General features: G+C 29.4%; 6 protein-coding genes across 15 annotated transcripts; 4 read left to right on the top strand and 2 right to left on the bottom strand.

Moving 5' to 3' along the window:
- The first annotated feature begins 6246 nt into the window (after positions 1-6246).
- LOC112683319 (maestro heat-like repeat-containing protein family member 1) lies at positions 6247-35768 on the top strand. 5 transcript variants are annotated; one of them, XM_025554417.1, is made up of 32 exons: positions 6247-6437; positions 11719-11978; positions 14205-14261; positions 16153-16251; positions 16654-16799; positions 17596-17787; positions 18048-18237; positions 23529-23665; positions 23946-24182; positions 24272-24350; positions 25112-25302; positions 25369-25488; positions 26034-26232; positions 26691-26882; positions 26969-27264; positions 29250-29522; positions 29616-29809; positions 29930-30075; positions 30151-30332; positions 30747-30974; positions 31028-31199; positions 31501-31636; positions 32398-32551; positions 32933-33120; positions 33205-33342; positions 33931-34045; positions 34112-34255; positions 34345-34533; positions 34609-34764; positions 35117-35251; positions 35314-35416; positions 35583-35768. In XM_025554417.1, the coding sequence occupies exons 4-32, from the start codon at positions 16191-16193 to the stop codon at positions 35729-35731; spliced, it is 4842 nt and encodes a 1613-aa protein (XP_025410202.1). In that variant the 5' UTR covers positions 6247-6437; positions 11719-11978; positions 14205-14261; positions 16153-16190; the 3' UTR covers positions 35732-35768. The 5 variants fall into 5 exon arrangements, with proteins under 5 accessions (XP_025410202.1, XP_025410340.1, XP_025410275.1 ...); XM_025554555.1 differs by lacking the exon at positions 11719-11978; XM_025554490.1 differs by lacking the exon at positions 6247-6437 and having other exon boundaries at positions 11571-11978.
- Positions 35769-43854: 8086 nt separating this feature from the next.
- Positions 43855-54228, top strand: LOC112690250 (dentin sialophosphoprotein). 5 transcript variants are annotated; one of them, XM_025564323.1, is made up of 5 exons: positions 43855-44216; positions 50923-51033; positions 52278-52706; positions 53110-53133; positions 53919-54228. In XM_025564323.1, exons 2-5 carry the CDS (start codon positions 50941-50943, stop codon positions 54048-54050), a joined length of 678 nt encoding a protein of 225 aa, XP_025420108.1. In that variant the 5' UTR covers positions 43855-44216; positions 50923-50940; the 3' UTR covers positions 54051-54228. The 5 variants fall into 5 exon arrangements, with proteins under 5 accessions (XP_025420108.1, XP_025420041.1, XP_025420304.1 ...); XM_025564256.1 differs by having other exon boundaries at positions 43855-44506; XM_025564519.1 differs by lacking the exon at positions 50923-51033.
- Positions 54229-57479: 3251 nt separating this feature from the next.
- On the bottom strand, positions 57480-91415 carry LOC112686544. The gene is made up of 5 exons (XM_025558920.1): positions 90831-91415; positions 71353-71563; positions 68421-69036; positions 66199-66824; positions 57480-59346 (listed from the first exon to the last, which is right to left on the bottom strand). Exons 1-5 carry the CDS (start codon positions 91132-91134, stop codon positions 58995-58997), a joined length of 2109 nt encoding a protein of 702 aa, XP_025414705.1. The 5' UTR covers positions 91135-91415; the 3' UTR covers positions 57480-58994.
- A 6147-nt stretch (positions 91416-97562) lies between these two features.
- Positions 97563-104026, bottom strand: LOC112685859 (dynein light chain roadblock-type 2-like). 2 transcript variants are annotated; one of them, XM_025557986.1, is made up of 3 exons: positions 103555-104026; positions 100172-100339; positions 97563-97653 (listed from the first exon to the last, which is right to left on the bottom strand). In XM_025557986.1, the coding sequence occupies exons 1-3, from the start codon at positions 103574-103576 to the stop codon at positions 97610-97612; spliced, it is 234 nt and encodes a 77-aa protein (XP_025413771.1). In that variant the 5' UTR covers positions 103577-104026; the 3' UTR covers positions 97563-97609. The 2 variants fall into 2 exon arrangements, with proteins under 2 accessions (XP_025413771.1, XP_025413698.1); XM_025557913.1 differs by lacking the exon at positions 103555-104026 and having other exon boundaries at positions 100172-100424.
- Positions 104027-104148: 122 nt separating this feature from the next.
- Positions 104149-106167, top strand: LOC112685791 (dynein light chain roadblock-type 2). Its single transcript, XM_025557817.1, has 3 exons — positions 104149-104399; positions 104473-104640; positions 106050-106167. Exons 1-3 carry the CDS (start codon positions 104318-104320, stop codon positions 106100-106102), a joined length of 303 nt encoding a protein of 100 aa, XP_025413602.1. The 5' UTR covers positions 104149-104317; the 3' UTR covers positions 106103-106167.
- An 8540-nt stretch (positions 106168-114707) lies between these two features.
- Positions 114708-115769, top strand: LOC112694397. The gene has a single exon (XM_025569852.1). It carries the CDS (start codon positions 114708-114710, stop codon positions 115767-115769), a length of 1062 nt encoding a protein of 353 aa, XP_025425637.1.
- The last annotated feature ends 2828 nt before the right edge of the window (positions 115770-118597 follow it).

Below are 118597 nucleotides of genomic sequence, written 5' to 3'. Positions count from 1 at the left end.
GATATAAATAATACGGAAATCACTAAATTAATATTCATCATATGTCTGCACCATCATATATTATTGTAAATAGAATTAATTCCGTGAATAAAAAAAAAAATAAATAAAAAAAATAAAGGAGTATGAAATATTCATATTGTTGAAGAATTTAATAAAATCGTATTAATTATAACATTTAATGAACACAATTAATATTTAAAAAATAACGAGCTAAAATTGTTTAAACGGACGGAGAAAAAATGTATGTTTACTTTAGTCGGATGTACAAATATGAACACCGCTGTAGTATTTATTAAACCAACAACTATGGGTTGACCATAACTGTACAACAAATAGAACTATATAGCTATATGATTATATAGTTGTACAACTATATAGTTTAAATATTTAGACCTCTTTATGGCAAATTTAATAATTCGTAGATAAATATGTATTTCGAAATATAATTGTTTTCAACGTTAACGGTTAATACGACCAAGACCAGGGAAGGAAGGCAACGGGACAATTTTTCCCCAGGCCGCAGTCTATGGAAATTTAAAAGGGCCCCCTTTAAGTCCAGATTGATTTAAAATACTCGACATTACCCATGAGAAATTATTGATATTAATATATTATTTCTAAACTATTTTTCTTTATGAAATATTAATAAATTTTATTAAATAAAATAAAATAAATGAATCTATATTTAATCGCTATTATAATGGCTACAGTTATTCTAATTTCTAAATAGTAAAAACCTAATTTATTATGATTATTGTCATAATGTGAAGAATGACATAATTTTATTTAAATTTACGTAGAAATCCGTTATCTCAAGTATCGATGCGACATTATCAAAGTTCTTATTTTCTATAACTGTTTATAAATTTTCTAAGATTAAATTAAATTTTAATTAAATGTGGTCACTGAAAATTCAATTTTGAGAATTTATTAAAAATGTAATTATTTGTATCGATGGATTTAAATTACCTTGAGTGGCTGAGGGTTGGAAAACTATATTTATCAACACATTGCAAACTTGGTATGTTTTTTTTTTTCATCGTACTCATATATTATTATAATGAATAGTGGGGCACTCGAATTAATTTGCCACATACCTTAAAAGTCGTTAGGACGGCTCTGAATACGACAATACTAATGTAGTCGTTAAACAAATACCCAGTAACGAAAAAGTTCTTTTGTGATAAGTGAATTACTGTGAAATACATGTATATGTTAGCGGCTATAGTCATGCCATCTAAGACAATGACTAGGAATTGTATGTAATTATCAAACCTCGAAAGTTATAGAACTAAAAAAATTAATTTTTAGCGTTTAAATATGCACATAAAAACACTAACATAAGCGCTATAGATAGCACCAAAAATTGGAAAATATGCAAAATAAAATTTTGAACAAATTTAATTTATTTAACGTAAAATTTAAGATATATTTAATTTTACAATTTTTTAATGTTTTTCATAGAATATGGTAGTAAGTATATAAGAACTAGGTACTTAGTTCGGCTCTGGAACATTTCCCATAAACATAAAATTATAAAACCCTAAGTATTGTTTTATAATCATTTATTTATTTATTTATCTTGAGAATTACATTGAATTATAAAATGTTTTCTTATATTTTCGAATTTGAATGATCTACGGTTATTTAAAAGTAAAGTTTTGTAAGCTGAGAAAACCCGCTCTACGTCGACAGAGGTCACAGGATGTTTCTTCACCAGTTAAAAATTTTGATATTTTTATCAATGCTGAGAAACCACGACTTTTTTCCAGTACCTGATAGAACTTTTTTTTAACAGTTTTTTCATTTGGATCACATAGTATTTCAAAAGATTTTTGAATATCTTGAACTATTTTAATCAGATCCGATAATGATACATATTGTTGTTGTAATTTTTCAATAGACGAGATTAATTTGACAAAGTTTGATTTCATATACGTTAAGTTGTTTTCTATTCCAGGTTTTATGATGTTGTCTTGAACATCTTTAATACTAACTGTATCATTTCTATCTAACATGAAAATAACACGTCTTACCTATTATTCCAAAATTCTCACAATAATAAACTGCTGCATTAATCCAGCTTGCCCAACGGGTGAGAATTGGCTCTGGAGGTAAAGTAAGGTTTGAAGCTTCCGTTTTAAATAAAAATAAACGACTTGGGGCTTTTCTAAATATTTTTTTTAAACATGAATCACACAAATTTTTGTTAAATGATGATTTTCTAGTAGTAGTACTTGTCAATAACTGTTGTTGTTTTCGATTTATTTGATGTTCATATCGGACAAGGTTTTTTATATTTTTGTCACTTTTTAAATTTTGCGATACGTTAAACTTTTTGTCTGAATCTACTTTAATTTCACAAACTTTACAAAATAATACACATGAATCAATTGAAAAAATATTAGAACCAAATTCATTTATATAAGTTTGGAGACGATTTAATAAACTTTGTTTTACCTTAGGCATTTTTAAATCAATATAAAAACACTAAAAACACGAAAGTATATACAACAGTTCACAATCAATCGAACAAACGACACATCTAAATGACGGCGGAACACTAAAATAAAATTACCGTGTTCAGTCATTAGTACATAGTTAAAACGACAGCACAATACAACGAATCCGATGATAGTGCGATCGTATGATGTAACCGACACGAATTTAAAAATAAACAATTTATTGGAAACGAACGGAATAATTATTGTCCGATTTAATCGACAATAATAACGGTTTAATTAGGCCACTTATTTTGGATGCGTACCATCTTGAAATAAAACAATTTGCTTTCGTTCACATATTCGTAGGCGGCTGTTTGATAGGTGGTAGTTTAGTTTTTCAACAATAGGTGTTTATTTCCTTTATTATCTAAAAATATACCCATAAATAGCATTTATAATTCCAAATTAGCAAAATAGTTCCTATAATATGTATTTATGTGAAAATATACCAAAAAATAGCACTAAAAACCTTAAATTAGCAAAATAGCAGTAAAAACCGTAAATATGCAAAAAATAATAAAATAAAATTTCGTGTATGACATCAGAAAAGTGTGAAACATATTTCTATCTTACTTTGAATGCTCTAGGACGAACCAAAAAAAATATACATTTGCTAGAACTTCCGAGCCCTGGTTAATTACCTAGCCATTTTTAAAGGAGTTTATATTATTTATATTTTTGCATATATTTCCTATGTTTTATGTAATAGACATTTTATAAAATGACGAACAAAATATTGGCTACGTGCAGAATAGGAAAATCCATTTATTTTTTAACATAATTATGCTAAACAACTGAACCCAGAGCCGTGTCAAACATTTCAGCGCCCCGGAGCAAAATTTTTTCTACGGGGCCACTGAGCACAGGTAGCATATTAAGTGCAGATAAGGGCGCCCCCTTACTTTTAAAAAACTATGGCTCCCGAGGACAATTGCCCCCCCCGTCCCCCCCCCCCCCTCCTTAACACGGCCCTGACTGAACCAAAGATAATTTATTTTAATAGCACAAAAAGATAATCTTATTAATTAAGAAATAACCAATTATTACGGATAATATGCATCCATGAAAATGAATAATTTAAGCAACGTCGCTCTTTTATTTTTCGGTTTTCTACTTAGCATTAACAAAATTTTTTATTAATTGATTATATCGTGCATCAGTTTAAATTACACAGTTTTTATATCAAATTGTCGCTTTAATAACTCACTATTGAATCGATGTTTCATATCGCATATTTGATTAGCCACGAATGACATTTTATGGGAGATTGAAATGTGAAGTTTACAAATAAAGAGCGTACAGCTGTAAATAATTATATCGACATTAATATCAACAACGGCCGAACCCTATCATAACTTTTCGATATTACATTATCAATGTCGATAAAACCTATTAACTTTACATTGTTTGGCATTTCATATGATGTCTAGGTCGTTTAAATAATTTCATAGATTGCCGAATATGTTTGGTAGGTATTACATTAAATTCCTAGTAATCGTATAAAATGGTTATATCCGCACTCATTGCTACTAACATATATAAATTGTAAATAACAATTAAATAATGATATAAGATACACCGGTGTTACGATAGGTACCGGGTTTTTGGGTTGTATTACAACTATAGTATAATATAAGATATTGTTTCCAATATTAGTTTTCAATGTGTGTTTATTCCTAACTAATTCAAAACTCAAAAATTTTTTTTAAGTTTAAGGATTTTATTATTATTGAACATAAGTTAGAACAATGTGTCAATATAATGTATAAGGAATTTTGTTTTCAATTCTCAAGATATTTTACCTTTCCAAAATTATATTATCAACATAGTACGACTAATTGTTAAGAAGACATAAAGATTTCAAATACATTTAAATAGCACAAAAAAATTCAAAATCTTTTTAAAGTTATATTAGTATTAAATGAAAATGTAAAATTTCTTCGGTTATAATTTCTTGTGTTACGACCAAAAGAGGGATTCGAACACTAATTGTCAAACACCATTATCCCGTAAATGTTGCCGGTTTTTTGTAATTTTTTGTCAGTTTTCATACAATTTAAAAAAAAAACCGTTGAGGAATTCAAAAAATTATGCTCCCTATGACTTGGCAAAATGGTCTATCAGAAACAATCCCTTATTTTGATGATCGAAGTAAATGTCATTCTGAGCAAAGCCGTGCAGAAAAAAAAATACACACAAACCATGGTAAAACCACTACATTCTTTGTGCATAACACAGAATCTACGGTACTTAATAATAGTATTCCTTCATTATATTTCATTATAAAGTGTTCGGTTTACATAATAATACTCTTTTTGTCTTTTTGAGTATTTTTGCGAGCATGGTAGTTTATTTTACTGCTTTAAAATGTTTACAGACGTTACTAACAAATGCATAACATACCAGTTTACGATTATGACACATTCGACCAAACGGCCTTCACAAAATCTGAAATATGACCCACTCTCGTGCACATCCACCCACTACCATTGTCCTGTCAACTCTCCAAGGAATTACTTGTTAAAGAACGCGCACTCGGTCTCGAAGTACGTAATGAACGAGAGACGTTACCATCTCGGTTCTTAAGATATTAGTCTGTGACGATTATAAAAAATTATCGCTATAATACGTCTTCAGAGTAGTTATTAAGCGGTCGAGCAATCTTCGAAGGAAAAAAACTATCCATTTTTATTGTACCTACACAAATTTGATGATAATAAGTTTGTAGCTATACTCTAAAAGTGCGGCCGGTAAGCTGGTCGTGCAAGTGAGTACACGGACGACTTCCAGCATGAGCTATTTCGAACCGTAAACACCGTCACCGCGTCGTCCCGAGTTACCCGAAAAGTGAATTATAACGCTAACGCTTATCTTACGTGTTTCCGTGCAGCAAGGTTCAAAACATGTATATTGTAATTTTATTTAGATATTTGGTTAAAAATAAGACGGAAAAAGATTTAATCTTCTTTTATTAAAATTAATATCATATTTTCATATGATATTATGATATGAAATTAAAATCAGTCAATGATGAATTGGAGCTGAAGTCATTCTTGACTGAAAATATTTATGTTGGTATTAAAAATGAATAAGTATTTTAAACATTCGTAAAACATTGAAGAAATTTCGGAGAGGGGGGGAATGGTCCAGTCACCCTGGACCCTCCCCCCCTGAGGTACGGCATTGCCGCGCAGGTACGGGAGGAACGGTTCGCGAGTACACGGCGAGGGTCAAAAATGTTTTACCAATCCTTCCGACTCACCGGAAACGACATTATCACAAAACCAAATCCTAAACGTGTTTCCAGTATGAAAAAAACAATTAATGATTTCGTACGGGTCGGTGGAAACGACGGCCGGCGGAAAACGATCGCCTGTAGGACGGTGTAGCGAAACGCGTCATCGGGATCGAAGGCGGAAAAACGTAATCGGGGAACGCATCGGAGTTCCGAGAACGTTCCGTGCACTCGCGTATTTCGCATCGGTACGGTGCGCTGGCTCGCGAGGGGGGGGGGGGGGTGGTTCGGTATCGTCGGGTCACACACGCGTGTCTTTATCGAAGGTCTCGTTGCGCGTTCACGTTACGCAACTCGAACGGTTATGTAACCGCGGTCAAACGTCGGCGGTGCATAATAACGACGGTCGTCGGAGTTTGCCCCCCCCCTCCTACGCGGCATCGGTGTCCGCGCGACAACAACAACAACGTAAACGTTACAGTCCGTCCGTCCGTTCGTTTTCGCCCCCGTCGCCGTTGTTGTGCCGTCGAGGCGGTAAACGGATACGATCGCGCCCGGACTCTGGTCCGCGGTAAGCGGTAAGCGCTGACGAGAAATAGTCCCCGCTCCGCTCGGGCCAACCGACATCCCGCACTCGCGGTGTCGCACCGAGTCCGCGCCCGGCGGTGTTCTCCGCACGTTTTCGAACACTGTTATCCGTAAGTATTTTATTTGGTGTTTATTTTTTTTTTTTTCGCACACCATCCCGAACACCCATCCGATCGATCTTATCGGAATAATCGTAGAAATAACATGGACGTTGCGTTTCTGTGTTGGATAAAACAAAAAAAAATATTTTTTTTAAAAAAATTATCATTCCAACGCTCGTTTAGCGCTTCGAACACTTCAACCAGTGGCGTAGTTACTGATGAGGGGGATGTAAGGGATTCCCACCCTCCCCAGATTTTTTTTTTTTAACGATATTTAATTATTATTTATTAACATTCACATATTATATGATAGTAAAATCATATTTTCATTTTACCATGATTAGGTATATATTAAAAATTGAATGACAAAATGATTTTCATTAAATACGGGATATAATAATAATAGCACTTTAAATGTAATATTTTTATATAGAACATCGTATTAAGATATACTGAAAATATTATAAGTTGACTCTTAAGCGCACCCCCCCCCCCCAGAAAAAATTGTATCTACGCCACTGACTTCAACGTTACGTCGTCAACCACGTTCGGGAAATCATTTAGAAACACTTTTAAACGCTTTTATCTGCGATGGTATTTTACTGTCGTCGAATTAAGTGCATTTCAAGCTGTAACTAGTGGCTGCTGCGTATGCCCGTAGAAAAACTTTTCCATTCTGCGCATTACGAATACTTAAAAAATAAATTATGTATTTGGAACGCGCGTAACCGGAGTGTTTTCTGGAATATGTTTACAACGCATAACTTTGCGCATTATGCGTTAAACATACGCTGAAGAAAAACCGTTCGACCTCGTTATAAAACTACTTTCTATAATTGTTGATTTTATTATAAATCCATCTTGTCGGGGGGCGTCAGCTGTCACCCAGTTTTTCCCATAAATCATAATCGATGCATTTTGAGTAAAAGTTGTGTCAAATAGGAATAATAGTGTGAAACCTAAATAAGTTCTATAGATAACTAAAACTTTAAGATTCGTTATAATTGTCGGGGGAAAAGTAAACATTAACGGGTACGGGCAATATAATGAAAAGAATATAAAATACTAAAAGTATACTTAACATGTATTAGGCTAAGCACATGTACGACCGTTAGAAATGTTGAAAGTTAAACTTCCAAGTTAAAAGTTAAAATATTATCAAATTTGATTATAGTAAGTACGAATAAAATCAAATCAACGATACTTTTTTTTTTATACTCGGCTAAATTTATTTTTAAAAATAATCAAAATATTTTTCTTTTTATAATTTAGAATAAATTGTATCTATTATATCAAAGCATTATCATAATGTATTAGGTATACGAATACATATTTTCTACCACTTGTCCATAATATGTATTTTTATATTCATTTAAGAACATTAAATACTCATAAATAATGTATACAGCCTAAAAGTGCTCCGCTTTTATCCATATCACGGTGTCATTACTAATAATCTATATAACTGCAATAATAAAGTCTACAATAGCAGCGAGTAAGCATAAACTGTAAAAGAAACGTTTATCACACCCACGCGCAACAGCCGGAAGTCGCAGAGAAGTCTTAAAAATCAACGGTCTCTTGTTTTTTACAAAACTTTGAATAACTTATTGGTTTTATATTATAAGAGTTTAACTTAGATATATTAAGTATTTTAAGAATGTTGGTTTGGAAAAAATCAAATTTAATTATTTTTTACATAATACATTATTATTACATATTATTTTAAATTTTACCCTAAATTATACACCAACCTTCGTCTACGTTGATCGTTATCAAAAAATAAAATACCCAAAAATATGTAGTATCTTAGTACCCTTCACCTCACGGTATGATTAATGAATGGCCAAACTTTCTCCTTTCCTCTCCTTCACCATCACCATCACCCCTCTTCCTCATTTCTGTCGGAATTTAAAGCTTTTTTTGCAATATTTCCCCCGTTTCTTCAATTATTAGAAACACTGTTGAAAAATTAAAAAAATTACATATCAAAAAATTATCCAATCACGTTAACTAACCCCTATTCTTAAAGTGGATTCGCATACAAACGCTTTATTTAATAGTTGTACGATTATAGTTCAATAATCTAAGAGCTCCAATAGGATAAAAAGAAAAAAAATCAGTTAACATCGATATGATATTCAAAAGTACAGTGTACAATTTTTTAAGAAAATTTTTGAAAATGTCGACCAGTTCAAAAGCCCTAGAACAAAATATAATTAATTCGAATATACTACTCTTGAAATCAGAACACTGTTTTAAAATGCATATCAGTACTTTATTGTTTCTGATTATTTTACTTAAGTCTACATTTTTGTTTTCCTTTTAGTGAAGTATAATGTATCTGAAATTCAATAGTTATATTAAATAAATTTTTTTATCCGTGAATTGGTTGATCGTAAACTATGAAAACTAAACATTAATATTTATATTTTTGCAAATATTGACATTTTAAAGTTGCAACTTATACATATATCTATTTAATAATATGAAACCTTTTCCAAAAATATTATTTTACAATTTTAACGTTAGTTCGAGTGTATTTTATTTGGTCGATATTTTTAACAGTTTTCAAAACAAATTGTGCACTTGAATTAACTAAACCAAAACGATAAAAATAAATACAAAATTAACCCGTTGCACTAATAGAGTTTGTTATCCGAAAGCTAAGTCGACTTAAAAACTCAAAGCATCAGAGAGCTTTCAAGGCGGGAAAATCGTCACGAAAATTATAATGGAATCGAAATTAACGTTTTAAATATTACATTTTCTGGGAATGAAATTCTATACAAGAACAATTCGGATTCTGTTAGATCATATTATTATATGATCTAATAAAATCGATCTATGTTTAAAATCTATTCATTTTTCGAGACACCGACAATCATCAATATTTTACTCGGAAATGGATTTTAAAAGATACAATTTTTTAGTATTTTTTTTTTTTTATATATAAAAAGTATTTTACGGAGTTTCATTTTATACAGCATCATACGGATCGGCAGTAAAATTGTTTATGACGTATGTGCAATAACACACGATCAACAATACCTATGGTATCGATAAAAGTTCGTTTCAAATATCACGGCACAGCAGCAGCACGTTCGTGTTTGTTTTTTGTAGGTATAAATAAGAGGAGCAGGTGGTGCGCCTCCATATTCCAACTTCCAACTTCTGGAAACGCTTTCGTTGTGTAACAATAATAACAATAATAATAACGATAAAAAGGACGGTACTCATAATTAATTCGTGTCGTTATTGTTATAATATAGTCTTTGATCGGGTAAAACCAAAATGATTTCACAATAACGTGAATTCAACGTTTTGTTTTCACATCGTAAACGTGTTGTTGCAGAGCATTTTAATTGTCTCAGTTGTTTAAGTTTCTGAACTAAAGTTTTTAGACTACACGTCTTATATCCCCGTTGTGTTCGTCTATCGTAGTTAAACAGTGCATGTAGTTACAATTGTTGATATTCAGTACATATTAAATATGCTCGTATAATTAAAATTGTACTTGGAAATTTAGTTTAATATTCGAAATACGTTTAGAAACCAGGGATTTGCCACGCTCGTAGAATGGGCTTTTCTAACTTTTTTCTTTTTAACATATACCAATTTTCTATGCCTACCGGTTTTCGTTGCAGACAGGAGTATGTATTGTGTCTGTCGGTCACTAAATAAATACTATTTAATTTAATTCTTCTAATGATGTATCAAATATAAAGTCATTCAATCCGACAAGTACGTGCAAACGATTTCCATTCCACGTATTCGAGCTATACGTATGTACAGGATTTAAAAATTATAAAATATTCTTCTAAAAGAAAACTTGACTTGCTTCACCCTATGTGTATTTGGTTCTGTCTCAAAGTGTTCAGAATAATTTAAAACATATACATTTTTCAAGTGCCGTTGTCGTTTTTAGTTACTTTATTTGTACTGTCGATGTTGTTATGTTTAAATATTATGCGACGCGCGTGACGGTCCACTTGAAATGTCGAAAACTCCTGTCGAGCAGACAAATAAGATGGTGTTTTCGAAGTAGGTAAATTGCAGGGGAATGCTATTCCATAGAAATAATATCGGGCAGAATCGATATACGAAGAAATGTAATTCTGTCGTTGAGCGTTACGACGTATATGCTGAATAAATCAATAATCGAGCTATTATTTCCCGAGTTTAGATTGGTGCGTTGGATTTTTAAACGTTAAACTCGCGAACAGCCGTTTTTTCGGTATGGAGACGATTTTCAATTCTCAGCAATTAATGCTTACGACGGTGATTATGGCGCGGTGAAAATGAACGTGATTGGGGTAAAAATATTCAGCTCGGGGAATAAAATCGTGTGCAGTACGACACACTTTGTGTAATACGAAATGTTAAGTACGTAGTACGAAACCAAAAAGCGTGTTGTGGTCCTATTCTCTACATCAGTGGTTTTCAACCTTTTTCGAATCGCGCCTCCCCCCCCCTCATTTTTTATTTATTTGTAATGCGACCTCTTCAAAAAAAAAATGTTGTTTTATTCATCAAAATTTGATTTAATTACCGATAGAATATTTACACGATAAACAATTTTGATTAATTTACACTAAAAATTTTTACAAAATAAATAATTTCCTTTGTTTTTTTTTTTTTTTTTAAATAATTTCATCCGTTATCTTTGGCGACGCCCAGGTCGAAAACCACTGCTCTATGTTATGGCATTTATTTTTAATTAAAATTTTTTTTTTTTTCCGTATTAAATTATCTTACATATTTTTGCAATTCCAAGATGTATCATCGGTAAAATCTAAAACACCAACCGTTTTAACCGTGTTACTCATTACCGTTAACGTTTTTAAAAGGGGATCACGACAAAATCTTCAAGTGTGCAGTACGGAAAACGATGATGGTTTAGCATGTGATTCGGCTGTCCGGGTGGTAACAGTAAAATGTTTACGCGCGCTGCGCGCACCGACACGGTTGACACGGTGATATTGTGTTCCACGGCGCTAGTGCGATCGGCGGCAATGCGCGCGTAATATCTAATTTATTGACAAAAGTTCCGTTGGAAATTTGCCGCAGCGCGCCTTCGCAGTACCGTTCGTTTTTCGCTTGTGCGCGCGTAATAGCACGTAGACCGCCGTCAAACGCGGACCTGTCAACATCGCGCGACTGTCTCCAACCGTCTACTACCGACGAAAACTACGATGACGGTTATCGCTACGACGACCGCGGTATAAAAAATATCGTTATTATTCTTCACATATTTTTTTTTTTTTTTTTTTATTCGATCCGCGTAAAGTTTTCGTCTAGCGTAGCCTTTGGGTCGCGCGGAACGATTTCACGTCGTGAACGGGCTCGAACGGTGATCCCCGTACTGGTTTCCAGTCCCGTTGAATCGACCGACACACGTGTGCTCAAATCAATCGCAGACGCAATCGGTGCTGCACACGAAGCGACATACACGCAATACGTCGGCGGTGCGGACCGCTGGTGTTTCCACAGTAAGATCTGCGTTCCGAAAACGGTCAAGTTTCCCGGAGAACATTTCAAACTCAACAGGTAGGCATTCTGTACTAATATTCGACTGGTATAACATTCACGACCGATTTAGTTATACTTTTTTTCAAACATTTCGTGTGTATACATATATATTATTATAATTCAATACGTTTGGCTTTTGCAACACCATAATTCGCACCATCATGGGTGGGGTATCGTTGTAATAAGCACCGACGCACCGTGTATGTGTACGAGTGTCAAGCTGACGTAAAAATGCATTACATTTGTCAATTTCAGTGATAATTTTTATCGAAATTAATAAAAAAAAAGTCGTACAATTGTATTGCATGTCATTGATTATGATGATTATACTTATGTTTAAATCAATAAGATTTAAGAGATTCATTAAAAAACAGTATTTATAGTGTTATTAATGTAACGAGTTATAATAATATGGTAAAAGTAATTATACTTAATAAAGTTGACAGTTTGCCTTCAAGTTTTACAAAATTATTGGGTTATCAATAATGATTCTGAAAACTAGAATTTTCATTTAATCACACATACTGCAGAATATAATTATTCGTTATAAAATTAAAACCTTAGAATGGTCATATTTTATTTATTTAAACCAGATTTTTTTTTTTAAATACGTATTTTTGCTTAAAATTAAATGTAGGTAGTTAATTTAAAAGAAAATTGCACTCATATAAAACAGACAAAATTAATCACTGTATAAAAATCTCTCGATATTATAGTTAAAAATCAGGATTTGGGAAATGACGTAGCCGATGCTATTTTAAAAACTTAGCTCTTGTATTGGACTGTAGATAATAAAAATGCATTTCCGTGCTCATTATTCACAAAATAAAGCTTGAAAAACATACGAGCACCGGCGCATATTACCAACGGTAGCGATACGCAAATACCTACCTTAAATAATTACATATATACTCGTATGTATTTGTACTATCGATAAAAGTTTTTCACCGACGCGTCCGGCGTATGATGGTGGGCCGAACATGGCGTCACAAAACACGTCATAAAAATGTTTTTTGTTAATCAAATGAAAAAAAAATCTAAAGTTTATGATAGTTGGTGATATTTATTGTGCAGTACTTGCTATGTCTGTACGGTCGAAATCATTATATTTCAACCATTGGTTTTAATTCTTTATAATTTTAATATTGTGTACAAATAAACGCTGAGTGTTCGTAAATTTCAAAATCAAATGCAAAATCTGTCTTGAAAATACTGCAGCGTACAGAAAATGAACACTTATTAATTTCTGGCATTTCGTGCGAACGCGAACGATCATTTTCAGAAACAATATTATTGGGATTTAAACGTTTTAAGATCGGGTCGGTTTTCGAACGAAGTACGCATAAATAATATTGTTTTCGTCGTCGTTGATTTCAATTTCAAGATTACAGACATATCTATCGCAAATCAAATAATGTTTGCCGACATTGTGAACGGGAACAAGAAAATATTTTCGAATAAACGAAATATTTATAAGCAGGTACACATGCAGCATTATTATCAATTGAATGCTGTTAATTGGACTGCGTTGATCACCATAAAGGATAATTGTTTGCAAACAATTGATCGCGTTCACATGATTGCATTATTTGCATACATGCGGTGGGTAGTCGACATCCAGCGAAATTAATATGATGTGAGTGCTCCGCGAAGAGCCGGAGTAAACCCACTGCCGTACCGCGCAAACAGCTGCAGTATGCGTAGAACATTTGCGCGCGCCGGCTGATTTATTGATAAAAGTTCGCTTGACTCGGGTTCGGGTTCGGTTATCCGCACTATTCGCCAGTGGCGCTCGTACACAGTAGTGTGTGTTCGTCGGAAACGCGTTTGTCGCCTTTGCAACGATGCGTGTTAGAGAACAACGTCAAAACTGATCTCGCGACGTACGCACGATCCTGATTTATTGATAAAAGTTCGTTTCGGGAAATCTCAACCGCTGTCAGTGGTAGTTTTTCACGTGTTATAATAATTATTCGCTTTTAACTAACAATAAGCTTTTCAACTCGAATCGTCTTAACTTACGTTTGAAAAGTGTTTCGTTTGGGCGCGCGTTCTTTTTGCCGATGCCGAACACCTATAGCGTCGCGTTCCAACAACAATACTGTTGTACCGACGGTAGGAAAATAGAATCGGAATTGAAATAAAGATGTACGATTGATTGTTGTGCGGTCTGCATTTATACAATTGCGCATCGACCAACTCCAGCGCCGTGCTCATATTTTTTTTTTTCAATATTTTTTCCAGAAAAAAGAACCATCAACGTCTTTCGATATCGTGGAACAAACTTATAATCGCATAGATGTAAGTACTATGTTACGCTATTGTTGAATATTTTTTAGGAATCAAAATAAAACGATAATAATTAATTATACATTACCGACTGCAACGGTACGACCACGTAATATAATGCACACGGGAAATAATAGAAACTAATACCGCGAACGTATCGTAATGTACGTAGTAATAATACGTAATAATTTGCCAAAGAGGATATGGGGTTTCTGGATCAAAATTAACCCGAGCCTCCCGAGACCAGATAATCAAAGTGTCCCACTATGACGATCAATTTGATTTCATTAAATCTAATATAATCAAAAATCCTTACCCCGTTTCAATTTTAACGTATAAGCTGTTAATAAAAAATTATTCAACATTTTCATAATTACTATTATTTCGTGTTACCCGAGTATAATATAATATAAATTAACGATCAATAAATATTTAATAAAACGTACTTTTGTTTCTTTTTTACGCCCATGCTTTAATATTTATTATACTTGAGCACCTTATGTGACGATTTAATGTCAACGAGTACCATTGTTTTCGTGAAAAGCGTGTAAATATTTTTAAAAAAATAATACGTTTATACGAGGAGCTTCTCGCACGGTTCTCCCTCCACACACACACAAACACCCGATGGGCTAGAAAATAACCTCTGAACCGGGTTGCGGTGTAGGACGACGTCCGAAAATATTATCGTGAAAAATATCGTACAGATGCGTTTCAGTTTTCGCGGTATGTCTTAAAACATGGGCCCCAAATTTACGTAAGTTTCATTATAATAATATCATGGTTTTTAATATTTTTCTTTTTACGAATAATTGAGTAGTAATTGAATAACCAATAACAACATAGATTGGGGTGGCACATTTAAAAAATATATCACTATGCGTCACAGTACATGCATTCAAAGGCTCCCCGGTGTACATCAGGGCCCCGCATATCCTAAGAACGGGTGCGCCCAGACTCGTATTTAGGGGGAGGCACGGGTAGGCACATGCCCGGGGACATCAAGTCTCAGGGGCGGTAAAATATTTTAGTGAAATCAATTTTAAAAATGATGTACCTAATGAAAAAAAAATTAAACAATAAAAAAATAAAATAGTATGTTATATTAAGTTATAATTTATTTGATTTGTTAATTGACAAAAAGGATTTTCATTTATAAGTTGTATTTTAATATTAAAGAACCTCGATTATGGACGAAATAATAAGTGTTATATTATTATTATTTATTTTTGGGGGGAGGGCATAAATAATATGGCCGAGGGCGTCAAATTTTTAAATACGGGCCTGGGTGCACTCGTAGTCGATTGTTGAACTGGTTAAACGACGTCGCGGATCACGTGCATACGAGCGCGATTCGTTATCACTGTCCAATGTTATCAGCGTTCACGTTTCGCTCGCGCGTTCGGCGCGTACACGGTGAAAACGTGCGCGCGCCGGCGCATGTGCAATCGGAGGCGCGTATACGTATATAGTAACATAGAAGCGCAGCTAATTTATTGATAAAAGTCTGTTTCAAAAAACCTGCCCGTCCGCGTTTGTTATTCGCCGGTGCCCGCGCGCTGGTGTTCCGTTGGGCCTCCTTGGGCCGTCCAACCGACTCGCCGACATGTGAGCACGAAAACAACAACGACAGTGTGATAATGAACAGTCGATTCTTATCGCCGTCGTAGCCTTTAGTCGCGCAGTACCCGAAACGATATATCACGATGACGCGTGTCTGCCGTCTCGGTTTCGCATCGTAAACGGCCCCGATAACGGGTTTTTACGGTATTTTTTTTTTCATTTTTTCCTCTTTCGCTCAATCTATCCTCTCTTTCTACCGTTGTTTTTATCCCCGTCCGTTTTGGTGGACGATCCTCGAACACATCATTTTTATTATACTGTTATTATATTATTTGCGTAGACGCTTGCACGTACTCGCACGATCATCACCGCTGCACCATGGATGAGGCGCAGAGCGTGGACGGTACCGATCTAAGGGACAAGGACGTTAACATTCAAAGTGAGTTGGGCAGGAACGACTAAAGGCATGCACAACTCGATCTTCTTTGCAGGGCCTAGGATATTTTCCCACTTTGACCTACCTGAATTATACAACATTGACACTTGTTGATTATCGTTTTCAATTTTTTTTTTTTTTGTTTCTATCCGTCCTCCAACAAGACATTTTGAACATTATTCTGGTTATATATTATAGTTTGTACCATTTAGATACCTTTATTGTGTGCCACTATTATGTGCCTTTGATATTATTTTATGATTTTTTTTTTCTTCATACTGCATATTCTAAATAATATAAAACATCAAAATATATTACAGCAGGCTGAAACACTTCTCTAGTCATCATCTATAAAAAATAATATATTATATTCCTTTCAATCATTAACTAATTATTATGTATCAGGTATAGCCGACCGCTTACTTCATATGTTAACTGAAGAGCGAGATGAAAAGGTATTGAATGCAGTTACAAATTCTCTTTTGACCTTATCTAAAACTCATTCAAAACAAATCGTTCAAAATATGATACATTACAAGCTACAAAATGCGGTAAATATAATATTTGTTTAATTTATTTAATGAATATGCATTTGTTACTAATTTATTTTATTTAACTAGATTTTGAACTATATTTGGTTTTTAATGTCATTATTTTTAAATTTTATTATAAATATTTTATAAGTTTTTCATCATAATTGCGTTGTGTTAAAATATTTAAAATAATTTATACTTTTAAGACAAATTAAATATAATAGAATTTTAACTGAATAAACAATTATGAAGTAAATTTAAATTTTTTAAATCTATAATGAGAAAAGTCCATTGATAATTTATTTTAATACTTTAACTAATTTTACATTTATTATTTACATAATTTAAATTTAAATTTTTATGATATGAGTATAATTATACCATTAACCCGATGAATCTTTAATTATGTTTTTCATTTTATTTTACCTAAATATCAATTAATATTTTTAAAAATATCTACCTATATGTTTTTGAAGAAAAATTAATAAATGGTAAAATATAAACACAGTAGACAGTCTTCTTATACATATTTAAGTATTGTTATGATGATATACTATAAATATGATGATATGCTATGTATGATGTTGATATACCAATACCAGAATTTTACTATGTATAAATTATCAGAAAATTAATTTTTTTTATAAGATTTCAAGGGTGTTAAAATGTATTTTATTTTCCTTAACCTTGACCTAGCAGTTTAACTACTTCGCTTATGTGTATTTAATATTGTACAACTTTTATTAGCTCTACCTCTTATATTTTATTTCAAAAAATATATAAATTTTTTTTAATGCTGCTATGTTATTTTCAGTTAAGTGTTGTGGAAACTAAAAGTTTACTATCAGTTATGAAGCAAATATGTGAAAATAACTATAATGATTTTGATGTGGAACTTACAAATAATTTGGTTCAATTTGCCAAAAATGAAATGATTAAATCTTCAGACTCCCAATTTACTGCATCTGATATCTTAATAACTTTAGGCCGTGGAAGATCTGAGCAGGTAAAATGTTAATTTATTATGGTTAATAAACTTTATTTACATTTTATACATAATAATCTTAATCCAACTACAATAAAAATGGAGTCATTTTAAGTATTATACATTTTATTTTATCCTACCATATATTCTTTTGGTGTATAAGTATTCTTATAAAATTTTTTTTAACAATTAAAAATTTTAAATATAATCTGCCACATGTTATCCTTAATGTTATCACTATAAAATTAACTAATTAATTGTTTTACATTTTCTGTTTTTAGATTATACACAATCTTATGTCACATTTACATGAAGGCATTCCTCCTCATTGTTCTATTATCTATTCATTGGGACACCTTGCTTCAAATCATCCTCTAAAATTTATTCATTTTGTTGATCCATTCTTGTCAGCTACTTGTTCAACTTTGCTTTTGATCAAGTCGGATGCTTCACGTAAAATTTATGCTACAGGTTTGTAAATATAAAAGTAATATAGTTTTACTATTAATAATTTATCATAATTTCTGATTATACAAATTAATTAATTAATTCTAGAGTAGTTTGGATAATCAAATGTCTGAAAAATTGAAATATGTAACATTAAAAGTTATAAGTTTATATGAATAAATTGTTATTATTTATAGTATATAATTTTATATTTATGATGTTAGGTTATGTTATGTTATGTTATGTTGTAATTTATGATGTCCCTCGGTCTCCTTAATTATAATTATTGAGTGGTGTTTGATTTGTCTTATTTCTCAAACTATTTAAATTACAAATCCAATGTATCAAAATTTTCAAAAATAGACGGCCCATATTCACTTTCAGTCAAATCATCAGTTTCATTTTCCTCTCCTTTAATATTATGTATGTGGTATCTAGCTTCAATTTTATCCAAATTGTTTATATTCTCCTCATCATAATTTCTGAATATGTGGACTTAACTAATACACCGACATATTTTAGCTCTTTTAACATTAAATTCCACATTATAGATGTACTCAATCCAGTAGCTTATTTCATGACCTTTAAAAGATTCAATTTTGTACACATTTCTATGCTTTGACACGTTAGCCTAGCATACAGCAGCAATCCTTTAGTTCAATTTTTTTTATAAAAGGACAGAACCTTTTCTTATTATTTTGATCATCTAAAATTATGTATCACATCAATTCCTTTCTATATAGTATTTTCAATATTTTTATCATAGGTTGAACTATAGAGAAGTAACATTGGGGAAAACATTTTACCTCAAACTCATAATTGATCAAATTTAAAGTTTCTGGCAAAAGATGGGATAGAGCGTTTTCTAATAATAGTACCTTGCCTTATTTTACTATATTTTGAAGAATTTATTTTATTTTAAGAACGAACGTAAATTTAAAATATTCCAAGAAAAAATTTTCTTTGTCCATGATTTTTTTTTTTTACTTTTGTATGTTAACGGAATTTTCATATTTTTAAAGCAACGTGGGTTTTTAATAAGTTTAATAACATACTCGTATTAAACGTTTAGTATGTTATGTTTTTGAATTTCACTCTTAATCATATTTTATAAATTATCTCATTATTATTTTAAAATAAAATTTAAAAGTTGCTAATTTAATAATATAGAATATTTGTTTAGTTACATATAAAATAAAAGTATTTTTTTTTTTTTTGAAACTTCTATTTTTTATTAAATAATAGGTTTTTAAATAAAACCGCACACTTATTATTTCTACCCCAAAGAGGTCTATAGACAAAAACCACACACTTTATCGGTCATTGTATAACGAAATACGGCGTAATTATAGTAGGTTAAAGCCGCACGCTATTTTTTGTGTTAAATGACGGATAAGATATGATAAGTTAAATTAATCATGCTAACACGTTTAGTAGAGTCTGAAGTCGCTACTCATTAGTTGGTCCTATGTATAGGTATATAATGGTTAAAATATAAATGGCTTTTTGTATTTTTATAATGGACGTTAAAATTATTGATAGTAATGAAGGGGGTAAGTGATTATTACTTGACAATTTTAAGTAGGTACAGGAATAATGGTTTGGCGGTGTTTTATTAAACATTTTACGTCCACGTTACCACATGCAGTCAAATTAAGAATATACTAAAAACTAAAAACGCATAAATGTATGTATAATAACAATCAATTAATTTAAATGCAAGGCTTCTAATGACATTAATGAGAGAACTCGAAAATAATACTCAAAGAGAAGTCATCCATAGAAAATAATAGAATTATAGGAAACAATGACGTAAGCTTAATAAAGAAGTTGATATATTATAAACGTAGGAAACTTTTACCAACTTTACCGAAAAGTTTGGAATATGCTCTAAACTTTGTTTCATATAGGAATATTTAAACCTGCCAAAACGAAAAAATTACCTATATGTTAAAAAAAGACGAAATTATTATTGATACGTGTAAAAAAATATTTAATTTTTATGTAATCATTGTATGAATACTTGGCTGGTAGTACTTAACCCAAGTATTTTTATCAACTGTATACTATACACGAATAGAGCCGGAATTATTATTTTTCTTTAATATATTATTTTGTATTTCTAAAACTTAATCTTGTTACATAAAAATGTGGGCCAATGTTAAAAATGTATGTATGAAGTTAGGACAAGTTTTTTTTTTTTACTTTTAATAATTCATCTTGATTTTTAGATAGCTGTTCATAATGGTGTATAAAAAACATTTACTAAAGTAGTGGTAAGAGGTTGTAAATTCATTTTGATCAAGTTTATTTGATTTTAAGCTGTAAAAACAATTAAGATGTAAATCTTAAGTGTGCGATTTTTTGATGCAAACATTTTAAAAATTGTGCGGTTTCAACCTATTAAGGTTGCCGTATACTGAATCGGAACGGAACGGAACCATCCAATCCGATCGGAACGGACAAAATGAATAAACATAATTTTAAATGAATCCCGCAAACCGGATTATTATTAATAAATTTAAAATTACCTTCAGTTTATTTTGTACGCCTATTAATCATATTTCTAGAGAAAAACACACTTAGTTAACATGCTGGTGGGGCGCGTAGATTTCGGATTCGTTCCAACGCAATGTGCGGACTAAGCTTGTTTCCGTTTCAACGCGTTCCGATGGTAGGAATTCGATTCAGTGTGCGGCAACCTTTAAATGTGTGTGGTTTTAACCAATCAAAAGTGTGCCGTTTTAGGAATCGACGAAATAATAATATATAATATAAATCATTTAAATAATACATAAAAAAAAAATTAACTATGTACAATTATTTAAACTGAAATGTAAACATTATTTATTGAATATTTTAATTTCCCGTGCATAATATAATAATATAAACTTATTAAGTACTATGAACATCACAAGAATAATAAATGTACTATAAATGCGTCCGCGATAAGATGATGATAATTGTTAATAATTTAATAATATCACTAAAATTATTTATAGTTTTATATTTCTTTTTTTATTGTTAGTTTAAATTGTAAATATATTTTTATGTTTATAAGGGATTTTATTTTTATTCGGTATAAAACGTATGTAATTATGTGTTTATACTATAAGTTTTATTTGTACGTATATAGTTTAGTATAAACTGTAATATATGTTTCAATCCTGGTTTTTTTTTTTTTGGCTTGCACGGTTATTGTTTACCATGTACCTTGGAGCTGCTACCAATTTTTGTTGATACCAAGGACTTTGATGGTTACATTTTTCGGTTGAGGTCCATTTCATCTGTGTTATAGACAAAATCCATGTCAAATTTGTTTTCTTCAATGTATTTCTTTATCATAAAACGATTCTACTGTGGGGACATTTGCATTCAACTTTTCTCCTTAAATCTCTATTAACGTGTTGAACATTTTTCATCATCGAAATTATTCACGTACCTGGTTAGGAGAATCCGTGTTTTTTTATCTGAAATTGTGGATGTTTCAATACTGTACTTTTCGGCTAACACTCAGCTTGTTTCACCTTTTTTGAAATACGCAATAATGTTTATTTCTTTAATATAAGAACTACACGTTTTTTTATTAGACAAAATTTTTTCACTGAAATGTACTCGTTATAATGATTAACAAACTAAACTGTTCAATGATTAGTCAATAATTAATTTATTGAGAAAAATATCGTAATAATACCAATGTTGTGGCAATGGCCAATAAAAATAAGCGTTCGATAATTGTAATGATTACGATTATATGGAACTACAAAATTCTATTACGATTATCGAGTTATTAAAAGACCAAACATTTTTTTTCTCATCAGGATGTTTGAACGTTCGGTCGATCGACGTTCTGATAATTGGCGTCATCCTGAATTTAATTTATTATAAATCTAGTAAATAATTAAGGCTCTTTTATTTATTTATATTTTAAAAAGGGTGAAATTCTTAGGTCAATTGAATTACAATCACGGGTGAATAATATTGCTGTATTGGTCTTCTTAACTTAAAACTAATGAACAATTGCTTTTGAAAAAAATATATTGAGTAATTGAAACGAGTGCCCTATGAACTGTACAATTTTTTTAAAAATATATAAAAATATTTTTATAAAATGAAATGTTTTTAAAATAATAATATAAGTACTCAGTAAATGTTTCGAATCGCTACGATTCATATTTATAGGATAATAACTAATTAACTGATATCGTTTAATTTTTAAATTGAAATTAGTTAAAATATTCAATTTTATAAAAATTTCATTTTGTAACACTTATTAAATATTTTTGCAACCGTCCAGTAAATTGTTTATGTTTTGACTACACAGAATTTCATATGAAAATATTGTATACAATTTTAAAGCCTTTGTATTAAATTGAAAGTTGTATGAATTTTTAACTACAAAAAGTAGCAAATTTTTCTGATATACTCATATAATGGTTTTCAAAAGATTTTTTTGGGCTATTTATGAAAAGTTGAATATTTCATGTTTTTTATTTTTTTTTGACTTTTTCGAAAATATTGATACAATAATTTTGAATCGATACAAAATTTTGAAATCGTGATAAAGTTTCTTATGCATGTCTCATGAAAAAGTTGAACATAATTACAAAAAAAAAATAAAATAATAACAAATGTTTTAATATTAAATGTTAATAGAGCTATAAAAATCACCAAAATCCACTACAATTTTATAGTTAAAAATACATAAAACTTAAATTCTTATACTTAAGGCTTGAAAATCGGATACAAGGTTTTTCATAAAATTTTCTCTGTAACCAAAACAACAATATATAACCAAAATGTATTGGATATTTCAACGAATTTCCATTAAATTATATTAGTTATTATTGTTAGTTAAAGACATATCATAGTTTCAAAATATCTTATAAAATGTATGCTGTTATAGACACTTCAAATTTTCTATTTTCTTATATTTAATATATTTTTATTTTTATTACGAAAAATAAAAATAAAAGTTCAATTTGATACCTTATTACAAATCTAATGTATCAAACATCTTTTTTAAAAAAAACTGATTTATTCGACGTCTTTTACTCAGAATTTTCTTTTTGATAGCAATAGTACATTGGTTTCAAATTTAAAAGAAATATAGTATTATCATTCTCTTATACCAGTATATCACCCAACTGTGATGTCTCATCTGACTTAGCAATCTCACCCTTTTTATTAATACTTTTTTGAATAAAATTGGAAAATATTTCACTGTAAATTAAAATAAACTTTTTTCGATGTTAATACTAACCTAAGTTGTAACGTTACCACTTAAATTCATATTAATATTTATTTTATTTCAGCAATTGGTCAAGTCTGTGCATCAGTAATTGAATGTGAATCCTCAGAACTATATCAAATTAAAGATAAACTGTCATCTAAAGTAGAAGAGATTTATAAAATTATTAGTGATTCCTGGTTAATATCTAAGGATGTAAAGGTTAGTATTTTAATTTATTTCATAATTTAGTTATTTTAATTTATTTATGTATTAAATCAAAATAGTATTTTATTAATTTATGTTTGAATAACTTAAGTTACATTTTTAAATTAAAGTAAATAGTAAATATGATATTACAATATTATAATATAAATGCTTGTGTGTCTCACTGATTGAACATGTAAACATTTATAGTAATTGTTTAAAATAAAAGATTGATTGTTCTTATTATAATAATGAATTATTTTGTATTAATTATCATTTTTATTTTTTTTTATAGGTATACGAATGTGTTCTTGAAGCTTTTAGCTCAATCATAATGTTGATGAGTGTTCAAACACTAAGTAAAGATAGAATAACAATTTTGACAAATATAATAAATTTGTATAAAAGATGTTCATCTGTTGGTTTGTCTCGATTTTGGGTTACACAGTACTTGGCTAGTTTTTTGTCAGTAGTATCAGAAAATATGCTTGAACCAGTAATAGATCATCTGTTTTTAATATTACATGATATGGTAATGAATTTTATATGAATAACTCTTTATAAGTAATTTATATATACATTTTTAATGATTTGTATATTAAAATATTATTTTAATTGCAGGTTGTTGTGATACCTGATTATGATTTTCCAATGTCCATTAAAAACCATTCAGAAGTTCTAAGATGTTATACTTACTTAGGTATTCTATTATAGATTAAAAACATTAAAAACTAAAATAAAATAGTAAAGTATCAATTTTTTGACGTATTAATTTGAAATTAATTCACAAAAAAAAAAAAAAAATGAAAAATATAATACATCCATATTCTAAATTACTTAAAGTAATAATTTTTAATTGCTAGTACACGAAATATTAATTCATTAATTTTATGAGAAAAACACTAATTATTAATTACATGAAATATTGTAACCATAACTTTAGGAATGATTTAAAAATTTACAGTTGTAAATGTAATATATGTGATATATGTTAGCTTAATAAATTTTTTTATATTTCAATCAATATGGATTACGCATTGTCTGGATTATTTAGTCTTACCCATAAAATTTGAATGCAAATATAAACAAATAGTTTTTAAAATTACTATTGATATTATACTTTTTTTATAAGTATTTTTCTCATATGGGCTTATCAAAATTATAATAATAATAGTAATATTAACAAAATCAGTCAATCATTATTAAAATTTTCTATTACCCAGTCAAGATTAAAATATAATAACTAATACCTAATAGATTTTTTGTTTTTAAATATTCTTAACATAATAACTACTAATAATAAAATATAATTATATTTTGTACAATATTTATACAAAATGTATTAAAGTTGCTGAGTTGGACCAAATTATTCAGACAAAGTGCACATTGCCTTGTATTCCATACTGCCCATACAATTTTTAAGATTTGTAATATCTATTTAATTATTGATACTTATATTAGGTAAACATTTTGGAGATAAAATATGTGATCTGATATTACGGGATTTAAAGTCTAATTCAGAACAAGGTAGAATGGGTGCTTTACTTATTGCATCACATTTATTAAATGCTTCTAATCAAAGCATTAAATTAAAATCTGCTGAGATTATTCCAATATTGTATGATTTATTAAAAACTAACAGTTCGTTTCAGGTAATTTAAATTATTGATAAATTAATTATAATTGTATTAATTAATGTACATTAAATTAATTTTCAGATGAAGAATTTATTGGTGAAAATTTTTATATGTTTTGCATATCAAGGACATTTAACTGAAAAAGATGATTATTTTATTGAATTTCTAATAAAAAATATTTGTTATTATGGTCATTCAAGTGTAAGTTATTCATTATTTATAGTTCAGTATTCTTACTTGTGTTATTTAGAATATCTTTTAGTATGGAATACTTACCTTATTTGTAAATGTGAAAATATTTATATATTTAAAAGTGAAAACAGATGTACAAATTCTTGGCCGCAAAGTGTGTAAAAAAGTTAATTATGAAGTTTTTATGTCACAATTTAATTATTTGGCCATAGATTTATGTAACAGAAAAATGCATAAAATGCGTTAAGCCCATTTCTGATTCAAAATTAACATTTTCAATGTGTAATTTTATTTCTGGCAAAATATACTTTAATTCAATATTCATCTACAAATTTTTGCATGTAATTTATATACTTGACGAAGACAATTTTTTTGAAGTTATTATTTTACTTCTAAATATAAATTATTTGAAAACCGTCTGTATTTTTATAAATAAATATTTGTTTATTTATTAGTTTATATTTTAAGTATATATTAACTTTTGAAATAATTATTTAAATATGACTGAGAATTATTTGTATTTATTAATCAAATAAATAAATAACTTTTTTTAGAGTAAATATTCTAATGATGATGGACTCTCAATAAAACAAACATGTGAAGATGCATTATATATTCTCTGTACATCTATAGAACCAGTACAAGTACTGTGTTGGAATAAGTTATTAACATTTTTAATGAATAATGAATATGATAATGCCGTACCATCAATTACTCGGTCATTAGCGCATATGGCTACAAAATCGCATTTAAGTAAGATTCTATTTTGTTAATATACCATACTTTGTATCATACATATTAAAAAATCATACTAATGCAGTGTAAAAAGTTAAATTAAATTTATTTTTATAATATATATTAAATGTATTGTAAATATTATAATAATTTGTGTGCAATAATATTATTTGATAAGCTTTTTGTTGTTATTAATATGCTGTCATCATAAATTGAATTAATTATTTTTTAATTTTAAGTTTCCTTATTTGTTATGTTGAAATTTTTTGTATTTAATAAAATTATATTATTATCGTCTGACTGGAAAACCAAAATTTCTGTTATCTGAATAATGCATTCATAAATTCTTGATAAAAATTCTGTTTTATTATTATATTGTCTTCTATTTATATTGAAATACCATTATGAGTTACTTTTTAAAAGATAATATTCGAGTTATAAAATGTTTAATAATTCTAGCATAATTTTAATTTTAGGATCCATAAGATTTTCAAAAGAAAAAGACTTGATTGTTGCGCGTTGTCTTTATTTATTATGTCAACCATTCAAAGATAACAGAGGAAGTTCTGTTATAAACTTTTTATTAAATTATGGCATTCATGATTTATCAGATAGTGATAAAGAGTTTTGGATGAAACACGCAGATATATTGATTAGATTTTTGGATTGTAAGTATAATAATATAATATAATATGTTTAATTCATAGATAATTAAATTATTAGTGTTAAATAATTTATTTAATTTTTAATATAGCATCATCCGAAAAAAAAGAAAAAGAATGGGAAGTAGTGTTATTGAATACACTAAGTATTGTATTAGAAGAATGCATAATAGATAGACGTTGGAGCTTAAAATTAGCTGAAAAAATGTTTGACGAACTTGTAAAGACCTATGAAGTTACAAAAATATTTACTTCTGAAATGTTTTTAATCATTAAAATGATATCATATTTTGCTGCTTATTTTGATGCTGAAGAATTATCCCTGACAAAAAATTTATTAAATTTCATTTTTCAATCTCTCTTAAGGATGTCTTTTGAAAAAAGTCAAGTAAGTTTAGGTTATTTATAATATTTTTATCTTTAAAACTAAAAGAATGTTTTTAGAAATTGGTAAAAAGTTCTAAGAAAATAAATTAAAATGGCTTTAAGAAATATTTGTATTACCAGATCTTTAAACTTAAGTAATAGGGAAAGACGTATGTAGTTGCCCAAAAATTGTAGTTTTTCAGGGATGATATTTATCAATTATAAATTTGAATTATTACTAACAGATTTTTTTATGTATAATATTGTATTTAATCTATGTATAATTTAATATTTGAGTTAGTACTAAAATAATTTCGAAGATTTTGATAAATTGATATTGATGTATTGATTGGAATATTGGATGGATTGGTTGAAAACTGATTTTGACAATTATTAATCAAATTAAAACCTAAATATAAGTATAAGAAAAATAATAGTAATAAAAATCTTATAATGTAATATAATATAATATAAATGTAATAATAATTATTCTATAGTTGGGGCAGACTGGGTAACCAACTGGGTAAATCATAGTCTATTGAACAAAATTATGGATGACCCAATGTTCACTCAATATTTGAAAAAACTATTGTTCTAATTATTTTAGTTTAAGAAAAAAAACTTATTTTATACTTTTGTTTTTACATTGTTCCCCAAATTTCTTTTGGCTCCCATCCATGGTCTAAAGCAGCGTTACCCAAACTCTTGTTCGGGCCGGCCCGATAATTAATATTTTTCCCTTTCGTGACCCACGAAAATATTTTACATTCATCATTGCGCAAAAAAACGAAAACATTTGAATGTCCACAACCGACGACGCATGCATTTGTTACTATTGTACCGTGTTCGTAGTTATGGCGAATGCCATACTCCATATGGGCTTTTCGTAAAGTTCATTTGATAAAATCAATAGTTATTATTCATGTTGTATACAATAGTCATTCGTACTGTTTTTACCAAAAAGTTCAAATTATCAACCGAAATGATAGATAAAAATTTTGATATGAGAATTCTGATTATATCCGGTATTATATTTTCGTGGCCCGGTAGTGGGTCGCGACCCACTATTTGGGAAACACTGTTCTAAAGATTTTATGATTTCTATGCGCATAACTATTGTTGACTATACTCACCTTTATGCGAAGCATAGCTTACTACTCTACCATTCCTTTAAACTTACAATAATGTTTGGAAGGACTTCTAAAGGAGTCTCCCTCCCTATGTATACAACTTCTAGAGGAAACACTTGTGTCTTCAACCATATTATTTTTAATTGACTCTCCTCCCTAGTAGACAACTCTACTCTTGTTTGTAAAAAATAAAAAGCTGATATTTATATTTTTTAAAATGATTAATATTTTTTAACGAATTATAAAATAGTACTTTGTTTGATTAGAGATTTTTTAGATTTATATAATGGTAACTAAAAAACATATTGTTTTTTAGTATAGTAACTAAGGTTAAATAATTATTTCAAATATTAATCAAAATCTAATCTTTATTGTTTAACCATTTTTTTTTTATCAATGATGAACTATTCTTAATGGAGTCAAGTATTTCTTCTAATTTTTCACCTTGTAAAAGATCTTCTCATCTGTAATAATATGCCCTAATATAAATATTAAGTGAATATTTGGCATTATACCAAAATAATAACTAAGAAAATTCTTGAATAAAAATTACAATATTACTATGACAATAAAATAATATTGAATTATATATTGAATATTCATTTTGTATCACTGATCAATGACATGAACCATAGAAAGCTTAGCAGTGGATATTTCGTGGTCCAATCCACCCCTACCTATAATTATAACTATTACTTTTTAGATTAAATTAAAAAATTATAATATAAGTACACGCAAATTATGTTATATTTACATAGTAAATTTTGTTAACAATTAATATTCAAATTTTGTACGAATTTTGTTTTATTTAACTTATATTACATATACTATTATCAATTTGTGCAAGTTTTCAAATCATAATCCCAATTTGTAATAGGAATTTTCCGGAGCTATTGGTGTTATAAGTCAAGTCCATACTGGACTAGTGGTGAACAAATTGTTAGAATTTATTGGAACTGAATTGACCAAACAGCCAAATAAATTTTTAGTCCTTATAAGAGACAAAGGTAATGAAATGGCTAGGGATAAAATTCGGTCTTCAATTGCCATCATTATACCTGATATAGTGAAGAATGGAAAACTTCGAAGTGTAATTGATAGCATCTATGATATTGTAATATTGATAACCCAGCAAATAAGTCTAACAAAGGTACATTATTTATCTCAATCAATATTGAAAACTGTAATAATAATAATAATTGGATATTTTTTTTTTTTTTAATTAACTTTTTATCATTTATAGAACATTGAGACTAAAAAGTCCTTAGTTCAATGTCTTGAAGTTATAGCAAATGTTATAAGTAATGTTGAAAATAGTGATACGATACCAAATTTATCAATCATCCGAGACACAGTCATCAAGAATCTTGTAGATCAAATTTTAAATTCCAGTTCACTATCTGATTACATATACTATCAAGTCTTAGCATCTTACATGTAAGTTGTTTTAATTTATGTGATTTGATTAAAATATTAAATAAAATCAATAGTTTGTGATATCTAAATTGTTGATAACTGTAACTTTGTTTTTTTTTTTTTTCTAAAATTTTCTAATAGAAAACCTGTACCTGATATTGAACCTATCGATTTGAGTACAAGATCGTTCATTATAACAAAGTGTGTTGACAAAATATTTATCCTTTCTTCCTCAGAAATTGTGGATAATAATGGAACTGACATCATGTTAACATTGGAATATCTTTGTGAGTATTTATATTGTAAAACATTAATTTCGTGATAGATACAACTATAAAATAATCATGAAATGTATTGTTCAGGTAAAGTTCTTGATCAGTTGCTGGTAATTAGAAGTGGATCATTTGAAGTAGTTGATGAAATTGTCATAATACTGAATCCATACATAATATCACGAAAAAATTATCAAAGATTTATTGCCATTTATTTACTACAAAATATTATGAACTGCTATTATAGTCATAGCAATTTTCAAATAACTAAGGTAATGAATAATATTTAAGATTTGTATTATTTTATATCTAAAGTGTGATTTATTGACTGAAGCATTTTATTGAAAAAATGGCACATGGATATGACTTAAACACAATACAAACAAGGAAAATACCTAGTTTTTCTTTTAACAATTTATTTGTTAAAATAAATGATATATATGATTGTCATAGTAAATCCTTAGTAAAATCATAGTATCAACCAATTTTGCTTTTATTAAAATGCACTATGACATCAATGCATTATAATTGATTGTACTTTTCACTCAACGAGTCTAACATCTGGCGTGACATTTCAGTCAATATTTTATCATGAGTCCAACAATAAGATGTATCCATGTAAATCACTTTAATATATCATATTAATATATTAATATATTAATATTTGAAAAACATGTTTGTTTTAGCTGCCAACATGTTTAAATTCATCTGCACCATTGTTTGCTCAAATGTGTGTGCGTATAGCAGAACCTGATGAAAAAACAAGACTGAACGTTTTTAAATGTCTGGATATTTTACTAAAAATAACTGCCATTTATAAAGGAGCTTTTACTGAAAGTTATATAAACCAATCTGATTATATTGATAAAATAATGTTTGACAATAATGCAGAATCATGTAGAAAACTTTTAGAGGTACTATTATAAATAATTGATGAAAGTATTTTTAAAATTAAAACTTATTCCAGGCTATGCAAAAAATATTAGCACCATCGGATCTGCCACTTTTTTGTAAATGTTTAATTGATGGTTTACATGACCACGAAGAGTTATGTCAGTTAAAAACTAGTGAAATATTAAACATTTTATTCCCAATTGTTGCCCAACAATTTCATCAAAAAGCTTATAATGAAATTTTAAGTATGTTATTCTATTATATTGTAAAATTTAGATTACACAAAAAATTAATATTTTAGTTTAATATTACCATATTATACTCATTTTTTATCTCAATTTTATATTTTTTTATTGTTATTTATATAAATATAACAAAGTATAAGTTTAAATTCTATAAATATTATATTTGTATTATTCTGTATGACCTGTAAATTATAACAAATAATATGTGTGTTATTCAAAAATATAACTCACCATTTACTGTGTCTTGTATAGTTTTATAATTATATTTGGTTATTAAAATCATATAAATTTTTTTTAATAGGTTACCTATTTAAAGAGCTTGAAAACACCAATGAAATTATTAAGGCGAATAACATAAAAGCGTTGATTACTTTTGGAAAATTTAACAAATCGGATTTTATTGAATTACTTATTAATCAAAGCTTGCCATTTAGTTTGTAAGTTTTATATATTTCAGATTATGAGATTTTATTACAATTGATTTAAGTAATAATACAAGATGAGACTGTTCTGTTGTAGGTTTATTATTACCTATAGTACAAAAAGTATATATTCAAATTTATTTTGATAATAGATTCAATCAATTTTATTTTTTTAATTATTAGTATAAAAATAATAGATATTAAAATACTATAATTTTCAATTTTTTTTTATATTTATGTATAAAATTAGTTAATTTATTAAGATTATTTAAGAGTTTCCTAGTATCATAATATTAAATGCGTAGTATGCATGAAAAATTTTTGATATAAACAATAATATTTAATTTAAATAAAAATTAAAATATAATCTTTATTTGATTAAAAGAAATTTAACTTAGACAAATTGAGTTTTTGATTATTATGTTAAGTTTATTAATTGAATCGGTCATTTCGAAAAGGCCATATCTCCATAAAATGAAAACTGTCAGAAAACATAAAAAACTATTTTTAGAGATCAAAATTAAATTTAAATAAAAATTGAAAATGGGTTGAATTATTTAATTCCCTTATAAAAAACGCATTATGATGTGGTGGTCTCGCAGGAAATATGCATTATTATTATTTAAACACATCTATCATATAAAAATAGTTTTGAAAATGTATGGAGAAATTGCCTTTTCGAAATGACTGATTCAATTATTAATCATCAATAATTATTAAACACTATTAATTTAATTAATTGATCGTATAATTATAAATATAAATTTTTTTTTTAGGACTGTGTGTGCTATTTGGCAATCTTTAGGGAAAGAGGAAATGTGTTCTCAGATTGTGGACACGCTTTTAGAGTTTATAACATTAACACCTTTGTATGATACTAGTACAAAACAGTTCCTAAATAAACCAGTTGCTTCACTGATCCCTATTGCAGTAAGTATAAATACAAATATTTGATCTATGTATAAGTATAATCATTTCTAACTTTCTAATTTAAAGTAATTATTGTATGAAATATCAACGGTCTGTTATTTTGTTTATTGTTTTAAGTGTTGCTTATATTCTATTTTAAACAACTAAATTTTACTTTTTATTCATATTATTTATTTATAATTTATAAAACATACATTGGATTTTATATATCAAAACAAATAATGTTATTTAATATCTTGATCTTCTAAAAAAAATTTTATAACGGTTGTTAATATCCATAATATTATAAATGTATAAGATATATTACTCAAAATATGATTAACTATTAAGTATTGCATTATAGTTTTAAAGAATATTTTATAATTTTATTTTGTGTTTTAGGCACTTAGTGGTCTGAATGAAATTTTAAAACAACTTTCATATGATTCTACAATAAAGTCATTTCCTGATCTTTTTAATATTATATTTTTGACCTTTGCTGCATTGATTGATGTTGGTTCTCCTATACGAGGAACTAATAAAAATTTATTTATATCTTATAAAGAAGTTTATGACATAAATCCTGCCAAGTAATATTTATTGTTATATTTAATCTATTTGCTTAAATTTTTCAATATTTACATAAATATTTATTTATTTTAAATACATTTTAGAATTGCTCACGAAACATTATATCATTTATTTAAAGCCATTAAATTAGAAGAATGTTCTAATCATATAATGGATTCAATCAACTGCTTGGATACTACAGTCGATATTATCATGCATAAATTAGGACCATGCATTATTAAGTAAGATATTTATTTATAAAATAAATGTATTTCTTATTTAATCATTATATACTTAATTATTATATTATAAATATAAATTAGTAAAATTAATATTTAAAAATATTTAATAATGACTTAACTTATATATTTTTTAATGTTTATTATTTAAATGATTACAATATTTAATTTAAAATTTACTTATAATTATTTTAAAACTATTTATGGTATTTAAATTTTATAAATAGTTATTTAAGTGACTTTTATCGTAGAATCAATTAATAAAATTAATTTGTATTCTAGGCTCTCATTATCTCATTATAATTTATTGATAAAATTTGAAGTATTTAATTCTTGTTTTTGGTGAAATATATTCATAATACTGTTAGAATAATGTTTAAAAGTTACTTAAATGCGTGGTTTTTATTATCGATAAAATTGTTAATGCAATTATTATTTGATAGAGTTAATTTATATTACGTTAAGTATCTATAAATTTATCTATAGATTTTTTATTATAATAAAAAAATAATTTTTATTCTGCAACTGTATATAAATTAAAATTGATAATTTTTAAATTTAACTTAGTAACTATAGTTTAATTTTTTTCAGAGGATTGGTTGAAACATATTCTGATTTGATCTCAAAAATATTAAATAATTTTGACCAAAACTTAAATAGTACATTAGAATGTCAACGGATTGCTATTGTAATTCTTTGTTTATGTGTAAGTATTTGTATCTATAGTTTGCAGACATTTTATTATAATACTTATATATGAATATTTATCTAGTGTACTGAAACTATAACGACTGATGCAAAATATACTACTAATTTAATAAACATTTTTTTAAAATGTTTGAATGATACATCGTATACTATAAAAAAGTATTGTTTAAAAGGTCTCACAGTTATTTGTCAACATCAACAGATTTGGGTAAGGACAGATTCTTAAATATATATATTTTGAATAATTTTTTTTAATATATATGTTTTCTCTTTAAATATATAAATATTTTATTTAAGTCTGATAATCAGTCTCAATACATACTTGATGCACTAATGCAAAGTCTCGATGAACATCAAACACAACAGAGTGATGTAACATTAGAAGCCATACGCGGTCTTATATCATTAACACCTCATTTATCATTAGATCAGTTTGAAAAACATTATACTACTTTAACATTTCGTATTAAACAATTTTTTGAGAATGTAAGTAATAAATGTACTATAAAATATTATGAAATGAACTTTTGTTCAACATTTTAAAAAATCAATGAATTTTAGGAAAATAACGAAATGCGCAATACTTCCATAAGACTTTATGGTGAATTATGTTCTAAAACAATAGATTTTGCTATTGAAGTAGATATGTCATTAATTCATAATAATATGGTCACACTTCTTATGCATTTATGTGAAAATGATATAAATATTGTTAAGGTTGGTATTAAAGCGCATTATTATTATGTTCAAATGTTTACTTAATATAGTTACTTTATAATATGATTTGAAATATTTTACATTTTATAATACAATTTTTATTACAAAATTAAGTTAAATTTGACTTTATAATTTATCATTACATAAAATAAATTAACAATAACTTTTTGAATTTATTAAAATTAACTTATATTTTTATAGCAAAATTATAATTAATTTATTATACAAATATACATTCTGGTTAATAAGTTATTTATAAAAGTTTTTATTATTTATCGATTGTTGTTTATCAAAATCTTAAGTAAGCATTTTGAAAATAATATTTAACATCTTTCTTTGATTTTAATTGCAGTCCTGCAAGTATGCATTGAAAAAAGTTAGCATCTTGTTAAATTCTGAAAGAATGATAGTTATGACTCAAAATCATTTAATTGAAGAAGGAAGATTGAAGTATACTGAATTTACTCAACAAATGTGTAAAATTATGGTTTGTATATAGTATGAAAAAAATTTAAAATGTATTATTTAACTTAAATCAAATGTTTATAGACTGAAGAATTTTTATCTCATATTTCTACTTATACAATGATTGGAATATCATATACGAAAAGTATTTTTCCTGAACTAAGAGCCAGTGCTGCATTATTTATTGGTAAAAAAATCTTATTCAATTCATAATCAAGTTGATGACTTTGATATATTTTATTATTATGTATAGTGAATATGTTAATTGTTATAACTTACACAGTTATTATTTTTGTTTATTTTTGTTCTAATAATATACAGTATATATATATATATATATATTTTTTTTTTAGGTTCTCTATATAAGGCAAATCCAACTCAGTGTTCTTTTGATTTGATTTCAAATAAAATGTTGACTTTAACAATTGATCCAAACCCTAAAGTTCGTGCTAATGCTGTTTATTGCCTTGGAATAATTTATGATTTAAAAATGGTATCATAACTTATTTTAGTTATGTTTTTCTTGTTTTTTTTGTATACTTGAGTTTTATAAATTCTATAATTTTATTTTAATTATTTATAATAGTTTGTGTTAAGAGTTATAAATTATAGCCTAAATAATAATGTTTAAATATTTTGAGTTTATCATGAGTTTTAATATTGAATTAAGAGCTATTATTTTTTTTTTTTTTTTAGAATTTGTTTTATTTACGGTTGTGTTTTTTTTTTTTTTTAATTGTTTATCATCCTATAAAGTATATTATATCAATGATATAAAATGTAAAATTATATTATATAAATGTTTTTGTTGTGATTATATTTTGTTTAAAATAGATTTTATGAATACTAATAATGTGATATATGCAACAGGTTAACACCATTTATATTATTCTATTACTATAATTTGAATACTATTGTACAAATTATTAAATAATCATTAGGAACAACACATCATTGTTGGATTATTTAATTTTTACATTGTGACTAATATTTAATGATAAGAATTATTCAAATCACTAAGACAAAGAAATATTTATTCTAAAGTTTAATTCATATAAAATATATATATATATATATATATATATATATATATGATCACATATAATAACAGAACTATCTGTTAAGACTAATTCATCATTACCCCGTAATGATTTTGAGTACATTTGTTTAACACTTCTTAACGTCCAAGGGAAACTTTTTTTGAAACCTGTCTTTTTTAAAAAAAAAATCTAAAAGTGGTGCTTTTGCTCTAATAATTTATAGTTTCATTGTGTGATAATATCAAAACAATTGATTCGTATTGTAGTATCTGTGCCAGTGTTTCGTTTCTTTTGTTGAATAATGATTTTGTAAATTTTTACACTATTTATCTCGGCTGTTGTTATTGTATTCATTTTTTTAGTTAAATAATAATATTATAGTTGTTAAATTATATCACCTTATTACTATAAATGATAATGATTTTTTTTTTATAAACTTATTCTGTATGATTTTAGTATGTGTGTCAGAGTGAAATCTTGTGATTAATTTTTCGCCATATTTTTGTTCTACTTTAAATGTCTACTCGTGTTTTCGATTCATAAATCAACAAGTATATTAGTTTCAATTTGTCCGACATCTAGAAAGAATTATTAATAATATTGATTAATTAATTGAAACTACTTAATTCTGTAGTACCTGCCTATTGTTAGCCACCGTCACCTATACTATTATTATCTACAAAAAACTTTATGTAAATTAAATTGTTCTTATTTGAATGTTTATAACTTGTTATAAACTAGTTACACATAGAATCATTTGTTTTTATAAATAATGTTGATTAATTGATAACAAAATTATAAAATAGCGTATGAATTAATAACTAAAAACACCACTGTAAATATATTATATACCTTCTTGGTAATTTGAATTAGAAAGTCATAGTATTTAATTACTGTAGTTATTTGAAATGTTAGTCTTTTTTGTTGTTGTTATTAAAATATTATTTTGCAAATTTATCAACTCAAACCATTTTATAATATGTTTTAAGCCATAATATTTTTCTTTGTACAACTGCATTTGATGTAGGTATTACTTAAACATCCTAAACATATTTAAATGTAAATGTGTATACTGTTATATGTATAATGTCCTGAAGGAACGATAAAATGTTATTTGATTCGTTTTCTTACACAAATGTATGCAACATTTTTTTATTTTACCAATTATACAATTCTATATCTACAAATTATTAATTAATTATAAATTATACCTAAGGCGATAAAATATGTTTACAAGGTTTTTTATTTTATGATCAGTATAAAGAATATGTTTTTCTAAGCTCACATTGTTTAGAAATAATTAATGTGTTAAAAATACAATACAACCGTAATTGGAGTCACCAACCCATTGTAACTGTTAAGTCATATTTAATATAAAATTGATTTTAGTTCCAAAGTATACTGTACACCATGTAGGGAAGCACATTTCCAAATAATAATAATCAGAAAATAATTACACTTATTACAAATTTAATCAAATTTGATTCTAATATTATTCCCTATATTTGTTAAGAACAAATCTACACTCCATTCTCCCCAAGTAAAAATGTTTTTAGTTGGGTTTGCATTATATGTCCGTTATGTGATCATTTATAAGTTGATTGCTCAATTTTACTCAATGTTAATTTCACTTTATCAGTTTTCACTTAGTGTATCACATTTTTCAATCATTTCCAAATTGATGGATTTTTACAAGCCAAAACGAGTTAAAAAGTTAAAGTTAAATTCATTTTAACTTTAACTGAACTTATTTTAATTGATATAAACTTAATAAATAACTAGTTACTTTTAATTAAATTCAAGTTAAATTATTTTTAAACAATTAAATTATAAATATAATAAAATTATTATTGATGATGCATTAACATATAATATAATAGAAAATCAGAAATGTAATTAAATTTAACCAGAATTCCTCAAGAAAAATAACTTAAAAATCTATTATTCCATCCCTCACACACGTTGTTGGTTCTACTACTATTCAGTAAGGTACTTTGGTGCAAATTTCACATTGGTGGCGGGGATTGAGGAGGAAGTCGACGAAAACTTAAATCATAATCAGTTCCTATTCTACGCAAAGGATCACTTACATAATCTGAATCAAAATAATTAACTTGGTCCTTTGCGTCTGGAGGAATAATAGCTTTAAGGTAATCCATTGCTTCTTTGATGTGACTTAATGAGAGAAAAGATAAGCTACAAGCACAAAAGTAGCTGAAATATTCATCTGTACGATATTTAATCTCTAAACCTAGTTTTTGTATACGCCTATGGTATAAATGGTAAAAAAAACCCATTAATATTATATTTCGAAATATAAATGTACCTTAACTGTAATAGGTCAATGTAAAGGTTAGAGGTCAAATAATGTCAATGTAATATTTACGTTTATTACATTCGTTCAAAATTATTGTGAATATTTGTTCATACGTCGACTGTGTTTTCTTTGTAATAATGAATAAATTGCAGTTAAATACTCACAATTGTATTTTATACGAATAATATACAGCCAGGGTCGGCCCAAGCAAAAACAGAACACTAGGCAAAATTAAATAACAAATACAATCAATAACTAAATTATTAATACGTGTTAGTCAGTATTGATGAGAAACGCGTTGCTGGATTACATTCCTTTTATAGAAACGAAGCTTGGAACACGTTCTTTTTCAAATATTGAAACATAGAACTGGAAAAAGTTCTTATTTTTGAGGTTGAATGAAAATGTTTGTTCTTCAAATTATGAAAAAAAATACTTTTTTTTAATATTATTTAGTGTTAATAATTTTGTTTGTATCACTCCGTCAGCCGATAATAAATAGCCATGAACCTAGGACGTATCGTAGATATATTAAATCTTTTAAATTAAAAATTAAATCTTTTACCTTAATGAATTTGATATTAACATACAAGGTTTACATATTAACATTCCGCAAATAAAACACATAGAGAAATACGGCCTTCTCATTGGTATAAAATATTTAGCGACCCATTCAAATTATGTAATACTATTATATTGTTGATTACTAAAATTATTATTTTTTAAATTAAAAGCAATTTATGTAATAAATATTTCCAATCTATACAATTTGCAATTGGATACAAGTTATGTGAGTATATAATTATATGTAATCGCATGTGTATTATGTAATTAAACATATGTTCATATTTTAATATTATTATATTGAATTAATACAATAATTAATATTATTAGTAATAATACTTTAATCAGCAGGGCTAGAATTAAATACAAAATATTAATAAATACCTATTTATTACAAAATATACTATAAAACATTCATTTTTAGCATTCTCGTAATTGAAATATGCAATAATATTCATTTTATTCAATATATGTAATAATATGCATTTTATCCAAAATATGCAAAAACATGCAATATAAAAACAATACCATTTATCTCATCATGAGGTGATTCGTGGACATTACTGACAAAATGGATAATCAGAAGTGGCAAAAAAAACATGTTGTTGCATACAAATCCTAGCCCTGATTATTACTAATTGGCATACGTATTCTAACATTTATTATATTATATATAAATAAATTTTTTTTCAATTAAATGCCAAAATATTATAAAAAAATTACACAATAGTTACTAACATGCATTGAATGTATTTTCCATTTGAAACTGATGAACATTCCACTTAGTGGCTGTAAGATTTGAAAATTCTTCCATCCACTTACCAATAGTGGATAAATCTACTCGATTTGAACGTACCTTGGTCACTTCATCATTTGTTTCAATAATTTAATTGTTAAATGAGGAAGGAAGATTACTAGAGTTTAATATAAGATTAGTTTTCACAAAAGTTTAATCAAAAATAATCAAAAATATTGAACAACTCATAAGCATTTACGGAAAATGAACTTAAAATAAATACTATTACTTAGAAAACAAAACCTTTCTAATCATATTTAAAAGGTTTATGTAACTAAAAATAGAAATCATTTTTTGATAGAATTGTTCTATTAATATCTATATAAGTACCTATATAGGAATAATTTGAATAAACAAAGAAATAAACAAATAAAAATAAACTAAATTAATAATGGTAATTAATAAATGCAATATCACAATAGTAAAATTTTATTGAATTTTTTAGTTTACCTATCTTCATTAATCAACCTATCATTATTATCAAGGGTGCCCATAGGAAAATTCTCAAGTGGGGGACAACATTTTAATTATCAATCTATTCATAAATAGGAATGACCCACGATGTAGGAAGAGGTTTACAATTTTACATTATACTATTACATTATATGAATATATATATATATATCAAACTGGAAGACTATAAAATAATAATTATTTAATCAATTTACCATAAAAGTAATTTATTGAAATTTTTATTTAATTAATAATATAAATTGGACACTTAAAACATTAGGTAATTATATTTATTAAAATATTAATTTACAAATATTATATAAATATTATGGTTGTGTACACACACGCATATATATACTGTATTTCTGGAAATACACAATATTTTAAGAATTGATAATTATCCATAGAATAGAAACGAAAAAACGTATTGTTATTTGTAGCTGATAACCTGATTTTCCAAACTAAATAAATAGATTTTTCATAAACAAATTATAGATTTTCATATATTAAATTAAATTTTTAAGTTCTATTTAAATAAATATATTCTGATCATAGTAAACAATTTTCCAAGATTTTTGACATTTTCCAGCGGGGGGGACATGTCCCTCCCTTGCCCCCCCTATGGGCGCCCTTGATTATTATAATACATGTTAGAACATGAAGGTATATGCGGAATATTATGTATGTGATTTAAACGATGATACCACAGAGTGGACATATTTGGGCAGCGAGCCAATAACAGAAAATATTATCTTCAACAGTGATGTAGCAAGGGTATGGCAAACTGTGCCTACGTCAGGGGCGCAAAATTGTGCAAAAGTCGTATTTTTATTCTACAATTAAATCGAAATTTTTCCATTATACTTTTTAAAATACGTAGATGTATATTTGTACACACTATGTGTGAATTTAATGATGAAATTATGAAAATAGGGCATTTAAATAAAAAATTTCATATGAAGAAATTATCGATGAATTTGCTATTCGTAAACCGAGAAAAGCAAATTTCAAAGTTTAAAATTAACACTGCAATAATAACTTATAAGTATAAATTGTATACATAAATATATTAGTAAAATTAAAGGTTAAAAAAAATATCATGACATCAAATTTTAATTGATTAGAAAGGTAACATATTCTAAGTATGCCAGGAGCGCTAGCGAGTCTACTTACGCCACTGATCTTCAATATTGAATCTGGATTTAATTAACCACTCATCAAAAAATGTATTAAACATGAAAATTAGTCGATTATTTCTGGTTAAAAAATTGTCTACAAAAAAACACCATTGAAAATAGTTAAAATCGCATAAAAAAAATGTAAAAGAATGGAAACGCGTTCTTTTTTAAAAAAGAACGGGAACGCTTTCATTTTTTGCTTCTGAAACAAGGAACGTGAACGAGTTCCGTTTTTAGAACAATAACGAGGAACAGGAAGGAATTCCTTTTGAAAATTAACTTTCCCAACACTAGCGTTAGCTTGATAGGTGTAAGAAACTATCGAACATTTCAAAAACTAGGTATATTTTACACCACATCTATCTACAGGCAAAAATCTGAAAACCGTTAATATTTGTTCGGAACCCTGGACATGCAAGTGTAAAAGTCGTACGTGGCCGGATTTTAATAAATTAGAGCTTGAACAACATATCGGACATTCCAACATACAATAACATAAATAAAATATTTAATACTCACACAGTTGAATGTAGGTAAACGTATCGGAAAATTCAAATTTTCATAAAGTTATACAATAATTTCATAACTACTACACGAACTTATTTGCACAAAAATCACAGTTACGAAACAATGTGAACTAAACAACTGAAGATCCACGAATAAATTTTTCTTTGAATTGTCAAAGCATCACGTACGTTCTTAAAGGGACTAAAGGGACGTAATAACAATATTGAACGTAATATATATGTAATAGAAGTCATTCTTGCTGATTATAAGTCATAAACAATCCAAGCACAAAATAAAATACAGGGAATGCTCGCAAATCAGTATAGACGGTGTTGCCATTCGCTACAAAATATCATTCAAAGAAAGAGGATTCCACGAATTCGTCACAGAATAAGTAATGAAAAATTCCGTGCTCTTTTCAATCGGTCCGAATTTACAGTTGCGTTAAAAACATGAAGTGGTTCAAATATTTACAAAATATATTTTATTATTCACTGTGAAATTTTGCCGACCTCTAAAAAGTGCCACCACTACGCTACGCCACTGGGAATATCAGAATATACGAGTACAATAACGTCAATAATAGTGTACGGTTTGATAAAGTCGATAAGGATAAAATTTCGCAGATGTGAACATTTTTGAAGGAATACGCAACGGGTTAACTACAATAGTAAATGATAATAATAAATAATAACAATTTATATAGGACAATAGTAAAAAGTAGTAAATACTAAAAGTAACGCTTAACATTTTTTTTTATACCGTCTGTATAAAATAATTTTATACGTAAAATGCGTTTAATTCCTTGTATAGAAGTGTTTTATACCATTTTATACGACTTGCATCTCTACAAAATAGTAATAAATTATGATGAATAGAATAATTTCATTTTGGATCCTCAAAAATAATTTAATCGATTAAAAAGTTCCGGTATTTGACCATGTTAGTAACGTTAGGGTTCTTTCGATTTTAAGGGTTCCGGTTTGGACCCAGTCCCTGTTCGACAGCCCTAGGGCCACATCTCGTTGAAATCCGACGTAATCATACAAACCAGGTTTATTGGGTTGCCTACATGTAACATCTACAGGGCCGTTCAGAGGGAGGGGGGCCAACGGAACCATTTTGTCCCATGACCCATTGTTGAAATATTTTTTAGGGGGGCCCATAAATTCTTGATGTATAATAATTGATAATAAAGCCTCGATTACATTGAGCAATTTTACACGCAGCGTGTTGGCGATTAAAGCGATACGCGACGTCGTGTGAGCGTGTAGCGACTTGTCTGATTACACCGAGCGATTAAACTATAAATAATATGAATAATATTCAATTCTATTATGTAGGTAATGCAGTACATGAATTTAAATGAGCTTGGTTGGTTAAGGTTTGGAAAAATACGTTTGCAAGAATTTTGTTATTCTCAGTAAGTATTTTGTTCATCATATCTTATTATTAATTATGGTCGAAGGGCCCACAAATTAATTTGCCCCTGGTCCCAAAAAACCTTGGGACGGCCCAATGTTATTCTCTGACGCCTGCCGGAAATCCCTAACCCGTACGAGCAGTACAATTACACGTGAGTACACGCACAGCAAATCCATGGTGGCACGACGCCGTATCCAGCGGAACGATTTTATTCCTTGAAGCGTGTTGCCGGTCGAATCGTAACGTTTTTATCAACACCGAACGATTTGATTACCCTTTTTTTTTTTCCTTATCAGATGTTGGGAATTTTCGAGATGACACGCTATCAGGTATCGTGGTACCGTTATTATTTGGGTGGTTAAAAAAAAAAAAATGAATAAATAAATAAAAAAAATCCGTTCACGTTTGCGTAGTAGTATCAGCTCGTTTATCCGGTACTTAATTCGGAAGCGAGACACGACATCGGCTCTTCTTCATCCGTACTGCAACGAGCCACACCACCTACTCTCCACCCGCACGGTCGTACCGCGGGACGACGCGTCGCGTCGGACAACTGTCGCGTCCCAGTGAACGACGGTCCCGGCGAACGGCACAACGTACGAGTTCGATCCGCACAGATCCGTCTTATCATCGTTGCCCTGCAGCTTCGCAGTTCGCACGCAACAAACCGATTGCGATATTGGGGCCGCGCTCTCGGCTTCTCGAGGGTTTGTTATTTATTTATTTTTTGTTGTTATTTAATCCTATTATACGACCATCGTTCTTCGGTTGTATCCATTGTTTTTTTTTTTTTTTTACCACTACAATCGTCGTTGCCGTAATCGTTGTTATAAATATAAGCGTTATTGTTTTTACTGTTTTCATCATAATCATCGTTGTCCTTCCGTATCGCGTTCTTAATGACCGAGATCACCCCAAGCCTCTCCCGGAATCGAATATCGTCGTTCAGTGTCTTGCACCATTTCTGCAGCAGCCCTTCGATACTACACTATCACAAGTATGTACATTATGCGTCTGCATTCAGCTTTGTTGTACCGATAAATGTAACGTCCATACAGTGTCCGAGGACATCAACGGCCGGTCGGCACCATTGTATTTATTCTAACCATAATCGAAAAATGTCCGATTGATGCACACAACTCAATAGATTATTGTCGTATGCTATTAGTGACAGTTTAAGGTACTTGGCCTGTACTTCTCCATTTTTATTTTTCCTTTGTCTTTGGTCAGTACTTAACAGTATAATATACATTTCATAAGAGATAAGTTCGTCAGGATACATAGTTTTAAGCGTTATATATCTCATAAGTATTGTGATTTATTTATTTAAAGTTTTATATCCAATCCTTCTGTTGAAGTTGAATTTTGGAGTAATTTTTTACTAACCTGTTGTAAAACTCAAATTATGTCTTTGAGTACAATATTATTGTGTATATTTGATTGCAACATTTTCTTCTGAAAGTTTCTAATATTAAATGTAAATACTATTTAATAATTAATATGTATATTAGATGCGTAATTCAATTTAGAAAAATAAAATATTTTATGAGATTATTATCATATGAATATTATTCCTTACTTTAATATTTTTACATTCAATTTACTTATGGCCATTTTAAGTTTGTGGTAGAAATGGTAGATTATTTGTTCAGTTTAATATTGGAAGACACATGATACCTATTTAAAGAGTAACAATAAATTTGGCAAACTAACTTAGTTCATATGTTTATTGAAATTATATTTGTGAGATACATTTGCGTATAAAAATTTGTTAGAAAATTAGTGATATATTAGTAAGGCTGGATTAAGAGTGGTAGCCCTGGGGCTCAAACAATTTTAAGCTGATACTCATTTTTATCGTATTAAAATTAGTAGTTTTTTAGACATAAATTGTATATACCTATTAATTTTATAATTTTATAATGCAATTGATAATTTGTGAAATAGTTAAAAAAAATGTATCGTTCTGCGAGCATAGGGAGCAGCTTTGTAAATTATGTTTTGTTAAAAGGCCCATATAAAATTTCAGCCACAGGACTCAATAGGTGCTTAATCCAGCCTTGTATATTAGTGAGTATAACTATATTTAAGTATTATTCATATGCAACACATTTCATTAATATTCATCTGTGTATTGTGTTGATAAATACTTAATAGGTATTTGATAGAGATATATTTTCTTATATCTGTTATATTATTTGTCATAATTACTCCAACTGGTTCTCTTAAAAATGTATATCATACATTAATTTCTTTATATTTGTTATATGCAAATCCATTATAACTCCTTATTACATTTTTTTTATCCTGATATACTTATTTTATGCTAAAATGCATAGAACCATTAACTAAATAAGATAAGCAAAAATAGGTATTCGGGAAGAATAATTAATATATCTTATCTTTTCCATTTATTATATATTTCTTCAATACATTAAAAAAAACAATACCATTGATTTCATGTTATTATAATATTATAAGTTATTACAAAAATAAATAATATAAATATTAGAAACCACACTTATAAGAAACGGATTTAAATTTAAATGCATATATTTATTAGTATTAATTATTTGAAATCTGATATGAAATATCTCTAATATAGATTATTCTTACTAAAACAACACCAAGTATTTTAATGTTTTTTTGCATATTAAATGCAAATTTGTTATTTTTAATGTATATTTTTCTTTAAAGCACATATTTATATTTTATCTTATATTTTTCAATTTTCTTATTTACAGTCACATCAATTTGTCAAATTATTTGAAAGCATATGATAATTTTAATCAGATTAAATTATAAACAGTTAAGTGTAAGATATTTTTTTGTTTGAGAATAATTTTGGGGAAGATTGAGAATTTATAGGCGAAGAAGATATTAAAGAAAATATAAAATCAATGACCAAAATATGTAGGAATTAACTAACTTGTTAAAAAGTTGTAAGTAAATATTTTCAATAGTATTATTTGAAATATTAATTAAATATAACCACATAAAAATATAAAAATTACAAAAATTATTTGAATTAAACTTAATATTTTATTACATTTTAAATAACATAGTTATAATATTATAGACACAATAAATAATAATGATAATCAGGGCTCGAAAGTTCTAGCAAATACATATTTTTATTGGACCATCCTAGAACATCCAAAGATACAAATATGTTTCTCACTACTCGGATACCATATACAAAATTTAATTTTGCTATTTTTTTTGCATATTTATATGTTTTATTGCTATTTTGCTAATTTAGGGTTTATAGTGCTATCTCGGGTATATTTTCACACAATGTAGGAAATAATCACATTTTGTTGATAATAATTGTATTTACTTAGTTATGTTTTTAAAAATATTTTTATTATTGGAAATAAATATACCTCATCAAATATTATTTTATGTTTTCATTGACAATTTGATGTATTAATAGTTAGTTTTTATTCTCTTATTATATCATTGCATTAAATTATCAATCATTTTAATAATCTAGGTTAATTTCCAAGGTAAATATATAAAATAATTTAATAATAAGTACATCTTTACAAATATATTTAAGTAATTTAACATTTTTGTTAACAGTTTATAATTCAATCAGTCCAGACTGTGTCTAATAAGTCAAACAATTTGTAAAATTACATTTTTTTCAAGTTAAATGTATATTTTTTTGATTTTTCGTGCTATTTATAGCACATATTTTAGAATTTTTAACTGCATATTTAAGAGCTAAAAGTAACATTTTTAATGCTACAACTTCCAAGCTCTGATGATAATAATAATAATAATAAAATTTGAATTTACATCTATTTATCCATTATTGATGCCTGAAATGAGACCGTATTCTTTCTTTTGATTGACTTGTTGAGGTGTTAAATTGAAATAGGTTTTGAAAATTTCTTTAATTAACTGTATTAAATGATTGTTGATTAGATCTTGATCGCAGATGTGATTAGAAATACTTAAAAAGTATTTGTTGATATTTATTTTAGAAAATTATTTCATTATAAATGTATCTCTTATGTGTTATTGAGCATTTTCTTGTAAAGCTACAATCTATTTTAAAAAATCCCATCTAATTTCTTGTTCATTCTTGCCATATAATGTTTGCCAATCACTAAGTATATTATGACAGAGTTTCAGCATGTGACATGGATCCAAAAATACAAAAAAATTTTCATTGATGATCGAATGCAAGATGTATGTTTTTACATCTGAAGGATACAGTTTAGCCCCATAGTGTAGTAGCCATTGAAATATTAGATGCTACTCTGTCAAATGTCAATGTCTTCATCAGAACACCAATATCATGCACAATGGATAAGGCTGTTTGAATCCAATTTGCTTTCTCTGCTCCAGACAAACCATTAAGTAAAAATAGCTAGTTGCGATTTTTCAATTAGATTTAATTGCCAGTAAAACCAGATGATCCGTCAATTACAGCATACCATTTGTGTAATGTTGATGAATGTGGAAGACATTTATTAAAAATTGTTAAAAAAAATTTTTTTTGAATAAAAATTGAGGGCTAAGGCAAAAATCCTAAGTTCTGCTGAAATCTTCTTTTCTGTGTGACATTTTAATTGTTTCATAATCATTAATCTTTGTGCAGTTGGAAGATTCTTCTAATGTAAGTTTTTGCATTTAGTAAAATATTTATGAAGAATATTAATGCATTATAATAATATAGTATATTATATACTTATATAAGATTTTTTGGAGGTAAATTGGGTTACAGTTTTTAAAAGGTTATTAACCACTGGTCTAATGTGGTCTAATGTCTATACCATAAAAACAGTGAAACAGCTATCAGAAATTTTTTTCTTTTAAGATGATTTATCAACTGGGATAGATTTTTGATCTTCTTTCTTAGCCATGCATTTTTATTCTGCAATTTTTTTGTTCTAATTTTTTAAAGTTTATTACTGTATTTTAAGATATATCCCAATATTGTATTGGGTTTTGTTGGAGAAGTAAGGTTATCAATTTTAAAATCACAAAATTAGCTTTTTCTTTTCCTAGAAAACAAATAAAATTGTTATCATTAATAAATAATATCACTAAAGAAGAGAATAAGTAGGACTACAATATTTTTGCAATTAAAAAGTAGTACAATTAATAGTAATATTGTACTATCAAGACATTTATTCTTAAGAATGCAACGGTATAAATCAATAAATAATAATACATTAACTTACTAAGCAAATTACAGTAAAAATGAAAATAAAAAAAATAAATGTATACATGGTTGTAATTGTGTTATTTTTATGTACTAACATTGATTATAAATATATAATATTATATAAACAATGGTATTAATTATTTAATTTTGAAAATGATTACATACACATTTTAAAGTTATTTAGAATGGCTTAAATAATATTTAAATAATCAGTATTTTTTTTTTTTACTTACATGCTATGTTATTTGTTTTGTAATAATTTGTACATCTTCAATAGGTGAATAAGATACACACAAACCATCATTATTTTTAGTTGGTGTAACTAATTCTTCAACTTCAATATGAGATGGTTCTGGAATATTGAAACTATCATATAGTAGATCCAAATATGATAATGAATTGCCACTATTGCTTATATTTTTTGCAGCAACTTGAACATCAATGCAAGATGGTTCATGTGTATTCACACTACCATATTCATCATTGAAAACATAAACACATTCTTCAATTTCAAATAACAAGGGAACTGCTTTGTCATGAAATGAAAATGTATTAGATCTAGTAGTTTTAATAAAATCAATTTCTTAAAAGTGATTGTTACACACTAAACTGCTTTTATAAGTTTTAAAATTAGGATAGTAAGTTTTTATACGCTCTACCCATATATTTCTTAGATCTTCAACCATTGGAAACCTATAATATATTACTTGTGTAGTTTAATGTTGCGTTGTTTTGATGCAACACTTTTACAAAGTGGAATCGAGCAAGTCTGAACCATTATGATTTATGTATAACAATTTATAAATAATAAAAAGACAACAGAACACTAAACAACAAACACAAAAATAATCAGTTATAATAAAAAATAAAAGACTAGTCACTACTCAATGAGTCAATCAAATATATTTTATTATCAGTTACTGTTATGTTTGTTATCATCCGTGATAGTCATGTACATAACATAAAAAATAATTTATATTTTTCTTCCGGTTACTTGTTTTTGTCTATCTGATATTGTCTGATTAATTATTACCCAAAGCGTAGACCATTTAGTTAATGCTAAAATGTATAGACATAAAATTATTTTAAAATGTCTTTTTTTATTTAAACTCTATGTTGAGAACATTTATTTTAATTTTTAAACTTTTGTATCATTTAGTCATCATTTAAGTTTTTATAAAATAGATTAAAAATATATTTTTTTACTACTTAAAAAACTTGTTAATATTTACTACTTGTGTTTTAAACATATTTATTTTATTCAGTTTCTTTGTAAGTTACAATTGATTGATAATTCATCAATAAATATTTTAAATTCTTATCCATCAGTAACTATAATAACCAGGGCTCAAGATTTTATGCATTTGCATATTTGTTTGGGAAGTATATAGAATAAATCTGATACGGTACAAATTTGTGTTGTGGTGTTTGGAGTTGAAGTTTAAAAGTTTATTATGCATATTTTTGCATATTTTAGATTTTTTTTTCTTCAATTGCATATTTTTTAGATATATTGATTTAAACTTGCATATTTTAAAATAATTTCTGATAATTTACTCGTAAATCAATTTTTTTGGTTAATCAAAAATATTAATGTAAAATTTTCATTGTTGACACGTTTTAAAAATGTTATTTAGAAAACAAAACGCGCTGATAAATGATTTATCCTAAATTAGTTTTTATCTATATGAATTCGTCTGCAATAATGCCGACAAGGCGATACTCAATAGCGTTATTCTGTTTATTTTATTCGGGAACCCATTTTATTTTTAACTCTGAAGACGATTTTATTTTTATTTATCTTTCTTTCACAGTATTATTTTGTCTGCCTCGATAATCGACGAACCTCAGACGTGCAAGATATGTTTTTTTTTATTTAAATTTGTATTAGTAGGTACGTCTTTTTTAAGTAAAAATAAATGCATATTTAAGCGCATATTTTTAAGATTTTAAGCACATAAAGTCCCAAGCCCTGATAATAACCATTGCCTTGAATGTTTTCAATAATATAAATTGCTAAATATATTTTATTTTGATAAATGTACTTGTGTATATACCTATATACATTGGTTTATTTTTATTTTAAAATTGTTTTTTTGTCACTTAATGGATTTATAAGAGAATATGATATTTGTCTATTTATATTATTTTTGTTAAAATAGAATAAGAGATCATTTAAGTTATAGGCTTAAGCCTAAATTAATATTATTATTTTTTGTTATCGTTGATAGGCAACATAGTGTGATTATATGGAAATGCTATCAAATGGATATGGATGTATCAAAAAGCGTTCCAAGACACTAAAGCAATCCTTGTTTGATTGGATACTACATAAGTTTAACGTAAATAGTAAAATATAATTTTTCTGATATCCTAACTTAAAAAATATTAAATTACTAACACTACTTACTAAATACTTACTAACACTAATTTTTTATAAGAGTTCATCATTTATGATAAAAAGTCTTTATATTTAACACTAAACAGGCTTAAATTGTCTTTCTATTTCACTTTACAGCTTTATTTGTAATATTTTTTTTCTACTAAACTAAATAAAATTTAAAAAATTCTTCTTTTCAACTGGGAATTGTTTAAAGAAATTCTATCTAGATTTCTAATTTATGATACGCTTTGAAAAATGTATAGTTTTCTCTCTATAATCACAATAAGGAAACTAAAGGAATTTGCTCACAACTATGTTGTTGGAATTTTTGTTGTTTAATTTCTTTACTCCTTATCAATATAAGAAAATTTCAGCTGTGATAAATTATCAACTGCTATTATTATTGTTGGTAATTTGTAAATAAATATGAATAATTTTATTGAGTTGGATATATATTTAAGTATACAACTGAAATAATATTTTGTAAACATTGTAATTTATAGTTGTATAGTAGTTTTTTGTACTGTTATAAATTATCCCAAATTATACTTTTTTAAAAATATGGTAGTATAAATAAAAAATAAAATAGTTAAATGATTTATTTTTTACTTAAATTACCATATTGAATTGGCATTTATTATTTAAAATGTAATATGTATATAATACATTTATCTTAATTTGTATAGTTACTATAAATTTAATTCTAGAAATGTAATGAATAGGTAAAGTATAAGTACTTTCATAATTAATAATTATTATTTTATTGAAGTATTTTGAAATGTAATAATAAAAACGTTTCATAGAAATATATAAAATAAAGATTTTTTAATACATTTTAATTTGTTCATAATTTCTTTGGTAAAATTTGGGTTAAGTTATTACATATATATTTGATGTATTTTAATTTTAATAATAAAACTAATCCGGAATATATTTTTATTTTTTAAAATTATGAACTATTGTGATAGATTTTTTATTTATTTGCTTTTAATAAGTTCTTGTAATGTGAATTTTTCAGACAACAAAAACAAAAAATAATAATAATTGAGTACATTTATAAAATGTTTTCTTCTCTATTGAATATTTTATTTGTAAATTATTTACTATTATAGCTGATGGTGGTTTTTAATGTGCTTCTATATCAATAAAAATATATTAAAATAAATATTATCAATTATTTATTGATTTTTAAATATTTTTTAGAGTTTATTGATTAGAACAATGAGTGAAATACCTACAGCATCAACATCAACAGCATCAACATCATCAGCTTCAACATCACAATCTAGTCCTTTTTTGTTTCGCTTAGCCCATCAAGATATAGACAATTCAACAACTGACGATTCATCAGAATCATCATCTGAAGTATCAACTGAAAGCAGTTTTGATGAAGATTCGTCAGATACTAGCACAATTTCTAGCACCAGTGACGAAAGTGACGACAACATGGATGATAGATCTTGGTCATCCGCTTCATCAACTACTGTATCATGTGATGATAAATTAGGTTCCAATAATTCTGATTCAGAAAAAACTATTTTAAAAGAGATGATCAAAGAAAGCTTGTCTAATAAATCATTAGGCAATGATTTAAACCAAGATTCAACATCTTTACTTGTATTCCAGGTCCAGGTACTAATTTAAAACAGTAAATTATTAGAAATACTAAGTATTAATAATGATGTATTATCTTATTTTTAAATAAAGTTAGACCATAATTTTTTTCTATACCATTCTATTATCTATAGCTACAATATAATTAAAAATGCAATACTATAGATTATACTTATGTAATATAATAAGTTGGAGTCATGTCTTACTTTTATTTATTTATTTATTTATTTTTCTTTTGTATTATTATTTAAAATAACAATAGTGCCATCTTAAAGTTTGATATGAAAACATTATTGTCATTTTTATTTTATATCTAAGTAAATTTTGATTCAAAATTGTTTCTTAATTAATAAAACTCATCAAAAAAATGTGTTATTAATTGCTTAATAATATATTTTTATTTTTACTATTTTTTCAAAAGCAATCTTGCGAAACTGAAGGCCAGGTAAATATATTTTATGTGTTAAGTCTTCTAATGTGTCTTTAAATTTTGTTATTTAATAATGTTTAAACAAAAATACAGACTTTATAATGATTTACAATTATTCAAGAAAAAAACACTCAAACTATCTTAAATGTAAAATAATTTAATAATGTGTTAATAGATTTGATTTAAAAAAATAGTTTACAGTATAGTTTAGTTTTTATTACAGCTTTTTTGTTTGTTTTAGTATAGTTTATAATATAATATTCAAAATAAATAAATGAAAGAAAAGTATAAAATTTTTAATTATCTATTTAGCAATTTTCAATTTAACTAAATTAACTTTAATGGTATAAGTTAAATTGCATGAATTGAAAGCGAAATTTAGTCCAATTTATTTATTACTTGAGATATGCAACCCTAGTATAAACAGGAGTAACTATTATATATTACCTTATTGATACAAACAACGTTTTAGAACATTAGAGTTATATTTCTAAAAAAAACCTCGTCAGTATAAATATTAAATAATCTAGCCTATTTACCACTTAATTCACTAATAATTCATGTTTTATATTATATTTTTATACGTAGATTCAATTAATCAGAGTTTAGTTTCCCTATTATACTCTATATTACAAGAACAAAAAACATATTTTTTCTCAGAGTAACCTAACTGCCCATACCAATTAGACTTATTTCAAATTACTTAATTTTATGAAAGAAGTATACCTTGATAGTTAAATAATCACTTTTCACCATTGTTTATGTAATAAATGCATTATAAAATTATTGTATGATTTTAGGTTCATGGATTTGGAGTAGACCTTATCAATGTGGAAGAACATACAAAAAGACTTAAAGAACTCGAGAAAGAATTAGATTTCATAGAATCAACAGAATGGATGTACCGACCAATAGATTCATGCATTAGATAACGTCAGCTTTAATCCCATTTCAAATTCGTTAATTGACAAAAAGTTTTTAACAAAAATTTGAAATTTTTAATATTAAAAGTATATGTATATTTATGAGGGTTTATAATGGTTAATAGTTGTGTGAATTTAAATTTATTGTATTTTAATTACCAATAAAATGTTTTGATACTTAGATCAATTATAATTATTATTTATTTATATCAGTGATTCGTCGAAGCCTGATTTTTTAAATGAAAGCGAACTTGAACTGAACCAAACCTTCATATTTTCTACTGAACCGAACTGAACCGAACCTATTATGATTTTAAGTCGAACTCAAACTCAAACTCAAACTCAATACTTTTTATCATGTACTTTGTACCTACCTACAAATTAAATCAACCATAATAATTAATTACTATTGTATTTTAAGTTTTCATATTACCTATTCTACATTTTAACCTTGAGGTCTAAGTAATTGTATTATTTACAATGCATTTAAATTTTAGATAATTTCTTATTATTATTATTATTATTTTTCAAAACCAGTATTATGCTCTCTCGTGTTGTCTTTTAGCTTATAAAATATTCATTAAGTATCGAGTATTGAGTGTAATATGACAATATAATCAGTACATTTTAATAATATATAAAAAAATAGTAATAATAACTAATTCACAAATATAGAATGATTAGTAGAATTTATAATGTAAGACGTAAGTTGTAAACATGTTTTTATTAGCAGCACAGTCACGGTATCGGAATATTACCATGGATTTACCCAAAATAGATTTTAACCTCTACAATAAATATGATAAAAACAAAAATAGCTAATTTATGAATGTAGATACACTGCTTCTATTGACGATAAACAACTTATTAATGTTTTGGTCGGCGGAGTGTGGATGTATAACTGCGACTGGAAAAATAACATTATTATAATATAAATAATGTATAACGTGCCCTTTACAGATTATCACTTTCTATCACCAATAGTCTAATTATCTTTACAAGTTCGATTTTTGAACAGTAAAAGATACTTGATAGTTCGGTTCGATTTTTTTTCATGCCGAGTTCGGATTTCGAACCGAACAGTTCGACCCATCACTAATTTATATATATATTTGTTAAAGCTGTGGAGCATAGCATGTTATAAGGAGTAGTATTTAGGCATTTTATACGACATGTACATTTAGACTGTGTCATTGTGCATTCTGTGAGTAGTAAATGAACATTAGAACCCAATTAACGAAAAATTATTACTTAATTACGCAATTTATTTAACTTAAATAAGTAAAAAACATATTTATATACTTTAGTTATATGTATCAGCCATTCCTAATCAATTAGTTATATTATCATACTATTCATATAGAATTGAGGTTCCATCAGTGGCGCCCACAGGTTTTCCAGTGCAGTTATAATTATAGGACTCCAAAATTTATTTTGGTCTACATTCATATGACTTTTGTGTAGTTCTTTTTTAACACCTGTCTGTGTTTTGAAAGTTACTCTTGTTTTTTATTTAATTTTTCACTAAGTATGGACCCGATAAAAAGCCCAATTCATTATTCACAGCTACGCGTAATTTGATTTCGTTTTAAAACGATCACCATTAACGAAATTTGAAATGTGTATTTTACATATAATCAATGCCATAAATACGGATTCAAGAGGGGGGGGGGGCGATTGCCCATCCTCACCATCTAAAATTCGCCCATGGTCTTCGGTATAATAATGGGGTCGACTCGATGTTTTCGCGCGACTTATACTTAGTAGTATCTAACCAGCTAACCTTATTTATTAATCCTAATCTTTATTACGACGTCGAAATAAAATAAAATGATAAATTTTATTTTAAATTATTGCTTTAACGAAAATATACAATTATTATTTGATACAATTTATAGTCCATAAACTATATTCATGGCTAAAATGTTTCTACTTTTAAAAATTTCGGGGAAGGGGATCCGGACCCCTGGTACCCCTAGTTACGGCCTTGTACATAGTACATGCAAGTAATTTCTAAATAAAACTATTAGTTTACTGTATGTGTATGTTAGCACTCAAAACAGACATTTTATTAAATATATTTGAGTTTTGTTTCTATATTCAACATGAAAATTAATATAGGAGATGGCCTATGTAGTTGCCCCCATTGTTCAGATACCCATGTAAGCAACTATGGTACTTCTGATTTTTCAATGTAATCACTCTGCCTTCAGCTCTGTTTTGGTTTTTATTTTTATTATGATAATATTATCTTTTTACATGAAAACAAAAAAACTAAAATTTGTTGATTTAATGTATGTTTCTTTAATACGCAAATTAGTACAATAAATAAATAAATAAATTATACATTTTAATATAAATAGATAAAACATAATAATTATAATAATAATTCCTTAGGTGTAACAATTGAATAAAAGTATGAAATTTACCTACATACATAAAATATTTAAAAAACAAAAAAAAATGTATCTTACTTTACTTAATATACTTAATAAAGGAACAACAATGATTTTAGTTTTCCACAATGAATAACAAAACTTTTTAATGTTATGAAAAATATATTTATACACTCAGTGCTTTAAATAATTTCTGACAACTCTATGTTATTATAACCAAGTGCAGTAAAACCTTGGTTAACAGTCTGAAATGGAACCAAGTGAATGACGGACAAAAGAAAAAATGTATACTTATTTTTATGGTTAAATTTTATGTATTTGTATATGTTATGGTTATGACGTTGAAATACAACAATCCAAAAAATAGAAAAGAAAAAAAGAAAAATTTTAGTTAGTTCATGTCAGTGGTTTTTAACCTTTTACAAATCACGACTCCCAATTTTTAGTTTTTTTTTTTTAATGCGGTCGCTACGAATAATTAATAATAGAATATTAAAATGTTTTGAATACCTATACTTAAATAAATAGAAAAAAAAAGTTAAAATAAATTAAATAAATAATATGCAAATGTATGTTAATAATTTTCTTGTTTTAATGGGAAACTTTGCTTGAATTTTCGAAATTGTCCATATGGAAAGATGAACATGAAGTTTCCATATTAGGTTTTATTTTAGAAACTGGTGCTCTTAAATCTGGTTTTCTTACCATACTTATTATTACATGTTATACTTGTAACTAAAATTATTTAAATACATGTGTACGGTACGAGTGTAAAAATAACCAGATATTGAATACCGATCCGATTAAGATCGGTGACCACAATCGCTGAAAGTTAATAGTCCATCGTTATATATAATTATGCTACACGTTATTTTATTCGATATGTTATTGCACTTTCGTAATAAATAGATTGAATTAATACATTTTGGTATGAATAACCATTTGTTCATTATTCTTTTGGAAACCACCGAACTATCTTTCGTAACTTCCAGGTCGAAAACCACTGGTTTATATGAATCCTGGGCATTTTCCGTAGATAAGCTTTTTTTTTTTACAATTCACGATACCATTACGATGGTGGGGAGATCTGGAAGATCTAATTATTTTTTTTGGATTACATTAAAGGGGAATTTTTAAATATTTCACCTGTGTTGCTATTTTACCTTACGTTGGTCCAGAATATTTTCAAATGTATGATTGGTATTATTAGTATTACAGTTAAAGAAAAATAAAGGCCATCGAATTGGAGTTGAATCGATCAATAATTTATTACATTTTTTCTTGTGCAAAAATTATTTGCAATTATTAAACCCTAAAATTGTAATTCAATCACTCCATCATTCGATACGACCCTGTTCAGTTAAAATACGTACATTTTAAACACTATACGTCGTTGAAAATATATTCCTAATTTTTTTTAACTTTGAATATTTTATAAACACAAAAATTTTTTAATGTTTTCGTCGTGGTCACTTCAAAAACGATGACACTCGTATAACTTAAGTGATACACGACAAATATGATCTATGGTTTTCAAAGTTTCGTAATGTGAATGAATTACATGTATTCTCATTTCTTAACTGTTATAAAATCATAATTACCTAATTTAGATAAATTTGGTTGATAAAACTTTAGCATTTAGTGTCGATACCAAATATGTCATCAATTACTTTACCCTTGTTTAGGAATTCTAATAAAATAATTTCAATTTTAGAACGAGTGATTTGTAAATATCGATTAATGTAGTAATTATGTCCTCAGAGAGTAATTTAAATTTAAATATGAATGAAAAATTGAGTGAAATTGTTTACTCATTTTGTAAAAGCACTGTTTTGATAATTTATATTTTTAAATAATTTAAATAATTTATTGTTTGTAACTAGTGTCTTCATAGTGTTAACACAAATATCTTAAAAACAAAAATAGTACACTTAATAAATTAAAAGTAATAATTTGTTTTCAAATAGACAAGAAAATAGTCAAACCTAGCTAATTGATAAATTATTTTTATATTATATTTACGTATATTAAGTCCTAAGCTTTAATTTTATTGACAGTTAATACAAAATCGGCTAATAAAGTACAAAATCAAATCAAATTAAAATCCTTGAAGCATTCTATTTTGAAAATTTCTCACCTGGGTTTTTTGATCGTCTAACTGACATAATAACGGCTATAGGATAAGTGATCAGAAAATAATATTAACGTGTGTAAAAATCGTCAAAAAAAGTAATTTATAGAAAAAAAAATTTACTTACATGCCTATACCCAAATAATAATAATAATAATAATAATAATAATGATAATAATGTGTATTGTTCCTTCAAATATAGTATAGGTATTAAAATATACTACTTATAACAGGAAAACGTTTTTGGCTCGACGGGTTTGACCACGCAGGTACACGACGTGCACATGGTTGAAATTTTTCTATTTACAGTTTTAATATTTTCATCGGTACGCGTTATTTTTTTTATTCTTTTCTCCGTCCCTTCAACCGATCTACGATTCGAGTATACCAACGCGCCTCGTACCTGGACACCAGGTCCTGCGGAAATCACTTATAGTAACTGCGGCCTCCCCAGGAAACGGGACCCTGGGCAGTGGATGCGTACTCATTGATTGCCGCCTCGTAAAGGGACGCTGTCGTGCGACTGTCCCGCGACTTGTTTGTCGTGCACAGCCAACAGACGAATATTACGAACAGCTGAAGCAGCGCGAACGTGACGAGTAGTAGGGCGAACGCGTACGTGTTCCAGTAGACGGTTTTCTGGTCATCCAGGCTGGAAAAGTTGATCTCTTGGCCGGGCTCACCCTGTTGGGCTTCGAATTTGAACTTGTCCTCGATCCGAATCTGTTGAAACACCATTTCGTCCGTTTGGTTGTTCGCACTCCGTCTGCGACGCCGTCTGCAAGAACGAATGAAACGATCATGATGAGTGAATGGTCCAACATTATTTTCTGTACAGTAATTATGTATCGAGGAAGAGTGTAACGTTAATCGGGAATGAAATGACAGAGAAGGAGAAAGAGAGAGAGAGAGAGAGAGAGAGAGAGAGAGATAGTTTTTTTTCATAATATTTAAAATTTAACTCAAAAACGGTATTTAAATTGACGTAATTCGTGGGTGTAATGAATGTTGTAATAATATAAATTTTAGAATATGTATATAATAATATTATGCTATATATTTACTATAATTAAGTAGTTACAATATAAAGTACTATTAATAACGAACATTGTTTTCAAATCTACAGATGTCATCGCCTGTATGTAAGGGGTTTTGTATAGGCGATTTAACAGCATGTAATAACATTTTATCCAGAAAATAAACTAAAGGTTTGAAAATATGATCGAAAGTCATTATGTTTCAATGGCTCCATCAGGAGAATCTCACGGATTCTTACGGATATCTATTACGGAAAAAAATTGATTAATAGCAAATCGTGAGCTTACGAGGAACGTATTAGTTTTCCGCTTTTTTCCTATTAACTCTTTTTTGAGTAGATCAATTTAGGGTCACCTGGTCCTAGGTGTTGTTGACTAGACTCTTGTCATTAGAACACTTATTTTAATATCTAATTAGAACTTAGATAGTACGATTACGTCTTCCTAAATAAATTAATAGCTCTTATTTTTAAAAACATTTTTAACTATTTTTCTCATGTTGAGGATATTATCATGACTTTTATTTTTATTTTTTATTATATTTATATTAAAAAATAGGATAATAAACTATGACATACAACAAATACATCACAAAATATTATTTATGTGTTTATAAAATATTTTTCTTTTTTTAAAACTTTAAAGTCTACAGTTTACAGGAATGAAAATTAACTTTAAATTATATTATTTTACTACATTTACTAATAAATAAAAAATAATGACGGTTAAAAAAAATAAATATTTTCTGCACTCAACTATTAAAAAACTTGTGTGTGGTTGTAGCTGTAAAATAATTCTTTAGGGCACAAATATCTAGATGCTCAAATTGATGTTTTTAAATTTTAAATATTTCGATTCGTCATAAATATCTTAATCATTGTTATTTATATCGGAAAACTGATTCACAAAATTAAATAATTAAATATAAGTAAGTACAGTTCGTGAAATATTTTAATTTTTCATATTTAATCAGGGCTTAAATTCTAAAAAAAAAAAAAATACCACAGGTAGATTGCCAATCTGTTAATACACTACTCTCATAATCACACAAACCTAGCAATAGTAACACATTGCCTAGTCCAGATAGTAATTTAAAAATAAATATGGAATTAAATTTATATATATATATATATATATAATTATTATGGAATTAAAGGATTATCTCAATTCACGACAAAATATCTACAACTGACTTGCAATTTGAAATTATTTACATTAAATAAACTTCCAAATTACACTCGAATTTTTCATCAATTAAATCAAACATAAATGGAAAATTAGTTGAATAGGTATTTATTTTCTTATCAAGTAATACATTCAATATTTAAAAATAAACCTTCGATAAAATAATTCGGAAAATATAAATTATTGTCAACACAGGTTAGGCAACTTTGAATTATTCATATCTATAAGATTTAAAAAAAGAAATTATGTTGGGTTTAAAGTAAAAAAAGGTATAAAATTTTTTCTACATAACGTTATTTGCGATTTTTTTACGCTACAAATACGTTTATTGTTTATTTTTTATCATTAATTATGATTAATGATATATTATTTTAATGTTATTTGACATTTTTCGTTTTTCGTTTATTGATTTCGTTTATTTATTTTTATTTTTTTTCCGTTATGACGTTATATATAACGTTTTGAAGCCCTGTATTTAATATTAATTATTTTTCATTTGCTAAGAACAATTTCATTATGCGAAAAATTAATTACGAGATAAGATTCAATTTAAATATTTTTAGATATAATAATACCTATGTAATATATTTATTTTTATAGCTATAACACTTCAAAGAACTAAAAACATTAATGAAATTCAAAATAATTTAGTTATATAAAACGAATTATAATTTTAATGTCTTATAGAAGTGGATAGCTTTTTAGGGCGCAAAACACTTTATCTTTTCGAACACTTTTGATTCTCGTGAGTTCTCTTAGTATAGATTATAGTAAACATATTTCGAAATTATATCAGAACGATATTAATATTTATAAAATTTGTGTTTATTTCTCAAAATACCGTCGGAATTTAAACATTTTTTTGTCGATTCGATTTCCCCAGTAGACAAACAATTTCGTTTGTAATAACAGCATTATAATATAATATCAAAACAATAATTATTATTGATCTGTGACATCCAAATTAGTAAAAAATAAAAATAAAAATGTTAAATCCCAAATTATTCGGTGATAAACATGTAATCAAACGAATCTGACAGTCAGTTATTATTATTTGGTACTCAAAGAGTGGTTAACACCTTTTTTTAGGCTTCATCCAAATTGGGTTCCGAATTTAAAATTACTACACTATTTGGATCCCGAATTATTTTAAGTAATACACTAGATGGGTCCCGGATTTTTATAGGTACTACACTAGTTGGGTCCTGAATTGTTTTAGGTATACACTAGTTCCTGAATATTTTTATTAAGTACTACATTACACTAACATTTTCCTTCCCATTTTAACAGACCTAGGACTGTCTATGATCTATTTAGACTATAGGTATGGTCAAAAATGTATTTTATAGTTTTTTTTGTTTTGTTTTTTAGTTTTTTTTTCTATTAATTTTTATTTGCATTATATAATGATTTTAACATTTTTAATAATTTTTACCGAAAAAATTCGAATAATTTATATTTTAAAGGAAAAGAAACTAAAAAACAAAAAAGAAACTATAAAAAACATTTTTAACCATACCTGTTATCTAAATAGATCATAGACAGTTCTAAGTCTGTTAAAATGGGAAGGAAAATGTAAGTATAATGTAATACTTACCAAAAAATATTCTGGAACTAGTGTAATACCTAAAATAATTCAAGACCCAACTAGTGTAGTATCTATAAAAATTCGGGACCCAACTAGTGTAGTAGCTATAAAAATCTGGGACCCAACTAGTATACTACCTGCGATTAGCCCCTAGTACTCGAAACCCAACTTTGATGCTCCGTTTTTTTATGGTAGAAAAACTAAAAGACGATCGATACTCAGTCGTAAAACGGGGTCAAACAGTTATTTCTATTTACGGGAGACACAAGGCTGGAAAAAGGGATGTTCCCGTTTTAAATATTACAAAATGCGATGGTCACCATAGCACAAACGTTATACCGAGTACTTATACGGGAATATAAACGCTTAGATAATATCCATTACAATATATATATATATATATATTTAAAAAGAACCAATTTCACACATAAAATATTATAGCAACACGAAAGAGAATAATAACTATGGGAAAGATTCGCTGAAAAAAAATAAGTAAACGTTGAAGTGTAGTTTATATATATATATATATATTTATACATAGGCAAAGTGAGCAATTTAATGTAAATTACTAAAATAATTTGTAACGTCCAACGGTATTGTTATTATTATACTCGCGAGAACGTTTTTCGAGTATTGTACATATTTTATGTAGTTAAATAATAATTTATGTATCTATCTGTTAATGTATTTATATCGTTTAAACGGACCGCGGCGACAAGATTACGTGTCATATAAATACGATAACTGTACATACATATTACATAGTTACATAGTGTATCATTATAATATAATGTAGCCAGTGTTACCGTGAAAAATATTATAAAAAATGTATTGTGTCGAATGTACGAAAACATCTATTAAAAAATTATTACTTGAAATACTTTCGGTAAAAAGTGTTAAAGAACATAATTCGAACATCCAATGCACATGCTTAAAAATTGAAATTAGTTTTTTATTTTTCTATTATTTAATAAGATTTTCTAAATATTGACAATCTTGATTTGTTAACTTGATTAAATAAATTAATCACAAAAAATAATGAAACTAAAGATTTTATTATAAATTGTTAAATTTTCTTAAAACTTTATCATTAATCATTGGGCCTGTTTTCTTTCTTCTACAAAATATTTGAATTTTACCCACAATTGGACCGTTGATGGCATTATAAATACTTTCCAAATACTTGGTTGGATAATTATTACTTAAATACAAATACAATTAAATTATATACAATTTATATACAATTAAAACATTTCATTATTTTAAATACATATATTACTTACTTAATACTTACCTATTTAATACCTGTACTCAAATATTTTACAAATAAAATAGGGGATATAGAGATGTTTGATTAATATCATGAAAATCTGAATGATCACAAATATTTCATGTTTATTACTAATATGTTCTATTCGTTCATCAGTTATTTATTTACTATCATCATTATCAACATAATAAAAAAACTCATTTTATTGTTTTCCTATATCAACATCTCGTCTTAAATCTTAATTAATTAATTAAATTTCACTTTGGTAAATAATTACCACCCAAGGTAATTGCTTCACTCCTAGTCACATATTTCATCAACAAAAAGACATTTGTGACTTTCAACACATACTTTATGATTAAGTAAATTGTTTTTGTTCTTATTCCGCATGTGCATTAGCGTCTCCACTACAAACAAATCACTGTTTACTCCTCAACCATCATTATCACATTGTCCATTATTTGTATAATACTCGGTCTTTTATTATTCACATTTAAAAGTTGTGGTTATGTTAGAATTGTGGAAACACTTGTTCAAGAAAATGAACTAAAATAATGAGTAAAAATTTTTTGTCAATATGTATAAAAGGTATAATAACGGTTAAATAATTAAAACATTTAACGCGTTACAATGATAACATACCTACATAAGAAAAACAATGATTTTCAGTCTCACATTTTTTTTAAATAACATTCATTACCTACCTAACTTTCTTCAATACCAATAGAAAAATATTAAAGTAAGAATACTAACTAAATAAAAAAAATACTTTTCTATCATCGAAAAAGATATTTTATTATATTATGGAGATATTAAGTTAATTAAGGCGCGGATTCAGCCTACCATAACGGGAGAGGCGGATTATAAATAAGTATACTTTACGAGTCGGCTGGGGCTGGCCGGTTGACGGTTTTCGTCGATCATACGGTCACAATAATATTGTTTTTGTCGACTGTTCATTAATTTATGTTATAAAAATAAAAGACGAAAATGTGTGATAATAGCAATACATTAGAATTTTATTACGCAAGATAATGCAATTTATTAGTACATTAAATTAAATTAACAAATTTTGATACGGTCAATGGGAGGGGGGTGGTTGCCCCTACCCACCTGGATCCGCGCCTGAGTTAATCACAGCTAAGTTTATTTTTTACTACCTACATTACGAGCAGTGCCGCAATAACCGGGTGTGTTGCGTGTGTCAAACATACGGGCCCATGACTCTAGCTTATAATAGAGCCCAATGGTAATATTTTAAAAATATGTAGAAAGCAAGAGAAATAAACCATTTTGTAATAATAATTACTTATGAAGATTGAAAAATAATTGATTGATTTTGTTTTGTACACATTATACTATATTTGTATACAATTATTGTACATCAACTTTTTTTTTACAGTCTGTATAATCGATATTCAAAATAGTTTGGTTACAAATACGATACGATTTCTCTGCAGAGTCCGGATGCGGGGAAGGGCATTAATTTTACTTATACACGGGCTCAAGTTAGTGTAGCTATGGCACTGATTACGAGTATTCTAATTCATTTGCAACTCATCCATTGTATTTTATTATAATATTATTATGTGATGAAAATCCATTTTTCGTGGTTTTATAGATATTATACAGTATATTACGCATTTAGTCTGAATAAAAACTTCACTGAATTTTAGATTTGTTGTATTACGTTTTTGTATTATTATGAGAATTAAATTAATTTTCATGCGATGTTTTTATCAGTGGAATGTACGTAAAATATATAATAGGCACTCGTAACCAAAACAATATCTGTAATTATTTTAAAAACCACTGAATAAATACAGTTTTATAAAATTAAATGAAACTTGATTTAAGAAACATACAAAGTTTAGTTAAAAACGTAATTCTGAATAATTTAGCGACTAAAACAGGTCCAATAACCATTATAATAATTTTGATTTATCGACGAAATCCATTGAACAATTTGAAAAGTATTATTTTTAAAATTTTACTCTGGACGTTCTAAAGTCACAACGTGGAAACCTATACTGTACAGAAAAACTGGTGAACGATAAATATTCGTTACACCAAGTTCCATTAAAACTCTAAGCCCATACTCTTCCCTCTTTTATACAGCGTATGCGTTGTCGGTACACGTTACATCACTGTAATGAACCACAAAAACCCCACGCGGACGAACAGCATTTCGGAGGAATAAAGTTAAAGCTGCAGACGGGACTGTATTTCGGTAACCTAGAGTACACTACAAAAAAATTACGAAAGCTCGGTGGAACCGAACCACACGTCGTTTCGGGTACCTACCCGAGTCGTATTTGCGAATTATTTTTTCAGCACGTCACCGAAGTCCTTCTAAACAGCTGAACCGATTCTTATGAGATTTTGTGCGTCTAGTAGGTTTGGATCGGATTCACAATTCGATCCGATAGAAAATATTTTTCACTCACACAAATCAGGTTAACGGGGGGTTTTTTTTTTTTTCTAAACGTGATCAAACAGTAATCGAAACAGGTGCAAATGCCGTAAGAATGAATGTTGTGTGTCGGTTACCTGCCGAAAGAGTCCGCTCGGCGGATCGCTCCGTTGTGGCCGACCACGTTACAGTTGATCGGCTCGCACTTGGGCAGGCACGGCGTGACCAGCGCCTTGAACTGGACGATGTCCGAGGTGGGGAACTTGAACGCGTCGAACGGCGCCTCGAGTATTTTGACGGTGCCACCGGAGCCGGTGCTCACGGCCGATATGGGGCCCATGATGGCCGGGTCCGTGGGACAGCCGTCCCGGTCGATCAGCAGTATCTCGCTGGTGTCCACGCCGTCCAGGGCGATCAGCTCGCGCACGAATATCTCGTACGGCGACCGGTCGTCCAGTATGTGGAACCGCAGGCTCAGAGGGTCGCCCACCTGTGCCGCGTGTATATCGCCGCCCGCCCGGTTCGTGATCCGCATCATCACCGTCGGCGATATCACGAACGCCGTTTCCTCGGCGCCTCCATCGCCCTGTCCGTGACCCACGCCCAGCGGCTCCGACTCCGCGGACGCGCCGTCATCGTACTCCGGTTCCGCGGCCGGGGCCATGGCCAGCTCGATGCCCTGGCCCACGCTCCGGTTCTGCAGGTCGTACGTGCACCGCACCGACAGCCCGATGTCCTGGCCCGTGACGATCTGGTCATGGTGCTGCGAAACCAAGTTCCGGTCGGGTTAGACACGCGCGTTTCAAGTCGAGAGATAAGAGAGCTGCGCGGTGGGTCGCGACGCTTTCGTTCGCACACGCCCAGCGAACGCGTCTACACGTGTGTTATTGGAACTTTGGAACCGAGTGGTTTGCAAAATGTTACGTCGGATTTTATAGCGTTTATTGCTAATTGTTATGGGACACGGATGAAAACAGCGAAGTGAGATGTACATTTGTTTTATTTTGCATCAGGGATTTCAGAAATTAAATTTCAAGTCGCTATTTTTTTTTTTTGCATATTTGAAGTGTTTCAAATTTTTTAGTACTACTTCCGAAGTCTTGGTACTATCTTTCATTAATACGCACATCAATAACTGATGCTTTATTTTTATTTTTCATAAATATTGTTTATGTGCAATGAAAAATAATATTCATTTATGTAAGATAATAAAAATTCTTAAATTTTTGTTTTTTGTCAATAATTTTTTTTTTAAACTGTTCAAATATTAATTTTTAATTAAAATTTTAATTTATTTTTATAAAATAATATTATAGATATTAATTCAAAAGATAAAATAAACTGTCAGTAAAAGATAATAAATTAAATTTTGATTGGCATTTATTTATTTTTTTTTTTTTGTTACTATTTTTTATGGTTTTAGGGCATATTTTAAGAGTTTCCGGTCATATTATAATGCAAAATTCAGTATTTTTCAATGCTATAAAATCCCAACACTGGTTACGTAATATTCAAAACGGTATAGAAGTGTTCGGTATAAAAATGGGTCCGACTCGATGTTTTCGCGCGACTTAAGATAATTTCATGAGATAATGAAAATTATCATATTTTTTTTTTTTTTTTTGGTACGACTCACATATAAAGTTAAGGATTGCAAACCAATGATAATTTAATAACTTTCTTCTGTAATATTGACTTTTTAACTTTTTATTTTCATCCTTCTAGTGATTTTTAATATTTTTTTCGGTTTACAAACAAATAATGTAATTATTAAACATAATTTACGCGTTATTTATTTTTAACCAAAACAAAAATGTTATCATCATATGAACATCTGTGTAGCCCTTTTCCCGGCGAGGCACACCAATCACAGAATTTGAATGTTTTCATCATCTCGAAAGATAAAGGTTACATTTTCGTAGGGCACTATATACGGAAATACAATCGCGGAAAACATGTTTGTACACACAAGAAGCAGGGCTGCCGGAACCATGGCGTACTTTGCGGGCAAAGTATTGACCATGTTAAATATTCCGCGACGATGTACACATGAGTGTACAGTTGTATGGTAGTAATAAGTCGGAAGGAATGCGGAAAATGCAAGCCGGAAAACAATACGAACGTATAATAATACTATTATTGTTGGCCGATCGGTCGGACGAAGCGAAAAAATAAATATAGCCATTCGTTCCGCGGTCGGACGACGGTACGCCGCGAACAAAACCTGTGCCACGCGTCGGGTTGGCGACGGACCGGTAAAAATGGAAAGCCAACAAAGGAAAAACGAAAAAATTAAGGTCGTATTATTCCCGTGGCTGTTGCCGTTGCGCGCGCGCCGATGCTAACGCGTCGTTCTAACCTGGATGATGATTTCGGTGAAGAACTTGCCCGGATGATCCTGCCGGACGTCGCAGTCGGCGCCGTGGTAGTCCAGGTGCAGGTCAAAGTCGAGCGTGTTCTTCACGTCGTTGACGCAGGAGTTGGGCCTGTTCTTGGCGTACACCTTGCCGTCGAACAGCCGGTTGGTGTGCACGGACGCGACCATGTCCGTGCCGCGGCAGTCGATCTTTACGCTGAAGCACGACGACATTTGGTACGTGGTGGCGCCCGCCACGGCCATGTACGGCTGTTCCAGCTGCGACAGGCTGGACATGCTGTGGTGCGAGATGCGGCACACGTTCACGCCCGTCTCGTTATAGTCAAACGACCGGCACTGGAACTCCTCGGCCGCCAGGCACATCTCCTTGCACCGGTCCATGGTGGCCACGTTCTCGAATATCGCGTCCACCGTCCGCAGCAACTTGCCGTCCAGCTCCGTGAAGTCGCACATCCGCGGCTGTTCCACCACGCAGTTCGACTCCATGTAGTCCACTGTGCTCGCGGACCGATTGTTGATCGACGGCCGCCCGGACACGGTGAACCGATCCACGTCGTTCACGTGGCAATCGCCCGTCTCCTTGTTGAAGTTGATCGACCTGCGTAGTAAGACAAAAAATTATAAACGATCGAAGCGTTTGTACGGTGTACGCAAGAGAAAGCGAACCCGGGAGGTTCGGTTTTACCAGTGTTAATTTATATGTTAACAAAAATAAGAGACTTTAAAGCAGACCTACGCAGTTTGAGATTTAAACGAAAAACTAAGAAACTTGGTTTTTCTATTTTTCGTCTAGGAAACTCGGACATCAAAATGAATTGAATAAGTTCATCACTTCTTAACGGCGCATTGCGTCCGAGAGGATTACGTGGTGATTTGTCTTTGATACACAAGCTTGAAAACCAGATGAAAACGAAAAAAAAAACAACCGAATACAAACTCTGTTGTAATAATAATATTGTTAAAACCCGCGCTCCTAAAATGTATCGTATTATACAACCTCGAAAACTCGAATTATTGTTCTGCATAAGAAAGATCACTGAAAAAACTATTCAATTCGTCTATCTACAAGTGCGATCATTACATAATTTATTCATTGCACATCCGCCTTGAACATTATTATCGAATCGATAAACGCCCAGGTATTCGTCCATTACGTCGCGGTGGTTTCGTGCAGTTGTTCGGGTATGTTTTCTTTATAGCGGACCGCAGAGTGTATGGGTTATTGACTGACATGTCAATCAGACACTCGAGACGTCACGGATCACCGAGCTCGGCTAGCTGCAGGATGCAGACTCCGGTTACTGTCCTGCGCGCCGCGGCAAAAGGAAGACCACTATTATCATAGCCCATTGGGTTTCGAGTATAATTGACTCGCGTTTGCGTTTCAAAGTAATAATCGCGTCAAACGATTTAAGTGTATGCTATTTTATTGACTCTCGCGTTGTTATTATTATTGTACGTTATTTATACGTATTTTAATCGTGATCCGACAACGACGTGTACAGGTATTCAACGTTCGGACTTTCAGAGCAGAGGTATAGCACGTGATAGTATAGGTCAGGTTAGGTACACGTGCACGCTATGCTGTTAAATTGTAACAAACGTCACTTGATGCCTTCTAACTCGTGGCCATCACAACTCTATCAAACTGATCTGATAATAATACGTAAACGAGAGTTAATTGTTTTAATTCGTGTACGGTGAATTACATAAATTATATGTTATTAAAAGCATATGGAGTACTCTTGTCTAGAAGTCGTTTTGATTTGAATTTATAACCTGAAACAACAGACGGCTCACAATAGACTTGATATATTCTTAGTCGTTGCATCTTGAATATATAAGAAGTTTATGGAATTATATAACTTAAATTTTAGACTCCGAGTGAAATTTTTTTATTTAATAACTGTTCAAACAAGTTCATTGTTTTTTTTTTTTTTGATTTGCCTTTGTTCGCACATTACAACAGAGCGGTTACATAAAGTTCAATTTTCTATCATTAAATGTTCTGTTATGTATTTGTAAATCTACAACTTTAATTACTTCCACTCATTTACCTCGTTTGATTATAGATTGAGAACCGCGTTATACCTACTTAGAGAAGTCATTTTTCGACTTTCACAAACATGCGTTTAGCCATTTAAATACTAATATTGACTTAAAATTGTTTTTTTAATATAAATATAATGTTGATTATTTAATCGTATGATCAATTTATGATTATAAATTATCTTCAGAACTATGTAGGTACGTTAATCGGTCCGAAGAAGAAAGATGTCACGCAAATTTCTGCAATAAAAATCGGGAAAAATCGATAATCATTAGCTTTATTTATATAGAAATGTATTATACATTGCCGTACTTCCAACCGGAAAAGTATTATACTTGTTCATAGACTGAGATTACAGTTTACACAATGCGTAAGTGTAAGGTAAATAAATTACTTTTCTGTACTTGCCCAAACATAATAATGTACAAACGTTAATTTCCTTTTTACACTTCCGCATCTACAAAGAACCACTCTAAACTTTAATCTGAATTCTCAGTAGTATCTATGTAATTTGATGGTGTGCATAACAAGAAGCAAGATTATGAGAAAAAAAAATCGGACACAAATGAATACGTTCATATTCAATTGTTTCATAATAATGTATTCATTTAATAATTGTTGTAGATACCAAGAATTTTCCAAACCGAATAAATTATTCTAATTGTTGGTTTAATATTATGTATATTTTTATGACAAGTTGGTAAACACCCAAGCAATGATGTGATTATGCAATCATTAAATATTAAACTGCTACCATTAATTTATCCACGGACTGCCGCGGGGAATCTGGTAATTAGCGGTTAGGGAAATGTATTACCTGCACGTACGATTGATCTATAATTTAATTGTATTTGTGAAACTTGCCTACACTGGAAACTCTTTTCATTCAGACACTTGTCCATACATCCAGCCCGAGTGATTGCTTTGTAGTGCTGTTTAGACGAAACTTTCAGTTCACCGTGTATCGTATCAAAACTCCACGACCGTTGGTTGCACGCCTTTGGTGCCCGAACACATATTTTTCGAGCAACCGTTGTGGTGTGAGTTGGATACTGCGATCGTTTCAACGGAAAGTCTGAAAATTGAACATAAATTCATCATGTTTCGTACTTATTTTGGCTATTATAACATAGTAGTATATTAAAATATTATGAACAACATACATTTTTTAAAATTATAAACGAAAAGTTATATTTTTTTTTAACAAATTTTTAACAAAACGTTTTTGAGATGTTAAATTTCATATAGACACATCAGAAAATCAAAATAAATAGTTTTGAAAAATGCAAGTTTTTTATTCAGATATGTAAAGATATATTTTACGTAAACAACTTTTAAGATTTGATAAATTATAAATTATTTTTCCATCTTAATAGCAATTATTTTTTGTTTTTACATATCTAACGATATTTCATGTTGATCCGTCCAAATACTAGAAAATAAGTTCATTAATTTTAGGAAAATATAATTTAGGAATTGAATATTAATTTGATTAAATTAGTTTATATCAGTTATGTATTTGATAGTTTATTTAGTAAGTATTTAGTATTCGTCCGGCATACAATTTAGAAACGTAAAAATAATTAAATTATGTGCCTTATACACCAATAACATTAAAACTTCATAACAAAATGATATTATATATGTACCAAAAAATAACCGTGATTTGTTTGGTTCAAAAACATAGTGTCAGTTCATGGTTCGGGTTCACCGCGTAATATTAAGAATATTATGTGGCCAATAGAAATGAATACAACATAACTATTCGAAGCAATTAAAACCACACCGAGTGCAATGGTCGGAGATGTTTGAAGAGGACTTGATCTCATATAAATTTACGATTTTTCATTCATAATAATTAACAAATATTGAAATAAATATCATTATACTTAGTTTTTTCTCATTTTTCCTTGGCATTTTATGTTGGATTTTCGTAACCAGTTCCGCAGAATGTGTATTACACTTTATTCGCGCCACTATACCTATAGTTGGAATGATCGCCATGAAATACTATGATACTAGCTTACCTAACCAATTAAAAAGTAGTATAAAAGAACTGAAACAATTGTAGTCAATTAACCTACAACTAATTGGCAGAAAAAATATTTCCAAAATTATATTTCGAAGGTTTTGATTTAATCTTACAAATTGTTTGCGAATTCCAAAACATCACGTTTTTACTTTCAGAATTGGTACTCGTATTTGTTTCTCTTTAGTAAATCGACCACCGATGTAATTTTTTTTTTTTTTATCAATAATTGTTATTATTATAATACACATAAATTCATTAGTTAATAATTATTTCATAAATCAAAATAGAATTAGAAAAAAAGGTGCCTAAATTATTTTTCGACATTTTTTATTTAATTTTGTGAAATATTGGTTAGTTTAAGAAAAATTTTCCATCTTACGACCAAAATACTCATACGTGTTTCAAATAAAACAGCCAATGTAAATTGTTCCATTTTTTTCAATAGTAATTACTGTTAAAATTTCATATTTTCAATGAAGTGATTTTTTTTTTATACATTTATTAAAACAAAAAATTGGAGAAAGCGGTATTATTTGTACAGATTTTTTTCCCGTTTCGTCAAAAAATAAACAACACAATATAAGAATAATATTTAGAACAAACCGGTGTATTTTTATTACGCTCATTATTTTCGAACGAATGAATTGATTTTGACAGTTTAATGGGTATCGGTAATACTTCATATCGTAAGTGTGTTGAAAAAAAAAACGAAAGTAATTTATTGAGTATCAAGCGTGAAATATGAATTTCTGACCATGATCGATATGATCTATAATAATTCTCATCGAAAAAATTATCACGAAAGAAAAAATATTAATCGAAGTATGATGTTATTGCGCGGTATGGAACGATTCTCACGTAGTTTGACCAGTTAAACGGTCTGCTTTTGGCTTTTCTCAGGACTCAGATAGGTGTTTTGCTTCCAGTGCAAATAAATGTAATACAATATTAAAACAATGAGATGCAAGAAAACTGTACGCCTTACGGTATTATTGTTTTTCATTTACACGGCTAATGCATTTGGATTTGCATGCATCGGAAACAAAGAGCGCAAATTCGTTTCGAATCCATTAATTAATTATACAGTCACTACATAGTATCTAATAGTTATTGCCTCGCTTCAACAGTAGTTTAAATCCGTACATAATTCATGCCACTTAACTGTTGGCCGAAAAAAATTGATCCAATAATAAATGTTTATTTACAGACCAATGATAGTCGTTTAATTACGTTTATAAATTAAAAAGTTATAATTGTGTGCTCTATATTCTTAAAAGTATTAACAATATTAAATTTTAATTTTTTTTTTCACTCTCTATTATACCGAAAGACGGTTTATGATCACTGATGTGGCACATAGACAACCCAAATAATTGAATTTCATACTATTCACTGTCGTGTCATCGTGTAACGCTATATATATGTTCGGTCCGATGTGATATACATAATGCGCATTAGACGCCGCTCAGTCATGAGATTAAAAAATAAAACTACTGAAAAATTATTCGTGCTCCTTTCTTTTCTTTCTTTTATTTAATTTTTATTTCAATAACACTAATACTGTTTTTGTATTTTGATCAAAAGATGATTTTTTATTTTCCAATAATTATTATTCTTAATTGGAAAGTACAAAATTCAAATAAACAATCTCAACATCAAAATAGAAAATTATAATAGTACCTATAACATTTATTCGCAAAATGTTTAAAACACAATTTAAATGAAAAGTAATATACGAGTAAGCAATAGGAGGCATCTATTCAAACAATTATCGAATGACTTTTTTTTACACACTATTTGATTTGAAAAATGCCAATTTCGCAGCAAATCAAGGAACATTATTCATTTTTTATACAAATAAAAGAAAAAATGTTGATGTATTTTATTCTCTTGGTTATCAGGACACTATGGACTAGCCTTTCATTCTCATTAATATTTATTAGCCATAACTATATTTTATAGCTCCGTTATAACCCTTAAGAACTTGGAACTTCAAAACATTATTTAACAGATTTAATACAAAACTCAACATACAACGGTGACAATGTTATCTCGTTATGTTTATTTTGCGCACGTATAACCAAATATTATTATATAATTAAACGATCGTTGTTATTGCGTTTGTTATTTTTGTATTAACCCAATACTTATTTAAGTACAATTTAATTCGAGACTGATGAATAAACGACGATTGAAGTGTGCTCAACCGTATTGTTAATCTGCGCATTAAAAATAAACGTATGTACAATGGTACATAAAGAAGTATGGGAATAATAAGTGAATTTATTTACAATATTATAGGCATTAACTGTTAAGCGAAAAAGGTAAAAAAAAACTTTCTACATTTAAATGTCAGACCTTCGTGCAAATCACTTCCTGCAATATACTGTGCATTCGGTTTCTGTATGATGCGACACTTACATTATTGGCATAATGTCGAGGGATATTTATTTTGTATCCTTTAAGTCGAGATGAAAGAAACATTGACTTATACACTTATTTTATAACACTTTTCACTGAATATTTTTCACAACGTATCACATTTTACAATTCCTATATTCTGAAATCCGATGGAGATAATTTGCATATAGGTTTACAATGTGTGTGTATGTATATATATAATATGTATAAGTGTATAAATATAGCAGCAGTATGGCATTTTATTTATTTACTTTTTTTTTTTTTTGTACGCAGTACCGTAACTCATAGATCAATATCGTTTGTTAGTGTACCATTATTTAAACCGGACTTTGGTAAAGATTTGTACTTATTTTCTTTGAACCTATTGAAAAGTGGTTTTATTTTAATCGAATTTCATTATGTTAAATCGCACGTACTCAATGTTTTATTCAACTTCGCGGGATTAGTTTCTATTATTGTGCGTGCGGAACTTTCGAAGACAATATTCGCCTTCGGCAGGATGGCCCGAACAATTAATTGCGAAATCATGTCAATAAATAACTAGAACAACTCTTATCGCCCATCGGATAAATCCATTCGAAAGTGTATGTCCCGTGCTCTGGTCTGATAGCTTATCAATCGCATGTGTTCATAGTAATTTATTTGTATCCGATAAAGTATAATGCTGGGCGGATGGGCAGTATAATATGGGAAATTCTTTTGATCGCGTGCCACACAGCCAGTGCCCATACGAAATATTACCAGACAATTGATAATGTGTAATGACGAAGCATATATATTTTTGTACGAGTATTGTGTATAACTAGGTACCCGCCGGTCAGATAATAGTCACATTGAATTTCTTTTTTGCAGAATAATGGAAATTTCTCATCGACTACTCAACGACCGTCCGATAGTGACGTTCATTCAAATGACAATATGCCTGTTTTTAATAATATTAATGATTTAGGAATACTCACACACATAACTGCTTTATGCGTGTTATGCTTACATTGTTTATGCAAACACACACACACACGAAATCATATTATGCACACCGGCTGACGACGACTGTTTTATTGCAACTTTTACATAAAATATTTGATTTACAAACGTATCTTTGAACGTGTTCATCTATCATATCGTACATAAAGGGTGATGTTATTCAACGTCAAAAAATCGTTTTCTCCATCAATCCGTGTTAATGAAAAATAAAAATAAAATCAATTCATAATACGAATAGCCAAGAATATTTGTGCGCAAAATAAATACCAATATTAAAAAAAAAAATTTTCTCGTATAATAATATTTAAATTTACGTATATACACTTTCATGTACAATAAATATGGATGGTACACGATTTTAATTTTATACTTCGAAGTGGAATATAAATAAGAAATTCTCGATACATAAAAATGATTATGCTAATAATTTGTGAACGAGTATTCGAGTGTAAAACATCGTGTAATACTTCTCCGCTCATCAAGACTTTATAGATACTTGTAGTTGATTAGTCACTAATTAACAACTGGTTTGACTATTATACTAAGATATTTTTAGAAAATTTATTTTAAAATCTATAAGGCTATTAAAAAAAAGAAAGTTAACTTTAAATACAGTTTACAACTTCGGTTTCGTGCAAAAATGTCGTGAAATACAAAGTAATATTTTTATACATTAGTACACGCTTCGAATTGTATAAAAATATCGTTTCATAAATCATATTCATTTCTTAGAAAATAAGTAAATTCAAACCGTGTTCGTCGTTAAAAGAAATCACTCTGTACTCGAATTCATTTACACCGATCGGATCCAATTATTGGATTATATTACTTGTATTAATTATGCACTGTAATAAGGTGGAGGATGTATAATATCATTGTCCGTCATGCGCCCACAACTTGTACATGTCTACGTGTACCCGTACATACCGGATACTAATAATAATTTACGTCGATGTTTTCCACGTTAACCTATTATGCATTATGTGAAATGATTGACTGGGTGCGTTGTTCGAGTTGACGTGTAATAAAAACGGCTTTTATTTAGTATAAAATAGTATAGTTTGTACGGGTAAGGTGCCGCGACGCGACCAACTCGCGCTGTTTACATCGTGAAGGAATTACGAATTCATTGACGATTGCCGGTAATGATACAATCACGATTTTCCATAGTATCCTGTCTCTGCGCATAACGCCGTCCACCGTGACCCACTTTTGACAACAACATCTGTCATGTTGGTTCACTTTTTTTTATTTTTTAAACAATTTAACTGAATCGGATCTTATTTGAATAATGCACCGTGTACAATGAATGTTTTTTTTTTTATTCTTTTGTCCGTTTTAGTTTCTCGTTTTTTTATTTTTTTATTTTTTATGTTTGCGTTCTTACCTCTGCCTACTATAGTTACTAATAATACTATACGGAGTACACAAGCTATTAACGCTCTGCGCAACGTTTATAGAACGGACGTGAACGCCCTTTGAAGCAACATTACGTCCGCGAGACATATATTGCTCCATTAATTTCTAATGATTATCTTAGGTCAATAAATTCACGCATTCTCGTACCGTTGACTTGAATATCATTTTATTATAGTAATAGTTTCGTGTGCATATACATTTGGATCGAAACTGTAGCCGAAGACATATTGGTAACTAAGGTCAGACAGATGGACGACAGCAACATGTATAGCATTTACAAACGTTACGGAAAAATGTACGTGACAGGAGAAAAGGATCAGGACAGCATAATACTGGAGAACAGCTTACTCCATTCTGGTTTTTAATATCACTGGGATTTTTACTATTTTTTCACATCAACAAAAAATTGTCTTAAATTATAGGAATTTACACCCAGCAATGCATTGTATTGATGCACAGCCTTCTTCCAAAGGTCTTGGAACAAATTCATTTGGGGACCCATAAATCATCAAAATAATATACGAGTATGATAAAAAATAATATATACCATGTTTGTAAAATGTTGGTAAATATAGTTTTCCGAACCTGAACCAATCAAGATCATTTGAATACGTCGATATAATGAATTACATTTTTAATGATTTCTCATCAATCTATTACCAGTTACCACATCTAATACAAATTTAATTTATTCCTAGATAATTTATAAACAGTCGTGGAAAATGTAAACTTTGATGTTGTCGCATCGATAATTGCGATAGCGAATTTTTTAGTAAATTTGGATAAAACTATGTCATTCTTCATACACCAGCAATAACCATAATAAATAACAGTTATAATTATTCAGAAATTAGAATAACTGAAAATGTAGCCTGTAGAATAGCCCTTAAATATAAATAAAAGTTAATTTTATTTAATTAAAATTTATTAATTTTTCATAAAGAAAAATAGTTTAGAAGTAATATATTATTATAAATTATCTCTAATGGGTAACCATAAGTATTTCTTATCAATCTGGACTTCAGGGGGCCCCTTTAAATTATCCTAAATTGTAGCACGGGGTAAAATGGTCCCATTGTCCCTCCCTCCTGGCGACGGCGCTGTATTTATGCATAGAGAAATAATTTTATTAAAATCGTACGGTTTTAGTATAAAAACATGAGACCTCCATAACTTTTGCGTTCGACATATCGATAAATAGACGTAAGTGCGCACACGCACACACTGCACGTATACTGTACTCCGTGATGACTGTGTGATAAAAAATAAAGCGAAAATATGAATAAATCTCATAGCAAGATGTATAACGCAATTTCGAGCAACACGTACTGCATTCAGCTGTTACGTTATCGTACCGAGGACGTCGTTCCTGCAGAGCTGTAGGTATGAATTATTACTTTTCACGTAGATTAACTTGAAACGTGCAAGTTTTCACAGGCTTATTTATGAATAATTCACAAGCGACACGAATTGAAAGCAAACACAACGAAACGTTTAATTTATTCGACGTATCCTGGCTAAAATACATTACTTTTGTTATTCTGAAAATCAGGGTACCGTTAACATTAAAATATATAAATATACCTATCTGTATAATTTAATTTGTTTTACATTTGAAAACGATTTTTTACGCGGGCGATTTGTACTGATCGATTAGATCGCGGTTTAACGAAGACAATGGGGGACTTGGTAACGGCCAGAGAAGGAAAATATATTCCGTTCGTTACCTGCGAGAACTCCAGCGAAATCGATTAATCGGCTCACACATAACAATGTACATGTAAATAGCAAAAATACCGATGTAAACGGTTCGCCAAGACGTCCGACAACGTTATGTACTACGAAACCGTGTATGCACTATTTCACTTGACGTGTATTATCAATAATAATACTTTAGGTGGGTAACACAATAATAAATAAATAATATAAAATATTATGTTGTCCCGTGGCTGATGAATTACTCGTAACACGTCCGATGCATTAAATATATATATATATATTACAACGGCACAAGACTACAGGTATGCATGGCGTTTGGAGTCCACCTTTTATTCGTTATAAGTTGTAATCGAACTGTACATTGATACCAATACGATCATGTGACGTGCAGTGATTTTTAATATTTTTGGACGTGCTGTCTATGCCGACATGTATAGGTGTGTCGAGGAGTTCATTGTCTGAATGTAAGGATGAATACCATCGAAACTATGTCACGAATATGTTCAAAATATAGGAATTCTAGTAGGTATATACGTATAATTTTTTTTCCTTATATTTTCTGTGATTTGTGCCGATGATGTTTTGACAAATCACACGTTTTCTACTCAGAACACAATTTCATTCTCTGCCATAAAGCACTGCAGTCTACGATGGTAATATATATATATTCATTAAAGGAGGTAATAATATGCACCGTTAAATATTTGAAACAAGTGCCGGTTAATTTGTTCAATAGGTAAGCATTACTAAGATAAACACTCGCTGCGACCGCAATGATTGCAAGTCCGTAAAAGACATTTTTTTCACAGTCATTTTCCATCAGAACGTTGTATAAATTATTTAAAATTATTGTTTGTATCATTATAAATCGTGTACCCGACGTGTAAATAGTTCATTTAAGTGTCTGCGTATATTGTAATCGTACGAAATTGATCGTTCGTATCATGTCACAACTGCATGATTCGCTTGACCAAAGTAAAAAAACACTTTATACCATATTTTATTAAAAAAAAAAAAAAAATTAAAATGTATAGTGGATTGGTGCCAACCGCTATGTAAGACGTGATTGTTTTACGATAAAAATTAAAAAACTGTCGTCTTTGTTGAAAACGATTAACTAAGTAATTAAATTCGTTTTTCGATGAAAAAAAATAACTGTTTCCTTTTAATAGATCGAATCATGATTTATCAAATCAAGGAGAACGTCTGATGTAAAATTAACTGTTTTTATTATTATAAATTTTTTTAATTTTATTTTTTTTTTTTATTAAGTTGCAATTATTTTAATTATAAATACAACTAGCATGATTTTTAATTTTTTCGATTTTTTTACCGAAAGGTACATAATAATTTGGGTCATATTTGAAACTAGATTTAAAAAAATAATTTATCCATGAAACAGATTGCATTATATCAGTTTGCAATGGATGACGGTTAAAGTATAAATAAACAAATAATAGAATAATAATAAATAATGATAGAGGTGTTTAGCGTGTGTTTCAACGCGGACAAACAATTTGAAACGACTTAGGGATTAAGTAATTGCATATTATTATTATTATTATTATTATTGACTCCCATATATTAACGCGAACATTTTTTTTTTCTATTTCCGCTAGTATACATATCAGAACAGTGCATGCACAATCGGCTGAATCCAAACAGAGTTTGCATCACGCGACTTGCACCATTTCAACCCGTTTATACAATAAAAAACCATTAAATTATTTAGTACGTTTAACAGCCAATAGAAATAAATTATGCACAAAATACCTATGAAAAGCAATATTTTATATAGATAGCACTTGAGTATTATATTTATGGGGGATGAATCTCTTATGGCTTCGCAAACCCAATAGGATTTATGTTTACATTGTACACTTGGGTACCTATCGGTAAAATAGTAGTTACTACATAGCTATTAGTTGGTTTTCTTTAAATCATACACTGAACTCTGTATCGTTGGAAATGAAATATTTCTAACACAGGTGTTAGTAGCTTTTGTTTTGATTTAAATTTCCCGTAACTTGTTATAATATAAATATCTATAACTATAATTAAATAAATAAAATTAATAAAAACTAAATTAAATGTACAATATAAACTGTAAAAGGAATATTTATCTGTACGTTAGATATAAGACCTAGTAAATTGTTTGATAAAGTTAGATACTTAAGACACTGTAGTCAGTATGTCAGTTAAAGAAATACTTAAATAAAATTGCATTTTTATTATTGTACTATTCTTTGAATGCTATTACTTAGCGACACGAATAAGTAAAGTGATTATTTATATTCAGTGTTTAACGGGTGTTCGCGTGAGGTTAATCGACAAAGAGTAGTTGAAACGATTTTATTAGCTATCAATTTAGCATTCAGTTTCTTTTAGATGTTAAGAGACGATACGAAAAAAAGTAATTTTATAAATCTTATAAAGAAATGGACGGCGGTGACGGACACTGGTTCCAGTTTAAGCCTTACGCTCTCTTTGCGTATTGATTGTACCGCGTTCCGCAAAAGCAGCCGATTCTTATGCGTTCACTACGCGTAGCGCGTGGTAACAATATTATTTGTCGTTCTCTGCGTTTCCGTTTTCCACCAAAGCCACTGACACGCCGCGCACGGACGCCATCAACCCTTGACCCTACGCGAGGACACGTGCACCAGGAATCCGTTCGCCAATAATAAAAACGTGTACCGTCACGATTCTTGGAGAACGTTCACTTGCAGCGCGAAAACTGCAGGCTACCGCGCTGCATAACTCGGTGCGGGGGAGAAACCGATTTCGATAGCGATGCGAATCGAACAGAAAGCAAACTTTCGACCGTAACGTGTAGTACAACTCGAGTACGATTCTCGGACGTAATATCGTCAATTCTGTTTGCCGATTTTTTCGACGGGTCGGTATTACCATGGACCTTTGAGTTCGCGTCCGACGGGGCCATGGGAATACGCGGTTCGGGAACCGCCGCCCGTCCTACGAACCCGACGAGTGCACCCGTATCGCGTCTGAAATGCGCTTAAAAAGTGTTACACTGCTTGGGTACGTACGCTGTAGTATTGAAACGTATTTATTGTTTTTGCGTGGAAAAAAAAATATACATATAAATAAACACTTTCTTCCGCGTTCACACGCTACACGCGCAGGTACAGACGTACGTCGAATCGTACGTAACCACGGACGGAGTTTTACCACTGCGGAGTGCGGACGGTGCAGCAATTAAGTGCAACAATTAGGCATGTGCCATTCGCAAACTGATCAATAAATATTCTTCCGGTGCGTGTATGAGCACGAATACGGTTTTGCACGCATAAAACACTTTACGAGGTGAATATGTAGTCCGACGACGACGACGACTTCGAGTGACGACGAGCTGTTTGAAGTGCATTAATAATTTCATTCCGGACGGGTTCCTGTGTAAATATAATAACAATGCGGCCGCCGAATACGTGCGCATACGTGCGCATACCGTACGCGACGATGAATAGAAACATGTAAATAAATCGGCCGGTAAACGTCCGACGAATAGGAAATATCACGTTATTCCGTTATTGGGCCGAATCGCGTATTGCATTTTTACCCGTTAAATTATCCTTTGCTACTCGTCCGAACGGGCGCGGCCAATATATTACAACGTAAACATAATACTATCGATTTGCGTCGAAGTCGTGTCCGATTGACATCGTATCGATAGTCCGACGGTCAGAACTGGCACCGAACATTATACGTCTTATTACGTATTGGAAATTACACGTTCTAAAACGAATTTTAAAAATCGGTTTGAATATTTTATCATACCGTGAGTTGCATTTGATTCTGCATTCCTCGAGAATTATTTCCTATTTTTATTTTAATTTTTTGCGCAATTATTACGCGTCGTCGAGAACCAATAAACACGACCTGCAATCAAATACGGTCAAATAGCCGAGCAACCCTACCGTGTTATCGGAAAAACTCGTTTCTCCGACGTAGACTTCTACAGGAATATCGGAAACGACCAGTTTTTGTGAAATGTTGGTCCAAGGGTGCTATTCATTTCAATTCATCTTCGCCGATTAGTTTTACACGAAAACTGACATACGTAAACGGGGCAGAAAATCAATGTATCGGGTCCAATCATAATATAATATGTTCCATACGATTCGATAAACGTGTACTAATCGACTGTTAAAACAACGTGTAACGAAGTAGACAACAAATGATAAACGACGGTTAAACTTAACCTAAATTAATGAAACAAAACCGACCGCGTATTTATTTCTCTTCCGTTTGGGATATTATGTTACGTTACATTTTACTATCCGCGTAATTTTTGATTTTGTTTGTTCCATTACCGTTCTCGGTCCCGTCGCCTCGTTTCCGCGGACGGTTCGAATCGCCGACACGGTTAAGTTTACATTAACCGTTGAATCTTCACATTCGTTACACACTCGGTTGAATAATAACATCATAATTCTGGTTCGGTAACGTGCACGTGGTACCTCGTAGAGAGGTATGCACGCGGATTGGCGGACCGGCCGCCAATAACGAATCACGACCGATCAAATCAATTAATCATAATGGTATTATGTTGCAGTTATAATGGTATTATATATCCGTTCGTACACCACGCGAGCTTCATTAGCCAACACACTCGCGCGCCCGAGAGACCGTGCTACCCGACAATTAACCAGATCGGAAATTAAAATAATGTTTACCATCGTACACCACACGGGCTGTAGGTTTGTAGACCCGGTCAAGGCCAATCGTTCCGGACAAAAATCCACTGCGTTTTCACACGGAAACCTCCGGATCGACTCTCGTAAATGAAACACCACGTTCGGGTATGGCACACGGTGCGGAAAGACTGATGTTCGGGTCGCTATAGGCTTGGGCGTGTTTATGCGGAATTCACGAGCACCGCGAAATCTGTTCACGTCTCCGTTGTTCTTACGATCATCTGCAGCTCCGCGACGTGTAACCGCCACCTGCTCTTGGGACGCCGGAAGTATCGTCGGATACGTTCGGACGTTTGGGAAATCCGGGATGAAAATAAATCGAACTAAAAACTAAAGACCGCACACGGTTTCATCGTTTACCTCATCAATTATTTTAATTTAAAAGCAACGAGGTTATTCGTTGCCAAAGATCCTGAACGGAACTTTAGTGCTTTTAAAGTACCGATTGAAAATTCATTAACAAAAAACTGTTTATCGAGATGTTTTTTGAGATGCATCACATACATTTTATACAGTAAGAATGTAATACGATTGACCTTGTTACTTTTTATAAATATTTCAAGGTTCGAAATGAAAAGAAATTAACTCTTGTTCAACAAAATTATATATAATGCATGTATTTATTTTAATATGACGTTAAAATACCGCATTATGTTTCATCCTATGAAAATATCTCGTTTCTAAAAATGTATGGAAAATTAACATTTTAATCAAAACAAAATATAATGGAAATATATTTCACTCGTAATTGCTCTGACTTGTTTAATTAATTTTGGGAGTTCTCGAAAACTTTCCACGAGTATAAATAAGTGATATCATATGTATTTATATTTTAATCGCATGAGATACATAAAACATTCAAATCACCCGATTGTTGGTAAAATTTATCGATAAATAAGATATGATGAAAAATTATACAAAGACCATGCATAAAACTTGATTTAAATTATCAAGCTATAAATAAAAAAAGAAAAAATTTCTTTAAAATAAATTAATACACAAATATTCGTACTTGTGTATTAATGTATTCGTACATGATATCAAAGTATTTTTCAAAAACAGGGATTGCGAACTAATATCTAATGGAAATCGGTTGTATTTTAAAAATATAATAATATTCCAAGCTAAGTAAGGATTTACTTATTTCTAAGTATAAATTATTTGTTTATTTATTTATGTATATCACATAATATATGTGTACGTATTGTTGGTGGTTTTCGTATTATAATTGTTTACCGGGCACGACTGTACTTACACTTGCAAGAAGCATTACTTTATTTTGGTTGTCCAGAAACCTTTTCTTTTTCTTTGTTCTCGATGTCAATATGATTTTTTCGTTATGTGCTGTTCGTAATAGTATTTACACGATCTTCGAATTCCGATCCATCACTCGGTGCGTCAAGAGTAATTAAATACGTAAAATGATAATAATAACACGAACCTCGGACGCCCATGCTGCCGCACGAGTGTCCGTCTTTTCCATTGTTCACGGAATTGAATCGATGTTTATATAACGCGTGTGCGTGCGTGTACAAAATAGTCATTGGCCCGATTATGCTAGATAGACACGGGCCCATTATCCTTGCCCATCGTGATGAAGTCATTTTCTTTTCGCAGCGTAGACGCTACTCTCAAGTCCAGCCCGGTGACCTCTGCGTCACACGGGTGAATTTCTTATTTCCTAAACGTTCCACCTAGTTTACCGGCTCGTCGTACGAATATCATTGTTGTTGTTACGACCGTTTCTGCGAGCGCGACGCTTTTTTTACCGATCCTCTTCGTACCTGACGTTACGTTCAATAATAATAATAATAATAATAATTATTATTATTATTATTATTATTGTCCGCGCCGAGTAACCGTACGATGACACCGGCGCGATTTCGGTCCAGATTCCGTCGCTTGTGCGAGAACAATTCATGTTTTACGACTGTAGTGCGCGCTTTACGACCAAGTCCATTTGGGTCTCGTCACATTAAACGTGTTTTTTTTTTTTTGTGTGTACCTACTGTATTTTTTTTTTTACACTTCTACTATTCCGGTGCAAATCGTCGTTTTTCAAATGACCGACGACCGTGTTCACTAACTCATCTCGTACCTGCACGCCGCCACACGGTGGTTCTAATACGATAACGGTGTTGCACACTTGTTTTTACGCACATTACCAATACACGCACTGTGCAGTAGTATGTAGATCAGATGACCGTTCCAAATAAAACGATTATAAATTATTGATGGCTCAAAAATAAATCACATTCGTCCGTTACGTATCGAATACGTTTGAAATAGATTTTTTCCGAAAAACCGGACGGGTTATGCTTGGCAGTGCGCGCGCGGGTTAACTCGAGTTTTGGCATTTCGCCGTTGTTGGCCTTCTTCGGCTACAACAATATACACGTCACGTCACCGCGCGCGCGTTTACGGTGGTTCGTTAGGAAATTCGATTTTTACCAGACGCGTATTTTAATGGGAGGAGGGGGGGAGGGAGCCCGGGCCGCCTCCGAAATGAAAAACATCATTGTTAAAGATTGTTATTTTTAACATGGATATGTTTTAATGCTGGTTAGGTTTTAATGCTGGGGGTTTTCGAAAATTTGTCACGACACTGAGAATGTTGCTAATGCGATAATTTAAAATTTTATCTTTATAAAATATGTTTATTCTTTTAAAAAAATATGTGGTGAATTTTGAGTGACTGTAATAAAAAATTTGTTTATTACAATGTAGTTTTTATACTTTTAAAAAATAACAAATCATTAAAAAAACTGAGTTTCTTATTTCTCTGATGGTATAAAGACAGTCGAGAAGTCTTATAGTGTTAAAGTAATTTTTTTCGTAATAGTATGCTTCCTCCTTCCCTTCCACCCAAAAATCAAATACATAATCGGCCCCCTCCGAAATGAAAACCTATATACGCCACTGATTGTACCCATCCGATAAAGCGCACGAGTACCGGTGGTGTCGACGACCGTGTTGTGGCAAAGCTAGGGTTTCTTCACGGAACGGGTTCGCGCTTTGTAACGGATAGGCGATATTATTCGGTGATTTACAGTAGGACAAGTAGCGACCGTCCAGTTTTTATGTTTTTAATGCGTTCACGTCGTCACGTATGTTGAGCCGCCCTATGTGACACAATTTTAAAACAGCCGCGACGGATATTTTATATTATAACGGAGCGGAGGACGGTTTCCACTCGAGATCGTTGCGAATTTGCATAAGACCCGAGTAAAAAAAAATTAAAAAAAAACAACGTTAAACAAATAAACGTCTCATCCTTACGAGAATTTAGTTTATGGGTAATTACCAAGTACGAGCGTGAATGCAGACTGCGAGACGATTATAAGTTAGAGAAATGAATACCTATACAGTGAATACACTATATACATTTACGCGTGTTCCCGAAATCAGGTGCACTTATCCTACATTAAAGAATATAATAATTTTTAATAATTCCTACGTTATAAAATGCTTTATTTATTATAACGAGTACAACCTTATACTTGGATAAAAAAAAAAGAAGAATAAATAATAATAATAATAATAATACGACCGAAAAAATATAATAATCGTTCATAAAAACATGTTCATAACATATTTGATGTGACGCGTTACCTACATTAGATAATTCGGTATACATAAATATATATATATTTCTTATAAAAATCGTTCGAATCATGATAAACGTGTAATTTTCTAATCGTCAAGATAAACGGTCAAATATAAAGTGGTAATAATTCCGTTTCTCGCGATCAAAATGTTTTCATAATAGCAAATTTCTATTTATACTTTATAAACACAATATAAATGTAATATTTATTAGTATTTATTAAACTCAAATTCGTCTATTTAAAATCATTTTTGTACTTCATAAATCACGCACGTTCATTTTAATGCTAAATATAGTACACTGTCACCTTATTCGTGTCATACTTTTAGCAAATAATGTAAATATTACCTAGGTATCACGTGTAGTATCATATAATATTGACGCAAAACTCACCAAATGTATTCGACGCTTTTGTTTTATATCCGAAATAAAGTGATAATTAAGAAGTTATAGTTAACAAATATTTGTGTCATATATTTTCATTGTGCGGATGTATCCAGAAACATCTAATTGATTTGTAAATTGATAACAACAATAATAAATAATAATTTTATGATGTCCAATGGTCTTTGGACGTTCTTGTGGAACATTTATCTGGAAGAGTTAGACCCGGATTCCCGATCCGGATGTACATTTTATGGCCTTTTAGATTTTTCTAAGTAGTCAACATAAAATATTATATTTTAATATCTAGAGACGTTATTAATGTTCTTTACAGTTAGATTATAAAATTGAATAAATATAATAATTATGACGTTTCGTGCAAACAGTTTTTATTTATAATCCCGTCGTAAAGTATAATAAATTAATGTAGTAAAATATGTTATAAAATAAAAATAAATATTACCTATATTTATCGTACGGTTTGTAATACTTACGTATACATAATGTACAATTTGTACTATTTGAGATACTATTAATATATCTATTCATGTATACACATGTAAATTAGTATTTAAAATTAAGTATATATTCAATTCATATTTATTCGGGTGACTAATTCAAATAACATTTGTATCCAATTTTTAATAGTTGGTTCTATTATGTTTCTTTATGCTTAGAATCGTACTTAGGATCTGTATGAACTACTTTTATTGCCAAGGAAATTATTTTGGAGAAAAAATCTATAATAAACCAATTACTTATTCCCATCCCATATAGAATCTAAAATCGAATAATAACGCTTACTTAGAATGTATTTATGAAATCAAACGCGATGGTACCTAACAAAATCTATTTTACATCAAAATATAGAAAAAAAAAATTATTTTTGGAAATACGTAACATAAATATTACCTATGATGAAAAGAAACACTCCAAAATATTCCAAAACATTATTAGGTAAAAGCTTTAAATTAAAGATGAATTAATTTTTTACCGGGCTATTTTCAACTAGGTACTCGAGGATTAGCTGTACTATTGTATATTGAGAAACTTATAAAATTATAGTATTAGGTCAATAAATTTACAAAAATAATATGGATCAAAACCATTCAAATTATTAATAGTATTAAACATTTTAAATCTAATATGAGTACTTTGCAATGAACAATAAAATTAAAAATTTATTTGAGAGTTAGCATAAAATATGAAATCCAGATTGTTAAATATCAGTAGATGGTATATATATATATATATATATATATTAGTTAATATGTATTATTTTTAGATCTAAGAAATAAAAACTGTAAATTGTAGTTTTATACCTGAATTAATAAAAGTAATCTTTATTATTTATAATAACAATTTGTTATGTCATAGCTCAAATTTCTTTAAATAAATTAATTGAGTAAAATATGCCGTTTTTTACTTATACTTAGAACAAAACCTGGTTAGCTTTGCATTAATTATTATGTAACACATGAAATTATTAATGATGTTTAACTGAAACTAAACAAAAAAAAACTTACCCAAAGATATTCGAATTTTTTATGTTTTTTACTTAATAAAGTAATTTAAAGAAAATTAAAATTAATTTCGGCACTAGTTCCTTCGAAATTAAATCTCATTACATTTTCGATTTAATGAGATACTTTGAAAAAAACTAAATACAATTTATTTTATCAAAAAAAAAAAAAAAATCAATAAAAAAATTACACGTTTTATTAACACAACTAAAAATGTATCGCTTGATTGTTGGTAGTTTTGTTAGCTAATTTTACTCGTAAGTATCATTTATTTATCCATTAAATATTCGGATAATTCAGATTAAAAAGATGAAAAGTTTTCCATATTTCATTCATTTAAAATACATTTTATAACATTTTAACACTGAAAGTTTTTTTTTAACATTTCGCGAAATTAAAATATTTATGATAATAATAAATCAACCTCGTGAAACTATGATAATTATTGAATTTTCATAATTAAAATGTAAGACATAATTAATCCATAAAAATGAATTTGAAAATTAAAAAAATCATAAATCGTTATTTTTTTTTTTTTTTTACTGGTGTAGTGATAAAATTCTAATGATCAGAAAACATTGTAAGATGCTTGACTCTAACAACAAGTTTAAACTGTAAAGTAAACGATGAAATATGGTGCATTATCTTATGACACAGACTTCATGATTATATTATTTGCTTTTTATTTTTAAGTATGGTTCTTACCGACATGTACACAATACACCTACGTATTGCTATTAAGCTTATTACCATACTATCTCCTGAAACTACGTCACGTTTATTTAGGAAACAATAACTGTTACCCGCGAGAATCGTACAAACCAAAGGTTTTTTTTTTTTTTAAACTTATGGGTTATACAACGGACAACGATGATATCGGTTATTCTAATTGTACCTACTCTAAACGACGGTATCCATATAGTAGTAGTGTTTCGTGAAGATGGCTTACATCAAGATGGTACATCAAGAGCTGAGTGCCTAATACTTTAATCCGGTTTATTAGGATTTTTTAATTTTATTCAGAAGCCATGTCCTCGATAAATGTACGAGTGCGATGTACGGAACGCATACAGGTAGTTGCTGCTAAGAGCCGTACGGAACAAGTATAAAAGTATTATCTACCGGCAACCAACAACGATTTGTTCAAGTGTAGTGTTGGTGATCCAGCGCAGTATGCTTGTAACGCTGTACGTTGCCCTTCACGGAAATCGCACCACTTCGCGCGTGTTACTTCGAGTGTTGTGAATCTCGACCGGTTTACATATTAGTGACATTAGGTTTGCCGTGTCAGCAGCTCGTCGGGACCAGCCGAGAAAAAGGTTCCGCGACAAGCCGGAAATGAAATACCGTGATTTTCAAAAATGACTACGCGCAGAAAAACGATCGCGAATTCGTTGAAACGAATTTCGAAAAGACGGAACGCGCGACGGTAGCCGAGAAGAGACACGACCTTTCTCCGGTTGCGCACCGTTCGAGGGGCACGACTCGCGATGAAAAAATCGGAAAAACCCATTAAGTTATTTCGTAACATTTACCTGAGTTGGCGTTTTTCTGCGGCACCGCGGCGTACGACACGCACGCGCCCGTCTCGTACGTGACCGCGGCGCACTGGTCGTCGGACTTGCACGCGTCTATGCACTGCGGCAACGTGAACAGGGCCAACTGCTCGCGCATCGCGTGCTTGGCCGCGGGGCTGGCCGCGTACCCGTTGAGCAGTTCGAAGTTCACTTGGCCGCCGCCGTCGCACTGGAACGACGCGGCCCGGCACGCGGTGCCCGCCAACAGCAGCAGCAGCAGCAGCAGACGGGCGACCGCGGTCCCGGCGCGTCCCGTGGTCATCGCGGTCGCGCGGCGGTCGCGCGGCGGTCGTTCGTCGTCGAGTCCCCCGGGACGGCTTTTTTTCAGAACGTCGCGGACGTGGTGGCGGCGGACAACGGGTTCCCGATGCGCATCGTCGTGTGCCAGCGAACGGGGGATGACGGCCGGGACTCGGTGTGTAAAAACGGGAACACGGGAAGCGTACGGGCGGCAACGGTCGCCGGTGACAGGGGGCGGTGACGCGGACGAAAAGGCGGCGAGCACGCGAGTGTTGCAGCTACGGCGGTCGTCGGAGCAGTGCCGTCGCGGCACCGCGAACGACGGCCGGCACGTGGTCTCCTCGGCGACGTCGACGGAGCGGAGCGGGGGAACCGCGGACGCGCGGCGTGTAGTCGTCGCGCTCGTTTCGCCGCCGCCGCCGCCGCCGCCGCCGCCCCCCCGTCAACACCTCGGGACGGTTTTTATCATCGGTCGGACTACGCCCGCGCGTACCTGTACGGCGGATAAATCGCTACGATTACGGCTGGCGGGTCACGATACGTATCATTGCCGTAACGGCCCGCTGCGGCGCAACGCGAATTGGTCCGCCGAGGCGGCGGGAGGAAAGAAAAGAACACTACTCCGATGACGCGTACGAATCCTACTCGGTTAAACACCGAACATTACCGCGTTCGTCCCCTCGCGACACGGCCGGGACCGCCGAATGTTCGTCGACCGCTCTCACTGTCGAAGTTTCAACCGCAACACTAATGTTTGAGCATAACTTGCACCCGTGCCTTTCGTTTGAACGGGTTAAAAAATCGGTCCGAAATTCCTATTACGTGTTAACGGACAAGTTCCGTGTAATGGCAATACGTACGCGATTTGTGCGTTCCAACGAACATTGTGATGTTTCATTATTATCATTGTGTACCGTTGTATCGAAAATTATTAGGTGCCCACATTTTTGTAAACCGTTTGTTTCTTATAAAAATATTAACGTTTTGCGATTTCGTAAGGACTAAACGTAAAACAAAGTACCGTCCCACGCGTATATTTTTCAAAAAATAATAGGGACACGCTAAAATATCTGATAATTTAGTTGAGGTACTCAGTCGTCTGCCTCTTCCCTCCCCCCGCCGTCCGAGCACTGTCCATAAGTAATAACGATTCAGCGGGGCCTTCGCCCAGCGAATAATAATAAGATCTGAACTACGTGGCTGCGAGTTCTAAACGATAATATAATAATTAGGGCAAAAGCATTTCGAACTCGATTCTCGTCCTCTTTGCCGGTCTCTACGCTTATTTGGTGTTCGGCAGCGGTTATAGTGGGGGGGGGGGCACGGAGTCCTCCTTCTTGTTTAAGGTAAGAATATGCGTCCTCTTTAATTTAAGTCGCCAAAAGTCCGGGTGGACGCTTAATGGCATTGGTCAATAAAATACAATATTGAATATACAATACTTATTATAATATTACAATATTACATGAAATTTATTTTCTTGATTAATTTGAATAAGCGGAAAAATAAATAATATGTAGGTATAACAATAAATAAAAATGGTAGATGATGGTACACCATGGGTTAATTTAATTGACGTTGTGTCTAATTATAGATGATCCCCGAACGGTTATTACCAGGGCTAGGATTTGTATGCAATAAAAAATTGTAAAATATGCATTTTATTTACCAAAATATACAAAAATATGCATTTAAATTTTTATAAGATAAACATAAAAATATAGTAAAAAAAAAAAATATTTGTTTATTGAAATACATCAGTGGTTGGATTTTTTTCTTAACCCTACAATGCATGATTTTTTTATTTTTCATTATTTAATTTTTTTTGGGTTGTTATATTAATCCTAATGAAGGAGAAATTACTAAAAAAAATTTGGTATTTTAAGTTTCTAAAAAACCAATTTTTTAGTTTGTTGCCTGTGAGCAACGCTATGTATTTACGTACAACATAATTATTTATTAAATTTATAAATGTAATTTATTTATATACCTATCTTGAAAAGTTATATCGTTTATTCATTAACTATAAATATAAGAAAATAATTGATTAACTCACCAATTACAAAACAAAGTATACATTTTTAAAAATGTAACTTAATATAATATAATTGAAAAATAAAATAAAACAAAAATAATTTAAAATAAATTTTATGTTTGAAAAAAATAATCAAGTCTTATACTTTAATCGGCAGGTTTAAAATTAAATAAGAAGTATTAATATTAAATTATAAATATTAATTACAAAATATACTAAAAGCATCAATTTTTCGCATTCTTATAATCGAAATATGTAATAATATTCATTTTATTCAATATATGCAATAATATGCATTTTATCTAAAATATGCAAAAACATGCAAAATAAAAATACCACAATGTATCTCATCATGAGGTGATTCGTGAACATTACTGACAAAATCAATAATCAGAAGTCGCAAAAAAAAACATGCTGTTGCACACAAATCCTAGCCCTGGTTACCCATAGCTCTAAAATTAAAGTGATAGTGATATCGACTATTATTTCGAATAAATATAAACAGAATAGAATAACTATAAATAATATAAATATTAAATCGTGATAAAAGATAGACACTATCCTATAAACAGTATACGCCTTATGTGCAATGTACGTATTTGTTACCTACTGTCTACGTTGACCAACGTCTTGCAAGGTTAGTAATTGTTTCTTTTTAGTTTTGTTAAGTTTAAGTTAAGTTTTTTTAAACATTACCTACTATGCATTTCAATTTATTTTTACTGAGCAGGCATATGTATAGAATTATTTTTCTTTGGGGGAATTTTGTTTTTACACCTTATGAAAATAAAGTTTTATATACGTGTGTAACAGAAGAAGCTTAGACCTTATGGGTTTCCTAAAAGAGGTTGGTAAGATTCAGAATTAGGTAGGGGAACGCTCCTCAATTTTTGATGAATATAGTCCCCCCCACAACATTTTTTCCACTTTGACCACTGGTGTTCGGTGTCAATACAATTCAAATTTGTACCTGATCTTCATGACATAAAAAATTCGGCACGCATTCTGTTCCGTTTTTCCAAGTTTTTAATTTAGTTTTTTTCCATGCGGTAAATGAATAACTTATTATTCGATATAATTTCTGCTTTGCAATGGTATTTTTGGGTTATTCAACCATATCCCTCCCATTAAAAATGTTCTAATTACGACACTGGCCGGCAAACTACCGAAACACAACGGTATTTTTAATAGGTAAATATTACGTCGTCGCGCGACGTTGTTGTGGAATCGGTAATTACTTACATGTTATTGGAGAGCTTGACCTCCCGAAACATCACGAACGCCCCCGTCGGAGAGATGATTACTGTTTATGATAATTTAGAAAAGTTGATGTATCTGGTGTAGAAACAGCACGTGTGCCTAAGGTGTCGAATTTTAATGCAACATAAATATTCTATTTTTAAATGTTATGAAAACATGCTTCCTAAAATTCAGAATCCTGATAAAACTGATAAAACTATAAGAACTGTTAAGTATTTTAGTCGAAAAAATAATAAAATAAAATGTTAATAATATTTTACTATAGTTTATACTAAAAATATATAAAAATTATTTATCAATAATAATTACCTATAAAAATTTGAATAATCAAATAACCTGATCCAAAACATTGTCGGTGCTTCCACAAAACACTCAAAGTATAATTGACTTTGAACAAAGACATTTTATTTTTAGAATATTTTTTTTTTAATATTTCAGACGGTTTCAAATGTATTTTCTATTTTGATTAAATTCTTATTATACACTTAAAAGTTTAAAATTTTAAATTATTATTACACATTATGCAGTGTGCGATTCCTTGCGGTATGTATATCTCGCGTTCATTTTTGACTTTTCTCTATTGCCCAACTATTTTCGAATTACACAGACTTTAACCATAAATCTTATGTACAATGATACACGTATAATTTTCATTCTTTAAAAACAATTATTCGTAGGATGTTACTTTCGAACAACGTATCATTATTAGATTAAGTACACGTTCTCTAAATAACTATAGTACACGTAATTTATAACCTAAGGTGTCTATTTGTAAATTAATTTTCAATGTAATCCGCCTGGGTTATTATTACTATTTGTATTCGTAAGTAATAGACGACCAGAAGCAACGGAACACATACATGCGATGGCATCCATTGACGATCAATTCAGCTGTGCCAATTTTTTTACAGTTTTTTTTATGTTCATATAAATATTACAAACACAATACGTTAGCGCATTAAATCATATTTATACTATGTATATTCATAAGCTATGTAGGGTACCAATTCTAAAGTATATGAGTTTAAGAGTACCTATTACAAATGAATAAATAATACACCAAACTAGTTTTATTTAGTAAAACACCAAAATAAAAAGTAAATAAAATATTTTTGCTGATAAAATATGTAGCAAACTTTGTGAAATATCTGAAAAATCATCACAATAAAAAATCGATTCAGTACAGAACTTGATCTTCCATAATGTTTATGTTTTTAGTGCACACACAAAATAAAACCGAACAAATTACGATTATAATATATATATATATATATACATAGATTATAGTTAAGTATACCTCATTTAAATACATATATTTAAAGTGCATTTTAAGTATAATTATAATCCACTAAGTTTGTGCTAAATCAAAAAAAGCATTATACTGATGACGCATCATATTTGAATTAATACAATTTTTTTTATTGTTACTAGTTCATAAATAGTTATTTAAACGAAATATTGTGTGTAGATCTGAATTTAATTATAACTGTGAGTCATACAAAAATCTGTTACTAAAATCAGGGTCATATTTACCATTAGGCAGGTAAGCAGGTTAGCAGGCAACTGCTTATGGCCTCCGTTATAAGAGAACTTCAGATTTATATGAAACTTTGTTTTTCAAATACAACTTTCAACGTATAAAATAAATATAATCAAAGTATAATATATTTTTTTTAAAAAAAAGTTAATCTTTAATCATCCACATTTTTTATTTTGTCTGAAGGCCTCAAAACGTCTAAATTAGACCCTGACTAAAATAATAAAATTAATAATGAAAAAACATTTTAAGTTTATAAGATATGATACTTGAATTCTATTAATAGTAACAATAGATTTCAAATTAATAGTGCTTGTGAAAGCTTTCATTATTTAGTAATTTTTATTTTATAAACGAAATAATTTATCTACATTTATAGATATTTATAACCATAGACACAATTAGGGCTTTATTTTTTATTCAATTTTTACTTCAATATATTTACTTCAAATAAAAAATTTAACAATATAATTATTTTCCTTTTAATGTAATAATAACAAAATTGTATATATAATATACACATCAGTCGTATAAAATAATATTAAATTAATACTAATCTTCTATTTGTTGCTGAAAATTAATCAATTATTATTTTTGTATGTAGACTATTAGTTACATGATGAAACTACAAGATGTAACTTACATCTCTCTCGATATTCAATAATGATAAATTTAAAAATTGTTCTTATCTCATTGTTGTTCTCTGCAAAATTTTTAATTTGTAACTGCGCTTATTATATAGAGGATGGATAAATATTTGGGAGGCTAAGCCCTCTAACCATCATCTAATTACACCTATGTTTATAATTAACGATTGAACTTCTTTTCATTTTATTAATTTTATAATTATAGATACCTATACCAAAAAAAAAAAAAAAAAATGCATGGTACAATGGTATTTGATATTAAATACTTATGTATGGCCTAATTAAATTTGTTTATGTAATTTATTGCAAAATTTAGATCCCTGTATTTGTAAAATAAATATGAAATAGGTAGTAAATCTACATACGAGTTATATCGACCAAAACATTGATAATAATAGCAAAGATAAATGTTTTTTTAAACTCTTATACCATGTTGGCTACAAACATTCTATAAGATAGTAAATAAATCAGCCTTAATGGGTTCTAAATTAATTTTTGACATAGGTGGAATGAATGTTAGCAATTAGAATGAAAAATTAATATGTTAAATACTATTATGGTATACCTAATTGATTATAATTGAGGTCGATTTACCCGCGTTTATTTAGGAGTCGGATACATAAAATTTCCGATAAAATATGTTTTATTGTTTCAGTCATAAAATGTACAACAATAAGCAATAAAATAGTTTATTCTAGGGCTTATAATTATGCGGGCATGTGGTCTTGTTTTTTGATTACATTGTTGATTTTTAAAACGATCTTGTACAATGATAATTATGTATTTCATGGACAAACTTTGATGTAAGTACTATAATGGTTGTGTTAAACCTTTTTTCAAAAATTGTGTTGAGTGGAAAAAAAAATTGTATATGATCATAGAGAACACGGATCAAATTAAATTGTATTTCATTTCTTTTTATATTGAATCTGAACAATTAAAAATATCATATTGTAAATTACCCATTGACATAAAACAAAAAAATTGTGTTAATAAGTTTTCTTTATTTTTAAGACTATTACTTTTTTCGATCTTGAATTACGAGCATTGTGAAATCCTTATCTAAAAAAAAATGTAAAAAATATTAAAATTTTAACCATCCATATTAAAATAGAAAAATGTTATAATTGAATTACACAAATATTAATAAAAACACAATAGTAAATTACTACCAAAAATTAATATTAAAATATGTTTAATGTACCTACAGTAAAAACTTTTTAATATGTGATCTAAGCTACTAAAACGAAAAAAACTTAAATCAACTCAGATAATCTCGTAACTTTAATAAAATATTTGCAAGAAATACGAAAGTTCGTCTGTATTTAGTACGATAAATATACAAAAATTTATAAAATATGGATCAACATTATCGATAATTCTATTAAATTCTTTGTAAATTCTGATTATATATTATTTACAGATATTATTCAGTACTACTTTATTATTGTATCATAACCAGGGCTAGAATTTGTATGCAATAAAACATTGTAAAAAATGCATTTTATTTACCAAAATATGTAAAAATATGCATTTAAATTTTTATAAGATAAACACAAAAATATTATTACAAAAAAAAAAATTTATTTATTGAAATACATCAGTGGTTGGCTGTTTATCATAATATAATATAATTGAGAAATAAAATAAAATAAAATTTATGTTTGACAAAAAAACCAAGTTTTATATTTTAATCAGCAGGTCTAAAATGAAATACAAAATATTTATATTAAATTACTAGCTGACCCGACAAACGTTGTTTTGTCATATAAATTATTTCTAGAGAATATTTTGTTAGAAAAAATAATTTAATATAAGTGTGTGAGGACGTGGTATATAAGTGAAAGAGGTATGGAGTGCTGTGAACGGTGACGAAATATAAAAATAAAAAAACATCAAACATTTATTTTTTAATAATTTATTATAATTTGACCCTTTAAAATTATATATATCACTAATTATGACAATATTAGTAAAAAAAAATATCAATCCCATAATGCAACAGAGTGTACAATATTTTTTGTTATCCCATCTATCGCCAAAACAAACTGAATCTATATGAAAAACATGATGTACTCAAATCTAAACCACACATCGACATCGTTTGGCCTTAAGACTTATTGATAGTCATTGCAAATGCCAATCTAATTGGAAATTGAAGACGTTTAAATTGAATTGGCACATATATGGGTATAATAGAGATTCACGGTAATAATATATTTTCACCTCGGAATTTGCCATTTAAAATAATGGCTTCGATAACATTTTTTATTATTTTTTTAATGACTAATCACGTGCCGTTGCACAACCGTAATGGGTTCAAATTACGAAGCAAAATAACCGGAGATCCAACCTTTAGTTGTAAATTATGCGGTGGCATGCCTGGTAAATCCAATGAGTTTAAAAACTCTGTTGAATAATTTACAGCTTCAGTAACATCACAAACTGTATCAATAAATTTGTATGATACCAAGTCTCCTGGTAATAAATGTTGTATCTTGAGATTCAATTCGTTGACGTCACATTTTTTGCTGCTAAAATTGCTCTTTCTGCTAGCCACTCATGATTTGTGTATTGTCTGTGTACATTGGGAAATATCTGGTCAACAAGACCATCTTGCGAATCAATGATTATGCAGAAATCGGTCGGTAATTGCATGCATCCCATTTCATCTGTAGTAACTTATCACCGATATTTAACAATTGTTTTGATAATCTTCCGCACGCAGCTTTTTTTGATTGAATTGCAAGTATCGTAATCGTTCGCTCTCTATCTTTACATACATGTCGACCATGAATTGTTGACAAAGCTCAAGACATCGTAGAATAACGTTGTCCTGATCGCGTCTAATCATCAACCGATATGCATAATAATCCTTCGAACTAATATTCTTGTTTGTTTTGGCACCTGTTACGGGATCTTGTTGTTTAATATTTATGCAATACACGTCATTTAATACCAAAAATAAAATTATTTTAAATAGTTTTTAGTTTTTAATAGTTTTTTTAATAGTTTTTTAACAGTATCATTTAATAATTCATTTTTAGTTGCGTAGTAGTCGACTGGATCAAAAATTATTAAATTAAACAACGATTTATTAAACAATAGCACTCAGGAATATAAAAAATAAATAAAAATCTATTTGCAGACCTACCAAATGTATACAAAATTTCATTAAAATCGGTTAAGCCGTTTTGGAGTAATATGGTCACAAATACTGTGACGCGAGATTTTTATATATATAGAGATCAATATTAATTATGAAAGATACTATAAAACATTTATTTTTCGCATTATTATAATCAAAATATGCAATAATATTCATTTTATTCAATATATGCAATAATATGCATTTTACCTAAGATATACAAAAACATGCAAAATAAAAAAACCACAATTTATCTCATCATGAGGTGATTCGTGGACATTACTGACAAAATTAATAATTAGAAGTCGCAGAAAAAACATGTTATTACATACAAATCCAAGCCCTGATCATAATTATTAATTATTATATTGTAGCACGATATCAAAAAAGTGTTAAAATATTTATTTAATTTAAGTGCATATGCGTATTTACGTGGTGCCAAAATGAATTCATTGTTTTTAGTCTGCATGCTTAAAAGTATTATTTCATTGTGTGGATCCACATCTCTTACACTGCTCATCGCTTTGTTCCCTAAATTCTTAATCGGATCGGCATATTGAACAGAAGTCGAATTATCAAAAGTTGACTCCATAATATCACCTGAAAAAATTGTCTTCGTATACATGGTATTTATTGCAATGTTTATCGACTTTATTCAGCCGAAGCGTCATATTGACGATATTAATGATCACAGTCACCAGCCTATGACCAAGATTCGGAAACCGGAGTCCATAGATTTTAATTTTATGATATAAAGTTAGACATTAGAATAATGAAAAAAAACTATGATAAATCTATGGTTAAATTATATTAGTTTATTATAGAGAAATTTTGAAAGGGTGAAAAACTCCATCCAAGAAAAAAAACAAGATATTCATTTAATATAACGAGATAAAATTTATAAAACAACTAGACAATTTATTGTAATAAGAGGCTGCCGTTTTTGGAGGACCACGTTAAAATAATTTTTATAGATTCATTAATATACTGGCCAATATATTTTATTATCTAAAAGATCTTATCCGTTGAGCTATATGGCCGCGGAAGGGATTACATTTCTCAACTTCATGTTAAATATATTAAAACGTGAAAAAATAAAATACAAAATCGTTGAATGTTTTGATTCAACCGTCGGACGAGAAGAGAACCTTTGTTATACCTCTCGAATCTGACGTAGCCCTCCAATTATTTGCTAGGTTTCGGCCAGTAATAATATTTAGTTATAATAATAATTAATCATTGCCAATCTCGAAGTGTAGTATGTTGTATCGGGTAAAGACCGCGATGCGAGATGTTTAAACATTTATTTAATATGTTATTATTATTATTATTATTTAAGTACGAACCATTGCTGCCTACTATAATAATACCAGCAATTGTGTTATTAGATTCGATCCGTTGATATGAGTTTTGAAATTCTGTAGTTAAATCCATTTTAGTATTAATTAATTTCGTCTCGAATAACGTAGAAAACGTATTAAATAATGAACTATTAAACAAATGACAAGTAAAGTAAGTATAAGAATATAAATTATATTTATTGTATATTAGTAAGTCGTTTCTACTATTACATAATACAAACACATAAAATCATTATAATAAGCCACTATACTATTTATACTACTGTATTATAAACGTGCAGATCAACAAACACATTCATTGCATGTCTGCATAGGCGCAAATAGGGGGGCTTAGGGGGTATTAGCACCCCCTATTTTACAATTTTCAGCCTCAAATAATGTTCGTATTTATGTATCAAAAACTCATTTTTGTCATCAGACATTTGACTATTAGAGTATAAAACTGTAATGAAATATAGATGAAAACAATATTACTCGACAAACATCAATTCACATTTTATCGAAATCACCGGAACCCTAATTTAAATTAATTTTAAAACCGGAACCTCACCGGAACCTTTATTTGTACTTAATTAAAAATCGGCTCATTAAATCCTTATAGTTTTAATATAAATTAAATACCCAATAAATACAGAGCTTAAGCACCCTCAGTTTTTTTATTGAAATTGCGCCTATGCATGTCTATAATATTTTAAATTATGATAGATTACATGATATATTGTAAATCAGTCAATTGTAAACCACCACCACATCATAATATTTAAGTTTTAGAAATATTAAATCAATAATGAATTCTGTAATACTTTTTTACAGTGCAGTGAAACGCCGATTATTGGACGTCCAATTATCTGGACGAATCCACCGTTTTATTTTATAAGTATATATAAACATAGATGTATAATATATATTATATACACACCTAAAAATAAATAAGTAAATATGTACAGATTTATATGTATTGATAGAAATTATTCCTTAAGGTACGTTTTCCCTGCAGCGTTCAAACGCAGGGTTAGACGCATTATCATTAAACATGTACATGATCACTGTACATTTTAGATGTGAGTGACTGTTTTCCTACTCGCGTCAACGTTGATCATCAGTAAATATAGTTTTTTTATTAACACGTAAACAAAATTTAAACTTGTAGAATACAATAAAATTACTTAAATAAAAACTATGTCCTAATTTTTTACTATGCGTTTCAGAATAATGTTTCCCTAGAGGCATGGACGAAATGTGTGTGTACACAAGTAACTAGTTCCTAACTCTTTTTCTGCACTTCTGATTATTACTAGGTGCTCTACCTATATTTATATCCGTTTCACCCCTATGGTGTCATCGTGTGATTGACATTAGCAATATGCTCATTATACAGCTTATCATATTAAGATCGAAGATGCATTAAAACATGTTTATTTTTAATTAATTTTTTTAACCTTTGTGTCCTGTACATCATGTTCCGATTAACTATATATTTTAGAATATTGAAATTACGTACTAACTACGTTACTTATATTTGAGGTTTACTACACTACCTACAACATAAAATAGTTGAATGTACATATTATGGTTATGGCTATCGTAAATAAGTTTATTGGTAGGCAATTTTCACTCTCGTAATCAAATATTTTTTTAAATTAAGTATTTCAACTATTGTGTTAAATGTATTTCTCTGTTTAGGGAATCATTCTCAAACGTAATTCATTTTCAAACTCTTGTCCTTCTTTAAGCATTACACAAATAATATTATTATCATTTAAAAATAAATTGTCGTTGCATTATGATGAAGATATTTCAAAATAAATTTTAAAAACCACGCGTGTATTAGATCACTGTTGCAAGAACTATAATAGAATTTCAGCCAACGCAGTTTGAATAAAACAAAATTTACTGTATCAAAAACTTTTGATTTATCTATCATATGTCAATCTTATCCGGATCACCATTGATATTTATTAGACCTGATACTCGACGTTCTTCTGTACTTTTATTCTGTACACATATGTACATTATACAATGATCGGATTCAACGCACGCCTTGCTAAGTTATAACCGATAAGTAAACTGCACGAAAACACATAGGACAGAGGCGCCGTGATTTATCTGAAAATTAATCGGTAAACAAATGAACAAATAACCAAAAAGTAATCCTCAATATGTATTCATGAAAATATCAAATTTTTCCATATGTTTAACTAAATTTTTGTAGCAAATAATTGGCTCAGATAAATCTTCTGATACTTAAATATTAAATATTAACCTACCTTAAAATCATCACGTTATTTGATACGAAATCTATCGAAAAATATATAAACTGATGCGGGACGACAATCAATATTATTTTCAGTTTTTCTAACAAAAATTACTAAATATTATTATATGTATTATAATTAGCATGAATAATAAATTAAAAAAAAAAAAAAAAATGTAAGTACTGATTAGAAATGTTACCTGGTTTACCTGGTTGATGCATTTAAATATCGAATGGGGTGTTACAAAAGAATATGGGTGTTTTTAAGAGCGAAACGTAGTGCCATCGGCTCCGTGAGAAAAATAAATAACCGACTGCTGTGGCTCTTTCATTATTCTGCGTTTTCTCGCTTCGTCAAACCAGTGGCGCCGACCATTTATTACGAATATAGATTCCAATAGGGGTGAATGCTCTACCTCATAATACTTTAATGGTGGTCGGGTGATTCAGTCTCCAGTGGTGAAGTCGGCGATTTATTGTTAATTAATTTTTATTGTACATATCGGTGGATACAATGAATTCCAATGGATACCTACGCGTACACAGTGATAATGTGCGATAATGTTTGGAGAGTTGAAACGATAAAGTACATTTTATTTCTATTTTCTTTTTAATCTATCGTGAAGCATTATCAAAAGCAGTGGGTCTTTAAAAACACAAAAAAACAATAATTGTATCCGTTTCCTAGTTTAAAAAACGAGTAAAAGAAGATGCATACATGAAAGTGAATGTACTGCGTTATCATTGATTATTCTTATCATTTAGAATATCCTGGGCGACGTGATACTAAAACAAATAACATGCATAAACATAGTGTTTGCGCGTTTTATTAATTGATTTGCATATAGTTTAAAGAATTTTCTATTATCTCCCATTTAAGTGTACTTACGTTTTGGAACTACGTCCGTTCGATGACACTTAATTAAACGTCTTACCTCAAATATTTGTATTTAAGAACTGAAAATGGCTAGTGAAGTCGAAGATACATTAAAACGGATTCAGTCTCATCGTGGAGTTATCGGTACTATTGTAGTAAACTCTGAAGGTTTGTATTCTTCAACAGATTTTATTTTATTGGTATAAAAATTTGTTCTCATATATTTTTATGATTTAAAAAGGCATTCCTATAAAGTCTACTTTGGATAATTCAACATCTGTTCAATATGCTGGATTGATTCAACAATTAGCTGACAAAGCAAGAAGTGTTGTTAGAGATTTAGATCCGTCTAATGATTTGATGTTTCTAAGAATGCGTACTAAAAAACATGAGATAATGGTCGCACCAGGTAAATTAGATTTATAATGTTACTTGACATGAGACATGTTTTAGATTTCATAAAAATGACATATATTAAATTTTCATTATTGATTTTAAGTTAAGTCTTGTACCGATAAAATCTTAAACAACTACATTTATGAGTACTTCCTGGATAATTCCAAGTTCGTAGAAATACCTACAATTATACTGCAAATATATATGTACATATATATATAAACCTAAGAATATATATGTATATGTATCAATTATGTTTCAGTAATATACGTCTAATAGTACATTGGTTCGCTACCCCCTATAACAGGGATGGCAAATCCATGGCACGTGAAAAGTTTTACTATTATATATTATATAATATTATAGGACCTATAATATAACATAATATAAATAATTAACAAAGCAATATTATTTTAATTATTATTATTATTTATTATATATTATTATTACTATTATGTACCTAAACTAACCTTTTTATACTAATACATTAATTATACAATCAAATTATACTATAACAAAATATAATATTTTTAATATTTATTTCATGGCACGCTCTATAAAAAAAAAAAAAGCTAATTTTGGGCACACAGTATTCAAAAAGTTTGCCATCCCTGCCCTATAATGTCACCAATATGTCTAATGACCCTTTTGTAATGTAAGCATTAAAAAATTGTACATACTGTTATTGTATTTATTTGTTTATACATTTTACAAAAAAAAGTATATTATAAAAGCCGATTGGTGTAAATTAATAGAAAAAAAACAATAAAAATTGTGTAAATTTTAATATTTTTTTAATTTAATGACTCTTTTACTGTTGTTAATTTGAAATAATTTTTTTTTCACATGATGCGACCCTTATTAAATCCTTGGTAATCCCCCGGCTGAGAATCGCTGTTATAATAGATAACAATTTATATGACCAATAATTTTTATATACTTAATATTTATTTGTAAAGTATTTATACATAAGTAGGTACTAAAGTATAAAATATAAATTGTCCTAATTATCTGAATGTCTGGATCAGCGAGACTCTACTGTATAATATATATTATATAATATATTGAGTAAAATTTAATGTAAACATATTGTAAAATATTTAATATTAAAAATGTTAATTTATGTAATTTAAAAAAAACCTGGAATGAAAATAATTAAGTCTCATACTTGCAAATAATTGCATTAACAAAATCAAATAAATTAATAGATTATTTGATTTCTACAACAATACATTGTATGTTTTTACTATTGAAAACATTCAGTTGATCAAAATGTGATAATATTTTTTTATTTTTATTTTTTTTATATGTATTTTATAAAATATATAAGTAACCATTACTCATATGGGTTTAATAAATCAAATATTTTATTTTTATTAACATAATTATTAAATACATAAATATTTTATTTCCTGTTTTCAGATAAAGAATTCATAATGATTGTTATTCAAAATCCAACCGAAGCACAGTCATAAATTACATTTTTATTATTGTAACAAACCTCATTACCTATGCACTAATAATATATTAATAGTTTTTATATTATAATTATTATAATTACTAAACATAGTATCACTGATATTAATTTTATCAATTATAATTTATATATTAATATCTTCAGCTTTAAATAATGTATACTTATAACTATTTTTTGAGAAAATATTAAATTTTATCTTTAAATTATTTGTATTATTTTGTTAAAAAATACTTTTTATTGAAAATAAGATTTGTACTTATACAATTTGTGGTAATAGTTTAATTTTAAAAATTTGAACATATAATAGATGTTATTATGTATTGGATATTTAGTATCTAGGTATTATAATTCAAGTTCATAATTTTTAAGATGTTTAACTTGTATTATCTTGGTGCACAATAAAGAGATTTTATAATTTTAAAATAATATATATAAAGAGTATAGAAAAAACTAGAAAAGTCACTTTTTTCTAAAATGTTGATGTTGGTACCAAATTATTTGTATTGAGGTATTTTATTTTTTTAGTAATCGTAACATAAAAAAAAAAATCAATTAATCAAAAGCTATAATTGTAGGAAGTTTAGGCATACAGGGAAAGAACCAGATAAGTGTTTCATTTAATTTTATAATTAAATGTATTTTAGTGCAAGAACCCGATTTCTTTTGATAATTAAACTGAATTAACCGATTTAATTTAGATTATTATTATGTATAGATAAATATAATACATACATTATATTATTGTGCTGCTTGACAGTATAATATAATAATTTCGGTTTATTTTTTGATAAGAACTTAAGATGAAATCTACACGTGAACAATTTAATAATGCATTTACATACTATCAGTTATAACTTATATAAATTACAAATGGTAACCCATATATATTAGCATCTAGCATTATATAAAGCATTATTGCAGTATGGTATACTTATTAGGGGAGGCCTTTCTGCTAATGCTCTAAAACCTTTATTAATCCAACAAAGACAAATTGTTCAAATATGTCTGGAGAAACCTACTCTTGAAGGTTCAACGGGTTACAACTTTAAATTATTTAATGTATTACCTGTGGATTTACTATTTAAAAAAACTGCCATTTTATGGGTAGGTAAAAATATAAATAATTGGAGAACTAAAAATAATGGAAAAATTAAAAGGGAACATTTAGGTTATTTTATTCGTCGAAGTTCTTGTACGTGATCACATGCACCAGATGACCGCGCGTTATGCGGCTCTCTTCATCGAATATCTCTTTTTCCGTTTTCACCTTCGGCAGGTTGCCCACTTACAGTCTGCAATTTTGGCCGTCGTCCTTGGCGGTCGAAATGCTATCCGAACGGTTCGTCATCGCGATTCTATCACGTGGTGTTATCAACTTGAGCGTGGTCGACGATACGATGCGTGCGTGATGTTGTTGCAAATTCCTCGTTTCTTGATCGTTTTTTTTCTCTTCCTATCCACAGTTTTTCGTACTTGTTTTACATTCGTTGAAAACACTCGCTATGGGTTATATGATATTGATTTTGTAAACATAACCAGCTGGCTATTACATAGTACTATTTGTAATCGGGTGATTTAGTGCTTTTTTTTTTTTTTTTTTTTTATATCCATCGTACGTAAAAAAAAAAAAAAACGTGAAACCGATGCATGCGGGATACCGTGATCGAGTTCGAAAAGTTGATGATGTGATCATCGCTAACGTTACGTATTAACAATGTTTATAGATTGTCAACCGGACGTTATATATTTAACCGATCGCCTACGAATGCCGGCTGGCCCGTCGTCTCGAAACACTGCAAGTGTAAGCGAAGTCGATGATAATACTAAGGATAATGCGTAAACCGACCGTGTAACCGACTGCTTGGGTCGTTCGGGTAACGGTATAATCGAAATACGCACGTGCACCATCGTGTGCAGATTCGCGAAGACACCGAATCGCAGCCGACACCCAAGGGCGTATTTGAGGGGGGACGAAGAGGACATTCACCCCCCCCATGGCTCGTATTTTTTTTTATTTTTATATAATACATTGATTTATTTAAAAAATGTAATGTATAAATACAGTGGAACCTCGATAAGTCGAAAAAATTCTGTTCCCTTGCGTAAACCTCGATTACTCGAAAAAAAACTATAGATAACTCGAACATATTGTGCTCCGAATATAGACGGATAATGACGGATAGCTATAAAAACATTTGTCTAAACGTTCCGATGATTTTTTTTCTAATCGCATTTATTAATTTAAATTCTATGATTAGGCCAAGATTCCGGTTCCAAATCCTGTATTTTTTCGGTTTGGTTCCATTCCCTAAACTGGGGTGTGCATACTCCAGGGCGATGCCCGTTTCCACCAATAGTGTGTCTTTCCCTTTTCCACCAATATCCGTTTCCACCAAATGAGATATTGAGCACGTTTTTACCAAAACAATTGTATACTACGTTTAAATTCAAAGCTATAGCACAGTCATAATTTTACTAAACATATACTTCTAGTTCAATAAATGTAAAGGTATTATTATATAATACATATAACATAGGTTGGAAAATGTTAAATTTTATTTAAAAAAATAGTCAGATATCAATTTTTGTTAATCTTATATCATAACATTTTTGGTTGTGAAACGAATAGTGGTATTATCTTTCACGGATAATACGGTTGTAATTGTAACGGTTATAGACATTTACAACCATGACCAAGGTATTTATCAGATAATATAAAGTAATTTAAAGTAATACTTTTTTTTACCACATATTTACTAGTTAATTATTTTTCGTTGCATTTATGCATATTATATATTTTTGTACTTATTTGAGCTAAATAAGTCCTTAATAATTTTATTCGCCTATTTTTTTTTTCACAACATAATATCCGGTACTTTTGTTGTGTATAGGTATTTAGTCATTTTTTTTATGCACAAATGCATGCATATTTGTGTATTTTATAGAGCTAGAAGTCCCTAAGCCAAATAATAATCATAATAACTGACAATATTTATTTCCATATTCTTTAACTTGCAAATATTGGCCAAAAATATATTCTTTCAGATTGAAAACATGGTTAAGATCAAGAATAGGCCAGCATAGACTAACAGGTTTGGCTTTGCTGCATGTGCATAAAGATATTATTGTATCCATTAATGAAATAATCAACAAATTTGCCAAAATGAAACAAATAAATTTGGAATTTGTTATTTGACTACTTACCAACCGTATGTTTTCTATTTAGATATTTGTTAAATTAAGATACCTATATTAATTGTTTTTTAATGTTTTTAAAAAATAATTAATAGATACTATTACTACTATGATTATTTGTTGTTTTTTTTTATACAGAATTCAGACTGAAGGTACAATTTTAGTATAGTATTTACAAATATGTGGTAAATGTGCATGATTGAAAAATTATTTTGAGCATTTTTGATTATAAATGAGACTTATAATATGTATAATGGGCCCCTCCAGCTCTCGAAATTCTGCCTATTTAAGTTGTATGTTTTAGTCGTTTTAGATGGATGATTGCCAAAATAATTACTGATTCTGAGCGTTGAAAGAGCTAAAGCCAGCCCTGTCGGTACCTATATGTACCTATATTAATAGAATTTATATTATTTTATTTTAATAACATAGTATATATTATATAGTTTTATAATAATAATAAAATATTTTTAGATATTATTATTTATAAATTGTGATTTGCACATCGAACGTTGTATACATCACAAATTGTATAATTGTATTTTGTACAAACTATCTACTTTTTACAGTAACATTGTACAATTCGCAATGTGTAAAAAAATACCAGTACACATTGTGAAATGTATAATTCTGGACTTAGTATATACCAGTCACATATTGTAACTTAATCTATACAGGTTCTATTTCTGAGTTAACTTGAATTCTACACATTTACTAATTCGGTAAACAGACTTTATTATTAAATCAACTTTAAATCCTTTGAGCTACATTTTTAATTTATTATTTTTCAAAAGAATACATCTCACTTGAAATGTAGAAAAAAATGATTTTTTTTTAAAAATTGTGTTCAATTCTAGCTCTAAGGATTCGAAATAAATTTCACAATAAATTAAAAAAAAAAAAAAACGTTTATGTAAAAAAATTTTTAAATATAATTAAGTATATTGTAATAATAATTATTATTTTTTAAAATCATTCAAAAACCTTTCACACCAAATATAGATTGGGACTTTTACATTCGAGTATGAATCAACTGATAATGATTCGGTAGATTTTTTACTTTTTTGCCTATTTTTAAATTGTAAAGCTAATTCTTTGTTTGCCCTAGTTAACGCATTGTTAATCTTCATCAACTTTTGTACATCGTGTCGATATATCATATTCTGTTCTAAAAGTGTTTTATTCTGTTTTCCTTCTGTGTTGGGTTTCATGATTTTCCCCTAAAATGTTTGTTTTGAGTTATCCGTTCTTATAATAGCTTTTGACCGCTGTAATTACTAGTTATTACCGAATGGAGATGACATACGTCATGTTGTAATGATCTCTTGTCCAACATCAACTGTTCAATTTGCGATCGTAAAACCAGCACTTCTGTTTGTTTATTGCTCAGTTGCTTTTTTATCAATTTACATTCTTTTTTAAGCACTTTGTTATCATTTTTTGGAGCTCTTAAAAATATTTTCAAATAATTATCATTTGAAACATATCAAAATAAATAAAATACTTCAGTTTTTCAGTTAGTAGTTTTTTAATATGTATTTGTGCATCTTTAAGTTCTTTGGCATTATCACGGTTATGTATTTCATGTTCATACTGAATCTGATTAATTTTTTTCGTTAGACAGTCGATTTGTAGTTTATAGTCATTTAACATTTTTTCGAGTTCAAAAATTTTATTAGCTTTCTTGAAATTTCAAAATCAATAATAAGTTTAATATCATTAATAATTCAATTATAATGATTTTACTTTTTTATCTGTAGCAATAATTTTGTCCATTGAGGACTGTTGAATATTTTCTTCTTGTAATTTTAGACGGGAAAGCTCTTTGTAATTATTTATACTGGATTGTAATTCTCCCTCTTTGATTTTCAATTCATTTTTTAGTGTTTCATAATCAGTAGTCAGGTTTTTGGTTTTTTCAATTACTGGATAAGAAAAAATATTAATATTAATTTTTTTTTTTATTATAAAATATTTAATAATTGGAGAGTAATTGCTTTTTTTCAGGTTGAGATTTTCTTGGGCCAACTTTTTATCCTGTTCACTTAATTCTTTGTTTCGTAATTTGAGTAATTTATTTTCTTCGATTGAATTTTGATACTTTAACTATTTCAATAAAAAAATATCATATAATAGATTACTGCTCATAGGAAATATTATTTTTATTAAGACGTATACAATGTTTTTATAATATATTTTGTGTTCTTACCCGCAGTGTGTCTAGCTGATTATTTGCCGGCAATGTATTTTTTACTTCTCTCATTGTGAGCAATTGGTATTTTTGGCATTCTAATTTTTTACGTGTTAGTATTAATTCTTCCTGACACATATCGAATTGTTTTTTATTCATATCCCATAATTGTTTTAAATTATTATTCTCGATTTTCAGTTTATATTGTAAGTTTTCTTGTCTATAATACGAGACAATAAATAATGTAAATCATTGTAGTTTATGTTTAAATAATTATGGCTATAAATAACTCTATAGCATACGCTTCAATTTCTTTAAACAAATAAATTATCGTATTTATAGGTGTGTCCATTTGATCTGAATCTGTAGAATACAATTGTTATTAGTTCGATTGTTCATCAAAACCGAACCGTTAAACGATTCGACAGGTAGTTTACTTATTAATTAGTATTACAATGAATATTTTGTTAATTCAATTTTTTAAGCATATATTGAAGTTAATAATATTATTTTATTATATATTTCATGTTTTATTTGATATTTACCCAACTTAAAACTGTTAACGGCTTCGGGACGTACCTATAGAATTAAACTCATGTTAATATATTTATTATTATAATCAACGGACATAAGCTCTTTAACAAAATATTACAGTATAATATATAATAACTGTTGGCACATGAAAACTATTAGACAAGCGATAATATAAAAAAATAAAGTGATATAAAATATAAAAAGTACAGAAAAACTAGTAAATAAAAAAATAATATGTTTATATGAAGATTAAAATTTAATCATTATGTTTTAAAAATAATAAAGATTTCATTTAAAAAATATGACGAAATATATTAAAAAAATCTAAGACAGTGGAGATTTTATTGGCATTCAATAGAGCTCTTGTAAAAAATGAATTTTTTCCATAGTTTGTTTTAAATTTAGGTATATAGAACAAATCAGAATTACGAGTTTTCTTAATAAAGAGTCTAAATCCGATTAAACTTAACATTTCTAGGTAGTCGATTATTTTATTAAAAATATCATAAACAAACATAACATCTTTTAAATCACGCCTGATGGAAAGAAAATCAAGACCTATGGAATCTTGAACCAAATGAAGAGTGTCTTTGGAAATAGTGCAATGGGTAACATAAGCAATTCTTTTCAAAAATGTATATTGAATATTATTAAGATCATTCAGATAAGTAAAATAATCATTAGACCAAATTAGTAAGCCAAATTCTAAATTAGACCTAACAAAGAAATTATACAAAAGCTTTAAACACAAAGGATTTCTAAAGTCTAATGTATTTCTGTTCAGTGGCGTCGAACTAATTTTTTTTAGGTGTCATGTATGAAACCTAAGCTGTGGGGGGCAGAGCTTCTCACACCCCCTGGTCAATACCGATTTTTTAAACACAAAATATTATTTTCACAAATAAATTGTATTATTTATTGAATTTTCGCATTATTTAATATTTTAATGTATATATAGTACCTAATTTAATTTTTAATTAGCATAGAAATTAATTATATGATAAACGATCGTCAGAAAAGGATATTGACAATAAAATTGATTTATATTTTATATTTTTATTAAGATCATATTATGTAGACATGCAGTTAGAGATGCACATAAATAATATCATCCCCCTACTAAAGAAAATATCGATGATGATGTAAACCAATTCTCAAAACTCATCACTGACACTGCAAAAATGTCCATAGGACTAGCCAACAACAAACCAAAACGACCTCGGGTTCCATGGTGGAACAACGAAATAAAAACATCTATTATAAATAAAAACAAATCCCTTAAAAAATACCAAAACACACACAACTCAAATGACTTCGTAGAATTAAAACGAAATAGAGCGCGCACTAGATTTTTAGTTAAACTCAGTAAAGTCACATCCTGGAAAACCTTCACATCTAGCTTAGATAACTAGACTGATCCCTCAGTAGTGTGGAGTAAAATAAAATCCCTCAAAGGAACCAACCGACATAGCAATATTCAACTTATATACAACTCTAAACTCATATCGACACCAAAGGAAGTGGTAAATTCTATTGGAGAATATTTTCAAAAAAATTCAAGCAATTCCAACTACGATGACGAATTCCTAATAAATCACCATCGATACTACTCTCCACCAAACACAATCGACCCTAATGATACCACACAAATCCTAATCAACTCCCAAATAACCATGGATGAATTGGAAATGGTATTGAGAACCAACAAAAGTAAAAGCCCTGGACCAGATGGCATCCCTTATAATTTTATCCAAAATCTACCCTTCAATGGTATCAAACACCTACTTGACATCTTTAACACTATATGGGTTAATAACGTATTCCCAAAACACTGGAGACACGGTTTTGTGATCCCAATCCTCAAGCCCAATAAGAACAAATATCTCACCGAAAGCTATCGCCCCATCACTTTACTTAGCACATTATGTAAGCTACTTGAAAAATCATTAATCGTCGACTCATCTGGTTCCTTGAAAAAATTAAATACATATCTCCCGAACAAAATGGCTTCAGATAAAATAGAAGCACTCAAAACAATCTCCTAAGTATCAAAAGAGAAATCGAAATAGCTAATAGCAACAAATAAAGTTTAGGCATGATCAGCTTCGATATTGCCAAGGCCTACGACACCATTTGGAGACCGAGAATATTGTACATACTTAACGAAATAGTAAGTAAAGGGAACCTACTTAACTTCATCCAAAACCTATTACTTGAACGTTCATTCCAAGTTAAATCATCAAACTGCTTATCTGATACATACACACAAGAAAATGGAGTTCCTCAGGGTTCTTCAATTTCCGTAACCATTTTTTTGCTAGCCATTAATGACATTTACAAGCAAACATCAAAACCAATCATTCCCATACTGTACGCTGATGATTTCTCCATTTTATGTCGTAGCAGCAGTCTAATAACAATAAAACAAATCCTACAAGATGCCACAAACTCACTAAGAAATTGGTCAAATTCATCTGGGTTTAGATTTTCAGCTGAAAAAACTAAACTCATTATATTCAACAACAAAAACAAAAATAAAATGTCAATTAGTTTGGGCAACCATATAATTAAAAATGACAAATATATTAAGATCCTCGGTATAATTTTTGATTCAAAATGTTCATGGGCACCTCACATCCGACATCTAAAACAAGATTGCACCAATCGTCTCAATATAATCAAAATGCTATCTCATACCTCATGGGGAGCCCATTCCTCTGTACTTCTCAAGATCCACAAATCACTAATTTTGTCCAAAATAGATTATGGATCTCCTCTATTCTCGTCAGCAATCCAATGCCACCTTAAAAAGCTCGAAAATCTTCACAATTCAGGAATGCGCCTGGCAATAGGAGCTTTCCGATCCAGCCCTATAGACAGCATATCCAATATAGCAGGAATACCCTCCCTATCACTAAGATGGGCTGAGCAAAAATCACTACTGGCAGCCAGATTCCATAGATCCCCACAAGGAATCTTCACATCTCCCAATAATCTATTCACAAATTTACAAGACAAATTGAACCTAGATCAGATCATACCATCAACTATCAGCCTTCAGCCACCTTGGACAATCTCCCTAGATATCAATCTCGAACTACATCAGTTCCCCAAAAAGGACACTAATCCTAAAATATATAAATACCACTTTAATGAAATCATAGCCAATGCCGAACCTCATATACAGATATACACAGATGCATCCATAACAGACCAAAGAGTTGGGGTTGCAATCATATGTGGTGACACTGAAATCCAACTTAAACTATCTGACAAATGTTCAATATATACCGCTGAAGCCATGGCTATACTAGAAACAATCAAATATTTCATACAATCCGTCGACGATAAACGCTGTATCATACTAAGCGATTCACTCAGTGCAATAACAAGCCTCAAAAATATAAATAACCCTACCGATATAGCTAGAAATATTCACAACTTTTGTCACATTGCATGTTCTGCCGGGAAACACATATCCTTCATGTGGATTCCAGGACATTGCAATATAACAGGAAATGAAAAAGCCGACGAGGTCGCAAAACTTTCACACATATCACCCAAAGCTATCAATGTACCAGGATTCACCTACAGCGACGCAAAAAAATATATAAAAAATCTTAATGCCATAAAGTGGCAACGATATTGGTCAAATCAATCAACCAAACTCAATGAAATTAAAAAAAATCAATACTCCCATGGCCTCCTCCTCCCGGTTGTTCCAGACGACAAGAAACAATTTTAAACCGCCTAAGAATAGGCCATACATTACTAACCTACCGCCACCTTATGACAAGAGAGGATCCCCCCAACTGTACTACCTGCGGTGTCCAACTCACCATCAAGCACATCTTCACAGAATGCAGAAATAACCAGCAAGAACGTATGATAACGCTTGGAGCCACCCACTTATATGAAATCTTCAGCCCGGAACCAACCGCAACTCAAAAACTATTTATTTTCCTAAAAAAATCTACCTTATTCAAAGAAATATAACTTTATATTGTATAAAATCATGTAAATATGTAACTATGTAATTTATTTAAGTCACTGTCTGACCAATGGCCATAGCTGTCGCGGTCTTTTTGTTCTTTTAATAAAAAAAAAAAAAAAAAAAATAATATCATAATTAATTAATAAATACTCTTATAATATGTTCATTGCTTACTGCATCCTGTTACCTATTTATTTAATTATCATAATATTTTTTTAGTACTGTACTGTATGATGCAAAAATATTAATAAATAATTCAGAGTCTTGATACTGGTAAAGTTAGTCCAATGCTTAACGCTGTATAAATAGCTGCAAACACTTCTTTTAGCCCATTTTGTTGACATACCATATATACCAGAGATGACGAACCTATAAAACGCGTGTCACAGAGTGACACGTGCACACTATTATAGTGACGCACGCAATTGTGTAAAAGTTTGTCATTAAAAACCACGGGATGTAAATTAAAATTAAATTGAAATTACAAAAATGAAATTTCTTTATCAACTGAAGAAAAGTTGGAATTAATTTCGCAAAAATTGAAACGTTTTAAAAATCAATCAAATAATTTCAAAGCTGCGTTTAAATCAAATAATAATTTAATAGCTGCTAGTTTTTCTGTTTCCTACTGAATTGCACAGCATGGTAAACCAGTTTCCGATGGAGAATACATAAAATAAGTTTTTTTAATAACATCAAATATTTTATTTCATGATTTTACGAATAAAAATGAAATAATAAAACGTATTCAAGATATACCTATTAGTAAAAATACTGTTAAAGAACGAATTTTATGTATGGGTGGCGATATATCAAATCAGTTTATCTAACTTTTAGATCAAACTGATTTAGCTTCAGCAGACATTTTTCGATTTGTCTTGATGAAAGTACAGATGTAACTTCTTAGGCTCGTTTAGCAGTTTTTGTTCAATTTATTAGAGTTAATATTATGAAAGAAGAATTAATAAAATGAATAACAATTTCTACTAAAATAACTGGTCGTGATATTATGGATGAAATACATAAAGAGTTTATAAGTTTAAAAATCAATATTCAAAATATTATTTCAATAACTACTGACGACGCTTCAAATATGGTTGATAAACACAATGGATTTATTAAACTTTTTTCCAATAAAATTTCGCATCCTATCATCAACTTTCAACGAATTATATACGAAGAAGCGTTGTGTGCAAAAAATAGTATGAAATCGCTTCAAAAAGTAATGGAAACTGTTACAAAAGTTGTCAATTTCATAACACCTCGAGTTCTAAACAACCGACAGTTTGCCAAATTATTAGAAGAGGTCAAGTTGCAATACTCTGGTCTTCTTATGTATAACAGTGTTCAATGGTTGAGTCACGATTCTTCATCAATTTGTTGAATAACTGAAAGAAGTACGTTTATTTTGGTTGAATAAATCTAAAAATTATCCAGAGATTACTGATTTAAATTAGTTAAATGATTTCATGTTTTTCATAGATTTTGCTGCAATTTATTATGATTTAAATAAAAAACTTCAAGACCGAGGTCAAACAGTTTTAACTATGTTTGACAATAATAACATTTTTGAAAAAAAATTGAAGTTTATTGTAAAAATCTACAAAATGAAAACTGGAAATATTTTCCTTACTTAAAAAAGCAATTAATAATAACAAAACATGCATACGAATTATTTTCAAGCAGATTTTTCCAATTTCGTCATCTAGATTCAACTTTAGAATTTTTAATAAATCCACATAATATTACATTTGACGAACTTGAACTTAGTTTTGTTGAGAAGTTAAGTATTGAATATTTAGAAATGGAGTTAATAGAATTTCAGGGAAGTAATATTTGGAGAAATTAATTTATTAATTTGAATAATTACTGGAAAATAATCATCATGAAATTGGTAAGAATGTTAAATCGGAAAATTTGATTCTTAATGAGTAGAAGTCTTCCAAATTCATTTGCATCTATGAAAAAACTAGCTCTTTCTTTATTCACAATGTTTGGATCTACTTATGCGTGTGAGCAGCTTTTTTCTTCTATGAATTTTATTAAGTCAACTGTAAGGAATCGTTTTGGAACAGATTTAAGCGAAGCATGTATTTAATTAAAATCAACCAATTACAGTCCAAAAATTGATTTATTAGCTAAAAAAATTAGTGAAATAGGGTCAAGAATAACAAAAGCAAAGAGAGCGTTTTTTACCTTGCTAAAGTTCTTTAAATCTAAACTATTCACCAAACGAACAAAGACAAGAATTTATACATCAATAATAAGGCCGATACTAATATATGGGTGTGAAGTATGGATCACTACAAGTGTAACACAACGAAGACTGAGGATTTTTGAAAATAAGATATGGAGAAGAATATGTGGCCCAATCAGGGATCCGAGGACCGATCAATGGCGCAGGAAGTTCAACCAAGAATTAAAGGAAGAATTAAATATAGTTACAGTTAATGGATTCTTAAAGAGTCAAAGGATAAAATGGCTAGGACATGTTATGCTGCGTAACACAGATGCATTAACCAAGGTAGCATTAAATTGGAAGCCGGAAGGAAGAAGGCCAGGGGGTCGTCCTCGGAAAA

This window comes from Sipha flava, unplaced genomic scaffold (genome assembly GCF_003268045.1).
Source record: "Sipha flava isolate LNK unplaced genomic scaffold, YSA_version1 0_pilon_pilon, whole genome shotgun sequence".
Classification (NCBI taxonomy): domain Eukaryota; kingdom Metazoa; phylum Arthropoda; class Insecta; order Hemiptera; family Aphididae; genus Sipha; species Sipha flava.
The sequence above is the reverse complement of the archived record's forward strand: the minus strand, read 5'-3'. Positions and strand labels throughout refer to the sequence as shown.

Bases quoted from the DNA above. Each gene is read 5' to 3' on its own strand.
- LOC112683319 (XM_025554555.1), top strand. From the start codon at position 16,191: ATGGATGAGGCGCAGAGCGTGGACGGTACCGATCTAAGGGACAAGGAC. The intron at 24,183-24,271 runs GTAATGAATTTT...TTTTAATTGCAG, and splicing joins TTTTAATATTACATGATATG to GTTGTTGTGATACCTGATTA. The intron at 34,256-34,344 runs GTAAGGACAGAT...ATTTTATTTAAG, and splicing joins GTCAACATCAACAGATTTGG to TCTGATAATCAGTCTCAATA.
- LOC112690250 (XM_025564323.1), top strand. From the start codon at position 50,941: ATGGAAATGCTATCAAATGGATATGGATGTATCAAAAAGCGTTCCAAG. The intron at 51,034-52,277 runs GTAAATAGTAAA...AATATTTTTTAG, and splicing joins GGATACTACATAAGTTTAAC to AGTTTATTGATTAGAACAAT. The intron at 53,134-53,918 runs GTAAATATATTT...GTATGATTTTAG, and splicing joins CTTGCGAAACTGAAGGCCAG to GTTCATGGATTTGGAGTAGA.
- LOC112686544 (XM_025558920.1), bottom strand. From the start codon at position 91,134: ATGACCACGGGACGCGCCGGGACCGCGGTCGCCCGTCTGCTGCTGCTG. The intron at 66,825-68,420 runs GTTAGAACGACG...TTGGTTTCGCAG, and splicing joins TCACCGAAATCATCATCCAG to CACCATGACCAGATCGTCAC. The intron at 59,347-66,198 runs GTAACCGACACA...TCGTTCTTGCAG, and splicing joins CGAGCGGACTCTTTCGGCAG to ACGGCGTCGCAGACGGAGTG.
- LOC112685859 (XM_025557913.1), bottom strand. From the start codon at position 100,364: ATGTATACGAAGACAATTTTTTCAGGTGATATTATGGAGTCAACTTTT. The intron at 97,654-100,171 runs GTAAATACGCAT...ATTTTTTTTTAG, and splicing joins TGAATTCATTTTGGCACCAC to ATAAGGATTTCACAATGCTC.
- LOC112685791 (XM_025557817.1), top strand. From the start codon at position 104,318: ATGGCTAGTGAAGTCGAAGATACATTAAAACGGATTCAGTCTCATCGT. The intron at 104,400-104,472 runs GTTTGTATTCTT...TGATTTAAAAAG, and splicing joins TATTGTAGTAAACTCTGAAG to GCATTCCTATAAAGTCTACT. The intron at 104,641-106,049 runs GTAAATTAGATT...TCCTGTTTTCAG, and splicing joins TGAGATAATGGTCGCACCAG to ATAAAGAATTCATAATGATT.
- LOC112694397 (XM_025569852.1), top strand. From the start codon at position 114,708: ATGCTATCTCATACCTCATGGGGAGCCCATTCCTCTGTACTTCTCAAG.